At 46.5% G+C, this 134,770-nt stretch overlaps 3 protein-coding genes and 2 pseudogenes across 10 annotated transcripts; 4 read left to right on the forward strand and 1 right to left on the reverse strand.

Annotated features, from left to right (window-relative positions):
* Positions 1–7,071: 7,071 nt before the first annotated feature.
* Positions 7,072–9,858, forward strand: LOC136398199 (sialic acid-binding Ig-like lectin 14; annotated as a pseudogene).
* Positions 9,859–14,670: 4,812 nt separating this feature from the next.
* Positions 14,671–99,977, forward strand: LOC136399195 (sialic acid-binding Ig-like lectin 5). 7 transcript variants are annotated; one of them, XM_066374154.1, is made up of 9 exons: positions 14,671–14,716; positions 14,793–15,167; positions 15,386–15,667; positions 15,930–15,977; positions 16,188–16,445; positions 16,530–16,814; positions 17,027–17,141; positions 17,891–17,972; positions 18,521–19,831. In XM_066374154.1, the coding sequence occupies exons 1-9, from the start codon at positions 14,680–14,682 to the stop codon at positions 18,713–18,715; spliced, it is 1,677 nt and encodes a 558-aa protein (XP_066230251.1). In that variant the 5' UTR covers positions 14,671–14,679; the 3' UTR covers positions 18,716–19,831. The 7 variants fall into 7 exon arrangements, with proteins under 7 accessions (XP_066230251.1, XP_066230246.1, XP_066230249.1 ...); XM_066374149.1 differs by lacking the exons at positions 17,891–17,972; positions 18,521–19,831 and adding exons at positions 59,049–59,130; positions 99,441–99,977 and having other exon boundaries at positions 14,673–14,716; XM_066374155.1 differs by lacking the exons at positions 14,671–14,716; positions 14,793–15,167; positions 15,386–15,667; ... (4 more) ...; positions 17,891–17,972; positions 18,521–19,831 and adding exons at positions 52,813–52,920; positions 52,998–53,372; positions 53,590–53,868; ... (4 more) ...; positions 59,049–59,130; positions 59,670–60,398.
* Positions 33,309–35,293, forward strand: LOC136399201 (sialic acid-binding Ig-like lectin 14; annotated as a pseudogene).
* Positions 82,458–86,113, forward strand: LOC136399203 (sialic acid-binding Ig-like lectin 14). 2 transcript variants are annotated; one of them, XM_066374165.1, is made up of 6 exons: positions 82,458–82,915; positions 83,142–83,420; positions 83,656–83,703; positions 83,908–84,165; positions 84,274–84,409; positions 84,537–86,113. In XM_066374165.1, the coding sequence occupies exons 2-6, from the start codon at positions 83,282–83,284 to the stop codon at positions 84,571–84,573; spliced, it is 618 nt and encodes a 205-aa protein (XP_066230262.1). In that variant the 5' UTR covers positions 82,458–82,915; positions 83,142–83,281; the 3' UTR covers positions 84,574–86,113. The 2 variants fall into 2 exon arrangements, with proteins under 2 accessions (XP_066230262.1, XP_066230263.1); XM_066374166.1 differs by lacking the exon at positions 83,656–83,703.
* A 9,977-nt stretch (positions 99,978–109,954) lies between the features above and the next one.
* Positions 109,955–118,260, reverse strand: CTU1 (cytosolic thiouridylase subunit 1). The gene is made up of 3 exons (XM_066374164.1): positions 118,143–118,260; positions 115,668–116,211; positions 109,955–113,365 (listed from the first exon to the last, which is right to left on the reverse strand). Exons 2-3 carry the CDS (start codon positions 116,173–116,175, stop codon positions 112,815–112,817), a joined length of 1,059 nt encoding a protein of 352 aa, XP_066230261.1. The 5' UTR covers positions 116,176–116,211; positions 118,143–118,260; the 3' UTR covers positions 109,955–112,814.
* Between the last annotated feature and the right edge of the window lie 16,510 nt (positions 118,261–134,770).

A 134,770-nucleotide genomic window follows, 5' to 3' on the forward strand; every position in this document is an offset into this window, starting at 1 on the left:
GATTTACAATGATATTGGCCATTTCTGTTTTTCGTTGGGAAGGTCGGTCTCACAACAAGCTAACAAAATCTTTAGAGATGCTTCTCATTACTTTTCTGCGTATTTATTTATAAAACTTTATTTAATTTATTGGGGTGACATTGGTGAATAAGATTATATAGGTTTCAAACATGTTTTTGTTTCTATTTTAATTCATGTCTTTTGTGAAATATCCCAGGCTCTTGACTTTAAATACTATCTGGATGTTGACCCTACCAATTCGTCTGTCAAGCAAGAATGTTTTCCTGAACTCATATATCGACACCCTCTGCTAGTTCTCCACTGCGGTGTCTACTATGCATCTGAGCCCAACATGTACTAACTGAATTCACAGTTCTCTTCATTACAAAATCTCTTAAAATATTTCCCTCTCCAGCTTCATGTCCAAAACGTTAGCATTGTTCTTGGCCTTGCTCTCTCAATGTGCCTCTGATCTTTGATAATACAACCAGCCCATCTGACTCTCACCAGCTCCACTGGGCCCACCCAGACCCCCGCACCCTCATGCACATCCGGGGCACGCAACAGCCTCCCACCAGGAGTGGGTGTTGGGGCTCAGCACAGCCAGCAGAGAGATCAGGAGAAAACAGATCAGATCCTGTTCCTTCTCTGCTTGAGCCCTGAACTGCCGTCTCACCTGTGATAATGTGATTTATAATAAAATATGTATGTTTGGTTTTTGCCCATTTCTGGCACAGAGCTCCTGGGGCCTCGGGACTTTGGAAAACACCTAAGAATGGGTGCTGGTTGCCATGGGAACCTACCATGTGAATAGGGAATTGGAATTTTCAGATCCCTCACCCTGGCTGAAAGTTGAATCAATCACCATGGCCCAGAATTGAATCCAACATGTCTATGTAATAAAGCCTCCATAAAACCCAAAAGCATGGGGTTCAGAGAGCTTCTGGGTTGGTGAACACGTGGAGATGCAGGAGGACGTGGAAGCGCCACCCCTCCCCCACACCTTGTCCTGTGCATCTCGTCCATCTGTCTGTTGGTTTGTATTCTTTAATATCTGCTTATAATAAACCAGTGATCCAGCAAGTAAATGTGTTTCCTGAGTTCTGTGAGTCATTCTAGGAAATTAATTGAACCCAAGGAGGTGTCATGGGAACCTCTGATCTATATAGCTGGTGGTCAGAAGCACATTGGACAACCAGAACTTACGACTGGCATCTGATCTGAAGTGTGTGGGGGGCAGTCCTGTGGGTCTGAGCTCAGGTCCTGTGGGATCTGAGGCTTTCCCCAGGGAGAGAGTGTCCGAGTTGAGTTCACTGCTTGGTGATGTGGAAACAAGAACACACATGAGAACTGCTGCTGGAATCATAACAACTCATTCACGGTGATGGCTACTTCTAGATGTCAGCTTGACGGACTGGACCACGGGTGCACAGACACTTAGTCAAACATTATTCTGGGAGTTTCTGTTAGGGTATTTTAGGATGAGATTAAAATTATTTATTAATTTTTATTGAATTTTTTTGGGGTGACACCGGTTAAAATAATTATATGGTTTTAGGTACCCAGTTGTACAATATATCCTTATATATCATGTTGTGTTTAACCCCCACCCCCTCAAGTCAAGTCTTCATCCATCACCATTTATCCCACCGATACCCTCACCTCCACCCTACCCCTCCCGGATAATCACACCCTGTTGCGCATCATCTTGAGTTTTTATTTCCTTTTTGCTCTATGCTTCCACCTCCCTCACCAACCCCCCTTACCCCCAACAGTTGTCAGACTGCCTTCTATGTATGGGCGTGTCTCTATTTTGTCTGTTAGTTCATTTTGTTCACTAGATTTCACATATGAGTAAAATCATGTGGTACTTATCTTTTTCTGATTGGCTTATTTTACTTAGCAAAAAGATCTCCAAGTACATCAATGCTGTTGCAAAAGGTAAGGTTTTCTTCTTTTTTTATGACTGCATAATATCTTATTGTGTAAATGAACCACAGTTTTTTTATCCACTCATCTATCGATGGGCACTTGGGCTATATCCAGATCTTTTTTTTTTTTTTTTTGAGTGATAGGAGGGAGATAGACAGACTCCCACATGTGCCCTCACCAAGATCCACCCAGCAACCCCCATCTGGGGCAATGCTCAAGTCAACCGAACTATCCCTCAGCACCCACTGCTTGAACCAATCAAAGCACTGGCTACAAAAGGGGAAGAGAGACAAGGAGGGGGAGAGAGTTGGAGAGAAACAGATGGTCATTTCTCATGTGTGTCCTGACCGGGGATTGAACCTGGGACTTTCGCACACCAGGCTGACACTCTATTCACTGAGTCAACTGGCCTGAGCTGTATTTTCTTTTCTATGCATTTGTAGAAATTCATCCTATATTCGGAGACTGATACTCTGATGCTTGAGTGTATTGTAAAAATCTTCCCTCACTTGATAGCTGATCATTTGGCACTATCTATGCAGAGTCCTTAATTTTAACATAGTCCACATTTCCAATGTTTCTCTTTATAAACAGTGCGTTTATGTCTTGTTCAGGAATCCTTCCCTACCTTAAGTTCATGGCGAGGTCCTGCTATGTTATCACAAACTATAGGTGTTCAATCCACCTGTACTTGATTTGAGCATTGTCGGAATTAGGGGGGCAGTTTCATTCGACTGTCTGTGAACCCCTCGCTGCCCACACATACAATTGAGAAGTTTATCTCCTTGTCACTTCTCTGTGTCACCTCCGCTATCGTGCATGACATTTCCTGTGGTTTAGGTCCATGGTATTTCTAGGTGCCCTACTCTGTTCCTGTGGTCTCGTGGTCTAACCCTGTGTGAGTCTTGCATTCTGTAATGTTTTACTATGTCTAGACATCTTACAGAGCCTGTCCTCGTATACTGTTCTTCTTCACGATTGCCTTGGCTGTGTTTGGAAATATTTACTTCAATATATTTTCACAATAGCAGCACCAAATTTTCCTAAAATCAACTGGGAGATTGGGTGACGTATTGCTTTAATTCAGAAGATTAATTTGGGTGGAAGAGACTTTTACACAATAGCACTTTCATATCCATGAACATACACATTTTTTCTGTTTATTTAAATCTTTAATGCCCTTCCAGACAGATTTTCTTTCATTTAGAAAGCACATATTAAATTTTGTCATGTACATCTGTATTTTTTATTTAAGAAATTTTTTCCCATTGATTAGAGAGAGAGACAGGAAGGGAGAGAAAGAGAGAGACCATTTGTTGTGCTACTTAGTTGTTCCATTTAGATGTGCACTCACTGGTTGCTTCTCATTTGCATCCTGATGGGGGGTTGTACCTGCAACCTCAGAGCAGCTTGGTGGACGGGACAGTGCCCTACCTACTGACCCATCCAGTGAGAGCTGTCCTGGACATCTCTAAAGAGATCTAATCCAGGTATATTATAATTATTGAGGCTACTGCCAATGGCATCCTCTGTTTTGTTTATTACCATGATATAACAATGCGTTTGATGTTTGTAATTTGATTTTATCTCTAGCAAGCTTGCTGCCTCTCTTAATAAGCTCCTAAATGTATCTATATATACTAGTACTTGTGGATTTTTTCTATAATGCAGTCCTTTATGAAGAAAAAGAGCTTTGTTTTCTTTTCAATTTTCATAGCGTTTACCTATTGCTATTGCTTTTCTAGACTAAGACCCAACGTTATTGTATTAGGTATGATGTTTACTGAAGACTCCCCCTACCTCATTAAAGAAATTCTTCTGTATTTCTAGTTGGCAGAGAGGTTTATCTTGAAGGCATTGGAAATCACCCTAAATGGTCATTGTTTTATCTTTTGAAATTTATTCAGTCAAGGGCCAATCAGAACACAGAAGCCCCACTGTATATTTCAGCAGGGGGCATTTAACTTAAGGAGTTTGTTATGCTGATGTTGGAACACAAATGGAGCAAAGAAGGAACTCTCCCTGGAAGTCTGACAGCATGATAAGCTAATCCAAATACCAGCCTGAGTTTTGTTTTGTTTTTTGTTTGTTTGTTTTTCAGTGCATATATGAATTATTGAGATATAATTGTCATATATCTCTATGCTTGTTTCAGGTGTCCAACATAATGTTTCAACATAAGTACATATTGTGAAGAACTCACCAGAATGTCTTCTTAACATTAATCACTATGTACAGTTGAACATGTTTTTGTTGTGATGAGAACTTTTAACAATTTTCTTCTAGCGATATACCCACTTAGAAATTTTCAAATATGCAACACGGTATTATTAAGTATCTCTTTATAGTTAATAGTATTAATACTCATTATTATTAACTACAGTCACCATGCTGTACATTATGCCCGCATGATGTAATTACTTGTAACTGGAGCTTTGTGCATTTGGCCACCCTTGCCCACTTCACCCACCCCTCATCCTCTGCCTCTGGTCACCACCAGTCCCTTCTCTGTATCTGTGAATTGGATTGTTTTTTTAAGTTTCCAAATGTATGTGAGCTCATATGGTATTTGTCTTTGTCAAGTTTACTTCTCTGACCATAATACCTTCATGGTCTATCCAAGTTCTCCTTAATAGTAGTAGTATTATTTTATTCTTTTAATGGCACAATGATATTCCATTGCATACACACAACATTTTTTTTTTTTGAGAATGGCTTTTATTTATTTTTTTTAAGATTTTTTTAAAGATTTTATTTATTCATTATAGAGAGGAGAGAGAGAGAGAGAGAGAGAGAAGGGGGAGGAGCAGGAAGCATCAACTCCCATATGTGCCTTCACCAGACAAGCCCAGGGTTTTGAATCGGCGACCTCAGCATTTCCAGGTCAACGCTTTATCCACTGCGCCACCACAAGTCAGGCCACACAACATTTTTTTCTTCCATTCATTTATCGATGGACATCTAGGTTGCTACAACATCTTGGCTATTGTAAATAATGCTTTTGTGAACACAGGGCGCACTCTTCTCAATTTAATTTTTTCAAGTTAATGTTTTCATTTCTTCCAAATAAGTACCCAGAAGTGGAATTGCTGGATCATATGGAAGCTCTATTTTTTATATAATGTTTTCAACTTTCGTTTATTGATTTCAGTGAGAGAGGACGGGAGAGAGAGACACAGGAACATCTAGCTGTTCCTGGATGTGCTCTGACCCGGCTTTGAAGCAGCAACCTTTGCGCTTTGGGACGATGCTCTAACCAACCGAGCTCTCCAGCTAGAGTTCTCTTTTTAGTTTGTGAGGAACTGTCATACTGACTTACATAGTGGTTGCACCAGTTTTTGTTCCCACCACCAATGCAAGAAGGTTCCCCTCTCTAAAAATTCTTGCCAACACTTATTATTTTTTGTCATCTTTATAACCCTAACTGGAGATGTGCTAGACTCCTCAGTGATATGATTTGTGGAGACACGACCATAGAAATCTGCTTTCTTGAGTCCTTTGCTTGCATAACACGATCTTCTGTGCAGTATGTGAGGAGTCCGGGGTGGGTGGGGACGGAGCTGGGTTCCCATACTCACCTGCTCCCTGTGGCAGGAACAGACCCAGGTTTGTGTGGAGCCTGATATTTATACAAATGTTGAGATCACTGTTTAAAAAATTGTGGCACACATGAATTTTTCTGAAATGAGGAAACACATTGTGTCAAGTCACTAAAGCTAAAATATTGAAACCCAAATATAAGACAATTCAGAGAAAGTACAGACTATGTTATTGGCCGTGTGGCACCCCTGTCTGGCACCTGCACAGCACATGGTCCCACAGTGATGACTGATGTTCTTTCATTGCCTCCTTATAAGAGAATAGTTATATCATATAAGAGAATAATTATGTCCATTAAGAATAAATGTTAATATTATATCAATACATGCCGTCGGTTGTTTTAATAATATATTTATATAATATAAAGAATAGATCAAGAATTTAATATTTCCTTTGGCACAGTTTATTGACATGTTTTTTTCTCTTGCATAGTTTATGAAACTTTCTTTTTTTTAAATTTTATTTAGAAAATTAAATTTAACGGGGTGACATTGATCAATAAGGATACATAGGTTTTAGGTAAACGTTTCTGTAGCATTTGAACAGTTGATTATGTTGTACACCCATCACCCGAAGTCAAATCATGTTCTGTCACCATATATTTGTCCCCCTCTACTCCCCCTCCTACATCTCCCCCACACCCCCTCGCCCGGTAACCTCTTCACCCCAAAACTTTCTTTCAATCCCACAACTTGTTACTGGAGGTCTGAACTGTTTCAAGTCAGTGACAAGTTTGGAGAAGAGCTTATGAAGTTTCTTTCTTTCATAAAAGAGCAGTAGGATTGCAGCTGATTCCCACACATCCCTGGAGCCCTTGCTGGAGCTTTGAAAAGGGACCAAGCATGTGAGGGCCCTGAAGATGAAGTTTCTTGGGCTTTAAGGCAGTAAATGTGCAGCTGTGCTGAGGTCCAGCCTTCGGTGTCCCCGCTGAATAAGGCGTAATCTGTCTTCACACGTCCCATTTCAAGGGGCCCGAGCACAGTCACTGTCCCACAGACCTTCAGACCCTTGACAAGCAACAGCAGTGCACCCACGTCCCCCAAATCCCTCAGAGGAAGTGGCTTTAATGCTCAACATTCCCCCTGGGCTCCACCCTCCACTGGAGAGGGGTCTAAATTCCTTACTCTCTTATAGCTCTTGAGTGGTCTAAATAAAATTCAAAACTATACTTTCCCAGAATATCCAATGGTTTCAGCTGGAGAATGGGTCCCCCCAAGTCACCAGGGTCAGCTCTGACCACAATGGGTGACCACCCTTTCGACTTAAACATCATCTGTAAGGGGACCACTTTCAGATTCACATCTGGACAGGCCTCTCTACCACTGGGGGCCTTGATAGGTCGCCAGCAGGCTGAAGTTCTTCGGGGAGGTGAGACAGATGGTTCCTCAACCTCCCTGCTACCCTGCATAACCTGTAGAGCCCTAGTTCCCCTCCCAGGACTGGCCACAGCTCTGTCACCACACTTCCTGTTAGGGTGTCCTCAGCCTCACCCCACACCTCAGAATTTCCCTCCCACACAGGGACCTGGACCCGCTCTGCCCTGTCAGATGCAGACATGGTGCCTCTGCTGCTGCTGCCCCTGCTGTGGGGGGGTGAGTGGGACCAGGGAGAGGAGGTGGGTGGGTAAGGGAGGAGTAGATGTTGTAGCTGAGCCTCTGTGTCTCCACAGGGTCCCTGCAGGAGCAGCCAGGCTATTGGATCCGAGTGCAGAGATCAGTGAGGGTGCAGGAGGGTCTGTGCGTCCACGTGCCCTGCTCCTTCTCCTACCCTGGGAGTATTTCTCATTCCCAACCTACACTCTATACCTACTGGTATGAGAAAAGGGCCAAGCCAGATACTGATGATCCTGTGGCCACAAACACCCAAATAAACCAGTGAAGAAAGAGTTCCAGAACCGATTCCTCCTTGTGAACCCCGGGACCAACAACTGTTCCCTGAGCATCAGAGACGCCAGGACCAGTGACTCAGGAACCTACTTCTTCCGAGTGGAGACACATGTGAAACATAGTTACCAGAAAAGCACGCTGAGTGTGCAGGTGACAGGTATGGCAGGGCCCAAGAAAAGACCCAGGGATGTGGGACTGTGATCTAGAACAGGAACAGGACACAAGGACACTTCCTGATCCAGGTCTTGGGCTCAGGGTGGGCGGAAAACACAGAGGACCCAGAGCAACTGTGGCCCTGAGGCAGAGGAACCACTCAGGGTCACACTCTCGGTCCTCGAGCCCTGGACCCCAGGCAACTCCCTCTCTCCCCCTCAGCCCTGACAGAGAAACCCGACATTCATATTCCGGAGCCTCTGGAGGCCGGCCGCCCCACACAGCTGACCTGCAGCCTGCCGGGGGCCTGCGAAGGGGGAAGCCCTCTCACCTTCTCCTGGGTGGGGGATGCTCTTGACTCACTGAACACTCAGACCCTCCACTCCTCAGTGCTCACCTTCACCCCGAGGCCCCAGGACCACGGCACCAAAGTCATTTGTCTGGTGGTGTCAGTGGTAGAAACTTTGGTGACTACATGGAGAACCATCCAGCTCAATGTGTCTTGTGAGTGTTGAGAGGATGGTGGGTGGTGCCGGGGTAGTGGGACTGGTGTGTGTGTCTCTGTGTGTGTGTGTGTGTCTCTGTGTGTGTGTGTGTGTGTGTGTGTGTAGAGGAGGCTGAGCTAACCTGAGAACTCTTGTGTATGGATATAAGCATGGGGGGGGGGATGGGCCCGCAGTACCGAAATCCCACCTTCCCTGTTCCCACCGCCCTCCTTGGGTTCAGGGTGACTTCCATCCGCTCCTCCCCTCTGAAGCGGGGCCATGTCTTTCTGTCCCAGATGCCCCCCGGAAACTCGCCATAGGCATCTCCTTCAGAAATGTCACAGGTAGGAATAACCTTACCCCATCTGGAGTGACCATTCCCCTGGGTACCATGCAGCAGAGGACATTCAGAGTTTGAATGTGATCTGATGTGGGAAGGGCAAGGATGAAAATCATCAGCCTCCCTCCCTTACCTCTGTGGCTGGGAGCCTATAGCCCCTTTCCATACACACCCCATCTCCCCTCTTGAACTTCTCTCCCCAAAGCCCTGAAGATTCGGCAAAACACCTCCTCTCTGACAATTCTGGAGGGCGAGGCCCTGTGGCTGCTGTGTGAAGCCAACAGCAACCCCCCTGCAGAGCTGAGCTGGTTCCGGAGGTCCCCAGCACTGAACACCACCCCCACGCCCATCTCCAGCACTGCCACCCTGGAGCTGCCTCGTGTGGGCCTCCTCTGGGGACTGTGGAGGAAGGGGGCTCTCCTGCGGGGCTCGGCACCTGCTGGGCTCCCAGACTCTCTCTCTCTCAGCCTTTCCGTGGTCCCTGAGTGTGTGACCTCTGAAGTTAAATTTCCTGGGTCTTAGGGAGATTAGATTAGAGGCACTGCTGACCCTGCTCCTCCCTCCCCACAGACCTCCCGCAGCTGCTGGGCCCCTCCTGCTCCTGGGAGGACCAGGGTCTGCACTGCAGCTGCTCCTTCAGAGCCCAGCCGGCCCCTCCCTGCGCGGGCAGCTGGTGGCAGGGCTGCTGGAGGGGAATCACAGCAATGCCTCCTGCAGGGTCACCTCCCGCTCAGCGGGGCCCTGGACCAACAGCTCCCTGAGCCTCAGCCAGGAGCTCAGAGCTGGCTTCAGACTCAGCTGCGAGGACAGCAATGTCCACGGGGTCCAGAGCGCCGCTGTCCTGCTGCTGCCAGGTCAAGGGGTCTAATGGGAGACAGACTTAGAGAGAAAGGAGTGGGTCACAGAGAAGATGGAGCTGGGGGAGGGGCCGGGCCTGGATGGGGTGATTGCTAGGACAGGGCCTTCCATCTCCTGCAGCAACAGAACCTACAGCCAGTTCTGCAAGGAGGTGGGGAGACAAGAGACTGAGTCCTATAGTGGGTGGTCTCATGCTGAGCTGGCCCCTGGAGAGAAAGGCCCTGGGCCCCTCCCAGCCCTCAGCACTGGGGTCTTGGAGCTGCCCCACCGGGGGTTGCAGATGAAGAGGAGTTCACATTTCACACTCAGCACCTGCTGGGCTCCCAGCATGTTTCCTTCAACCTCTCTGTGCAGAGTGATTTGCAGGATGGGTGCTGGGGGCAGGCTGCCTGGTCAGGTGTTGGGGCTGTGGGTGGGACTGAGACCTGGGGACACAATGGTCACCCCTCTCTGCTCCTCCTCAGGAAGCCCCCCTCCCTGCAGCTATGCAATTGAGGAGCAGCAGGGCTCCTGGCCCCTGGTCCTCACCCTGATCGGAGGGGCCCTTATGGGGGCTGGCTTTCTCCTCACCTATGGGCTCACCTGGCTCTACTACTCCAGCTGAGCAGGTCTGCCCCTCTCTACAGGGAAGTTCAGTGATTGGCCCTTAGTTCCAGGTGGAGCTGGGCTGCCCAGCCCTGCTTGGAAATAGAGCTAAATTGGAGAAGTCACTGAACTTAGACCCCCGTTGTCTCTGCAGGTGTTGAGGCCCCCATACAACCAGGCCAATATCCTGACTGATCGGTCCTTCTTTTAAAATGGGGAGAAGGTGCAGACAGAGTTTAGAGGGACAGTCGTGGGACATCAATGTCACCTTCTCCCTAGAAACCCCTGACTCACCTGTCTCAATTGTACCCCTGGCATTTTAAGTTGTGGAAGAGACAGAGTGATGACAAAGAGAGTAATTGAAAGATGACATTTCTTACTTTTATTTTCTGAGAGTGAGGAGGGAGAAAGCCTGTAGGAATGACTGGGTCAGCTAGTTAAATTATAATTCCCCTACTGGCTTCCTGGAACAACTTGCAGCACAAAGCAAGAAAAACAGGATTGGTAAATAGTTAAGACAAATGGTCCTAAACTCCCCTCCTCCCTCCTCCCTCCTGAGAAATGAGGGTTACTTATGCTACAGACAAAGGAATCATGCACCCTGTGCCTGAACACTGAAAGGGTACAGAAGATGTAAGAAATCTGACCTTGGGAAGCTTGTGTGTTGAAGCCTATTAGGTCACGTTGTTCTGCCGCTGAATAAATCCCCTTTCCTTCAGTAAGCTGTCTAGTGTCTTTTGTCCTCCGGGCGTCACATCCTGCATTCCTGCAACAGGAACCACACCAGACAAGGGCCTTGGGGAAGCACCAGGTTTCTCGGGAAGCAGATGCAGGTGTGGGGAGCCCAGCCACAGCCTTTATTGGGGTTTTTATAGGAAAGACGAGAGAAGGCAGTGTGAGCATTCAGGATCAGCTGGGATGAATAAATCTGGGGCTGGGGCCTGTGGGGAGGTCTCTGTATGTCTGGTCCCAGGTCCTGGGAGATTTAGGGCAGGCGGGGTGGCTGGGGCTCAGGGTGGGTTGGTTTGCCTCTGAAAGGCTGTTCCTGGCAGAGGTCTTGGCTGTCTCTGGGAACTGGGTGCCCCTGGGTGGAGCTGTCTCTCCTTGGCCTGAAAGCTGATTAAGGTCTGAAAGCCTCAATAGACACAACAGAAAACAAGTAAACCCACCCACTGACGGCCCCTTGTTTCTGCCTGTGCCTCTCCCACTGGGCTTGTCACCTCTCTGAGCTGGTCCTGCCCACCCACCCTCTGACCCTCCCTCTCTATTCCCAGGCTCAGGATGAAACTTTACCTGCAATTTATCCTCCCATTGCCCAGAAGTTACCTGGCTGACACCTGAGTTTCTGGTCCCTCAAACTGCCCTGTCAGTGCAGACATCCACGTAGCAGTGTCAGGTGCTCAGGTCTTCTGTTCCGGTTCAAAGATGTGTACGTTGTGATGAGTACTATAAAACATCCCAACATGTAATTATTATTAAGTAATACTAAATAAAAATTCATTTTACATTTTAGTATCTAGTGCAGTTTCTTGAGCCAATTTATAGAATTCTGAGACTGACTGTGTTTAAGCCAATGGCTATGGGCCAAACCTGTACTGAATGTGCGCAGTGAGTTCATGCCTCTCCTCTAGAGGGCAGCACTGACTCTAGACCCAAAATGTAAAAACAGAATCCAAGTAAAGTTTAGCTCCTGAAGGACCAACTCCCTTGCTCCCTGAGGACTCACATCTCTCAGAGGTCAGAGTAGGGACCCAGGTGGTGTTTGTTTCTCACAGGAAAGGAAAGGGTCTCCTGTGAGATGCATCCAGGAACATAAAATGCTGACGACACCATGTTCAGCAGAGGGCAGACTTCACCGTGGTTTGCATCCAGGATATGAATGAGTCAGACCTCTGCTGAGTAGTTGAACTAAAGAAATAGCCTTCGGAATAGTCACAGGGATGTAAAGTGCAGCACAGGGAACAGAGACAATACTACTGTAATAACCGTGCATGGTGTCTGGTGGGCACTGGAAATGTAAGGGGCTCACTTTGTAAAGTATGTGACTATCTAACCACCATGCTGTATGCCTGACACTGATATAAAGTCATACTGAGTGTGAAGAGGAATTGCAAAATAAAATTTAAATTAGAAAAATGGCAACATTCAGACTGTTTGATTGCTGCTTGGTGCTTCACTGCATTACTCTGTTCTGGAACCCCCAATCAGGTCCCACAGGGACAGGGCAGGTGGGGCAGAGGAGTGGAGTAAGCCTGCGATGAAGAGAATGATGGGGGTGTTGTAGGAAGAAACAGTGCCAGGATTACACATCCAAATTTTACATGGGTGATTGTTATGAATTTCACCATGAAAAATAGATTTTTATTTGAATATTTGGAAAATCACACACACACACACACACACACACACACACACACACACACACACACACACACACCCTCTCTGAGATGAATTCTCTGGCCCTTCTTGAGTGTGAAAATGGCAGCGTCTTCCCCCAGCTCAGTAGTGTGGGTGCATGAGAACGGGCCCTGTGCTCTGAGGGGGTCAGCCTGGCCTCTCCTCTGCCCCTGAGACCCATCTTCCAGGTACAGGTTGTCGGGATCTCCTTCCCCGCCCTCTGGTTGTACCTGTGGCTTGTGGTGGCAACTTCCTCTCCTCTGTCCACCCCAGCTGTTGCTCACTGCTGACAGAAGGACGGAGTATAGGCTCAGGGGGGTGGGGCTGTCTTGGGGCCACATCTGCCACCTCCAGCTTGGGAGATGCCTGCAGTGTTGGGTTGTCTGAAGGCCCCTGAGGACAAGGACAGAGAACTGGCTAGGGTTGACTCAATCACCAATATTCAGTGATGTAATTAATCATAACTAGGCAAAGCAGCCTCCATAAAACCCAAGAGGACCAGGGTCTGAGAGCTTCCGGGTTGGGGAACACAGGTAGGTGCTGGGAGAGAGGTGACCTCAGAGAGGCCGTGGAAGCCCCAGCCCCTTACTCCACACCTGCCCTCTCACCTCTTCCATCTGGCTGTCCCTGAGCCACATTCCTTTATAATAGACCAGTGATGTAGGAAGTGACCTGTTCTCTGAGTTCTGTGACTTCTTTGGCAAATTAATAAATCCACAGGCAAGGAGGTCTTAGGAACTTCTGATTATAGCTGGCTGGTCAGAAACATGGGTGGCTGCCTGAATTTGTGACGACATCTGATGTTATTTGGGGTCAGGTTAGGAACTGAACTCTAAACCTGTGGAATCTGATGCTGTGTCCATGAAGGTTGTGTTAGAATTCAGTTGAACTGCTTGTTTTTGTTGGAGAAACTCACTACCCTCTCTGCCAATGGAGTTGGTCTCAGAATACAAAATAGTTTATATTCATTTTCTTATAGTGAGTCTTCAAAGTGGGTGTTTTATATCCTTATAAACCATCACCCAGCCCCTCACAACCCAAATCTTTACAGCCACCCTTTTTATTTTTTATTTTATTTTTATATAGGGACACAGATAGAATCAGAGAGAGGGATAGATAGAGACAGACAGACAGGAACGGAGAGAGATGAGAAGCATCAATCATCAGTTTTTCATTTTGACACCTTAGTTGTTCATTGATTGCTTTCTCATATGTGCCTTGACCGTGGGCCTTCAGGAGACCAAGTAACCCCTTGCTCGAGCCAGTGATCTTGGGTCCAAGCTGGTGAGCTTTTGCTCAAACCAGATGAGCCCGCACTCAAGCTGGCGACCTCGAGGCTCGGACCTGGGTCATTTGCATCCCAATCCAATGCTCTATCCACTTCACCACCACCTGGTCAGGCACAGCCACCCTTTTAAAAGTCACCTGCCCTCCTGGTTGGTTGGCTCAGTAGTAGAGCATCAGCCCGGTGTGTGGAAGTCCCAGGTTCGATTCCCAGCCAGGGTACACAGGAAGGACACCCATCTGCTTCTCCACCCCTCCCCCTCTCCTTCCTCTCTGTCTCTCTCTTCCCCTCCCATTGCCAAGGCTCCACTGGAGCAAAGTTGGCCTGGGCGCTGAGGATGGCTCCATGGCCTCCCCCTCAGGCACTGGAATGTCTCTGGTTGCAATAAGCATTTCCCCCTGGTGGGCATGCCTAGTGGATCCCTGTCGGGCACATGCAGTTATCTGTCTTTCTGCCTCCCTGTTTCTCGCTTCAGAAAAATACAAAATATAAAAATTAAAATTAAAATAAAATAAAATAAAATAAAATAAAAGTCGCCTGCCCTGGGTGGTGATGGCTCCCAAGTGGGACTGTGCTGCTCCCAGACAGAAGTGTGGGGGTGGAGTTGCTGGGTGTGGGGTAGCCGTCCTCACTTTAGTGGACGAGGCCAGTTTTCTCTGAAACACTGGTACCATTTTACATTCCAGAACCACTGCCCAGACTCTCCTAACACTGCGTGTTTTCAGACACTTTCATGTTTGTCCACTTGGAGCCACTGTAGTAGTATCTTATTGTGGTTTTAAAGAGGACGTTCCTGGTGAGTCAATTTTTTTGTATTTGTTTTTCTATAGGTCTGTAGAAATTCTATATTCTGGAGACTGATACTGTGATGCTTGGATAAGCTGTAAAGTTATTTTCTCATTTGATGGCTGTGGACTCAGCAGTTCCTGTGAGGTCTCTGTTATCTGCCTGAATGGTCAGGGGGCAGGGAGGAGAGCCAGGATGATTCCTCAGCCCCACCCACACCCCCAACCTGTGGAGCTCAAGTTCCCCTTCCAGGCCTGGCCACAGCTCTCTTGCCAATGACTTCCTGTCGGAGTGAATGGTCCCACCCCACAGCTAGGCAGTTCCTTCCCTGACACAGGGACTTTGACCAGCTCTGTCCTGTCAGATGCAGACATGGTGCCCCTGCTGCTGCTGCCGCTGCTGTGGGGGGGTGAGTGCCCTGAGGAAGGCAGGCTGGGCAAGTGGGGGTGGGGCAGAGCTGCAGCTGAGACCTTGTGTCCCCCCAGGGTCCCTGCAGGGACAGCAAGACTATTGGATCCGAGTGCAGGAATCAGTGACGGTGCAAAAGGGTCTGTGCGTCCATGTGCCCTGCTCCTTCTCCTACGAAGAGAGTTCGACTCCTTCCCAAAGTATACTTACCTACTGGTATGAGAAAGGGGCCAACCCAAAAACTGCTTCTCCTGTGGCCACTAACGACCCAAATAAACCAGCGAAGAAAGAGTTCCAGAACCGATTCCTCCTCGCGGACCCCGGGACCAACAACTGTTCCCTGAGCATCAGAGACGCCAGGACCAGTGACTCAGGAACCTACTTCTTCCGAGTAGAGAGAGGAACTGTGAAATATAGTTACCAGAAAAGCATGCTGAGTGTGCAGGTGACAGGTATGGCAGGGCCCAGGAAAAGACCCAGGGGTGTGGGACTGTGTTCCAGAACAGGGACAGGACACCAGGACACTTCCTGATCCAGGTCTTGGGCTCAGGGTGGGCGGAAAACACAGAGGACCCAGAGCAGCTGTGGCCCTGAGGCAGAGGAACCACTCAGGGTGACACTCTCGGTCCCCAAGCCCTGGACCCCAGGCAACTCCCTCTCTCCTCCTCAGCCCTGACAGAGACGCCTGACATTCACATTCTGGAGCCTCTGGAGGCCGGCCGCCCCACACAGCTGACCTGCAGTCTGCCAGGGGCCTGCGAAGGGGGAAGCCCTCTCACCCTCTCCTGGGTGGGGGATGCTCTTGACTCACTGAACACTCAGACCCTCCACTCCTCAGTGCTCACCTTCACCCCAAGGCCCCAGGACCATGGTTCCAAAGTCACTTGTCTGGTGGTAGCAGTGGTAGAAACTTTGGTGACCACGCGGAAAACCGTCCAGCTCAATGTGTCTTGTGAGTGTTGAGGGGATGATGGGTGGTCCCGCGGTATTGGGACTGGTGTGCGTGTGTGTGTGTGTGTGTGTGTGTGTGTGTGTGTTTGTGTGTAGGATGCTGAGCTAACCTGAGAACTCTTGTGTATGGATATAAGCATGGGGGGGGGGATGGGCCCGCAGGACCGAAATCCCAACTTCCCTGTTCCCACCGCCCTCCTTGGGTTCAGGGTGACTTCCATCCGCTCCTCCTCTCTGAAGCGGGCCATGTCTTTCTGTCCCAGATGCCCCCCGGAACCTCACCATAGACATCTCCTTCAGAAATGTCACAGGTAGGAATAACCTTACCCTATCTGGAGCGAACATTCCCCTGGGTACCATGCAGCAGAGGGCATTCAGAGTTTGCATGGGATCAGATGTGGGAAGGGCAAGGATGAAAATCATCAGCCTCCCTCCCTCACCTCTGAGGCTGGGAGCCTATAGCCCCTTTCCGCACACACCCCTCTCCACCTCTCCCTCTCTCTCTTCATTTCTCTCCAAAGTCCTGAAGATTCTGCAAAACACCTCCTCTCTGCCCATCTTGGAAGGGGAGGCTGTTCGGCTGCTCTGTGAGGCTGACAGCAACCCTCCTGCAGAGCTGAACTGGTTCCGGGGGTCCCCAGCTCTGAACGCCACCCCCATCTCCAGCACCGCGACCCTGGAGCTGCCCCACGTGGGGACTGCGGAAGAAGGGGAGTTCTCCTGCCTGGCTCGGCACCCGCTGGGCTCCCAGACTCTCTCTCTCAGCCTCTCTGTGGTCTGTGAGTGTGGGGAAGTCTAAGGGGAGGTCACTTGAGGCCTGAAAGGCCAAAGGCACTGCTGACCCTGCTCCTCCCTCCCCACAGTCTCCCCGCAGCTCCTGGGCCCCTCCTGCTCCTGGGAGGACCAGGGTCTGCACTGCAGCTGCTTCTCCCGAGCCCAGCCTGCCCCCTCCCTGCGCTGGCGGCTGGGGTTGGGGCTGCTGGAGGGGAATCACAGCAATGCCTCCTACATGGTCACCTCCTGGTCAGATGGGCCCTGGGCCAACAGCTCCCTGAGCCTCAGCCGGGAGCTCAGCGCTGGCCTCAGACTCAGCTGCGAGGCCAGCAATGTCCACGGGGCCCAGAGCGCCACTGTCCTGCTGCTGCCAGGTCAGTGGTCTAATGGGGGACAGGCTTAGAGAGAAAAGAGTGGGTCACAGAGAAGATGGACTGGGGGCGGGGCTGGGCCTGGACAGGGGTGATTGTTAGGACAGGGCCCTCCATCTCCTGCAGGAACAGAACCTAAAACTGCTTGTGCAAAGGGGTGGGGAGACAGGAGACTGAGTTTTGTGTTGGGTGGTCTCATGCCCTCTCCTCTGCAGGGAAGTCGGTGTACCTGGCCGGAGTGGTTCCAGCAGGAGTGGTTCCTGCGGCTCTTGGAGGTGCTGGTGTCATGGCCCTGCTGTCCCTGTGCTTGTGTCTCCTCTTCCTTTACATGTAAGTCTGTGTCCCAGGGAACAGGGAGCTGTGTTTTAGGAAATATGGAGAAAAGTCACTGAATCCCAGAAAGGCATATCTGAGTACATCCACAGGGGAAAATAGTATGATTGAAATGAAATAACCATGTACTTAGAGTGTCCAATTCAATGTGCTTTAGCTCAGTCACAGAGTTGTGCACCTGTCACCACAATCAATCTGATAATATTTTTATTAATGCAAAAGAAAAAAGCCCACATGTTTTGTCACCCAGCTTTCATCCTCCACCCAAGCCCCCATCACCACTGATCCACATCCTTTCTCTAGGCCAGTCCGTTCTGCCCAGTTCATGTGAATGGACTCATACAGTACATGGTCCTTTGTGACCAACTTTTTTCACAGAGCACGGTATTGTGAAGGATCCTGTGTCAGTTCTTTATTCCTTTTCATTTCCAAATAATATATTATGGTATGGACAGGGACATTTATTTAACTATTCTTTCTTTGATGGAAATTTGAATTGTTTATATTTTTTGGTATAACAAATAACACTCTTCTGCAAGCTTCTATGTGTAAGGTGGCCCTTTAGCAATGAAAATTCAGTCTTGGCCAGGCACCGGGTTACCCAGGGGGACAGAATACTGACTTGCATGTCCGGAGGGTCTCCGAGTCTGGTCCCAGGGTCTGGGTGCCTCAGTCATCCTGTCAGGGAGTGGGGGCCCCTGCCCACCTGTGCCTGAGCCACTCTGGCTGCTGACTTCTTCCCTTAGAGTGAGAGCCCGCAGGAAGCCAGCGGCCGGGAGACCCCAGATCAGGGATGGTGAGGACCCTGTCGAGGGCACAGCCAACTGGGTGAGTGGTGGGGTGTCTTCTCATGCAGTGTGGGGGTGGGCATGTCCGTTCAATGAGTCCAGACTGAGCTCCTCAGCAACTCCCCAAACTCACCCCTCTGTGGTCAGCCGGACAGACAGCTGGGAGCTGACTTCTCCTCCATCTCCTGGAGCCATGGTCAGCCTCCTGCCCACCCTGCTGACCACTGAGCCCACCTCCCTCTGCTGAGTACAGGCTGCCAGAACCATCTCCCCAAAACTGTTACATTGTCCCCCATTCTGGGCATATTGCTTCACCTCTCCTCCCCCCAGTTTTTTTTCTGTAAGTGGAGATAAGTATTATAGCATTCATACTGGGTTGTTGTGGGGATAAATGTGATTAGCAAGCACTCAATATGGTCTAATAAATTGCACTAGTACAAAATTTTCAATGAATGAGTGAATAGTTAAGTTCATGAAAACTGTGTGTGGAAAAAGAGGATGAATGAAAAAGTGTCCCATCAACTCAAATTTCCCTCAGGACCATATTGGCCTTATTTTTCTCTGACTCCTTCTCTCGCCTTCACTCAGGGTTCCAAGGAAAATCCTAGACCAGAGAAGCCCCCAGACCAAGTGTCACCCACTGGGGACGCCCCTCCATCAGAGGAGCAGCAGGAGCTACACTACGCAAGCCTCAGCTTTCACGGGCTGAAGCCACGGAAGCCTGAGGACCAGGAGGCCAAAAGTACACATGTGTATGCAGAGATCAAGAAGACAAGCAAGTGAGGACTCACTCAGAGCTCAGTCCTGGCCGCAGGCATCACAGCCTCTCAGGGGAAGAAGTCCAGAGTAACTGATGCAGCAGGAGGAGACCTTGTGACAATATCAACATTAACTCCTGTGTGAGCGTCCCCAGGCAGGGCAGAGAAGACAGGTGATGGGATGACAGGGGCTTGGGCTCACATACAGGCTTCAGTGCTCCCTAAGGCATTGTCATCAAACGATTCACTTCACTTCTCTGCCCCCCAGTTTCCCATTCTGTACAGCAGAGATCTTGCGTGCTACTCAACTATTTTCAGAAGGGAAAGATGAATGGTTTTCAACATTTGCCCTAGTTATAATTCCTAAAAGTTCTTTCTGGAAAACATGTTTTGACAAATTGTTCTAGATGATATTAAGCTGTGCACAAAATTACTGTAGATACTACTTCTGTATCCTGTATACAAAACATTTAGATATGAAGAAACAATCAGGTGTGTTTTTATTTGATTTGTAAGGAATTTATCTGTATTTCTACTTGGTTGCTCTGATATAGCTGGGTCTTACACATTGTTGAAACATAGTGACTATGGGCCCTGGCTGTTTGGCTCAGTGGTAGAACATCAGTCCGGCATGTGCAAGTCCCGGGGTCGATTCCCAGCCAGGGTACACAAGAGAAGTGACCATCTGCTTCTCCACCTCTCCCTCTTCTCTCTCTTTGTCCTCCCACAGCCATGGTTTATTCAAGCTAATTGGCCCCGGGTGCTGAGGATGGCACCATGGCCTCACCTCAGGTGCTTAAATAGCTGGTTGCTGGGCAACAGAGCAGTGGCCCCAGATGGGCAGAGCATCATCTCATTGAGGGCTTGTTGGGTGGTTCTCGTCAGGGCGCATGCAGGAGTCTGTAGTTCTGCCTCTCTGCTTCTCACATAATAAAAAACAAAAACATAGTGAGTATTGTTTATGAAGTATATTCCAAATGGAAAATCAGTAGTTGTCATTCATAATGGGACAGGACTGGCCAAGGCAATGACCGAATTAAAAATTAAAAGCTTATTGTGATTTGTTCACACTCTTTAGTTGTATATTCAAAACTAACTACAGCTCAGTATCAGGTAAAAGAATTAGTGGCCATAAGCAGAAAGATGGTAAGCCACACTTTCAATATTCTTCTTCGGCCAACATCAAACTTGTGACATTACAAGAGATTTTGGAACTGTATTCATGCAAGGTATTCAAACAAAATGACAAAGAAGCATTTCCATATTCAAAGCACTACTTGAACAACAATAATAAGAAAAAAGGGATTTTACAGTGTACTCTGCAGATGACAATACTAACATACCAGGAATTACTGACAACTGGGAATTGCTTGCAGAGACAGTGTATCTGATGAACCAATGTGCTGTCAGAGAGGAGGTATATTGTACATGATAGATGCTATAACAATGTTGCTATCACTCTGCTCCCTCTACGTGCTGGAACTGGTGTGTAGCTCTTGACAGGTGAGGAAGAGATGGGAATCCAGACGTCATGTTTGTAGTGTAGGCAGCCTCCCAGGATGGCTCCCAAGGACCTCCACTTCCTGATATTCATGCCTTTGTATCATCCAGCTCCCCTTAAATGTGTGCTGGACCTAGCCAGAAACAGAGGTCCTGATTCCAAAGTGTTGTGAGGAACAGAATGTTGGACAAACCAATGAATAAGTTCAGATGTAGGTCATCTTCCAGTTGGGCTTTCAGATGAGGCTGCAGCACTTACCCCAACACTTTGATCACAGCCTGGTGAGATGCTGTGAGCAAGACCACAATGAACCCTGCTCAAATTCCTGACCCTCAGGCACTGGGAGATGACAACAGTGTGGTGTTTAAAGTTGCTTAGTTTGGGGGATAATTTGTCATGTAGCATTAGATAGCTAACATGATATCAGTCTTTTGAAAGTCAATGGTCTTTTTCCAATGTCATAATTCTCATTTAAGATTCAAGGACAGATTCTTCCTGGGTGATTACAGAGAACACCAAGTACATGCAAAAATCTGAGAAAAATAAGAGAGAGAGGGTACTTTCTTGTTTTTATATATTTATTTATTTTTACTATTTTTTCCATTGATTTGAGGGAAAGAGAGAGAGAGAGAGAGAGAGAGAGAGAGAGAGAAGTAAACTCATAGCTCCACTAAGTTGTTCCATTTAGTTGTGCACTCATTGATTGCTTCTTGTTTGTTCCCCCACTGCGGATGGCACCCACGACCTCTGCTCTGGGACCACGCTTATCTACTGAGCCACCCAACCAGGGAAGGACTTTCTCATTTTTGACAACAACAAGTTAAGTTAGTAAGATCTATTCTTCTTCTGGAAACAATTGAAATTGCTAGATAAAATACTAAAAAACTGTCTGCACAAAATCATGAAACACATGACAAACTAGTGAGAAGTTTCCCCGCTGATGTTTGCTGATGTTTGGACTCAGAGAAGTAAGCAGAACACACCAAGCTGGTTTTGTACGAGTATTTTCTTATTCTGGTGACTGAGATGAGCTGCAGTTTTCAAAGTCTCCTGGAATGAGGGGAACAGAAATAAAAGTGGTGCCAAACTGGAGCCCTGGCAAATGGCAGAGCACCCTCCTGGAGGAGGGTGCTTCAGTGGCAGATGATCTCAGCTGGAAGGTCTGAGACCCACAGAGCAAGGGGATGGTACACGCACAGGTGTGTCAGCAGGATCTCAGTAGGAGACTGAGGGCACCATCAGGAGACTGATTACATGTGACTAATGGAGGGAGGAGTTACAGAGGGTCAGGACTAAGAGGTCCAGTAAGAGACGGTGAGGAATCCAAGGACAAGCAATAATGAGAAGCCATTACCACCCCCAGACCTGATGGGGCAAGGGGAGGGGAGGGACCTGAACCTGTGAGAGCTGCAGCCTTGGAGAACGGTGCCTGGGTCAGGGTTGTCTAGGGAAACAACACCAATAGGCTATAGATACAGAGACAGAGAATTGAGTCACACAATTGAGGCTGAGAAATTCTCACAATAGGTTCTGTGAAGACAGATGTTAAGAATATTTGCAAAAATGTAAAAACACTGCTACTCTTTTTTATTGACTTTTTTGTTTTCAAAAATATAGGAATTTTTTGTTACATATATTATTTGTTAACAATTTTTAAATGTTTTAAATGAAGTAATGCATACATATTTGATATTTTCTCAGAATTAATTTCTAATAAGGCAAATATTGATAGAAATAACCTGCATAAGCAAAAGATTTTTGAGGTGCACAATACTGTTCTTTTTAAAAATGATGTAAAGCTGTTCTGAGATAAAAAAAATTTGAGAACTACCCCCCTTAGAGATCCTTGTGCACACTTACACCAGATACATGGGCAAGAAGGTTCACAGCAGCATTGCTTGTCATGGTCACAATCTGGAAGCGATCTACATGCCCACTTGGGGTCAGATGGATAAATAAAGGTGGTACATCCACATAATGGAATACTTTGCAGTAATGAAAAGAAACTATCGCTACATGACGACATGGACACTCTCCCAACCACAATGTTGGAGAAAATAAGAAGACACAAGAAATGCATGTACTTTTGTTACATATATAAAAATACTTACTCTTCATAATAGTTCAAAGAAAAACTACATAAAAGATAGCACTAAAAAGAAGAGTGAGGGCAAGATTCTAAAAGTGTTTGATGTTGCTCACTTACTTCTGGGGGATGCAGGAGTTACTGTTGGGGAAACCAGTGGGGGAGGTTCTGAAATATATGGTATAAATTTCCTTTCTTGGACCTATATGGCAAAAAGCGTATTTACTTTACATTTACAATGTATGTATGAATGCATTTGTTTTATGAATCTTTCTCTATGTGTGTTATACTTCACAACAACTATAACTGGGGGCAACAATGTTACATCTACTGGGGATCTTTTGAGGAAGCTGTAAAGACTCAGTTTGTGGTGCAGCTTTCATGACATCACATCATCACTTTGGACTGAATCTTCCTGAAGAGGAAGTAATCCTTTCCCTTTGTCAGTTTCCATTGTTGAGGAAGGAAAGCTTAATAACTTGGTGGGAATATCACTATCATTAGGATCTTTTACTGGCCAAGTGAGCATCTATTTAGTATCAGGAAAACAAATAACAGCGAAAATTGCAGAGAAATTATTGTTCCCACACTCTAATGTTAGAATATCAAAATGAGACTACTATACAGTTTTAACTCTTCGTGTCAAATTAATTTTAATATTTTGAAAAGTTGTAAAAAGAGGACTCAGAGTTCTCAGATACAGTTCTCCCAAATTCCCCTCACGTTAACACCTTATATTACCCTTATATTACCGGCACCAAGAATACACAGTGGGGAAAGGACAGTCCTTACAGCAAGTGGTTCTGGAAAAACTGGATATTCACATATAAAGAATGAAGCTGGAACTTTTCCTTACACCACACACACAAATCAACTCAGAATAGAGTAAGGACTTAAACATAAGACCTGATAAAGTCCTAGAAAAACACACAAGGAAAGAGCTTCATGATAATTGGTTTGGCAGTGATTTCATGGATATGACACTGAAAGCCCAGGCCAAAAAACCCAACCAAACAAAGAAACAAATTAACAGAAACAAAAAACAAGTGGGACAACATCAAACTAAAAAGCATCTGCACAGCAAAGGAAATCATCAACAGAATAAAAGGGAAACCTACAAAATGGAAAAAAATATTTGCAAAACATAACTCTGATAAGGAGTTGAGTAAGAGGAAAGGAATAAAGAAGGACAAATATACAGTGACAGAAAATGATTTGACTTTGGGTGATGGGCATAGAACATAATCAACAGTTCAAATGCTATAGAGATATTTACCTGAAAGCTAGGTACTCTTAATGATCAGTGTCACCCTGTTAAATTAAATATTCTAAATAAAATTTAAAAAATAATCTCCCAAATATATAAGGAACACCTACAATTTGAGAGTAAGAAAATCTAATAATCCAATTTAAAAATGGAGGACTTGAATAGATCTTTCTCCAAAGAACACATACAAATGGCTCTTAAAATGAAATATTTTTATATATGGAACAAAACTTTATGAATTCTTTTGTGTCTTTGTACTTTCTCCAACACTGCATTTGGGAGAGTTAGCTATGTTGTCGTGTAGCTTATATGAAAGAATGCTCAACATCAGTAATCATCAAGGAAATGCAAATCAAAACCACAATGAGATATCACCTCACATATGTCTGGATGGCTATTATTAAAAAAACACACATAGAAAAGACGACAAGTGCTGATAAGGATGCAGGGAAATTAGAACCTAGTACACTGTTGGTGGGAATGCAAATAGGTGCAGTAGCTGTGGAAACAGTATGGAGGTTGCTCAAAAAATTAAAACTGTGACCCAGCAATCCCATTTCTGGATATTTATCCAAAAGAATTAAAATCAGAATCTCGAGAAAATATGAGTGCTCCCATTAACAACAGCCAGATTGTGGAGATCATCTACCTTCACAGGTGAGTGGATAAATAAAATTTGGCATGCACCTACAATGGCATATTATTCAGATTTAAAAAAAACAAAGATATTCTGCAGTGTGCCATAACAGGATGAAACTTGATCATGGTAATTGATGTAAGTCAGCCAGAGAAAGACAAACACCAAATGATTCCACTTATGTGAGGTTTCTAAAATAGTCAAATTCACAGCATCAAAGAGTGGAAGGGTAGTTCCCTGGGGCTGGAGGGAGGGGCATGGGGGGTTGCTAATAAACTGACCCAAAGCTTAGGTAAGCAAGTTGAACAAGTTCTGGAGATCCGCTACACAACCCTGTCCTTGTAGTCTATCTACAACAGTGTCTCGTACACTACAAAATTGGTGAAGGAGTTCGATCTCATGTTGTGTTATCACAATAAATTAAAAAATGTAAAAACTCAGGCAATTAACATTGGTGCAATACTAGTAACATTTCTGTATTGGAGAGATGCGAAGCATCAATTCATAGATGCTTCCTTTAGTTGTCTATCGATTGCTTGCTCATATGTGCCTTGACTGGGGGCTTCAGCTGAACCAGTCACCCCTTGCTCAAGCTGGTGACCCCACACTCAAGCTAGCAAGCCCACCCTCTAGCCAGCGACATCAAGGTTTCTAACTGAGGCCCTCAGCATCTCAGGCCAATGCTCTATCCACTGCACCATCACTAGTCAGGCCATTTTTAAGTAATAAAATTACTGAAAACTTTTTTTATATAGTTAATAGTGGGGGATTCTTTATTTTTATAAATTCTGCTCAGGTCATTAACCAATTTTTCTATTGGGTTGTCTAATTATTTTCTAATCAAATTTCTAGATACTTTGCAATCTTCAGTGAGGATTGTTGACAAAATATTTGTGTATTAATTCATTTAAAATAAAAAGTTATTGATTTAGTGAACTAAACATGCATTTTCAAAACCAAAAATCAATGTGTAAAAAGTGACATTGTTCTACATTATTTTGCAAGTTTTTTAAAACACCTGCTTAATGGAAGAAACCTAAATTCTCATACCAGCTTCTTCAGTTAACTTAGTGTGATATTTTTTTAAAGTGTGACTTGTACTGAGTGGTGTTAGTATGCCAAAGCCATTACCCCACTGATGCGTGTAGAGGCCCTGAATGGGAACATGGAACAGGGACAGGGTTCAGTGCCCTGCGACAAAGGGCACGGTGGCTTTACTGACAAAAGTACTGAACACAGAACTATGCTGAATGCAGTGCAATAGGGATAGAATTAGCAATTCTGACTAACCAGTAGGTGGGGACATTTGAGCTATACCCTTGCCCTTTAATCTGCTTTAAAGAAGTTCTCCTTCCTGACTTCCTCATTCTTGTTCTTGCTTCTATTTTGTGTGTATCAATAATTACCCATAAGGACTGGGGGTTGGGGCCATCTCATGAAACCCGTGCAAGGATGGTGAGGCAATCTTCTCTAGGTCCCTCATAAGCATTGTCTCTGTGACGGATGGACATTCATTTTGTTTTCAGTTTCATGGGTTTTGTTATGTGCTGCAATAAATGGTTGTGTACATTTATCTTTTCAGACTGATGCTCTGTTTTGTTTTTTAAATTGATTATTTTTTAGAGGGATGGGGGGGGAGGAGAGAGGAGAAAGCATTCATTTGTTGTTCCACTTACTTGTGCATCCATTGGTTGGTTCTTGTATGTGCCGTGATGGGGATCTGAACCTGCAACCTTGGTGTATTGGGATAATGCTCTAACCAATTGAGAACCCAGCCACGGCTTGATGCTTTGGCTTTAATGAGATATTGTTCCCAGGAGTGAGATTGTTGAGACTAGCGAGTGTGTAGGTGTGAAGCTCACGAATGGTGCCAGATTGCCCCCTGCCCAATCGGGACCTTTTCTGTCACATCTGTAAAGCCAGTAGCCACAGCCTCCATAATAGTCACCTGGCCCATGCAGGTTCGTATTTGATTCAGACAGATGGTGTTGGGCAGATAAAATATATTATGCTCACTTTGTTAAAGATGGTGCTGCCCATGTGGAAGCCCATCGCCCAGGTGATATTAATTTCCCTTCTTGCTTGGGATGGGTGTGATTATATTAATGTGTGTTGGGGGCAGGCTGTGGGCAGGCAAGATTCTTGTAGCCTGGGGCTTGGTTTTAGGACTAAGCCTTTCCCACCTTTTTTTTTTTTTCCGGTCTCCCAGGTCTGGCAGTCTTTTTAATTAATTTTAATGGGGTGACATTGATAAATCAGGGTACATATGTTCAGTGAAAACATCTCTAGGTTATTTTGACATTTGATTATGCTGCATTTCCATCACCCAAAGTCCAATTGTCTTCCGTCACCTTCTAACTGGTTTTCTTTGTGCCCCTCCCCTCCCCCAACCCCCTTCCTCTCCTCCCCCCTGTAACCCCCACACTCTTGTCTGTGTCTCTGAGTCTCATTTTTATGTCCTACCTATGAATGGAATCATAGAGTTCTTAGTTTTTTCTGATTTACTTATTTCGCTCAGTATAAAGTTATCAAGGTCCATCCATGTTGTTGTAAATGATCTGATGTCATCATTTCTTATGGCTGAGTAGTATTCCATAGTATATATGTACCAAAGCTTTTTAATCCACTTGCCAACTGATGGACACTTGGGCTGTTTCCAGATCTTCGCTATTGTGAACAATGCTGCCATAAACATGGGGGTGCATTTTTTCTTTTCAAACAGTGCTATGGTATTCTTGGGGTATATTCCTAACAGTGGTGTAGCTGGGTCAAAAGGCAGTTCGATTTTTAATTTCTTGAGGAATCTCCATACTGTTTTCCACAATGGCTGCACCAGTCTGCATTCCCACCAGCAGTGCAGGAGGGTGCCCTTTTCTCCACATCCTTGCCAGCACTTATTCTGTGTTGTTTTGTTGATGAGCGCCATTCTGACTGGTGTGAGATGATATCTCATTGTGGTTTTAATTTGCATTTTTCTAATGATTAGTGATATTGAGCATTTTTTCCTATGCCTATTGGCCATCTGTATGTCCTCTTTGGAGAAGGGTCTATTCATTTCTTTTGCCCATTTTTTGACTGGATTGTTTGTCTTCCTGGTATTGAGTTTTACAAGTTCTTTATAAATTTTGGTAATTAACCCCTTATCAGACGTATTGTCAAATATATTCTCCCATTGTGTAGTTTGTCTTTTTATTCTGTTCTTATTGTCTTTAGCTGTGCAGAAGCTTTTTAGTTTGATATAGTCCCATTTGTTTATCCTGTCTTTTATTTCACTTGCCCGTGGAGATATGTCGACAAATATATCGCTGTAAACTCTCTGACATCTCTGACTGTCCAAATCCAATGCGAACCTGCATGGGCCAGAAGGCTGCTGTGATAGTGGCTCTGGCCCTGGCTTCTGGCTTTATAGTCGGTAAAGAAACAATGGAGCCAAAAACTGATGGGCCATCATCTTTAATCCTAGCTTGCACCTGGCGGGCAAGTAAAAACACACACTGGGCTCCAAAACCCACTCACATTTAGTGCTCATAAAGCTACTGACTCATCTGAGTTTCCTAGAATCAAAGGTTTCTAGCTCACCAGACTTATTCACCTCTGTTCCCCATCTCCTTCCTTCTCTCTGCACAAACTGGCTTCTCACTCAACACTCCGCCATCTTGGCTGCTTCTCCTGGCCTCCTCCACATGGCCTTTTTCTGCTCTCCTCTCTGTACTCTCCTCTAATACTAATAATCTCAGGAGCTGAGAGAGCAAGCTCCCATTCTGCCCCATTTTATAGTGTAGAAATCAAAACCTTTTAATCCAATATACAAAATAGGGAAATCTTTAATACAAAGTCACTTATTTGAGTCATGATGGGACTGTATCACCCCACATCAAAAAGAGTGGGAAAGGCTTAATCCCAAAACCAAGCCCCAGGCTACAAGGATCCTGCCTGCCCACAGCCCACCCCCAACACACATTAATATCACCTGGGTGACAGGCCTCTACGTGGGCAGCGCCATCTTTAACAAAGTGAGCATAATATATTTTATCTGCCCAACAAACCTACACTATAAACCAAGTGCTCGCTCTCTTGGTTCCTGCTATCACCATTGCAGGGGCCTCCCTGATCCCTTGCCATTCATGGGAAAAGCAGGTCTTCTCTTGTGGCTTGCCTGTCTTGGTGAGACATCAATAAACAGAATGGCCCACCATCCTCCAACTCCGCCATTTCTTTACCATCTGCCCAAATCCAATGAGAACCTGCATGTGAATGGCCACGATGGCGGCTCCTGGCCTTACAGATGGTAATGAAACAATGGAGCCAAGAACTGGTGGGCCGTTATATTTAATCCTAGCTTGCACCCAGCCGGCAAGAAATACACACAGTGGGAAAACACTTCCCTTTCCATTCAGGGCTCCCAAAGCCACTGACTTATCTGAGTTTCCTAGAATCAAAGGTTTCTACTTCACCAGCCTTATTCATCTCTCTTCCCCATCTCCTTCTCTCTGCACAAACTGGCTTCTCCTTCAGCACTCCGCCATTTTGGCTGCTTCTCCTCTCCTCCATGTGGCTTTTTTCTGCTTTCCCCCAGAATGGGCTCCTCTGCCCCATTATATAGTGTAGAAATGAAAACCTTTAATCCAATATACAACCAAGGAAGTCTCTGATACAAAGTCACTTAGGGTGGGAAAGGCTTAGTCTTAAAACTAAACCTTAGGCTATAATGACCCTGCCTGCTTACAGCTTGTCCCCCACACCCAATGTAAACTATAAGCGAGCAAACATATGTATCATATTTACAAACTTATTTGACCAACAACATCCATGCCAGCTAAGGGTGTCCAGATTCCTTATAGCGTTGCCACTTTCCCGGTCAAGGTAGCACTGAAATAGGAAAAGTGTGGTGTGACTTGACACCTTAATGAGTTATTGTATTGCCTCTAATAGTTTTTCCAGTAAATTGTGGATTTTCCAGGTATACAATAATACTAATTAAAAATAAAAAGGTATGTCCTTTCCCAGTACTTGTACTTGATTCCCTTTTTAATTGCTTATGGCTAACAGTCTCAGAGCACTGTGCACTAAGCAGCTGATCTGTATTTCTCAGTTTGGGAATTCCAACACCGTGGGGGGTCCCACTTCTCATCCCTAAGGAAGCTAGATACCGTATGTCTTCATGTATAAGATGCACCTTTCCCAAAAAATTTGGGATTCTAAAAGCTGGGTGTGTCTTATATATTGGTTGTAAATTTTTTTACTTGCATTTCCCGCTTTTTCATGCAGAAGAGGAGTTATATGAATTTTATGATGAATAAAACTTGAATTCAATAACTTTATGTAATACCTTTTTTTTTTTTTTTTTCAAATTCCGGGCCCCAAAATTAAGGTGTGTCTTATACATGGGCACATACAGTACTGGCTTTCCCTGAAACCTAGTAGCTGGTGTGTCCTGTCTGAGGAAACTGTCACTGGGACTTTACTAGGATGTAGAGAAGGGTCCAGTGCTCCTAATGCCTCTCCATCCCCAGCCCCCCGGACACTGCCGTCCAGCTTCTCTGTCTGTGATGGTGAACAACTCTGTTTTGCTCCCTTGTTTTCTTCCTGCTCCTTTTCCTTGAATCTTTCTTCATCTTTTCTGATACGTACCCTCCTTCATAGCTGATCCGGTCATTTCCTCCAGGAGTCATTGATGACCCCATTCCTCATAGCTGGACCCCATTCACCCACGACCCAGTTCAATCTGTCTCCACTCCTCTGGGGCATGTTCATCCCATCCTACGAGTCCACCCGCGATCCCGTCTGTCTCCTCACCAGTCCTGACTCCTCTGCGACTTTATCTGCACATGTAGCCCCCTCTTGCTGGTGCCTCTCAACTGCCCCACGACCACACTTAACCCAGCTGTGGTCCATGGCATTTTATAATATCTTATTTTTGTTTACTACTGTGATATAGAAAGGCATTTTACTGCTTCTCATTTGCGTCCTGACAGAGGATTGTACTTGCAACCCCAGAGCAACTTGGCAGCCAGGAAGCACCCTACCTACTGAAAATCCATGAGGGCTGCATGGACACCTGTAAGGAGAGATATTCCAGGGTTATCATACTTTTTGAGGCTATCATCAATGGCATCTTTGATAACATCCTATGTTTTGTTTATTATACACTTTTGATTTTGTGATTTGGTTTTGTCTCTAGCAATCTTCCTAACTCTCTTATTAAAATCCCTAAAATGTATCTGTGTATACTTGTGAATTTTTCTCTATGTGCCATCATTTATGAAGAAAGACAGCTTTGATTTCTTTTCAATTTCCATTGCTTTTACCTACTGTTATTGCCTCTCTAGACTAGGACCTGTATGAGGTACTGTGTTTGCTGAAGACGCCCTCTGTCTTGTTAGAGAAATTCTCCTTTATTCATAACTGGCTGTGAGTTTTGTCATGAAGGCTTTGGAAATCACCTAATGCTCATTGTTTTACCTCTTGACATTTAATCAATCAATCAAAGGCCAATCAGGAACACAGAAGCCCCAGAGTGTATTTCCACAGCAAGAATTTAACATAACGAACTTGTTCTGCTGATGTTGGAACAGATATGAAGCAGAAAGGAAACTGCCTGGAAGCTTAGACCACTCTGACCTAATCCAAGTCCACAGCCTGTTTTTGTGTGTATAATTGATATGTAATTGACATTTAACATGATGCTAGTTTCAAGCGTCCAACTTAGTGATTCCATATATGTAAATATTGTGAAGTGCTCATCACAATGTCTTGTTAACATCCATCTCCACATAGAATTACGCACTTATTTTCTTGAGATGAGGTCTTTTAACAATATACACTCTAGCATTGATCAAATATATAACACAGTATTATTAATTATATTATTATACTTAGTAATATTAATATCCACTATCATTAACTGTTGTCACCGTGTTGTGCATGACATCCACATGATTTAATTATCTGTTTTATTTTTACTACTTTGGAACTAGAAGTTTGTACCTTGAAGCAGCCTCATCCATTCTGCCCATCCCCCACCCACCGCCCCTGGCAAAAACCAATCTGTTCTTTCTACTGTGAGCTTGATTTTTTTTTTTATGTGTCCATATATAAGTGAGGTCACTCTGTATTTGTCTTTCCCTGTCTGATTTATTTCACATAACACGATGCCCTTATGGTCCGTCCATGTTGCCCCAAATAGCAGCATTGTCTTTTTAACAGCAGAATCGTATCCATTGTAGAGATACCAGATTTTCTTCATCTGTTCATTATCAATGGACACTTAGGTGGCTGCATATCTTGGCGATTATAAATAATGCTGCAATGAACATGAGGTTCATATACTTTTTCAAGTTAGTGTTTTCCTTTCCTTTAAATAAATCCCCAGGAGTGGAATTGCTGAATCAGATGGTAGCTTTAGGTTTTTTTATTAAAATTGATTGATTAATTTTTTTCAGAAAATTAAATTTAACAAGGTAATGTTGATCAATAAGAGTATATAGCTTCAGGTAAATGTCTCTATAGCTCTAGTTTTAATTTTTGAGGAACTGCCCTACTGATTTACATAGTCGTTGCCCTAATTTGCATTCCTCGCAACAGTGCAAGATACTTCCCCTTTCTTAACATTCTGGCCAGCACTTACTATTTCTTGTCTTTTTATTTTTTATTTTTTTATAATCCTGTCCTGAGATCTGCCCGACAGCCCAGTGATGTGCACTGTGGGGCACAGCCATGGACATCCTGCTGTCTTTAGTCCTAGGCTGCACAAAACAGTCTTGCTTACAATACAGGAGGAGTCCGGGGGTGGGGGTAGAGCTGGGTACCTGCTCCCCATGTCAGGGGCAGACCAGGTTTTCAGGAGCCTGATGTTTACACAAAGGTTGAGATCACTGTTTAAAAAATATATATAATATTTCTGATATGAGAAAACACATCACATCAAGTCATAAAAGCTAAAATGCTGAAAACCAAACTACAAGGCAATTCAGAAAAATTACCAACTCTCTTTGTTAACAGTATAGCACACCTTTCTGGCCCAACTGCGTAACACATGAGGCAAGATCTCTACTATGCCTTCAGTTTCGAAGGAGCTTGTGTGCGCCTTCACTGTCCGACAGACCAACAGACCCTAGAAGACCAACCCTGGTGTATCCCCTGTCCGCACACACTCCTCAGAGCAACGGACCCTGATGTTCCACATTGCCCCTGGGTTCCACCCTTCCCAGATGTGGGGTCTACATTTCTTTCTCTCCTGCCAGCACTTGAGTGATTTTTTTTTTTTTTTTATAGAATTTCTTTTTAATTTTATTTATTCATTTTTTTAGAGAAGAGAGAGAGAAAGACAGAGAGGGAGAGAGAGAGAGAGAGAGAAGGTGGGGAGGAGCTGGAAGCATCAACTCCCATATGTGCCTTGACCAGGCAAGCCCAGGGTTTCGAACCGGCAACCTCAGCATTTCCAGGTCGATGCTTTATCCACTGTGCCACCACAGGTCAGGCAAATTTTATTTATTTTATTTTATTTATTCATTTTTAGAGAGGAGAGAGAGAGGGAGAGAAAGAGACAGAGAGGGAGACAGAAGAGAGACAGAGAGAGAGAAGGGGGAGGAGCTGGAAGCATCAACTCCCATTTGTGCCTTGACCAGGCAAGCCCAGGGTTTCGAACCGGCGACCTCAGCATTTCCAGGTCGACACTTTCTCCACTGCGCCACCACAGGTCAGGCCTTGAGTGATTTAAAGAAAATGTACAATTACTCTTCTAGAACGTGCAGTGATTTCAGCTAGAGGGAGGTCCCTGTGAGTCACCAGGACCAGCTCTAACTACCATGGACCCCTGGGTGACCTCCTTCTCAACTTAAAAATCATCTGTTAGGTGATTACTTTCAGATTCACATCTGGACAAGAATCCCAAACTCTGAGATCCTTGCTGTATCTACCTGCAGAGTTGGGTGTCCGGAAGTTAGACAGGATGATTTCTCAGTCCTCAATGAGCCCCCACAGCCTGTGGACCACAACTTCCCCTTCTGGGTCTGGTCACAGCTCTCTCAGAGGCTTCCTGTCAGGGTGTCCTCAGCCCCACCCCACAGTTGGGCAGTATTCTCCCAGACACAGAGACTGGACCTGCTCTGTCCTGTCAGATGCAGACATGGCGCCCCTGCTGCTGCTGCCCCTGCTGTGGGGGGGGGGGGGGGTGAGTGGGCCCAGGGAGGGGGGACAGCTAGGATGGGGAGGGGCTGGGGCTGTAGCTGAGTCTCTGTGTCCCCCCAGGGTCCCTGCAGCAGCACCAAGGCTATGAGCTCCGAGTGCAATAATCGGTGAGGGTGCAGGAGGGTCTGTGCGTCCACGTGCCCTGCTCTTTCTCCTACCCCTGGAGTCCGTGGTTATCTTACAGCACACTCTACACTCACTGGTACCATCGTGTGGACAGCGAGTACTATCTTGTGGCCAGAAACAACGCAGATGAGCCAGTGAAGACAGACAGCAGGAGCTGATTCCTCCTCTCAGACTCCAGGAACAACGACTGTTCCCTGAGCGTCAGAGACGCCAGGACCAGTGACTCAGGAATCTACCAGTTCCGAGTAGAGAGAGGAAATGATGTGAAATATACTTACAATAAAAAGACGCTGAATTTGAAGGTGACAGGTACGAGAGGGGCCCAAGTCGGACCTAGGTAAGTGGGACGCTATCTTATGACAGGAACAGGACACTGTGACAACCCTTGTCCTGGCCTTGTGCCCAGGGTGGTCGGAAGAGACACATGATCTGGGGTGAGCTTGAGACTTGAGGCAGGACACTCTCAGGGTCACACTCTGGGTCTCCCCCGACGCAAAGCCCAGGTCCTTGCCTTTCTGTTCCTCAGCTTTGACGGAAAAACCCATCATCCATATTCCGGAGCCTCTGGAGGCCGGCCGCCCCACACAGCTGACCTGCAGCCTGCCAAGGGCCTGCGAAGGGGGAAGCCCTCTCACCTTCTCCTGGGTGGGGGCCGCTGTTGACTCGCTGAACCCTCAGACCCTCCACTCCTCGGTGCTCACCTTCACCCCAAAGGCCCAGGACCATGGCACCAGCCTCACCTGTCAGGTGACACGTCAGGGGTCTTCAGTCACTACAGAGAGAACCATCTGGCTCAATGTCTCCTGTGAGTGTTGGAGGGATGGTTTGGTTCCAGTGGGAAGTAGGACCGGGGTGAATGCATGTGCATGAGTGTAGGTAGAAGAGGAAGAGAGGGAGGCTGAGCTTGAAACACTCATGCATGGATGGATCTGAGTGCAGGTGGGGGCTGGGCCAGAGGACAGAAACCTCATCTTTCTGGTACCCAGTGCCCTCCTTGGGTTCAGGGTGACTTCCACACTCCCCTCCCCTCTGAAGCGGGGCCATGTCTTTCTGTCCCAGATGCCCCCCGGAACCTCACCATAGGCATCTCCTTCAGAAATATCCCAGGTAGGAAGGAACTTTGCCTCTTTGTAGCTGGGATCTGCCCTGTAGGTTGGTGTGGAGCAGAGGGGGAAACTGAATCTGAATTGGAATTGATTAAAAAGAACAAGGATGAAAATCATCACCTCCCCGCACGTCTTGTGAGTGGGTGCTTCCACCTGTGTTCCATCTCTCTTCTTCTCCCCCCCCCCCACCCGTCTTCTTCTCTCTCCAAAGCCGTCAGGATTCTGCAAAACACCTCCTACCTGCCCATCCTGGAGGGTGAGGCTGTGCAGCTGCTCTGTGAGGCTGACAGCAACCCCCCTACAGAGCTGAGCTGGTTCCAGGGGTCCCCAGCCCTGAATGCCACCCCCGTCTCCAGCACTGCAACCCTGGAGCTGCTCCGCGTGGGGACTGCGGAAGAAGGGGAGTTCTTCTGCCGGGCTCGGCACCTGCTGGGCTCCCGGCATGTTTCTGTCAGCCTCTCTGTGCAGAGTGAGTTTCTGAACTAGTGTTGGAGCTGTGGGTGGGACTGAGACCTGGGGACACAACATCACCCCCCTCTGCTCTTCCCCAGGAAACCCCCCTCCCCACAGCTGTGTGACTGAGGAGCAGCAGGGCTCCTGGCCCCTGGTCCTCACCCTGATCAGAGGGGCCCTCATGGGGGCTGGCTTCCTCTTCACCTATAGCCTCACCTGGCTCTACTACTCCAGGTGAGCAGGTCTGTCTGTCTGTCTTTCTCTACAGGGAAGATAAATGATTGACCTGAGTTCCAGATGCAGCTGGGCTGTTCAGCCCTGCCTCAAGCAAGAGCTTGATTGACCTAGTCTCTGAGCTAAGACCCTGTTGTCTCTGCAAGTGTGGAGGTCCTGAGACAACTAGGCCAATATCTTGACTGATTTGCCCTTCTTTTTAATGGAACAAGGTGGGGATACAGAGTCCAGAGGGACAGTCATGGGACATCAATGTCATCATCTCCCTGGAAGCTCTTGTCTCAGTTGTCTCAAATGTACCTCTTGGATTTTAATTGGTGCAAGTGACTGAGTGATGACAAGGAGAGGTGATATAATTGAAAAGGATGGTATTGCATTCATTTCCTGAGAGGAGGCTCCACTTCACCAGGCAGGGCCCCCCGGATAGAAGACGCAGGTGTGGGGAGCCCAGCCTGAGCCTTTACTGGGGTTTCCATGGGAAAGACAATGGAAAGCAGAATGAACATTTAGGGTCAGCTGGGATGAATAAATCTGGGGTTCGGGCCTGTGGGGAGGTCTCTGTGTGTCTGGTCCCAGGTCCTGGGAGATTTAGGGCAGGCGGGGAAGCTGGGGACCATGGGCTCAGGGTGGATTGGTTTGTGTCTGAAAGGCTGTTCCTGGCAGAGGTCTTGGCTGTCTCTGAGAACCAGATTGCCCCGGGTGGAGCTGCATCTCCTTGGCCTCAAAGCTGATTAAGATGTGAAAGCTTCATGAGACACAGACAACAGAAAACAAGTAATATCCACCCACTGATTGCCCCTCGTTTCTGCCTGTGCCTCTCCCATTGGACTTGTCTTCTCTCTCTATGCTGGTCCTGCTTACCCACATCCCCCTGCTCCTCCCTGTTCATCTCCAGGCCCAGAAAAGGACTAAACCTGGGACTTGATCCTCCCATCACCCAGAAATTACCTGGTCGACACCTGAGTTTCTGGTCTCCCAAACTTCCCTGTCAGTGTAGACATCTACACAGTACAGATATGAGCATGGTTCTTTTTATCCATTCAATGGTGCCTACCTTATGATGATTACCACATAACAGGCCAATATTTAATTGTAAACAAGCTTTTTTTTTTTTTTTTTTTTTTTTAAGTATGTGAGGGCCCAGCTATGAGTTAGAGCCCGGAGCATCTGCGCAGTAGTTATGCCAAAGGACAGAACCTGAAAGTGGGAGCGCATGCGCTGTTGCTCCCACAGTTATATAACCTGCTGCCTTAGCTATAGTTTACTTCAGCAGAAGGGGAGTCTCGCATGCGTGAGTTCCACGGCACTGTATAAAACTGGCCTTGGGAAATAAAATACATAGCCTCTTCTGTAACTTTTATCTCTCCTGTCCTTGACTCCTTGTGGATTCTTTTCCCCTGGTGCCACCTCACCCCCCAAGGGACCCCTTGACCCAGACAAGTGGCGCAGGCAGCAAGGTGTTCAAAATGAAGTGACTGGTGCCGGGGAACTTCCCGCCCCCATGGAGACACAGGCCCAGGGGGAGCGGGTGGAATTTTGGCCCCCAAGGTCGTTATGGTATCCAGTAGCAGCATACCTGGCAAACGGGGCATTGCCAGAGGACTGGGGCACAGTCCAGCCCCGGTCGGAGGGGGTCCGCAGAACTTTAGAGCAATTGGACCCAAATGCCCCCGCAGCCCACAGAGAAGGGGCGGGTCAGGTAGCTTGGCTACAGCGCAGGGAGGAGGGCTTAGAGCACCGCCCATGCAACGTCAATCTACACCGCCAAGGTCAGTCCTCCTCATAGGAGCAGGCAAGAATCTGCAGCTGTGAGACGGGAAGGGAAGAGGCACACCGCCCCGAGGCACAAGACTGAAGGTGGGCCCCTGAAAATAAACTAGTGCCAGCTGTGGCATGACTTACAAGCGGTGAGCCAGCTCTAGCTCATTATCTGCCTGACTGTGGGGGCAGGAGCCGAGGAGCCCAGGGCAGGAGGCCTCATGCTGAACTAACCATTTACTGGTCCCCTCACAGTGTCCAGCATGTCCTAGTCTTAGTGGACACAGGACCAGCCTCGACCTTGATTTCTGGCAACCCAGACCTGTTCCAGGGACCCTTGGAGACCATAGAAGACTATAGGGGGCGCCAGATACAGATTCCTAAGACCAGCGTGACTATAGGGATTGGCAGACTGCCTCCTAGGGCATGTGAGGTTTATATATCCCCTATTGAAAAATATATCGTGGGGGCAGATGTGCTCGCGGGACTGGCTGTTAGCACCACCCAGGGAGAATTCTGGCTGTGGGTACAAGTGATGAGGACGCTGGTGAGAGGGCATCCTCACCACACTCCCCTGCTTCTCTCCCACGTGACCCAAGCTGTGTCAGTGAGGCAGTATCGACTGTCACGAGGGGCATGAGGAAATTGGCCGGGCTATTTTAAAGCCAGAGGAATCTGGGATCATACGGCCGCCACACAACCTATACAATTCCTCTGTGTGGCCTGTCTGGGAGTCTGACTGTTCCTGGCATATGACGGTGGAGTACTGAGAGCTGAACAAGGTCACCTGACCTTTGCATGGTACTGTCCCGGACATTACTGAGCTGATGGATTGGCTGTCAGTGGAACTGGGCCGTCATCCACGATGTGGCTGACTTGGCTGATGCTTTCTTTTCTATTGACACGGATGCTGCTAGTCAAGAGCAGTTTGCCCGCACGTGGGAAGGCTGGTAATGAACATTTCAAGTATCGCCACAGGGATATTTGCATCGCCCTACTCTGTGTCATGGCCTGGTGGCCCAAGATTTGGCCACATGGAACCACCCTGAGACGGTGTGACTGTTCCATTATATTGATGACATGATGCTAACCTCTAATTCTCTTGCAGATCTCGATATGGCAGCTCAAGGTCTTTGAGAGGCCCTGACGGGCTAGGTGTAGGCTGTCAACAAGGACAAGGTCCAGGGACCTGGTTACTCTGTCAAGTTCTTAGGAGTTGTTTAGTTGGGTAAGATAAAGATTATGCCTGAGGCAGTGATTGACAAAATTGAAACATGCCCCCGACCAGAGACTATGAAAGAGTTGCAGACCTGTGTAGGTCTGTGAGGGTTCTGGTGAACCTTCATACACCACTTGGCCTTGTTAGCCAAACCATTGTATCAGTTGACCCAGAAGGGTGAGTGCTGGGACTGGATCCCCGAGGCAGAACATGCCTTCAGTGCTGTAAGGTTGGTGGATAATGGGGATGGTCACATGGGGAACCCAGACCCGCGAACTTTGGCTAGGACCGCCTACAACCAAGCGCACCAAAAGAAGCTTCGCAGGCACCCTTTGGAAAAAAGCGACCGTCTGCCAACCAGTGAGATTTCACCACGTCATATTAGCTCGACTTCCCTAGAGGGACCCCTTTAAATATCTCCCATGCGGTTTAATCCTTGCAACTTCCCTGGCCTCCATCTTTCCTCGGGGCCAGAAAACCTTGCCGGGAGGGATGCGCGCTCTGTACTCAATAAAGCCTTTTACTATTCTACACTTCGTGGCTCCAGCCCCTTTCTTCTCAGCGGGAAAAATACCTTACATTTTGGTGCTGAAAACCCGAGAAGAGTTGAAGTCCGCAAAGATCGCTCCTCTCCCCATCCCCTCTGAGAAAGAATCAGGATCTCTGACCTTCCACCCACTTTGGTGCACGGTGCGGTAAGTCCCCTGCCTCTGGCCACCCTTGAGTTCTTTCCTCCAAGACTCCCTGTCCGAAACTGTAGCTACATCAGGGAAGTCTTTTCCGTTCCAAGTGAGTGTGTGCTTGTGGAGACGTCCCAAGCATATCCACTTTACCTTTTCTTTCCATGGCCAAACCTTGAGTTTTAGGATGCTAATACTTAAACCTGACCACTCTGAGGACTGAGGGCTGCTGTGGGGGCACAGGAATTTTTCTCCCTAAAGAAGAAGAAACTGTTCTTCTTCTCTGCTGTGGCCAGGCCACAGAACCCACTGAATTAGCCTCCTGAAGGGACTTTCGGTTTTAACACCCTCACCAATTTAACTATCATCAAAAAAGCTGGGAACTGATTGGAGATCTCTTACATACATGGCTTCTAATTATTCATGCACCCGTCCTGAATCTCTGTGCCACCTGTCCCACCGCACAGGCCTTTTTCTGGCCAGAGAAACCTCACCTAAAACCTCTACTCCTGATCTTTCCTTCTCTGCGGACTCCCAACTGTCTCTCTCTCCTGTCTGACCCCCGGGGGCACCTCTCTCTCAGGACTTTTCTCTGGTCCTTCTGCGGACCTCTTTTGTGTTCAGGTCTCTTCCCTCTGAGAGCCCCCTCCCCTCCCTTTGCAAAAACCTGTTTCTTATTCACCACTACCATCTCTCTTTCTCCTCCCCTGCTGGCCAGGGGCCCTTCCCTTCTTCACTGTGTTCTTAAACCCCTCCTCCATCAGGCCATTCTCAGCCTGGCATTGGCTCTTACACTGGTTTTCAGGACGTCCAACTCCAATTTTCTTGCAGGAAGTTCTGGCCCTGTCCTGCCTTTGGCTCCAGCATTTCCTGCAGGATCTGGGTGCCGGGCTCTGAATGAGCCCTCCTCCTCTTATTCTCAACCCCAAAACCCCTATCTGGAACATGTGAACATGGCATTTAAAGTTTTTAATGGTCCCAATTAGTAGAAACAGGCCAAGGCTGTTTGCCAGGCCTGCATGCAGCAGAATGTAACGCTCTAAACCCCGGCTCTTGTGGCAACCCTGAGGACAGTAGAACAACAGAGGCAAGACACAGGAAGTGCCCGACCCAAATCCAAGCCACAAAGAGAAACCCCACCAGCAGCTTGCTTTAAGTGTGGCAAGCAGGACCATTGGTCCTGGCAGGGCCCCTGCCGGCAGCTGCCCACTGAGCCCTGCCCTGACTGCAAGCAGCCCAGTCACTGGCAGAGCAATTGCCCCTTTGGGCAACAGGCTTTTCCTCAGTGCCTCTACGTGGAGGACAAGCCGCCTGAATGGGAGGCCAATCCAGCCAGGTGAGTGCATCGCTCAAACTCCTAGGACACGGCCTAGACTCAGAGAACCCAGGGTATGCTACAACAAGTGGGTAAGTCCATCTCATTTCTTGTGGACACGGGGGCTACCTTCTCTGTTTTGCCATCACATTCTGGACCTCTATTTCCCTCACAGGTTTCGGTTATGGGAATGGATGGGACCTCTTCCTTTCCCCTTGTATGCCACTCCTGACATGCAGTTTTGCCTCAAGCTTGCCTCCTTACAGGACCACTGGTAGTCGGAACCACTGGACTCCATCCATCTCCAGCTCACCAAAAGGCTGGATCTTACAAATCCCCCTATTACCCTATTACTCCTTTTTTTTTTTTAAATCCTTACAGGACCACATCTGCAAAGTTTCTCAACTCACAGCCACACAGATGTTCCTCCTGACACCCCTCAAAGCCACCACCTTCCGATCTCCCCCTCCCCACGATGCCCCTAATCAGCAGGAAGTAGCCAGATGAATAAACGGTGCCCCTTTTCTATTTAACACAAAAGGTCAGAATGTAAGGTCAGTGGATAATGGGGAATGGTCACGTGAGGAACTCAGACCCTCGAACTTTGGCTAGGACCGCCTACAACCAAGCACACCAAAAGAAGCTTCGCAGAAACCCTTTGGAAAAAAGCGACCGTCTGCCAGTCAGTGAGATTTCACCACGTCATATTAGCTCGACTTCCCTAGAGGGACCCCTTTAAATATCTCCCACGCAGTTTAATCTTTGTGACTTCCTTGGCCTCCATCTTTCCTCGGGGCCAGTGAACCTTGCTGGGCGGGATGCGCGCTCTGTACTCAATAAAGCCTTTTACTATTCCACACTTTGTGGCTCCAGCCTCTTTCTTCCTTCTCGGCGGGGAAAATACCTTACAAATGCCACCAAATGGGCAGTGGCACAAACCCAGACATTACGGGTAGTAGCCCTGCCTTGCCACTCCTGCTGATGGTCCAGGCTGAGGAGACAGGGTTTGGCTGGGGTCTTTGGCAAAAGCAGGGTAATTGGAAGATACCCATTGGCTTTTGGTCCCAGGTGTGGAAAGGAGCCCCTGTCTGGTATTCCCTTATTGAGAAGCAGTTGGCAGTGACGTACCCCGCCTTGCTGGTCTATGAGAGTATCAGAGGGCCACAGCCAGTCCCAGTACAGACCATATATCCGGTTGAAGGCTGGCTCCATTCTTGGGTTACACGTCCTTGAAGTGAGGTAGTGCAGACTCCCATCTTGACCAAGTGGGGTACGTATCTTAAATGACAGGTCCAGTTGTCATCTAACCCCCTGACGCAGGAGCTGCACTCCTTGTTGGAACAGATACAGTTTGTAACAGAAAATGGGGGATAGAACCGGCCCTAGGTGAAGTGCAGGAGAGTCTGTACCAAGAGGAGAAGCCACCCCCACCCTCCTATGGAAACGTGATACATGGATAGCTCCTAAAGAGGGAAGCTGCCAACATGGACAGCTGTTGCCTTGCTGCCTTTTGGTTTGAGACAGGCTCAGGACAATCCACTCAATGGGCCGAGCTATGAGCAGTACGGCTGGTCCTGATGGGAGACACTGGACACCTGCACAGCTGCAGAGACAGCTGGGCTGGGTACCGTGGCCTCATGCTCTAGTTGCCCTGTTAAGCTACCCAGAATTATAAGACCTGTAGAAGCGTGGCTTATAGGAAGGATCCACGATTTACCACTTTCTGGGCATAGAACCTTGTAGAACTGGTAATAATACTGCAGATGCCTTGGCACGGATTCGAGCGACCATGCAAACCCCAGAGCCAGCTGCAATCGCGGCGTGGTGCACAAGAAGCTAGGGCACGTGGGGGCTCGCACAATGGGCCTTGTTGCGCAGTGCTGGGGACTAGCCATGTCCCAGGCAGAGGCCGTGAGGCAATGCCTGTGGTGTGCACAGCAATACCCATGGAGGAGGCGCTGGGCTGCCCCTCCCAGGACAGACACCCAGGGGGGAGGAGCCACTGCAGTCATGGCAAGTGGATTCCATAGGCCCTCTGCCAGTAGACCGGGGAGTCCGGCATGTCTTCCCAGCAGTAGATACTGCCACTGGCTTGGGACATGCCCACCCTGTAGCCAGGGCTGATCAGGAGCACACCACGCAGGCTATAGAGGGCCTTTCAGTGGCCTGCAGCTGCCCACTAGCAGTTACCAGAGACCGAGGATCCCCTTTTCTGGGGCAAGCCACCCAGAGGAGGGCTAAGGACAATGACAGGCACTGGCAGTTGCATGTGCCATACCACGCCCAAGCTGCCGGCATGATGGAGCACTTCAACGGGCTGCTGAAGGAGAAGCTGAAAGCACTGGTGCCCACAGGAAAGCGGTGGAAGTGGCAGCTCCTCATTGAGGGGCGGCTGCTGAATGAGCAGCCTTGCTGAACAGGAAAGAGCCCTCTGGATTGAGTGCTGGAATGGGCGACGTGTCACCTTAAGGTGACCCCTTCTGGATCCACAAACTTGCATATATGGGTACAGGACGAAGCCTAATGCTACTGGTTCCGTCCACGGTGGTCCCGGGACGGGAGGAGAAATGGAACTGGCCATGGAAACTAGAGGCAGAGGGTTCTCCGTGGGTAGTGTTACCGGAACCTGGGGGAGCAGGTCTAGGGAAGGGCTTGACCCTCACACCCTGGCTCACCAAGTGGCCAGTGGAGGTGTGAGAGACTTTGCCTTACAGCTCCCTCCTCCCTTCTGAGAGGCGTGGTTGCCCTAAGACTGCGGCCTGTGCCCTTGCACACAGTGGCTCTTGGTGAGGGCTCCCTCCCCCGTCTGCAGGTGTACAAGTCTGGTATCACTGACCAGAGGTCCTTCAAAACCTGTCACCATGCTCCCACAGGACGAGAGGGTGGCTTGCATTCTTCCTGAGGGACAGGACTTGCCTATGATAGTTTCACTTTCTGCTCTGTTGTATTGTCCACGTTGACTGCCACCAACAGTCTCATGTTGTGGGCCCACACTTCTGCGTGGGTGCATCAGGGACCCCATTGTTAGATTTGCACCAGGCTTCCTGCAGAGATGGTGGGAGGGCTTCCTTGGCATATTGTGCCTGCCTCCCTTCAGAACTGGACTGAGTTGCACGTCTAGAACACCCACCACAAGAGTCTGGAGTGGAACGCATGTCGTCAGACCATTGAAGCACTTTTCTGAAACTCTCGCCACAGTGAACCGCCCTTGCTGGGAAAAGCTGTGTGTAACGGTTGGGGGTGGGTGGCAGGCATTCACGTGGAGCTCTTGCAGGTGGCCCCTTCTGTAGAGAGCAGCGCAACGACAAGGTGCCCGACCGCACTGTGGGCTGACTGCCCACTGACTTGTGTGTCAACCTGACCATGTCTCCCACCATGAATCACTGGCGGGATCAGAGAAAACTTGTAAGTATGAAGCTTATAGATTTTCTGCCAGGAGAGGGGTTGTGGGTCTGTGGCAGGTACGGCTGGCCCTACCAGCCGGCTCGCTGGACTGGATGCTGTACTTGGGGTTGCACATTTATCTATGGCAAGGTGGTGCAGACATAGCACAGAAGCCTCAGAATTGGACCCCGTGTATCGCTGCTGGCATAGGGAGAAGAGGGCTGCCTGGTGGCTTTACCCTCTGGCTCTCTTTGTACCAAAGGGTGGCACTACTAATATAGAATTGCAGATTGAAGCGTTGGCCCAACACATAGCCCAAGCCTTGAATGTCACTCACCACTCCCTGAGTCTCCTCCTTGATGAAGGTCTTCTTACAGAACCACATGGCCTTAGATTTCCTTACTGCAGTGCAGGGCGGCACGTGTGCCCTTGTGTGTGTGAACTGCTGCGTGTATATCCCTGATAATCAGCAGCAGATCCGAGAGGCTTTACAGGACACGGATGCTGCAGTGTCAGCCATCCGGGCCCTGTCAGAGGACCCTCTCTCTCCCTCTGGTGGCAGAGCCTATAAACGACCTAGAGATGGGCCTTGCTTATTGTAGCAAGCATAGCAGGGGGACTAGTGGTAGCCTGTTGTTTCCTCTACTGCCCCGAGGGAGAAGGCCAGGGGCCCCAAACTCTAAGGGGGTAGAGCCTGAGGGCCCAGCTATGAGCTAGAGCCTGGAGCACCTGCGCAGTAGCTGTGCCAAAGGACATGACCTGAAAGTGGCAGCGCATGTGCTGTTGCTCCCACAGTTATATAACCTGCTGCCTTAGCTATAGTTTACCTCAGCGGAAGGGTGTCATGCATGCGTGAATTCCACGGCACTGTATAAAACTGGCCTTGGGAAATAAAGCACGTAGCTGCTTCTGTAACTTTCCCTCCTTTCATGTCGACTCCTCGCACATTCTTTTCCCTCGCCACCGCCTCATCTCCCAAGGAACCCCTTGACCCTGACAGAGTAATATGGCAAAAAAATGATTTTACTATTTAATGTCTGTATTAAGTTTCTTGAGCAAAATTATGAAATTCTGAGCTGACTATGGTTAAGTGAATGGTTCTGGGCCAAACCTGTAGTGAATGTGAGCAGTAAGTTCATTTCTCTCCTCTAGCAAGAAAGGATAAAAACAGAAATCATGTCAAATTTAGCCCCTGAAGAACCACTCAGTTCTCCCCTGCTCCCTGAGGATGAGAATCTCTCAGCTGTCAGAGTAAGAACTCCAGGAGGTACAAGTTTCCTGTGAAGAGAAAGTCTCCTGGCCTGAATAGGCGCTGGTACAGTGGCTAGAGTGTCAGACTGGAACGTGGAGGACTCAGGACCAAAACCCCAAGGTTGCCGGCTTGAGCAGGGGCTCATCCGGCTTAAGCATGGGCTCACCAGCTTGAGTGGGGGGTTGCTGTCTTGAGCGTGGGATCATTGATGTGACCCCATGGTCACTAGCTTGAACCCAAAGTTTGCTGGCTTGAAGCTCAAGGTTGCTGGGTTGAGCAAAGGGTCACTCGCTGTGCTGTAGCCCCCCCCCCCACTCCGGTCAAGGCACATATGAGAAAGCAATCAGTGAACAACTAAGGTGCTGCAGGAAAAAATTGATGCTTCTCATCTTTCTCACTTCCTGTCTGTCTGTCCCTATCTGTTCCTCTCTCTGACTCTCTCTCTGTGTCTGTCAAAAAAAACAAGAGAGAGTGTTTCCTGTGAGATGTATCCCATAACATAAAATGCTGAGGGCACCCTGTCCTGCTGAGGGTGGTCTTGGCTGTGGTTTCCATCCAGGATTTGAATGAGCCAGACCCTTGCTGAGAAGTTCAATGAAAGAATACCCTTTTGGAATAGTCACAGAGATATAAAGTGCAGCATAGAGAATATAGACAATATGGTAATAAGTAGGTATGATACTTGTTGGGTACTAGAAGTTTCAAGGGGTTCACTTGGTAAAATATGTGATTGTATAACAACCTTGCTGTATACCTAAAACTAATACAAAGTCATATGGAATGTGAACAGAAATTGCAAAATAAAATTTAAATTGGAAAAAGGGCATCCTTCAGCCTGTAGGATTGCTGCTTGGTGCCTCAGTGCATTACTCTGTTCAGGAACCCCCAGTCAGGTTCCCACAGGGACAGGGCAGGTGGGGCAGAGGAGTGGAGTAGGCCTGTGCTATGGGAATGATGGGGGGGGGGGGGTAGGGATAAACAGCGCCAAGGTTTACACATCCAAAATTAGGATGAGTAATTTTATGTCATGAATTTCACCATGAAAAATAAATTTCATTAGTATATTTGGAAAAATACATACATAAACACACACACACACACACACACACCCTCTCTGAGACGAATTCTGTGGCCCTTCTTGAGTGTGAAAATGGCAGCGTCTTCCCCCAGCTCAGTAGTGTGGGTGCATGAGGACGGGCCCTGTGCTCTGAGGGGGTCAGCCTGGCCTCTCCTCTGCCCCTGAGCCCCGTCTTCCTGGTACAGGTTGTGGGGAATCTCCTTCCCCGCCCTCTGTCTGTACCTGTGGCTTGTGGTGGCAACTTCCTCTCCTCTGTCCACCCCAGCTGTTGCTCACTGCTGACAGACAGGACGGAGTATGGGCTCAGGGGGGTGGGGCTGTCTTGGGGTCACATCTGCCACCTCCAGCTTGGGAGATGCCTGCAGTGCTGGGCGGTGTGATGTCCAGAAGAGATCAGGATAAGAAAGGGGTTGGGGTTGAATTAATCACTAATGTTGAGTGATTCAATTCATCATGACATTGTAATAAAGCCTCCATAAAAGCCAAAAGGATGAGGTTTGGAGAATTTCTGGGTTGGGGAACACAGGTAGGTGCTGGGAGAGAGGTGACCTCAGAGAGGCCATGGAAGCCCCAGCCCCTTACTCCACACCTGCCCTCTCACCTCTTCCATCTGGCTGTCCCTGAGCCACATTCTTTATAATAGACCAGTGATGTAGGAAGTGACCTGTTCTCTGAGTTCTGTGAGCCGCTCTGGGAAATGAACACATCCAAAGGGGAGGAGGTCTTGGGAACCTCTGAGTTATAGGCGGCTGGTCAGAGCGCAGGGGACACCTGGACTTGAGACGGACATCTGACATGGGGTTGGTGGGGGGCCGGTTAAGAACTGCACCCTAACCTGTGGACTATGATGAGCTTCCCAGGTAGGTCATGTCAGAATTGCATTGAATTGCTTATTTGAGATATGGAAAAATTTCGCCACCTTCACCCCCAATATAATTGGTCTCAGAATACAAAATAATTTACATTCATTTTCTTGTAGTAAGTCTTCAAATCAGGTGTTTTACTGTTATAACCCATCATCCAGCCCCTCACAGCCCACATCCTTACAGCCAGCCTTCAGTGACTGTCTTCCCCCCCGGGGGGGGGGATGGCTCCTACATGGGACAGGACCGCTCTAGGACGGAAGTGTGGGGGTGGAGTTGCTGGGAGTGGGGTAGCCATCCTCACTTTAGTGGACGAGGCCAGTTTTCTCTGAAGCACTGGTACCAGTTTGCATGTCAACAACCACTGCTCACACTCTCCTAACACTGCGTTTTCTCAGACACGTTCATGTTTGTCCACTTGGAGCCAATGTAATAGGACGTTTCTGTGGTTTTAACGGTCATCTTCCCGGTTGCTAATGATGTGGAGCCACTTTTCACGTGTTTACCGGCTGGTTGTTGCTATTTTAATGAGACTCCTGCTCAAGTGAGACCATATATCTTTATTTCTTTTTTGTATATATTTTTGGAAATTCTTTCTGTATTCCGGAGACTGATAAACTCACGCTTGCGTGTGGTGTAAAGTTCTTCTCTCACTTGACGGTTGATAACTGAGTACTACCTGTGGTGTCTTTTATGAAAAGTCCTAGACTTTAATATAATCCAAATTTTCAGTGTTTCTCTTTATACGTATTGCCATTTATGCCTTGTTGGAATCTTTCCCTACCTTAAGTTCATGGAGAGGTCCCGCGGTATTATCTTCTAAGAACTCTGTGGTCTTCTCTCACAAATGGTAGATCTTCAACCCACCTGCACTTGATTTTAGTGCCTCATAGGAGCTGGGGGTGCAGTCTCATTTGACTGCATGTGGACCCCTAGCTGCCCACACATATTGTTGAGAAGTTTTATCTTTGTGTCATTTCTTTGCATCACCTCCTCTATCATGCATGATGTTTCCTGTGGTTTAGGTCCACGGTATTTCTAGGTGTCATATTCTGTTCCAGTGGTCTAGTGGTCTAACCCTGTGTCAACACAACACTATCTTGTATTCTATAACCTTTTTTTTTTTTTTTTTTTTTTTTTTTTTCATTTTTCTGAAGCTGGAAACAGGGAGAGACAGTCAGACAGACTCCCGCATGCGCCCGACCGGGATCCACCCGGCACGCCCACCATGGGGCGACGCTCTGCCCACCAGGGGGCGATGCTCTGCCCATCCTGGGCGTCGCCATGTTGTGACCAGAGCCACTCTAGCGCCTGGGGCAGAGGCCATAGAGCCATCCCCAGCGCCCGGGCCATCTTTGCTCCAATGGAGCCTTGGCTGCAGGAGGGGAAGAGAGAGACAGAGAGGAAAGCGCGGCGGAGGGTTGGAGAAGCAAATGGACGCTTCTCCTGTGTGCCCTGGCCGGGAATCGAACCCGGGTCCTCCGCACGCTAGGCCAACGCTCTACCGCTGAGCCAACCGGCCAGGGCCCTCTATAACCTTTTAATATGTCTTGACATCTTACAGAGCCAGTCCTCATACACTGATCTTCTTCATGGTTGCCTTGACTCTGTTTGGAAATATTTACCTTAATATAAACTTATCCATTGAAGGTACCAACTTTAACAAAAATCCGCTTAGAGATTAGGTGACATAGTGCTTTAGATTTGCAGGATAATTTGGGTGGAATAGACTTTTACAAAATATTTTTTTCATATTTATGAGTATGCATAGATGTCTATTTATTTATATCTTTAATGTTATTCCAAACAGATTTATAATTTCCTCCATTGAGGAAGTGCATATTATATCTGTTGTGTGTATCTCTGAATAGATATATTTTAGCTGTTGAGGAAGTGGAATACTCATTCACTGCTGGTGGGAATGCAAATTAGTACAACCATTAAGGAAGAAATTATGATGGTTCCTCAAAAAATTAAGACTGGCACTATCATATAACCCAGCAATCCCTCTACTGGGTATCTACTTCAAAACTCGAAAACATTGGTACCTAAAGACACATGAAATTCCATGTTCACAGCATTATTCACAGAGGCCAAGACATGGAAACAACCAAAATGTCCATTGATAGAGGGCTAGATAAAAAAGATGTGGTACATATTTACAATGGAATACTACTCAGCCATAAGAAATGATGACATAGCAGACAGCCAACTAAATGGGAGATGATATTTTCAAACAACAGCACAGATAAGGGCCTAATATCCAAAATATACAAAGAACTCATAAAACTCAACAACAAATAAGCAAACAATCCAATAAAAAAATGGGAAGAGGACATGAACAGACACTTCTCCCAGGAAGAAATACAAATGGCCAACAGATATATGAAAAGATGTTCATCTTCATTAGCTATTAGAGAAATGTAAATCAAAACTACAATGAGATACCACCTCACACCTGTTAGATTAGCTATTATCAACAAGACAGGTAATAGCAAGTGTTGGAGAGGCTGTGGAGAAAAGGGAACCCTCATTCACTGTTGGTGGGAATGTAAAGTAGTACAACCATTATGGAGGAAAGTATGGTGGTTCCTCAAAAAAACTGAAAATAGAACTACCTTATGACCCAGCAATCCCTCTACTGGGAATATACCCCCATAACTCAAACACACTGGTACGTAAAGACACATGCAGCCCCATGTTCATTGCAGCATTGTTCACAGTGGCCAAGACATGGAAACAACCAAAAAGCCCTTCAATAGATGACTGGATAAAGAAGAAGTGGTACATATATACTATGGAATACTACTCAGCCATAAGAAATGATGACATCGGATCATTTACAACAACATGGATGGACCTTGATAACATTAAATTGAGTGAAATAAGTAAATAAAGAAAAACAAAGAACTAAATGATTCCATACATAGGTGGGACATAAAAATGAGCCTCAGGGACATGGACAAGAGTGTGGTGGTTACCGGGGCTGGGGGGGGGGAAGAAAGGAGATGGGGGGAGAAGAGGGGCACAAAGAAAACCAGATAGAAGGTGACAGAAGACTATATGACTTTGGGTGATGGGTATGCAACATAATCAAATATCAAAATAACCTGGAAATGTTTTCTCTGAACATATGTACTCTGATTGATTAATGTCACCCCATTAAAATTAATTAAAAAAAAGAAATGATGACATAGTGATATTTATGACAACATGGATGGACCTTGAGAACATTAAATTGAGTGAAATAAGTAAATCAGAGAAAGCTAAGAACTTTGTGATTTCACACATAGGTGGGATATTAAACTGAGACTCAGAGAAAAAAGTGAAGTGGTTATCAAGGGGGAGTGGATGTGGAGACATGGGGGGTGGGGAGAAGGGTGTAAAGAGGGACAAATATAAGGTGACAGAAAATAATTTGACTTCAGGTGATGGGTATACAACATAATCAATTGTTCAAATGCTATAGAAATGTTTACCTGAAACCTATGTACTCTTATGGATCAATGTCACCCTGTTAAATTTAATTTTCTACATAAAATCTAAAAACAGATATATTCTAGCTATACCATTATTTTTTATGTTATTGTCAATGGCATTTTTATAACATCTTATTCTTGTTTATTACTGTCATGTAGGGATGCATTTAATATTTGGGATTTAATTTTATGTCTAACATCCTTGCTAACTCTCTTATTAAGTCCCAAATGTATCTGTATATACTTGTGGGATATTTTTCTTTATGCAGTTATTTAAGAAGAAAGAGATCTTTGTTTTCTTTTCAATTTTTATAGCTTTTACTCAATTTTATTGCCTTCCTAGACTAGGACCTAATGCCACTGCATTAGGTATGATGTTTGCTGAAGACACATTCTATCTTTTTAGAGAATTCTCCTGTATTCCTAGTTGGGTGTGAGTTTCATCATGAAGGCATTTGAAATCACCCAGTGCTCACTGTTTTATTTTTTGAAATGTAATCAGTCAAGGGCCAATCTGAACACAGAAGCCCAGCCGTGTATTTTGGCAGCGAGGATTTAATGTAGGAAACTTGCTATGCTGATGTTGGAACAGAAATGGATCAGAGAGAGAACTCTGCCTGGAGCTTCGATCACTCTGGTCTAATCCAAGTCCCCAGCCTGAGTTTTTGTGTATATGTGTATTATTGACATGTACTTGACATTTAACATTATGCTAGTTTCAAGTGCCCAGTTTAATCATTTCGTATATGTATATATTTTGAAGTGCTCATCACAATATGTCTTGATAACATCCATCTCCACATAGAGTTACACACTTATTTTGAGATGATGTCTTTTAACAACATACACTCTAACAATGATCAAATATACAACACAGTATTACTAATTATATTATTCTACTTAATAATATTACTATACACTATTATTAACTGTTGTTACCATGCTGTGCATGACATCCACATGATTTAATTATTTTATTTTATTTTTACTGCTTTGGAACTGGCAGTTTGTACTTTGGACCAGCCTCATGCATTCTGCCCATCCCCCACCCACTGCCTCTGGCAACAATCTGTTCTCTCTCCTACGAATTTGATTTTTTTTTTACGTGTCCACATATAAGTGAGGTCACACTGTATTTGTCTTCCCCTGTCTGATTTATTTCACATAACACGATGCCCTTATGGTCCGTCCATGTTGCCCCAAATAGCAGTATTGTCTTTCTAACGGCAGAATCGTATTTCATTGTAGAGATACCAGATTTTCTTCATCCGTTCATTTATTGATAGACACTTAGGCAGCTGCACATCTTGGCAATTGTAAATAACACTGCATTAAACATGGGGTTCATATATCTTTTCAGGTTAGTGTTGTCATTTCCTTTAAGTAAATCCCCAGGATTGGAATCCTGGACCATAAGGCACCTCTAGTTTTACTTTTTGAGAAACTGCCCTACTGATTTACATAGTGGTGCCCCAGCTTACATTCCTTGCAACAGTGCAAGACACTTCCTTTTTCTTAACATTCTGGCCAGCACTTACTATTTCTTGTCTTTTTTTTTTTTTTTTATAATCCTGTCCTGAGATCTGCCCGACAGCCCAGTGATGTGCACTGGGGGCACAGCAATGGACATCCTGCTGTCTTTAGTCCTTGGCTGCACAAAACAGTCTTGCTTACAATACAGGAGGAGTCCGGGGAGCGGGGTAGAGCTGGGTACCTGCTCCTCATGTCAGGGGCAGACCAGGTTTTCAGGAGCCTGATGTTTACACAAAGGTTGAGATCACTGTTTCATATTTTTTCTGAAATGAAGAAACGTATCATATCAAGTCATAAAGGCTACAATGCTGAAAACCAAACTACAAGGCAATTCAGAAAAATTACCAACTCTCTTTGTTAACAGTATAGCACACCTTTCTGGCCCAACTGCGTAACACCTGAGGCGAGATCTCTACTATACCTTCAGTTTCGAAGGAGCTTGTGTGCGCCTTCACTGTCCGACAGACCAACAGACCCTAGAAGACCAACCCTGGTGTATCCCCTGTCCGCACACACTCCTCAGAGCAACGGACCCTGATGTTCCACATTGCCCCTGGGTTCCACCCTTCCCAGATGTTGGGTCTACATTTCTTTCTCTCCTGCCAGCACTTGAGTGGTTTAAAGAAAATGTTCAATTACTCTTTTCTGGAACATGCAGTGATTTCAGCAAGACAAAGGTCCCTGTGAGTCACCAGGACCATATCTAACTGCCATGGACCCCTGGGTGACCTTCCTCTCTACATAACAATCATCTGTAAGTTGATCATTCTCAGATTCACATCTGGACAAGAATCTCCGCCTCTGGGGATCTCGGTATATCCACTGCAGAGTGAGGTGTAGGGAGACTAGACTATATATGCTTTCTCAGTCCTCAATGAACCACCACAGCCTGTGGGCCGCAACTTCCCCTTCTGGGTCTGGTCACAGCTCTCTCAGAGGCTTCCTGTCGGGGTGTCCTCAGCCCCACCTCACAGTTGGACAATATTCTCTCAGACACAGAGACTGGACCCGCTCTGTCCTGTCAGATGCAGACATGGTGCCCCTGCTGCTGCTGCCCCTGCTGTGGGGGGGTGAGTGGGCCCAGGGAGGGGGGACAGCTAGGATGGGGAGGGGCTGGGGCTGTAGCTCAGTCTCTGTGTCCCCCCAGGGTCCCTGCAGCAGCAGCCAGGCTATGAGCTCCGAGTGCAACGATCTGTGATGGTGCAGGAGGGTCTGTGCGTCCACGTGCCCTGCTCTTTCTCCTACCCATGGAGTCCGTGGTTATCCTACAGCACACTCTACACCTACTGGTACCATCGTGTGGACAGCGAGTACCATCTTGTGGTCAGAAACAACGCAGATGAGCCAGTGAAGACAGACAGCAGGAGCCGATTCCTCCTCGCGGACCCCAGGAACAACGACTGTTCCCTGAGCATCAGAGACGCCAGGACCAGTGACTCAGGAACCTACCAGTTCCGAGTAGAGAGAGGAAATGATGTGAAATATACTTACAATAAAAAGATGCTGAATTTGCAGGTGACAGGTACGAGAGGGGCCCAAGTCGGACCTAGGTAAGTGGGACGCTATCTTACGACAGGAACAGGACCCTGTGACAACCCTTGTCCTGGCCTTGTGCCCAGGGTGGTCGGAAGAGACACATGATCTGGGGTGAGCTTGAGACTTGAGGCACGACACTCTCAGGGTCACACTCTGGGTCTCCCCCGACGCAAAGCCCAGGTCCTTGCCTTTCTGTTCCTCAGCTTTGATGGAAAAACCCATCATCCATATTCCGGAGCCTCTGGAGGCCGGCCGCCCCACACAGCTGACCTGCAGCCTTCCAGGGGCCTGCGAAGGGGGAAGCCCTCTCACCTTCTCCTGGGTGGGAGCCGCTGTTGACTCGCTGAACCCTCAGACCCTCCACTCCTCGGTGCTCACCTTCACCCCAAAGGCTCAGGACCATGGCACCAGCCTCACCTGTCAGGTGACACGTCAGGGGTCTTCAGTCACTACAGAGAGAACCATCTGGCTCAATGTCTCCTGTGAGTGTTGGAGGGATGATTTGGTCCCAGTGAAAAGTAGACCGGGGTGCATGCATGTGAGTGCCTGTGTGTGTGTGTGTGTGTGTGTGTGTGTGTGTGTGTGTGTGTGCATGCACACATGTGTGTGTCTGTAGGTAGAAGAGGAAGAGAGGGAGGCTGAGCTTGAAACACTGGTGCATGGATCTGAGTGCAGGTGGGGGTTGGGCCAGAGGACAGCAACCCCATCTTTCTGGTACCCACTGCCCTCCTTGGGTTCAGGGTGACTTCCACACACCCCACCCCTCTGAAGCGGGACCATGTCTTTCTGTCCCAGATGCCCCCCGGAACCTCACCATAGGCGTCTCCTTCAGAAATGTCACAGGTAGGAAAGAACTTTGCCTCTTTGTGGCTGGGAATTGCCCTGTGGTTGGTGTGGAGCAGAGGGGGAAACTGGTTCTGAATGGGATTAGATTGAAAAGGATCAGCCCTGGCCAGTTTGTTCAGTGGATAAAGCATTGGCCTGGCATGTTGACATCCCGGGTTAAATTCTCAGTCGGGGCACACAGGAGAAGTGACTATCTGCTTCTCTCCTCTTACCTCTCCCCCTTCTCTTCCTCTTCTCCTGGCGCAGCCAATGGCTCGATTGGTTCGAATGCCAACATCAGCCCTATCTTGGGGTAGCAGGGTAGACCCTGGTCCGGGCACATGAGGGAGTCAGTCTCACTATCTCCCTTTTTCTCACTTGAAAGGAAGGAAGAAAGGAAGGAAAGAAGGAAGGAAGGAAGGAAGAAAGGAAGGAAAGAAGGAAGGAAGGAAGGAAGGAAGGAAGGAAGGAAGGAAGGAAGGAAGGAAGGAAGGAAGGAAGGAAGGAAGGGAGGGAGGGAGGGAGGGAGGGAGGGAGGGAGGGAGGGAGGGAGGGAGGAAGGAAGGAAGGAAAGAAGGAAGGGGAGAGAGAAAAAGAAAGAAGAAAGAAAGAGAGAGAAAGAGAGAGAGAGAGAGAGAGAAATAAAAGAGCAATGGTGAAAACAGCCACCTCCTTCCTCACATCTTTAGGGTGGATATCTGAACCTGTGTTCCACACCTGTCCATGCCTTTCTCTCTTTTTCTGCACTTCTCTCCCCAAAGCCCTCAAGATTCTGCAGAACACCTCCTCCCTGCCCATCCTGGAGGGCGAGGCTGTGCGGCTGCTCTGTGAGGCTGACAGCAACCCCCCTGCAGAGCTGAGCTGGTTCCGGGGGTCCCCAGCCCTGAATGCCACCCCCATCTCCAGCAGCGCGACCCTGGATCTGCTCCGCGTGGGGACTGCGGAAGAAGGGGAGTTCTTCTGCCGGGCTCGGCACCTGCTGGGCTCCCAGACTCTCTCTCTCAACCTCTCCGTGCTCTGTGAGTGTGGGGACACCTGGGGGCAGGTCACCTGGGTCCTGGGAGGGTAGAGGCACCGCTGACCCTGCTCCTTCTTCCCCACAGATCCCCCGCAGCTGCTGGGCCCCTCCTGCTCCTGGGAGGACCCGGGTCTGCACTGCAGCTGCTCCTCCCGAGCCCAGCCGGCCCCCTCCCTGCGCTGGCGGCTGGGGGCGGGGCTGCTGGAGGGGAACCACAGCAATGCCTCCTGCACGGTCACCTCCCGCTCAGCGGGGCCCTGGGCCAACAGCTCCCTGAGCCTCAGCCAGGAGCTCAGCGCCGGCCTCAGACTCAGCTGTGAGGCCAGCAATGTCTATGGCACCCAGAGCGTCACTGTCCTGTTACTGCAAGGTCAGGGGGTCTAATGGGGAAGAGGCTTAGAGAGAAAGGAGTGGGTCACAGAGAAGTTGGAGCTGGGGGAGGGGCAAGTCCTGGACGGGGTGATTGCTAGGACAGGGCCCTCCATCTCCTGCAGAACAGAACGTACTGCCGGTTCTGCAAGGAGGTGGGGAGACAAGAGACAGAGTCATGTGGTGGGTGGGTTCACCTCTCCCCACTTTTCTGCAGGGAAATCCATGTATCTGGTAGGAGTGGTTCCTGCGGCTTTTGGAGGTGCTGGTGTCATGGCCCTGCTGTCCCTGTGTTTGTGTCTCCTCTTCTTTTACATGTAAGCCTGGGTCACAGGGATACAGGGAGCTGTATTATAGGGAGTATGGAGAGACATCATTGAATCCCACAAAAACAGAGCTGAATACATCTATAGGGAACATTTTTGGGTAGTGGGACGGTGGTTACAGCTTTACTGAGATAAAATTCCCATACACTTAAAGTGTACAATTCAATGGCTTTAAATTTATTCATAGAGTTGGTGACTCAGAGATGTTGATGCACTTATCACCACAATCAATTTTAAAATTTTGCATTTGCTAGAAATGAAAAAAAAAGAAAGAAAAGAAAAGAAAACAACCCTACATGCATTACACTAGGGAACAAAATTTTTGTTGCATCCACAAAAACACTTGTTCTCACCTAATTCTAGTGTGCTGATCTCAAATCTGACATTAGTTTTTCTCTGTAAGCTACAGTATTTTTGTAATTCAAGATTTTAGGTTTTCATCTTATTGTAAAATTTTCAACATTTAGTTTAACATAATGAAGTAGAATGTCTTCTTGGGCATCATCTTTGTAAAAATATAATAAGTTATATAATGCAGTAAATATACTGATATAGTAAAAGATATGATTGCATCAGAATTTGTCTATAATTTTGAAATAGAACATTTAAAACACTTATTTTAATCATAAAATCTGCACAAAACTTATTTAAATTCTATTCAGGCAAAAATTTGCATTTGTAGCTCTTGCGTTTGTGTACTTGTTGAGGACAATCTCGTTTGATGCTCCAGCATTAGTCTGCCATCACTAACAGCTCCAAGATTTTCAGGAAACTTATCAAGGTGACTATTCAGGAAGTGAATCTTAACACTCATGTTACATCCAATGTCGCAGAAAGCCAACAGCATGCTTTGAACCAGAAGTTCATAGTTTTCTGCTTTTTTGTTGCCAAGGAAGTTCTTTGTAACTGCAACAAAAGACTGCCATGCTGCTTTCTCCTCCTTATTCATCTTCCTGGCAAATTCTTCATCACGTATGAGGGTTCGAATTTGAGGTTCATTGAATACACCTGCTTTTATCTTCTCGAAAGATAAGGCAGGAAAAGCAGAAATAATATGTTGAAAGTATTCACCTTTTCTATTCAAAACCTGAACAAACTGCTTTATTAAGCCAAGTTTGATGTGAAGTGGGGGAAAAATGATCCTGTCTCGATTAACTACAGGTTGATTCACAATATTTTGCATCCCTACTTCCAGAGTTTCACGTTTCGGCCACTCCTTCTGTGTCCAGTGTTTCTCCCGAGCTTGGCTGTCCCATAAACACAGAAAGTAAGGATACTTCGTGAAACCTCTCTGTTGTCCTAGCAGGAAATTTACCATTTTAAGATCCACACAAATGATCTAGTTATACTCCTCATACTTCAGAAAGTCGAGGACAATTTTTATGTCATTATAATCTTCTCACAATGAGTTGAATAACCAATTGGAACCGCTGCATAAACATTACCATTGTGTAGGAGAACACATTTCAGACTCCATTTAGAGGTGTCAAGAAATAGCCACCATTCTGTTGGACTGTAAGTGGTAACACCTAGCTGGCTGAGAATACTACTGATATCATGACAGTAAACAAAGTGTTTGTCTTCGGAAAAAAAGTCCACAAAAATTTGTTCAGGCTTCCTGAAATGGGATACTTTAGCTGACCGGTGAAATACATTCTTTTCTTGAAGCTTGGAGGCTAACAATTCAGCTGCTTTCTTTGATAGGCCCAAATCTCTTACTAAGTCATTCAATTCAGGTTGGCTAAACTGCTGAGGGGTTAATAACTGCTTGGCATCAGAAGAAGACCCTTCAGATTCTACAATCATTTCCTCATACATCTTATCAAAATACACTTGATCACCATGTTCACTTTCTTCGTCCTTAGAAGAAATAAAACCATTGAAAACTGGAACCAGAAGTATCTCAGAGTGTGGAATAGGTCGTATTGCTGAAGAAATATTAGGATATGCGATCATATGCCATTTTTTCCTTGCCAATGCCCTTTGTATGGATTAGACAGAAATAACAGTCACTGCTGTGGTCCTTAGGTTCACGCCAAACTATGGAAATACCAAAAGGCATTCCTTTGTGTTTTCCTTTTGTCCAGTCACGAAGCATTTCCTCACAATTATGACACACAATATGAAGAGCCCAATTCTTGTCTTGATCACCAAGGAGAACTTGAAAATAGGCAATATATGCATGTGTCACAAATGATGAAATATTGCACCTTTGATGTTGAAGTGTGTAACAGCCACATAGTTAAAAAAAAGGTGTCAGGACTATTCTTACATTTACACCTACTCGAAGAAGCCATGATTCAATCTTAAAACAAAATAAGAGGGTGTTTTTATCAGATAATAATTTTTTACATTTAAAAACAACAATTATGTAAAAGTGATGTTTGTAAAACATTAATTGCCTTGTGATTATGTTCAATCCAAGAGTCGTTGTCCTTTAACTCCAATTTAAAAACCAATGCATGCCATTAACTGTAACAAAAAGAAATTAAAATTGCATAAAAACTAGAGCATGCACTGAAAAACAGATTTCAGATTTGGAATCAGTGATGCAGAAATATATAGAAAAAGTTCTAAAACTTCATGCAACAGAAAATGAAAAAAAAATTGTTCCCCAGTGTTATTGTCACCCTGCCTCCGACCATCCCCAAACCACTGACCTATTATTTCCTGTCTCAGGACCTGCCCATTCTGCCCAGTTCATGTGAATGGACTCATACAGTACATGGTCCTTTGTGACTGACTTTTTTCACAGAGCATGGTATTGTCAAGGGTCCTGTGTCAGTACTTTATTCCTTTTTATTTATAAATAATATTCTATGGTATGGATGGGGCACATTTTATTTGTCTGTTCACTCATTGATGAGCATTTGGAGTGTTTATACTTTTTAGTATAACAAATAACACTCTTCTGCAAGCTTCTATGTGTAAGGTGGCCCTTTAGTGATGAAAATTCAGTCTTGACCAGGCACCAGGTCACCCAGGGGGACAGAATACTCACTTGCATGTCAGGAGGGTCTCCGAGTCTGGTCCCAGGTCTGGGTGCCTCAGTCATCCTGTCAGGGAGTGGGGGCCGCTGCCCACCTGTGCCTGAGCCACTCTGGCTGCTGACTTCTTCCCTTAGAGTGAGAGCCCGCAGGAAGCCAGCGGCCGGGAGACCCCAGGTCAGGGATGGTGAGGACCCTGTCGTGGGCACAGCCACCTGGGTGAGTGGTGGGGGTGTCTTCTCATGCAGTGTGGGGGGCGGGGCATGTCCGCTTAATGAGTCCAGACTGAGCTCCTCAGCATCTCCCCAAACCCGCCCCTCTGTGGTCAGCCAGACAGACAGCTGGGAGCTGACTTCCTCTCCATCTCCTGGAGCCATGGTAAGCTTTCTGCCCACCCTGCTGACCACTGAGCCCACCTCCCTCTGCTGAGTACAGGCTGCCAGAACCATCTCCCCAAAACTGTTACATTGTCCCCGTTCTGGACTTGTTTCTTCACCTCTCCTCACCTCAGTTTTCTTTTCTGTAAGTGGAGATAACTATTATATCATTCATACTGGGTTTTTGTGGGGATAAATGTGATTATTAAGCACTTGATACAGTATAACAGTTGCAGTATTACTATGACCGAATAATTGAGTTAATAAGAAATGTGTGTGGAATAAGGGGATGAATGAAAACCAGCCCAACTTCCCCTCGGGAACAAGTCTTCCTTATTCTTCTCTGACTCCCTTCCCTTCCCTTTCCTTCCCTTCACTCAGGGTTCTAAGCAAAAGCTGGGGGCAGACCAAGCATCACCCTCTGGGGCTGCCCCTCCATCAGGGCAACAGCAGGAGCTACACTACGCGAACCTCAACTTTAATGAGATGAGGCCGCGGGAGCCTCAGGACCAGGAGGCCACCAGCTCCCCTGTGTACTCAGAGATCAAGAAGACAAGCAAGTGAGGACTCGCTTAGAGCTCGGTCCTGGCCACAGGCATCACGGCCTCTCGGGGGAAGAAGTTAGGAGTAACTGATGCAGCAGGAGGAGACCTTGTGACAATATCAACATTAACTCCTGTGTGAGCGTCCCCAGGCAGGGCACAGAAGACAGGTGACTGGAAGACAGGGGCATTGGCTAAAATGCAGGCTTCAGTGCTTCCTAAGGCATTGTCATCAAATGATTCACTTCACTTCTCTGTCCCCCAGTTTCCCATTCTGTACACCAGAGATCTTGCGTGCTACTCAACTATTTTCAGAAGGGGAAGATGAATGATTTTCAACATTTGCTCTAGTTATTATTCCTAAAAGTTCTTTCTAGAAAGCATGTCTTAAAAAATTGTTCTAGATGATATTAAGCTGTGCATAGAATTATTGTATATGCTACTTCTGTTCTTATATACAAAACAGTTGGATATGAAGGAACAATCAGGTGTCTTTTTATCTGATTGGTCAGGAATTTATCTGTATTTTTACTTGCTTGCTCAAACATGGCTGGGTCTTACACATCGTTAACAACATAGTGACTACAACTTATGAAGCATATGTAGAATGGAGAATCAGTAGCTGTCATTCATAATGGGACAGAAATGGCCAGGATTGTGCCTGTATTAAAAATTACAGGCATATTGTGATTTATTCACACTTTTCAGTTGGATGTCCAAAAATAATTAGATCTCAGTATCAGGGAAAAGCCATAAGCAGAAAGATGGTGTGCTACACTTGATCATTCTTCTTCAGCCAACATCAAACCTGTGACATTACAAGAGATTTTGGAACTGTATTCATAGGTATTTAAACAAAATGGCAGGGAAGCATTTCCAAATTTAAAGCACTACTTGGAGAACAACAACAACAAGAAAAAAGGGATTTTACAGTGTCCTCTGCGGATGACAATACTAGTCAAACCAATCTCTTGGGGGGTTGTCAGAGAGGAGGTATATTGTGCATGATAGATGCTATAACAATGTTGCTATCACTCTGCTCCTGCTACATGCTGGAACTGGTGTGTAGCTCTTGACAGGTGAGGTAGAGATGGGAATCCAGACATCATGTTTGTAGTGTAGGCAGCCTCCCAGGATGGCTGCCAAGGTCCTTCACTTCCTGATATTCATGCCTTTGTATCATCCAACTCCCCTTAAATGTGTGCTGGACCCTGTGACTGCCTTATCATCAATGGCACATGGCAAAAGCGGTGAGATGCCATGTCATGTCCAAGATTAACTACATAGAACCTAGAATCTGTCTTGCCAGCAAACTGTGTTGTCTTCTTGGTTTTCATTATTTAGTGAAGTAAGTGGCCATGTTGTGAGCTGTCATTTAAGACAGTCCCATGTGGCAAGAAACTCAGGGCATCGTCAGCTCAACAGTAGCCAGAAATGGAAGCCCTCATGAGAAATTGAATGTTGGACAAACCATGAATGAGCTCAGATGTAGGTCATCCCCTATTTGGGCTTTCAGATGAGGCTGCAGCCCTTGCCCCAACACCTTGATCACAGCCTGGTGGGAAGTTGTGAGAGAGACCACGATGAGCCCTGCTCGAATTCCTAACCCACAGACACTATGAGATGATGCCAGTCTGGTGTTTCAAGCTGTTTAGTTTGGGGGATAATTTGCTATGTAACAATAGATAATTAATATGATATGGCATCTTGAACGTCAGTGGTCTTGGCCTCTGGCTGGTTGGCTCAGTGGTAGAGCATGGGCCTGGCATGTGGATGTCCCTGATTAGATTCCCGGCCAGGGCACACAGGAGAAGCATTCATCTGCTTCTCCCCCCCTCCCCCCCCTCTTTCCCTCTTGGAGCCATGGCTCAATTGAATCAAGTTGGCCCTGTGTGTTGAGGATGGCTCATGGCCTCTGCCTCAGGTGCTAAAAAAAGCTTTGTTGCTGAGCAATGGAGCAAACCTCAGATGGGCAGAGCATTGCCCCTTAGTGGGTTTACAGGGTGGATCCCGGCCAGGGTGCATGCAGGAGTCTACCTCTCTGCCTTCCCTCCTCTCACTGAATAAAAAAAAAGTCAGTAGCCTTGTTCCATTGTTATACTGTAGTTCTCATTTGAAATTTAAGAACAGATTCTTCCTGAGTGATTATGTAGAACACCAAGTACATGCAAAAATCTGAGAAAAACAAATAAGAGAGAGTACTTTCTTATTTTTCCTTTTATTTATTTATTTTACAATTTTTTTCATTGATTTGAAAGAGAGAAGGGGGAAATGAGAGCAAAACATCAACTCGCTGTTCCACTTACTTGTTCTATTGAGTTGTTCACTCATTGATTGCTTCTTTGCCCCCTGGCGGGGACATGAACTCACAACTTGTGCTCCGGGGCTACACTTTATCCATTGAGCCACCCAGCCAGGGAAGGACTTTATCATTTTTAATTTCTTTTTTAGGTGAAAGGAGGGGAAATAATGAGGCAGACTCCAGCAGGCGCCCCTACAGGGATCCACCCAGCAACCCCATCTGGGGCCGATGGTCAGTCAAATACCAAGCTAATTTTAATGCCTGAGGTTTGATATGCTTTGACCATTTGAGCTATTCTTAGCACCCGGGGCCATGTTTGAGCCAATCAAACCACTGGCTGTGGGAGTGGAAAGGGGACAGGGGGAGGAAGAAGAAGATGGTCACTTTTCCTGTGTGCTCAGACTGAGAATCAAACCAGAATGTCCATACACCCGGCCAATGCTCTATTTATTGAGCTACCTGCCAGGGCCAGGACTTTCTCATTTTTAATAATGGTAGGTTAAGTTAGTTAGATCTACCCTTCTTCTGAAATCAATTGAAAGTGCTGGATAAAATATAAAAATCTGTCTGTACAAAATCATGAAACACATGACAAGCTAGTGCGGAATGTCCTCGCTGACATTTGCTGATGTTTACAACTCAGAGGAATAAGCAGAGACCTTCAAGCTGCTTTTGAACAATGATCATTTGCTTATTCTGGTTACTGAGATGAGCTGCAGTTTTCAATAGGCTCCTGGAATGAGGGAGTGGAAATAAAAGCCATGCCAAACTGGAGCCCTGGAAAATGGCAGAGCAAACTTAGACCCTCCCCAGAGGAGGGCGCTTCAGTGGCAGAAGGCAGATGATCTCAGCTGGAAGGTCTGAGACCCACAGAGCAAGGGGATGGTACATGCACAGGTGTGTCAGCAGGATCTCAGTAGGAGACTGAGGGCACCATCAGGAGACTGATTACATGTGACTAATGAAGGGATGAGTTACAGAGATGCATGACTAAGAGGTCCAGTAAGAGATGGTGAAGGATCCAAGGACAAGGAAGAGTGAGAAGCCATTACCACCCCCAGACCTGATGGGGCAAGGGTCGGGATGGGGCCTGAGTCCAGTGAGAGCTGTACCTTGGAGGACGGTGCCTGGGTCAGGGTTGTCTAGAAAAACAACATCAATAGGCTATGGATCAGGGGTCAGGAACCTATGGCTCACAAGCCAGATGTGGCTCTTTTGATGGCTGTATCTGGCTCACAGACAAATCTTTAATAAAAAAATAATAACATTAAAAATATAAAACAGTCTCATGTATTACAATCCATTCATTTCCTACCACTCATGTTCATGGTTGCGGGTGCCTGAAGCCAATCACAGCTGTCCTCCAAGACAACACCAAATTTTTATTGGATAATGCGTAATGTACACAGGTCGTTGTGAGGTCAGGAAGTAAACTTCCCTCCTTTTAATCAAGTAGTCAGCTAGCTAATTGCAGAAACTCTTTTGATGAAGAAGATGGCTAAAAGAAAAAAAGATGAGGAGTATAGTACTTTTCAGCAGGAATGGACAGAGAAATTCACCTTTGTGGAGAGAACAGGTTCTGCAGTGTGTCTAATATGCAATGATAAAATTGCATCGATGACAAGGTCAAATATAAAGTGGCACTTCGACACACGCCATACTACATTTGCATCGAAATATCCAGCGGGGGACAACAGGAAGAAAGCATGTCAAGAGCTACTGGGCAGAGTGCAAACTAGTCAGCAGCAACTCCATGTTTGGACCCAACAAGGTGACTGGAATTTGGCTAGCTTTGCTGGTGCTTTAGCAATTGTGAGAAACGGAAAGCCATTCACAGATGGGGAGTATGACAAAACATTAATGCTTGATGTCGCCAATGAACTTTTTGACAACTTTTTGGATAAAGACAAGATAATCAAACAAATAAAAGACATGCCTCTGTCGGCAGGAACTGTTCACGATCGTACCATCATGATGGCAAATCAAATTGAGGCAACACAAGAGAAGGACATAAATGCAGCACCATTCTTTTCTCTTGCTTTGGATGAGTCAACAGACGTAAGCCATTTATTCCAGTTCAGCATGATTGCAAGGTATGCTGTCGGTGACACATTATGTGAGGAAAGTCTTGCTGTTTTGCCTATGAAAGAGACAACAAGAGGGGAGGATTTATTCAAGTCCTTCACTGAGTTCACTAAAGAAAAATTCTACTGATGGATAAACTTATTTTGGTGTGTACTGATGGTGCTCCGTGCATGGTGGGGATAAACAGAGGATTTGTAGCGCGTCTTTGTGAACATGAAAAGAGACTCATCCTAAGTTTTCACTGCATCCTACATCAGGAGGCGCTTTGTGCTCAGATGTGAGGTGAGCAGCTTGGTGAGGTGATGTTGCTGGTCATTCGGGTGGTCAACTTTATTGTTGCCTGAGCTTTAAATGATCACCAATTTAAAACACTGCTGGATGAAGTTGGGAATAATTATCCTGGTCTGCTTCTGCACAGCAATGTGCATTGGTTGTCAAGAGGGAAGGTGCTCAGCTGTTTTGCAGCTTGCCTGAGCAAAATTCGGACTTTTCTTAAAATGAAAAACGTTGAGCATCCTGAGTTAGCTAACACTGAGTGGCTCCTGAAGTTCTACTATGTCGTGGACATGACTGAACATCTGAACCAGCTCAATGTGAAAATGCAAGGCATTGGAAATACAGTCTTATCCCTTCAACAAGCAGTGTTTGCATTTGAAAACAAGCTGGAACTCTTCATCACCGACATTGAAACAGGTCGTTTACTACACTTTGAAAAACTGGGAGAGTTTAAAGACGCATGCACAGCAAGTGACCCTGCTCAACATCTTGATCTCCAGCAGCTAGCGGGCTTCACATCTAATCTCCTGCAGTCATTCAAAGAGCACTTTGGGGAATTTCGTGAGCGCACTCATCTTTTTAAGTTCATCACCCATCCACACCATTGTGCAGTGGACAGCGCCGACTTGAGTTACATCCCTGGTGTCTCTGTAAGAGATTTTGAGCTACAGGCTGCTGACCTGAAGGCCTCAGACATGTGGGTGAATAAGTTCAAGTCATTGAATGAAGATTTGGAAAAACTTGCATGACAGCAAGCAGAATTGGCGAGCAAACACAAGTGGGGAGAAATGAAAAAACTTCAACCCACAGACCAGCTGATTGTCAAAACATGAAATGCACTTCCCGTCACATACCACACACTGCAGCATGTGAGTATTGCTGTACTGACAATGTTTGGCTCTACGTATGCATGTGAGCAGTCTTTCTCACATCTAAAGAATGTTAAGACCAACCTACAATCATGTTTAATGGATGGAAGTCTCAACACCTGCATCAACCTCACCACATATCAACCAGACTACAAAGCCATCAGCAAAACCATGCAGCACCAGAAGTCGCATTAATGGTAAGAAGTACTTTATTCATCTTTGGTTAGCAACAGCATAACAACGTTATTAAAAAGAATCAGGCCTTGGCCGGTTGGCTCAGTGGTAGAGCGTCGGCCTGGCATGCAGGAGTCCCGGGTTCAATTCCCAGCCAGGGCACACAGGAGAAGCGCCCATCTGCTTCTCCACCCCTCCCCCTCTCCTTCTCTCTGTCTCTCTCTTCCCCTCCCGCAGCCGAGGCTCCATTGAAGCAAAGTTGGCCTGGGCGCTGAGGATGGCTCCATGGCCTCTGCCTCAGGCGCTAGAATGGCTCTGGTCACAACAGAACGACGCCCCAGATGGGCAGAGCATCGCCCCCTGGTGGGCATTCCAGGTGGATCCCGGTCGGGCGCATGTGGGAGTCTGTCTGAGTGCCTCCCGTTTCCAACTTCAGAAAAATACAAAAAAAAAAAAAAAGAAGGAATTCAGAGACTTATTGTACTTTTAAAGTACTGGTCTTACATAAAATGCACACATTTACTTGTATTTAGTGTTAAACATATTGTATGGCTGTCATGGAATTACATTTTAAAATATGTGGCATTCATGGCTCTCTCATCCAAAGAGGTTCCCGACCCCTGGCGTAGAGTGTGCTGGAAGGAAACCATGGACTCCACGGCTAGGAGAAGGAGCAGGGCATGTAGACGCACAGACCCTCCTGCACACTCACTGATTCCTGCACTTGGAGCTCATAGCCTTGCTGATGCTTTAGGGGCCCTGGGGGACACAAGTTCTCAGCTGCAGCTCTGCCCCTCTCTCATCAGTCCATCCCCCACACTACGGCCCACTCACCCCCACCACTCACCCCCCCACACACACAGCAGGGCAGCAGCAGCAGCAGGGGCACCATGGCTGCATCTGACAGGGCAGAGCAGTTCCAGGTCCCTGTGTTGGGAAAGGAAATGCCCAGCTGTGGGGAGGGACCAAGGACTCCCCAACAGGAAGTGGTGTGCAAGAGAGCTGTGGCCAGGCCTGGAAGGGGAACTCGGGCTCTGCGGGCCATGGAGGTGCGACTGAGAAATACTGTGTCCTCCTTTCCAACATATTTGCCTGTGGGGACTTTGACCTACTGAACTGGTGACCAGCTTGTGTAAGATCCTAAGTTCCCATCATTACAGCCCATCTGACATCATGTCTGCACCACCTAGTCAGCTCCCTGAGGTCAGAGACTCTGCACCTTCGGGAGACCAAAGACCAAATCTGTTATCCCAGAGCAGTACGAGAAGTTTCCAGGCTGAGGGTGTAGGTGGCAGAGGTGTCCTCTGTCTGCAGAGAAGGTACATTCACAGGGTCAAAGAAAAAAAATGAGCTGGATATGACTTGTGTTTCCACCCAGTGACCATGGGGCCTTCTGCCTGCTTAGAGCTGGGTCTCTATTCACATCACTGTCCTCATCCCAGGTGATCTCAGACTCTGCCCAGCATTGACGGCCAGAGCAGGCCAAGAGCCAGGCGTTTGGAGTGTGTGCCAGACACCTCCTTGCCACCTCACTGACCACCTGTTCTCCTTTGCTAAATATACTTAGCCTCCCTGTGCCTCAGTTTGCTCATCTATAAAACAGGGACTTGACTACAAAAGCTGCATGAGGATTAGAGGAATTCACATGTGTCATAACCACCGGGGACCATGCCTGGTGCTGACTATTCGCTCGTTCATCTAATATTTTGAGGACACTAGCAGGGTGCCCGGCCCTGCTCCAGGGGATAAAGGTACAGCAAATACCCTGTTTCCCCCCCCCAAATAAGAAATGCCCCCAAATAAGACCTAGTGCAATTTTTCTCAAGCTTAGAAATATAAGGCCTCCCCTGAAAATAAGACCTAGTGCGTCTTTAGGAGCAAAAATTAATGTAAGACACTGTCTTATTTTCGGGGAAACAGGGTAGATTGTTGTACATGGAAATAGAGTCACAAGAAATTCTTGATGGAATTCAGAGTTTGGCTGGTTATGCTGATGTTTGTGATGACATGACTACAGTATATTAATAAATGTTGTTTTTTGTTCAATAATAAATGTGAATTCTTGTTCATGGAAAAATAAGACATCCCCTGAAAATAAGACCTAGCACGTCTTTAGGAGCAAAAATTAATATAAGACACTGTCTTATTTTGGGGGTAAACACGGTAGTAAGCTCTTAAAATAGAAGAGGTGAGTATAAAATTCACCTTTTAATGGGACACACACTTCATAGAAAGATGAAAAAGCGTAGTCTCTTAGAGAATAAAGCATTTTAAGCAAAAAAATAACTGAAAAGCAGAAGAAAAATTGTTGAGGACTGCTGGAATTTTTTTAAGGTTCATTTTATTTTAATGTTTTACTCAGAGATGAAATTTAATGGGGTTTCATTGATCAACAAGAATACGTAGGTTTCAGGTAAACATTTCTATAGCATTTGAACTGTTGATTGTATTGTGTGCCCATCACCCAAAGTCAAATCATTTTCCATCACCGTATATTTGTCCCTCTTTACTCCCCTTCCCCTCCCTCTTCCCCCTAGTAACCACTTCACTTTTATTTATGTACATGAGTCTCAGTTTTATATCGCACCTATGTGTGAAATCATGTAGTTCTTAGCTTTCACTGATTTATTTATTTCACTCAGTATAATGTTCTCAAGGTCCACCCATGTTGCCCTACATGGCAATATGTCGTCATTTCTTATGACTGAGTAATATTGCTCTGTATATATATTCCACATCTTTTTTATCCAATACTCTATCGAGGGACACTTTGATTGTTTTCATGTCTTGGCCACCGTGAACAATGCTGCAATGAACATAGGGGTGCATGGGTCTTTACGTACCAATCTTTTCAAGTTTTTTTTACGTAGAACCCAGTAGAGGAATTACTGGATCATATGATAGCTCTATTCTTAATTTTTTGAGGAACCACCATACTTTCTTCCATAATAGTTGTACCAGTTTACATTCCCACTGCAGTGAATGAGGATTCATTTTTCTCCAGTCTCTCCAACACTTGTTATTATCTGTCTTGTTGATAATAGTCAATCTAACAGTTGTGGGGTGGTATTTCATTGTGGCTTTGATTTGCATTTCTTGACTAGCTAGTGAAGATGAGCATCTTTTCATATATCTGTTGGCCATTTGTATGTCTTCTTTTTTTTGTATGTCTTTTTTTTTTTTTTTTTTTTCTGAAGCTGGAAACGGGGAGGCAGTCAGACAGACTCCCGCATGCACCCAGCGGGGATCCACCCGGCACGCCCACCAGGGGGCAATGTTCTGCCCATCCGGGGTGTCGCTCTGTCGTGACCAGAGCCACTCTAGCGCCTGGGGCAGAGGCCAAGGAGCCATCCCCAGCACCTGGGCAATCTTTTTGCTCCAATGGAGCCTCGGCTGCGGGAGGGGAAGAGAGAGACAGAGAGGAAGGGGGGGTGGAGAAGCAGATGAGCGCTTCTCCTGTGTGCTCTGGCCGGGAATCGAACCCGGGACTCCTGAATGCCAGGCCGATGCTCTACCACTGAGCCAACTGGCCAGGGCCTGTATGTCTTCTTGGGAGAAGTGTCCATTCAGATCGTCTCCTTGTTTTTTGAAAAAGACTTTATTTATTTGATTTTACAAAGGGGGTTAGTACAAGAAGTACTCACTTCATTCTACCTGTTCAGTGGTTGCTTGTCATATGTGCTTTCACTGGGGGAAAGCTCGGGGTTTCAAACCAGTGACCTAAGTATTCCAGGTTGGCATTCTATCCACTGTGCCAACACAGGCCAGGCTTCACATTTTTTAATTGGATTATTTGCTTGTTTGTTGCTGAGCTTTGTGAGTTCTTGATATATTTTGGATATTAACTTCTTATCAGAACTGTTGTTTGCAAATATCATCTCCCATTTAGCTGGCTGCCTATTTGTTTTGCGGTCAGTGTCTTTAGCTGTGCAGGGGAGAAGTCTAGGGTATCTATCACGCCACTATTACTCTTTTCTCCAAGAATTTTTAAAAATCCCTCTGGAGTAGGCCTTGTAGACATTTGAATAAAGACATGAAGAAAGTGAGAGAGTGAGTCATGAGGGAATCCTGGTAAAAGTACATGCCATAGTCCCAAGGTGGAAATGAGTGTGACATGTTTGGGAGGTAGTTGACAGCACAACAGAGTGACAAATGGGGGACATGGATGCAGAGGTCTGGAAGGGTCCTGGGGCAGACTATGGAGAGATTTGGAAGCCACCATGAGAACTTGACATCCACTCAGGGTGTATTATTCAGTGTTCTCCAGAGAGACAGAACCAACAGGATGGATGTGCATACATAAAGAGATTTCTTTTCAGGAATCAATTCATGTGATATGGATTTGGACAAATCCCAAGATCTGCAATCGGCAAGCTGGTGACCAGGAGAGCCAATGGTGTCATTCTGGTGTGAAGACCACCAGGCTAGGGACCAAGGAAGAACCGATGTTTCTGCTCAGGTCTGAAAATGGGAAAAGCTGGCATCCCAGTCAGAAGGCAGTCAGGCAGGAGGTGGTCCCCTTACTCATGGGAAGGTCAGTCTTTTCTTCTGCTCAGGTCTTCCACTGATTGGGTGAGGCCCACCCACATTAAGGAGGACAGTCTGCTTTATTCACTCTTTTGATGTAAATATTAATCTCATCCAAAAACATACTTACAGGAATACCCAAAATAATGCTTGATCAATTGTCTGTGCACTCCATAGCCCGGCCAAGCTGACACATAAAATGAACCATCACAGTGTGTGAGTTGTTATGATTCCAACAGCAATTCTGATGTGTGTTCTTGTTTTCACATCACCAAGCAATGAACTCAACTTGGACACTCTCTCCCTGGGGAAAGCAGCTTATCCTACAGGACATGAGCTCAGACCCACAAGACTGCCCTCTACACACTTCAGGCACCAGTCGTACGTCTTAACTGTCAAATTGCTTCTGATCACCAGCTGTAGATCAGAGGTTGCCATGATCCCCCCCCCCCCCCCCCGGATTCAATGAATTTGCTGGAGCAGCTCACAGACCTCAGAAAACTCATTTTCTCACTAGATCAAAGAATGTTAAAGAAACAAATAAATAGCCAGATGGAATAGATGTGGAGGGTGAGGTATGGGGTAGGGGCCTGGGGTTTCCATGACCTCTTCTTCCATCTCCACATGTTTACCAACCCAGAAGCTCTCCAAACCTCACCTTTTTATGTTTTATGGAGGCTTTATTACATAGGAATAATTTAAAAATTTTTGGCCATTGGTCATTGATTCAACATTTGGCCAAGGGTATGGAAATGAAAATTTTCAGTCCTCCAATCACATGGTTTCTTCCCCTGGCAACTAGCTCCCATTTTTAGATACTTTCCAAAAATCATCCCATTCACCTAAGAAGACACTTTTATCGCTCTCATCACTTGAAAATTGCAAGGTTTTGGCCTTGGCCAGTTGGTTGGCTCAGTGGTAGAGGGTTGGCTTGGCATGTGGAAGTTCTGGGTTCGATTCCTAGTCAGAGCACACAGGAGAAGTGACCATCTGCTTTTCCACCCTTTCCCCTTCTTCTCTCTCTCTCTCTCTCTCTCTCTTTCTCTTCTCCTCCCACAGCCATGGCTTGATTGGTTCAAGTGAGTTGACCTTAAGTGCTGAGGATGGCTCTGTAGCCTCTGCCTCAGATGCTAAAAAAAAAAAAAATAAATAAAAAAAAATAAAAAAAATAAAAAAATAAAAAAATTAAAAATGGCTGGTTGCTGAGCAACAGATCAATGGAGAAACAGCCCCAGAGAGGCAAAGCACTGCCCCCTAGTGGGCTTGTAGGATGGATTATGGGCAGAGGCATATGTGGGAATCTGCCTCTCTGCCTCCCCTTCTCTCACTTAAAAAAAAAAAAAAAAACCAAGGTTTTGAGGAGTTCTGTGCCAGAAATCAGACAAAGTCCAAACATATATTTTTAATTACAAATCACATGATCACATGTGGGATGGCAGTTCAGGACTCAAGCAGAGAAGGGAGAGGATCTGGTCTGTTTCCTCTTGATTACTCTGCTGGCTGGGCTGAGCCCAGACCCCTGCGGGGCTGTTTCAATACCCTGATGTGAGATGAGCGCGCTGGGGTCTGAGTGGACCCAATAGAACTTGACAAAATCAGATAAGCTAGCTGTATTTGTTGACATATGAGATGCACATTGAGAGAGAAAAAGAAAGTTCAGGAACAACACCAATATTTTTAGTGTAAAGCTACCATTGTTGGAGACGGAAAAGACTTTAAGAGATTATTTATTTATTTATTTATTTATTTTAAGTGAGAGAAGGGGAGGTAGACAGACTGACTTCCGCCTGTGCCCTGACCGGGATCCACCTGACAACCCCCATCTGGGGTCAATGCGTGAATCAACCAAGCTATCCTCAGCCCCTGGGCTGATGCTTAAACCGACCAAGCCATTGGCTGCAAGAAGGGAAGAGACAGAGAAGGGGGAGAGAGAGGGGAAGAGAAACAAATAGTTGCTTCTTACTGTTGGAATTCATGGGAGTGCGAAAAGACCAGAGTAACAGGCTTTATTGAAAGGAAGAAAGGAACCCTGCAGGCACCTCTCCTGAGGAGAAGATCACCAGTTACAGATTAGGGGTGAATCTTACAGGGCAAGGAAGAATTTCAAGCATGTGGGTGTTGAATTAAAAGTTCTGGTATGTCCAGAATGCTTCTCCTTGGGATGGCTTGCCAGCTTCTTAGAATTTCTCTGTCTCAGGGGCGATAGTCCAGTAAGGGTGAAGTCTGACAGATAAGCAGAACATCAAGAGAGCAGTTTGGAATTCACGTATCTATCATTTCTCAATTCTGTGGTTACATATAAAAGAAAGGCAGTTATTAATTTTATAATGTATGGTGAGGGGTGATGAGGAGAAAGAGGAGAAAAAATTGGAAAATTAGTGCTTCCTCCAGAGAGAACTCAAGAAAAGAACCTTGCCAAGCCAAGTCCCTCATCCAGTTAAGGAGGTCATCAATTTCCATGCTGTGAGGTCTGAACCAGGCGATGTCTTCGAAAACCTGAGTGAGGAAGTAAAAAAATCTTGTGAGGTAATAATTGTTAGTTGCTTGCTGTGAGTGCTGAGTGGACAGAGTGACATGCTGATACATGGTCTCCTGGATGAGCCTCATCAGACGTGCTGGTCTGGTTCCTCTCGAATGGGAGGACATGTGGAGATTTTTAGAGACAGGGAACTTGTTGGTGTAAGTTTTTAGAAGGACTGAGTATGTGTGGTTTAAAAGGAAGGGGGTTTGGAGAACATTCAGGAGGGAATTTCTCAGGCTGAGGGGCAGCTTCTTCCTGCTGTCATCCCTATCTATTTGATATTTCCCTTGTGAAGTTCTCCTTGGGGTATTGGGGAATACGAGTATAGGAGCATTTGGTTGTAGGTAATCCTAGAGATTTCTCTCATCTGGGCCTGTGGGAACTTGATAAAGAAGGGGGCAATTATTTGGAGATCAGGAATGCAGAGATAAGGAGGGTTGTATAGCAGGGGTGAAAATTATTCCATGGTAAAGTTAGAGATATTCTTTCCTGGCAGCCCTGAAGAGAGCAGTTAGCCTGAGCTAAAAGAAATGTTTCATGTCAGCTTGTAGGCTCTTCTTCAGCCAAGAAGACCCAGCGATCTTGTCCCCTTACTACGTGAGGGGTAAAAAGACTGAGAAGCATTAAGAAGTGAATGCTATTCATTCTCCTAGTTTTTCAGGGATATGGGAGAGCTTTAGGGTTAGGGGACCTGTAGGAGTTGAAAGATAGAATTTAGGAGGTTTGCTGATATAGGGTTTTAGATTTTTCTATTTTTCGAGGGCAGGTTTCAGAATTGGTGTGTAGCGTTAGGTAGATTTTTTCAATTTTCTGATTGGTGAAGGTCTGCATGCGGTTCTGTAAGAAACTAGTGAACAAACATAAGAGGCAGGGTCCAAAAGTTAGAAAAGTAAATAGCAGAGTGAGTGGACCAATGAAAAACAATAGTCAAGACACCCAGTTTGTGAGAAACCACTGATTCCATGTTAACAAATTTCCTGAGTTTCAGAGAGAGAGAGAGAGAGAGAAAGGGAGAGTAGGAATAAGACAGGGAAGTGGCCAGTTCCCCTGTCCCTAGACCCACTTTTATAGAAATTCTTAAAGCAACAAGAAGAGGAATTACCTGTATAGCTCGTTTGGTCCTTAGATTGACAGGTAGTGTACTAGGAATTAAAAAAGGCTCATGGAGTGGAATTAGGTTGATATTTGGGGTGAGATAGATTAGGGTACAGGTTTCTGTCCAATTAGTAGGGAGTCACATATAGGTGTTGGTCCCACACGAGTAGAAAACCCCTGATTGGGTGAGGCAGGCTGAGAGGTGAATAGAGAGTAGAAGGACAGGGGGTCGGTTTTGTTTCTCTGTTTCTGAGCTCCAGATGGTCAGGGTGGAGGAAAGAGTTGCCATTAGCAGCAGTGGGAGTTGTCAGGATCACGGTGTGTGGACCTGTCCACATGAAAGTAGGTGCTTGGATGATGTACTGCTGGAAGCGACTCTTGGACAGTCTTTGAACAGTTTGCTGAATAACCTGTAAATCCTGCAAGTACTTAGGGAAAGGGTGGTTACATTTATACACTTTTCAGTTATAGTTTAAGTCCTAGTGACCACTGCTTCTACCTGGAATTAGCAGCAGGTCCCAGCCTACAATAGGCATGGGGCATTGAGACAAAAGGAATAAAGGAGTAAATAAAGCAACAAAGTCAGACTGTCAATATCCACAGTAGAGATCTTTGAGGGATAAATAAAATTCAAATATTCACCAAGGCATAGTAGATGGCCCTTGTGTTTACAAGAAATGAGATCAGTTTATCTGCTACTTGGAAGAAATACCTTAGACTTGTGAACGATGTCTTTGGGCCATCAGTGGCAATTCCCAGCATGCTGGGCAAGGTCAGGTCACAGGTAGCTGGAGCAGGGGTAGAAAAGACTGAATCCTCCCTCCATGGAGCAAGGGGGCAGCTTACCTTCTTGTGTCCCTCTTTCCACAGCAGAGACGTGTCAACCAGTGGGGCCGGGAAGCCTGGCAGGCTTCAGTTCAATGACCTTTCTTTCCACTCTGGAGCAGGGCCCCTATGGAATCCTATGAAGCCCTTTAGGGCACTGGAGCCTTTAAGAGCTTATTCCAAAAGCTGGTATTTCCTGACTTCTTTTGGGCCTTATTTGCCTTTTCTGTTACTTCCTTGGCCATTATAGACCTTAAAAGCCATGCTCAGAAGATTTCACTGAGGGGCTTGACTAAGAGACTAAAATTGGGAATCTAGTATCTAAAGAAGCCTATTAGACTGAGGAAAGAAAGGATTTGATTTGCAGTGGTAGGTGGTTGGAGACTGTGGAGGGTCTTAGTTCGATCTAGGGTGAGACCTCAGGTGGTGGGGGCTAAGGTGATGCCCAGATAGACTACAGACTAAGAGTGAAGTTGATCCTTAGCAGAGAAGACACAATATTCCTTCATGGGGAAGAAGTTAAGAAGGGTGGTGGTGTGTCTCCTTGAGGCAGGCAAGGAGGGGCTGTAGAGGAGTAGGTTATTTACATATTGTTGGAGAGTACTAGTTTTGAGATTGTATGCTGCTAAATCTTGAGCTAGTGCCTGCCCAAACAGGTGTGGGCTGTTTTTGATCCCCTGTGGTAATACAGTCCACATAAGTTGCTGGGCTCATAAGTGTCCAGGTCAGTTTAAATAAAGGTAAACAGAAAGAGTCAGGGTGTAGAGGAATGGTAAAGAAGGCATTCTTGAAGTGAGTAGTGTTTGAGGGAATGTGTGACAGTAACCTGTAGAGATTAGGGACTACTGGATGGAGGGGAACTACCACCTCATTGATTAGGTGTAAGTAGTGGACTAGGTGATAAGTCCCTGAAGGTTTTTGAACAGGAAGGATGGGGGTATTGCAGAGGGAGTCCATGAGGATGAGTAAGCCTGGTTTAAGAAGCAGGTAATTATTGGTTTAAGGCCTCAGAAGCAGACACAATTACACATTATGAATTAAGGAATTTAAATGAGCACGCTTTACTGGTTTCAATTTAAATTATATTAGAGTATTTTCTGACAAACAAAGAGAAAAGATGGATTACTTACTTACATAGCTTAATATATAATTCTGCTTTTTTAAGTTTTTTGAGATGGCAGGAAGTGTAAGCATAGAGGGGAGGAAGAGAGAAGGCAGACAGATGGACAGTGTGAATAGCTGGATGGAAAGAAGGAGGGTCGGAATCTGCAGGAGGAGGAGGAGGGCATAGCTGTAGTCAAAGCTGGTAGGAGAGTTCAAAGAAGAGAGACAGGCACAGCAGCTGGAGCCACAGCTTTTATGGAGGGAGGAGAAATTTAAGAACACAGTGGAGAAAGGAGGGGCCCCTGGCCATTAGGGGAGGAGAAAGAGAATGGTATTTGCGGGTGAATGAGAAAGAGGATTCAGTGAAGAGAGGGGAGTTTCTGGAGGGAAATGACTCAAGTGAAAGAGATTTGCAGAGGGACCAGAGAGGGGTCCCAAGAGAGGGGTGCCCTGGGGGTCAGGCAGGAGGGGAAGAGAGTTGGGAGTCTGTGGAGAAGGAAAGATTAGGAGCGGAAGTTTTAGGTGAGGTTTCTTTGGCCAAAAAACGTCCTGCGTGTAGAACAGGTGGTACAGAAATTAAGGGCAGGAGAGAAGGGAGAAGAAAAGCCTGCATGTAAGGAATCTCTGATGTCCTCCCTGTCCAGTGGCAGAAATTGTAAAAATCTCTTAGACAGTAGTCCCCAACCTTTTTTGGGCCACGTACCGGTTTAATGTCAGAAAATATTTTCACGGACCAACTTTTAGGGTGGGACTGATAAATGTATCACATGACCGAGACAAGCATCAAGAGTGAGTCTTAGACGGATATAACAGAGGGAATCTGGTCATTTTTAAAAAATAAAACATCGTTCAGACTTAAATATAAATAAAACGAAAATAATGTAAGTTATTTATTCTTTCTCTGCAGACCGGTACCAAATGGCCCACAGACCAGTACCAGTCTGCAGCCTGGGGGTTGGGGACCACTGTTTTAGGATATTGTAACGTTAGTAGAAAGCACCCTGGCTAGGTGCCTAGACTTTCGAGGAAGTTCGTAGAAGCTAGCCGCTCAGAGTAGAAACCTCCCAAACTGAACCTCAGAGAGTAGAGTGAGTCCCGAAGGAGTAGAGGAGTCCTGAAGGAGTAGAGAAGTAGTCTCTGAGGCCTGAGATTGGGAGGGGCCCATGTTCCGAGGGGAGTCTGGCCGGATGGTTTGGACTGAGAGGAGCCCACAGTGGAGGAGACTGATGAGAGAAGGGGGTGTCCTTGCCTTCAGTCACAGTTCCGAGAGGAGAAAAATCTCCATAGAAAGAGAGTCTCAGACAAGAGGTCGTCACCCCAAGGCTGAGATCCCGGGATGTAGGAGAGGGGCCTGACTAGGCATGCCTAAACTTTTGTAGAAGTCCATAAAGGAGTAGAGGCAGACCACTCGTAGATATGGGGTCCAAAGTCAAAACCGTCTGACCAGGAAGGGGTGTTTTTAGAGAGAAATTTGGAGGCCAATCGAGGAAGGGGAGGGAGAAACTCCTCACCTTCTGGTCTGGCAGGGGTTCGGGACAAGGACAGATCGCTGGCCAATTGACCTACAATTGCTTGTCCAGGCTTTGTTTGGACAGCAAAGAGGGATTGTCCAGGCAACCGGTACCCCATCCCGAGTTTCAGCACCAAATGTTGGAATCTATGGGAGTGTGAAAAGAACAGAGTAACAGGCTTTATTGAAAGGAAGAAAGGAACCCTGCCAGGCACTTCTCTGAGAAGAGCACCAGTTACAGATTAGGGGTGAATATTATAGGGCAAGGAAGAATTTCAAGCATGTGGGTGTTGAATTAAAAGTCCTGGTATGTCTAGAATGCTTCTCCTTGGGGTGGCTTGTCAGCTTCTTGGAATTCCTCTGTCTCAGGGGCATCTGACAGATAAGCAGAACACCAAGAGAGCAGTTTGGAATTCACATATCTATCACTCACGTGTGCTTTGACCGGAGACAGAACCTGGGACTTACACACATCACCTGACTCTCTATCCAGTGAGCCAAGTGGCTAGGGCCAAGAGATTTTTAAAGAAGAGAATTGTGATTCAGTGTGGGACGTGTTGGGTTGAGATGCATATTAGACACACCAGTGGAGAGCTGGCAGAGGGTGTTCGATATAAGAGTTTAGGAAAACGTTTCTAGATTGACAGATGAATTTTGAGGGCCACCTTACAGAGAGTATTTAAAGGGAAGAGCCTGAGAGATATCAAGGGCAAGAAATTAAATAAAGAAGAGATGAGAATCATCTTCAGGGGTTTTGTGAGTTTGGGTATCAGACTCATCTTTCCATTGAAAAGTGCAAGGAGGAAAATCATTGTAAATCTTAAAACCATTGAAAGGCTAATGAGAGAGAAGAGTTTTCAGTCCAAAACCTTGCGGATGGTGGAAATTCAGTAAGGAAAGTTGGAAACCGAAGTCGCACAGACCCTGGGGAAAATTTGAAGGTTGAAAACAAATTCACGGCTTCTCAACCCGAGGACCAGTTGGTTTTCCACCCAGGAGATGAATGAGCCAAACCCTTGTTGATAAGTTGAATTAAAGAGACACCCTTTGATACCTGACCAGGCGGCACAGTGGATGGACTGTCGGACTGGGAGGTGGAGGACACAGGTTTGAAACCCTGAGGTCGCCGGCTTGAGCATGGGCTCATCTGGTTTGAGCAAGGCTCACCAGCTTGAGCTCAAGGTCTCTGGCTTGAGCAAGGGGTCACTCGGTCTGCTGTAGCCCCTCCATCAAGGCACATATGAGAAATCAATCAATGAACAACTAAGGTGCTGCAACAAAGAATTGATGCTTCTCATCTCTCTCCTCTCTGTTCTGTCTGTCCCCACCTGTCTCTCTCTCTCTGTCTCTCTCTGTCTATATCACACACACAAAAATGACACCCTTCAAAATAGTCATAGAAATGTAAAGTGCAGCAGAGAAAATATAGACAATAACACTGTAGTAACTGTGCATGGTGTCAGGTGGGCACTGGAAATATAGGGGATCACTTTGTAAAGTATGTGATTGTTTAACCACTCTGCTGTGTGCCTGAAATGAATATAGATTAATATTGAATGTGAACTTTAATTGAAAAATGAAATTCAAATTTTAAAAAACCCCACCAATTGGCCTGCTTGATTTTGGCTTAGTAAATCAGTGCATTAATCTTCTCAGAAAACCCCAAATCAGATTTTTACAAGGATGAGGTGGTACAGTAAAGCAGAGTAGTGGGCATGTGATAAAGTAGATAATACAGGAAGTGGAGAGATAAATAGCTCTAAAGTTTTGCTAATCTGAAGTTAGCATAGCAACTTTATGTCAAGTAAATTTCACTTCCACAAATAATTTTATTATTAGTTTACTTAACACACACACACACACACACACACACACACACACACACACCCTCTCTGAGATGAATTCTCTGGCCCTTCTTGAGTGTGAAAATGGCAGCGCCTTCCCTAAGTTCATTAGTGTGGGTGCATGAGGACGGGCCCTGTGCACTGAGGGGTTCAGCCTGGCTTCTACTCTGCCCCTGAGCCCCGTCTTCCTGGTACAGGTTGTGGGGAATCTCCTTCCCCGCCCTCTGTCTGTACCTGTGGCTTGTGGTGATAACTTCCTCTCCTCTGTCCACCCCAGCTGTTGCTCACTGCTGACAGACAGGACGGAGTATGGGCTCAGGGGGGTGGGGCTGTCTTGGGGCCACATCTGCCACCTCCAGCTTGGGAGATGCCTCCAGTGTCGAGTGGTCTGAAGGCCCTTGGGGACCAGGATGGGGGAGGAGTGGGGGTTGAACCAACCACCAATGTTCAGTAATTTAATTAATCATGGCTTTGTAATGAAGCTTCCATGAAAACCCAAAAGGACCAGGTTGGGAGAGCTTCCGGGTTGGGGAACACAGGTAGGTGCGGAGAGAGAGGTGACCTCAGAGAGGCCATGGAAGCCCCAGCCCCTTACTCCACACCTGCCCTCTCACCTCTTCCATCTGGCTGTCCCTGAGCCACATTCTTTTATAATAGACCAGTGATGTAGAAAGTGACCTGTTTTCTGACTTCTGTGAGCTGCTCTGGGAAATGAGCAAATCCAAAGGGGAGGAAGTCTTGGGAACCCCTGATTTATAGCCGCTGGTCAGTTACAGAGTTGACGACGTGCATGGGCATCTGCGGTAGCATTGGGAAGCAGATTAAGAACTAAACTGTGGGATCTGATGCTATCTCCAGGTAGGTAGTGTCAGAATTGGGTTGCATTGCTTATGTGTGACTTGGGGAAAATTCTCAACCCTTCCCCCCAGTGGAATTGGTCTCAGAAGAGCAAAATAGTTTGTTCTATTTATTTACATCTTTAATGTCCTTTCCAACAGATTTATAATTTCCTCCATTGACGAAGTGCATATTATATTTTTGTTAGGTACGTCTCTAAATAAATATATTCCAAGGATACACAATTTTGGTGCTATTCTCAATAAATTCTTTGTAATTCTTTATTACGGTGATATAGGAATGCTTCTGATTTTTGTAATTTGATTTTGTTTCTAGCCATATAACTAACTCACTTTTTAAGCCCCCAAATATATCTATATATACTTGTGGATTTTTCTATATATACAACGATGTTGAAGAAAGACACCTATGATTTTTGGTGAATTTCCTGGGGCGACAGTGGTTAATATTATTATATAGCTTCAGGTGTACAATTCTGCGATACATCCCCTGTACACTGTACTGTGTGTTCATCACTGCACGCCAAGTCTCCCTCCATCACCAGTTACCCCCTTTACCCTCTTCAACCTCCCACCCCTTCCCTCTTCTTGTCACCAAACTGTTGTCTGTTCCTGTCAGTTTTTTCTTTGCTTAATCCCTTCACCCTTTTCACCCTGTCCCCCAACTCCCATCCCCTCTGACAGCTGTCTGTCCTCTGTACTTATGAGTCTGTTTCTACTTTGTTCCCTTGGAAAAGAAGGGAAAATAATTAAATATGCTAAAAAAGAAAAAAATACAGGCTGTTTATTATTACCTTTTCTTTTTAGGTGAAAGGAGGGGGGATAGGCTGACTCACGCACGCCCCCCTACAGAGATCCACCCAGCAACCCCATCTGGGAGCTATTCTTAGTGCCAGAGGCTGATGCACTTGGACCAGCTGAGCTATCCTCAGCCATGCTCAAACCAGTTAAGATGCTGGCTGCAGGAGGGGAAGAGGGTGAGACAGAACAGGGGGTCGGGATGTAAAGCAGATGGGTGCTTCTGTGGGCCCGGACCAGGAATCGAACCTGGGACTTCCACATGCCGGGCCGACACTCTATCCACTAAACCACCCGCCAGGGCCCTGGCTGTTTTTATTAGCTGTGTAGCACCTCTGTCTGGCCCACTTACGTATTACATTTTCCCTTCAGTTTTTGACTGATACACTCTGGTTACCTCTTTATAGGATTAAATCTGTCATATAGTAGTAAATGTTACTATTATATTAATAAACATTATTAGTTGTTAAAATCATATTATATTTATATAATATAGAAAATAGAAAGAGAATTTAGTTTTTCTTACAATCTAGTTGATTGACATTTCTTTTTTTCCTGTATATTTTCAGAAATTTTCCTTCAATCACACAACTTGTTACTGGGATATCTGAACTGTTTCAAATCTTTGAGATTTTTTTTTTATGGAAACAGAGAGAGAGAGACAGACAGACAGACAAGAAGGGGGAGAGATGAGAAGCATCAACTTGTAGTTGAGTCATTTTAGTTGTTCATTGATTGCTTCTCTTACATGCCTTAGCCAGGGGACTCCAGCTAAGCCAGTGACCCCTTGATCTTGATCAAGCCAGCAGCCTTGGGCTCAAGCCAGCGACCATGAGATTATGTCCATGATCCTACACTCATGTTGTTGACCGCAAAATCAAGCTGGTGAGTTCATGCTCAAGCCAGATGAGCCAGTACTCAACCCAGCAACCTCAGGATTTCGAACTTGAGACTGCAGTGTCCCAGGTCAATGCTCTATCTACTGCACCACCACTGGTCAGGCTGCGAAAATGTTGGCCAATTACTTTCATTTGGAAAAGAGCAGTAGGATTGCAGGTGATTCCCACACATCACTCGAGCCATTGCTGGAACTTTGCAAAGGGAATGAGCACATGAGAGCCCTGAAGATGGAGATTCTGAGCTTGAAGGTGGCAGATCTGCAGCTGTGCTGAGGTCCAGCCCTTGGGGTCCCCAATGGGTGTGGCAAGATCTCCATTCACACATCCTATTTAGAGGGGACCCACAGACCCTCATTGCTTCCCAATGACCCTCACACACTTGAAGACCAACACTTGTGCATCCCATGTCCGCAAAAGCCCTCAGAGTAAAGAGACTTTAATGCTGAAATTGCCCCTGCGTTCCACCCTCTGCTGGAGCTTAGTCTGAATATTTTTCTCTCTTGACAGCACTTGAGTGGTCAAAGGAAATTTAAAGTTATCCTTTTTTAGATCATGCGGCAGTTTCAGCTGAAGGTTGGGTAACCCCATGTCACCAGAAAAAGTTCAGACCACAATGATGACCTTGGTAACCTCCCTCTTGACTTAAGCTGTAAGGTGAGCACTTTCAGAAACACACCTGAACAAGCCTCTCACCTCTGGGGCCTTGTATATCCATCTGCAGGGTTGAGTGGCAGGGAGATGACACAGGTCAGCCCCTGACCCCACCCCCACGACCAGTGCAACTCAAGTTCCCCTTCCAGGCCAGGCCACAGCTCTCTCACCCGCAGTTTCCTCTTGGGGCACCCTCAGCCCCACCCCACAGCTGGGCTGGCATTTCACTCCCTGACACAGAGACTGGACCCGCTCTGTCCTGTCAGATGCAGACATGGTGCCCCTGCTGCTGCTGCCCCTGCTGTGGGGGGGTGAGTGGGCCCAGGGAGGGGGGATGAGCAGATGGGGACAGGTGGGGGCTGCAACTGAGCCTCTGTGTCCCCTCAGGGTCCCCTACAGCAGCAGTGAGGCTATGAGCTCCGAGTGCAGGAATCGGTGAAGGTGCAGGAGGATCTCTTTGTCCACGTGCCCTGCTCCTTCTCCCACCTGTGGGGTTTGTGGTATTCCTCTGACAAACTCTACACCTACTGGTACCAGCATGGAAGCTATCTGGTGGCCACAAACAACCCACGTGAAACAGTGAAGAGAGAGGCCCAGGGCCGATTCCTCCTCGCGGACCCCAGCAACGGTGACTGTTCGCTGAGCCTCAGGGACGCCAGGACCAGTGACAGAGGAACCTACTCCTTCCGAGTGGAGAGAGGATATAATGAATATGATTACCCAAAGAAGCTGACTCTGCAGGTGACAGGTATGGCAGGGGCCTAGGAGAGGACACAGAGATGGGGGAGGGGCAGCGTCTTAGAACAGGAACAGGACACAGGGACACTCCCTGGCCCAGGCCTCGTAGTAACTAAGGTGGTCAGAATAGACACAGGACCTGAGGCAACTGGGGCCCCGAGGCACTGGTCCCCCTCAGGGTCACAATCTGGGTCCCCACTCCCTGGAGTCCAGGCATCTACCCCTCCCCTCCTCAGACAGGACAGAGAAACCTGACATTCACCTTCCTGAGCCTCTGGAGTCTGGCCGCCCAGCACACCTGGCCTGCAGCCTGCCGGGGTGCTGTGAAAGGGGAGGACCTCTCCTCTTCTCCTGGGTGGGGGCTGCTGTTGACTCCATGACACCCCAAATGCTCCCCTACTCGGTGCTCACCTTCACCCCGAGGCCCAGGGACCATGGCACCAACCTCACCTGTCAGGTGCAACGTGACAAACATTCAGTGGCTATGGAGAGAACCGTCCGGCTCAATGTCCTCTGTGAGTGCTGCAGGGAAGGCTGGGCCCTGCTGGTAGTGGGAGTGGTGTGTGTGTGCGCATGTGCGTGATGATTCTGAACTAACCTGAGAACACTCCTGTGTGGATCTGAGTGCGGGTGGGGGATGGGTCAGAGGACAGCAACCCCACTTTTCCCCTTCCCACCGCCCTCCTTGGGTTCAGGGTGACTTCCATCCACCCCTCCCCTCTGAATCGAGGCCCTGTCTTTCTGTCCCAGATGCTCCCCAGAACCTCACCATAGGCATCTCCTTCAGAAATATCACAGGTAGGTGGAACTTCCCCTCTCTGTAGCTGGGATCTTCCGTTGGGGCCACTGTGGAATAGAAGTGGCTGAGGAATCCAAATTTAAATGGGATCAAAAGACAAGGACAAGAATAACTATCATCACATTTTCTCACTTTTTGAGCGAGGGTGCTTGCACCTGTGTTCTGCATCCCGCCCGCCCCCGCCCTGCACTCTCTCCCCAAAGCCTTCAAGATTCTGCAAACAACCTCCTCCCTGCCCATCCTGGAGGGCGAGGCTGTGCGGCTGCTCTGTGTATCTGACAGCAACCCCCCTGCAGAGATGAGCTGGTTCCAAGGGTCCCCAGCCCTGAACGCCACCCTCATCTCCAGCACCACGACCCTGGAGCTGCCCCGCGTGGGGACTGCGGAAGAAGGGGAGTTCTCCTGCCAGGCTCGGAACCCGCTGGGCTCCCAGCATGTTTCCTTCAGCCTCTCTGTGCAGAGTGAGTTGCAGGACAGGTGCTGGGGGCAGGCTGCCTGATACATGTTTGGGCTGTGGGAGGGCTCTGAGACCCGGGGACACAACATCACCCCCTTCTGCTTTTCCCCAGGAAGCCCCCCTCCCTGCAGCTGTATGACTGAGGAGCAGCAGGGCTCCTGGCCCCTGGTCCTCACCCTGATCAGAGGGGCCCTCATGGGGGCTGGCTTCCTCCTCACCTATGGGCTCACCTGGCTCTACTACTCCAGGTGAGCAGGTCTCCATAGGGAAGTTCAGTGATTGACCCCGAGTTCCAGGTGGGCTGCGCTGTCCTGCCCTGCCTGTGGTTAGAACTAAAGTGGCTGGTCTGTGAGCTGAGATCTGTATTGTCCGCAGGTGTGGAGGCCACCAGAGAAAAAGGACGACATCCTGACTGATTCTCCCTCTTTGCCAAGACTGGACTAAGGTGTGGACATGGCATTTAGAGAGACAGTTGTGGGACTTCAATAACACCTTCTCCCTGGCAACTCTGGAGTCACCTATTTCTATTGTAACCCTGGGATTTTAATTTGTGCTATTAACTGAGTGACAACAAGGAGAGTCAATATCATTGACAGGAAACCTTTATTACTTTCATTTCCTGAGAGGGGGACCCACCGCACCAGGCAGGGCCCCTTGGGAAGCAGATTCAGGTGTGGGGAGCACAGCGAGAGCCTTTATTGGGGTTTCCATGGGAAATACAAGGGAAGGCAGCGTGAGCATTTAGGGTCAGCTGGGATGAATAAATCTGGGGTTCGGGCCTGTAGGGAGGTCTCTGTGTGTCTGGTCCCAGGTCCTGGGAGATTTAGGGCAGGCAGGGTGGCTGGGGACCATGGGCTCAGGGTAGGTTGGTCTGAAAGGCTGTTCCTGGCAGAGGTCTTGGCTGTCTTTGGCAACTGGGTGTCCCTGGGCAGAACTTCTCTCCTTGGCCTCAAAACTGATTATGGTATGAAAGCTTCATGAGATACAGAAAGCAGGAAATAAGTAATAACCACTCACTGACTGCCCTTGTTTCTGCCTGTGCCTCTCCCACTGGACTTGTCCTCTCTCTCTCTCTCTCGGTGCTGGTCCTGCCCACCCCCCACCTGCTCCTTCTCCAGTTCACTCCCTGAAGGGACGGAACTTGGGGCCTTATTCTCCCATTGCCCAGAAGTTACCTGGCTGACACCTGAGTATCTGGTCTCCCAAACTGCCCTGTCAGTGCAGACATCACACAGTAGAGGCAGGAACACAGCTCTTCTGTCCCAGTTCAAAGATGCCTACCTCATAATGATTAATATAAAACATCCCAACATTGAATTATAAATAAAAATTGTATGAAATAATAGAACGGAAAAATTGATTTTACTCTTTAGTGTCTGTGCTCAGTTTGTTGAGCAAAATCATGGGATTCTGAGACTGTCTGTGGTCAAGCTCCTGGCTCTGGGCCAAACCTGTACTGAATGCGAGCAGCAGGTTCATGCTTCTCCTCTAGGGGGCAGCACTGACTCTACATGCAAAACAGAATCCAGGTCTATTGTAGCTCTTGAAGGAAGGAGCAAATCCTCCGGTTTCCTGAGGACTCACCTCTCTCAGAGGTCAGGGTGGGGAACCAGATGGTATTTGTTTTCCTTGGAGAGAGGGTCCCCTTAGAAATGAATCTGAACATAAAATGCTGATGACAGCGTGTCCTTCAGAGGGCGGTCTTGGCCTTGGTTCTTCATCCAGGATTTGAATGAGCCAGACCCTTGCTGAGAGGTTGAGTTAGACAGACACCCTTCAGAATAGTCACAGGGATGGAAAGTGCAGCTCAGGGAATATAGACAATGATACTATAACAATTGTTTGGTGCCAAGTGGGCACAGGAAATGACCAGGTGATCACTTTGTAAGGTATATGACTGTGTAACCTTCATGTTGTACACATGAAACTAATACAACATAGTATTGAATGTGAAGTACAATGAAAAAATAAAATTTAAGTAAAAAAAAAAAAAAAAGACATCCTTCAGGCTGCTATGTTTTTCCTTGGTACATCAGTGCATCAGTCTTTTCAGTAACTCCCAAATGACATTGCTATGAGGGCCCAGCAGCTGAGGTAACAGTGTGCAGTAGGATTGCAATAAAGAGAAGATGGGGGAAGTGTACTGATAAACAACTTCAAAGTTGTGGCCCTTCTCGAGTGTGAAAATGGCAGCGTCTTCCCCCAGCTCATTAGTGTGGGTTCATGAGGACGGGCCCTGTGCTCTGAGGGGGTCAGCCTGGCCTCTCCTCTGCCCCTGAGCCCCGTTTCCCTGGAACAGGTTGTGGGGAATCTCCCTCCCTGCCCTCCGTCTGTACCTGTGGCTTGTGATGGCAACTTCCTCTCCTCTGTGCACCCCAGCTGTTCCTCACTGCTGACTGCGATGTGAATTGTGGGGACACAACCAAGGGAATCTGCTCTCTTTATTTCTTCGCTTGCACAAAACAGTCTTCTTTGCAATATCTGAGGAGTGTGGGGTGGGTGCGGGGTAGAGCTGAGTACATCTTGCTCACCTGCTCCCAGCAGCGTGGACTGACCCGGTTTTGTGAAGCCAGAGTTTTATATAAATGTTGAGATTGCTGCTTCAAAAAAATAAAATATATAGCACATATATATTTTTTTCTGAAATGAAAAGAACACATCACATCATGTCAGAAAAACTAAAATGCTGAAAATCAAAACATAAGAAAATTCAGAAAAAATACAGGCTGTTTTTATTAGCAGTGCGGCACCCCTGTCTGGCATACCTGCCTAACACCTGTTTCTAACAGTTTTTGACTGCTACTCACTGATTGCCTCTTTATAGGATTAAATCTGTCCTATAGGAATCAATGCTAATATTATATTAATAAACATGATTAGTTGTTATATTATAGTTATATTATATAGAGAATAGAAAGAGAAATCAGTATTTCCTCCGGCATGACTATTGACATCTCATTGTCTTCTGTATAGTTTCAGAAACGTTCTTTCAATCTCACGACTTGTTACTGGAATGTCTGCTTGTTTCACGTCTTTGTCATACTTGGAAATTGTTTGGGTTTTTCTTGATAGAATGAGAGAGACAGGAAGAGAGAGAGATGAGAAGCATTAACTTGTAGTTATGTCACTTTGGTTGTTCATTACTTACTTCTCAGACGTGCCTTGATGAGGTGGGGGAGAGGCGCCAGCCGAGCCAGTGGCCTTGAGCTCAGGTCAAGGACCCTGCGCTGCAGCTGTTGTGCCAGCGCTCAAGCCGGCAACCTCCGGATTTTGAACCTGTAACCTCAGCATCCTCGGCCGACGCTCTAGCTCTTGTACCACCACTGGTCACGCTGGGAAAAGGTTGATCACTTATTTTCTTTCGTAAAAGAGCAGTAGGAGTGCACGTTACTTCTACATATCTCTCAAGCCTCTGCTGGGGCTTTGAGATGGGACCGAGCCCTGAAAGAGGAGCTTCCTGAGCTTGAAGGTGGCAGATCTGCCGCTGTGCTGAAGTCCAACCCTTGGGGTCCCCGACGGATGTGACAAGATCTCCATTCACACATCCTATTTAGAGGGGACCCACGGGCCCTCGTTGCTTCCCAATGACCCTCACACACTTGAAGACCAACACTTGTGCATCCCACGTCCTCAAAAGCAATCAGATTAAAGGGACTTTAATGCTGAAATTTCCCCTGCGTTCCACCCTCGGCTGGAGCTGAGTCTGAATATTTTTCTCTCTGACAGCACTTGAGTGGTCACAGGAAATTTAAAGTTATCCTTTTTTAGATCATGCGGTAGTTTCAGCTGAAGGTTGGGTCACCCCATGTCACCAGGACAAGTTCTGACCACAATGACGACCTTGGTAACCTCTTCTTAACTTAAGCTGTAAGGTGAGCACTTTCAGAAACACACCTGAACAAGCCTCTCACCTCTGGGCCTTGTATATCCATCTGCAGGGTTGAGTGGCAGGGAGATGACACAGGTCGGTTTCTCAGCCCCCACCCCACCCCCACGACCAGTGCAACTCAAGTTCCTCTTCCAGGCCAGGCCACAGCTCTCTCACCCACAGTTTCCTCTTGGGGCTCCCTCAGCCTCACCCCACAGCTGGGCTGGCATTTCACTCCCTGACACAGAGACTGGACCCGCTCTGTCCTGTCAGATGCAGACATGGTGCCCCTGCTGCTGCTGCCCCTGCTGTGGGGGGGTGAGTTGGCCCAGGGAGGGGGGATGAGCAGATGGGGACAGGTGGGGGCTGCAACTGAGCCTCTGTGTCCCCCCCAGGGTCCCTACAGCAGCAGCGAGGCTATGAGCTCCGAGTGCAGGAATCAGTGAGCGTACAAGAGGGTCTGTTTGTCCACGTGCCCTGCTCCTTCTACCCACGGGGTTTGTGGTATTCCTCTGACAAACTCTACACCTACTGGTACCAGCACAGAAGCTCTCTGGTGGCCACAAACGACCCACGTAAAACAGTGAAGAGAGAGGCCCAGGGCCGATTCCTCCTCGCGGACCCCAGCAACGGTGACTGTTCCCTGAGCCTCAGGGACGCCAGGATGAGTGACAGAGGAACCTACTCCTTCCGAGTGGAGTTAGGATATAATGTACAACATGATTACCCAAAGAAGCTGACTCTGCAGGTGACAGGTATGGCAGGGGCCTAGGAGAGGACACAGAGATGGGGGAGGGGCAGGGTTTTAGAACAGGAACACTCCCTTAGACACAGGGACACTCCCTGACCCAGGCCTCATAGTACCTAAGGTGGTCAGAACAGACACAGGACCTGAGGTAACTGGGGCCCCGAGGCACTGGTCCCCCTCAGGGTCACAATCTGGGTCCCCACTCCCTGGAGTCCAGGCATCTACCCCTCCCCTCCTCAGACAGGACAGAGAAACCTGACATTCACCTTCCGGAGCCTCTGGAGTCTGGCCGCCCAGCACACCTGGCCTGCAGCCTGCCGGGGTGCTGTGAATGGGGAGGACATCGCCTCTTCTCCTGGGTGGGGGCTGCTGTTGACTCCATGACACCCCAAATGCTCCCCTACTCGGTGCTCACCTTCACCCCGAGGCCCAGGGACCATGGCACCAACCTCACCTGTCAGGTGCAACGTGACAAACATTCAGTGGCTGTGGAGAGAACCGTCCGGCTCAATGTCCTCTGTGAGTGCTGCAGGGAAGGCTGGGCCCTGCTGGTGTGTGTGCGTGTGTGCGTTTGTGCATGCATGTGTGTGTGTGTGTGTGTGTGTGTGTGTGTGTGTGTGTGTGTGTGTGATGCTAAACTAACCTGAGAATTGTCGTGCATGGATCTGAGTGCAGGTGGGGGATGGGCCAGAGGACAGCAACTCCACCATTCCTGTTCCCAACACCCTCCTTGGGTTCAGGGTGACTTCCATCCACTCCCTCCCTCTGAAGCGGGGCCATGTCTTTCTGTCCCAGATGCCCCCCAGAACCTCACCATTGGCATCTCCTTCAGAAATGTCACAGGTAGGAGGGACCTTGCCTTTCTGGGGCTGGGATCTTTTCTTGGGGCTGCTGTGGAATGGGGGTGGCAGAGGAATCCAAGTTTGAATGGGATCTTATGAGAAGGACAAGAATAAATTTCATTATCCTCCCTCACCTCTTGAGGGTGGTCAGCAGCACCTGTGTTCCAGACAGTGGGGGGATTCAAATATCATAATTTAACAACCGGTTCTCTGCCCTAGGGACTGTTTGAAGTAAAAAAAATAAAATGATATTCCTAAAGGTAGTTTGTTTTTTATGCACTTAATACTTAAACAAGAACAACAAAAAAGGCACACAGAACTAGATCATGTTATGAGTTTTAAAATGTTAATGAAAAATATTAAATGATACCTGATAAAAACAATAAACCTGTTATTTAAGACATTTCCATATTGCTTCTTTTTGTAATTTAAAAAAAATTTTAATGAGTATATAGGTTTCAGTTAAACATTGCTACATCATGTGAACTTGTTGATTATGTTGTGTGTCCATCACCCAAAGTCAAATAATTTTCTGTGATCTCTTTACATGTTTCCCCCACCCTCCCCCATGTTCCACACCCCCCTCCCCCTGGCAACTACTTCACTTTTATCTCTGTCCTTGAGTCTCAGTTTAATATCTCACCTATGTGTAAAATCATAAAGTTCTTAGCTTTCTCTGATTTACTTATTTCACTCAATATAATGTTCTCAAGGTCCATTCATGTCTTAAATGTCACTATGTCATAATTTCTTATGGTTGAGTAGTATTCCATTGTATATATGTTACCACATCTTCTTTGCCCAATCTTCTGTTGGGGACACTTTGGTTGTTTTAATGTGTCTTTATGTGCCAGTTTTTCAAGGTTTTGGTGTAGATACCCAGTAGAGGGATTGCTGGGTCATATGATAGTTCTATTCTTAGTTTTTTTGAGGAACCACCATAATTTCTTCCATAATGGCTGTACTAATTTGCATTCCCACCAGCAGTGAATGAGGGTTCCTTTTTCTCCACAGCTCCTTCAACACTTGTTATTATCTGTCTTGTTGATAATAGCCAAACTAACAGGTGTGAGGTGGTATCTCATTGTAGTTTTGATTAGCATTTCTTGAATAGCTAGTGAAGATGTATCTGTATACATCTTCATGTATCTGTATACATTTTCATGTATCTGTTGGCCATTTGTATGTCCTCCCAGGAGAAGTGTCTGTTCAGGTCCTCTCTCTCTTTTTTTTTTCTTCCAGAGACAGAGAGAGAGTCAGAGAGAGGGATAGATAGGGACAGACAGACAGGAATGGAGAGAGATGAGAAGCATCAATCATCAGTTTTTCATTGCAACACCTTAGTTGTTCATTGATTGCTTTCTCATATGTGCCTTGACCAGGGGCCTTCAGCAAACCGAGTAACCCCTGCTTGAGCCAGTGACCTTGGGTCCAAGCTGGTGAGCTTTGCTCAAACCAGATGAGCCCGCACTCAAGCTGGCGACCTCGGGGGCTCGAACCTGGGTCCTCCGCATCCCAGTCCGATGCTCTATCCACTGTGCCACCACCTGGTCAGGCTCCTCTCTCCTTTTTTTAATTGGATTGTTTGCTTGTTTGTTGCTGAGCTTTGTGAGTTCTTTATATATTTTGGATATTAACCCCTTATTGGAACTCTTGTTTGCACTATCATCTTCCATTTAGTTGGCTGCCTATTTGTTGTTGTTTTTTTTGTCAGTTTCTTTTGTTGTGCAAAAGCTTTTTAGTTTGATAAAGTGCCATTCATTTATTTTTTGCCTTTACTTCCTTTGTCTTTGGGGTCAAATTCATAAATTGTTCTTTAAAGTCAAGGTCTATGAGTTTAGCACTTATGTTTTCTTCTATGTAATTTATTGTTTTCGATCTTATGTTTAGGTCTTTGATCCATTTTGAATTAATTTTTGTGCAGTGGGACAAACTGTAGTTAAGTTTCATTGTCTGCATGTGGCTTTCCAATTTTCTCAGCACTATTTACTGAAGAGGATTTCTTTTCTCCATTGTGTGCTTTTTGCTCCGTTGTCGAAAATTATTTGTCCATATATGTGTGGTTTTATATCTGGGCCCTCTATTCTGTGCCATTGGTCTGTATGTCTGTTTTTCTGTCAATATTATGCTCTTTTGATTATTGTGGCTCTTGTAGTATAATTTAAAGTCAAGTAGTGGATACCTTTGGCTTTATTCTTTTCCCTCAAAATTGCTTTGGCTATTTGGATTTTTTTATGTTTCCATACATACCTGGTAAATTTTTGTTCTATTTCTTTAAAAAATGACATTGGTATTTTTATGGTGATTGCATTAAATTTGTATATTGCTCTGGTTAATATGGCCATTTTAACTCTGTTGATTCTTCCATTCCATGAACATGGAATATTTTTCCATTTCATTGTGTCTTTTTCAATTTCTTTTTATAATGTTTTGTAGTTTTCAATATACAAATTTAACTTTGTTTATTCCTAGATATTTTATTTTTGTTGTTGCAATAGTAAAAGAAAAAAATTTTTTTTTTGGTTCGGTTTTCGAAGTTTCATCGTTGGTGTATAGAAAAGCAATAGACTTTTGTATACTGATTTTGTATTCTGTGACTTTACTGTATTGGTTTGTTTCTAATTATTTTTCAGTGAAGTCTTTGGGGTTTTCTATATACAAGATAAAGATAATGTCAGCTGCAAAAAGTGATAACTTTACTTCTTCTTTCCTGATATGAATGTCTCTTACTTCCTTTTCTTGCCTGATTGCTCTGGCTAAAACTTCCAGAACTATGTTGAATAAGAGTGGAGAAAGTGGGTATCCTTGTCTTGTTCCTGATTTGAGAGAAAAAGCCTTCATATTTTCACCATTTAGTATAATATTAGCTGATGGTTTGTCATATACAGCCTTTATTATGTTGAGGGACTTTCCTTCTATTTCAACTTTATTGAGTGTTTTAAAGGGATGTTGTATCTTATCAGATGCCTTTTCTGCATCTATTGATAAAATCATATGGTTTTTGGTTTTGTTTTGTTGATGTGGTGTATTAACTTGATCAATTTTGTATGTTGAACCTTTCTTGTGCTCCTGGAATGACTCCCACTTGATCGTAATGCGTTATTTTTTTAAAATGTGTTGTTGTATTCAATTTGCTAGTATTTTCTTGAGGATTTTTGCATAAGTATTTATTAGAGATATTGGTCTATGGTTTTCTTTTTCTGTGTTGTCCCTGCCAGGTTTTGGTATCAAGGTTATGTCGGCCTCATAAAATGTGTTAGGGAGTATTGCTTCTTCTTCTATTTTTTAGAAGACAATGAGGAGGATAGGTATCAAATCTTTGAATGTTTGGTAGAATTCACTAGAGTAACCGCCTGGTCCTGGACTTCTATTTTGGGGGAGGTTTTTAATTATTAGTTTTATTTCTTCCCTGCTTATATGTCTATTTAGGTTTTCCACTTCTTGATTTAGACTAGGAAGATTGTATAGTTGTAGGAATTTATCCATTTCCTCTAGGTTGTTGAATCTGCTGACATATAATCTTTCACAGTATTCTACTATGATCCTTTGTATATTCATGATATCTGTGGTAATTTATCCTCTTTAGTTGGATTTTGTTTATATGAATCCTTTCTCTATTTTCCTTAGTGGGTCTAGCCAGTAGTTTTTCAATTTTATTTATCTTTGCAAAGAACCAGCTCTTTGTTGCATTAATTTTTTTCTATACTTTTTCTGTTCTCTATTTTACTTAGTTCTGCTCTCATTTTTACTATTTCCTTTCTTCTGCTGACTTTGGGTTGCCTTTGTTTTTTATTTTCTACTTCTTTAAGATTTGATGTTAGGTTCTTTACTAGAGATCTCTCTTGTTTCTTGATATAAGCCTATAATGATATAAACTTCCTTCTTATTCCTGCTTTTGCTACATCCTAGAAATTTTGATAAATTGTATAGTCATCTTCATTTGTCTGTATATGTCTTTTGATCTCTGCTTTTATTTCTTCTTTGACCCAGCCATTTTTTAGAAGTAGGTTAATTCCCACTTTTCTGTGGGTTTCTTTACTTTCTTTTCTGCAGTTGAATTCTAATTTCAAAGCCTTATGGTCAGAAAATATAGTTGGTATAATTTCAATCTTCCTGAATTTGTTGATGTTAATGTTGTGGCCCAGCATATGGTCTGTCCTTGAGAATGTTCCATGCACACTGGAGAATAATGTATAATATGATATTTTGAGATGAAATGACCTGTAACTATTATGTCCATTTGGTCCAGTGTGTTGTATAAGGCTGATATTTCTTCATTGCTTTTCTGTTTCGATGATCTATCTAAAGGTGCAAATGGTGTGTTGAAATCTGCAAGTATGAATGTGTTTTTGTCTGCTTTTATTTTTAGATCAATTAATAGATGTTTTATATATTTTGGTGCTCCCTGGTTCAGTGCATATATATTAAGAAGTGTTATGTCTTCTTGATGCAGTGAACCCTTTATCATTATAAAATGTCCACCGTTGTCTCTAGATACTTTTGTTGTCTTGAAGTCAGCATTGTCAGATATGAGAATGGCTACTCCTGCTTTTCTTTAGATATTATTTGCTTGGAGAATCATTTTCCAACCTTTCACCTTGAGTCTACTTTTGTCATTGCAGCTTTGATGTGTCTCTTGAAGGCAGGATATGATTGGGTTTTGCTTTTTGATTTAAGCTGCTACTCTGTGCCTCTTTATTGGTGAGTTCAGTCCATTTACACTTAGGGTAATTATTGACACTTGAGAATTTCCTATAACCATTTTATGTTTTGTTTTCTAGTAGCTCTGTGTCTTGTTTGGTTCTTCTCTTTTGTGTTTCTGTCAGTTGTTTTTGTTTTGTGGTATTTCATACTTCTTTCCCGTTTTTTTTATTTTATTTTTTTAAGCTATGTGTTTCAGTAGTGCTTTTTTTGTGGATGATTACTATTAGGTTATTAAGAGAAAAAGTGTCATATGTATAAGAGTCCTTTGTCTTATGAGTGCTCCTGCACTCTCCCACTTGCTACTTCAGATTTTAATCCTTTTATTTTTTATGTTATTGCTGTCACAGATTATCCTTGTTTTTATTGTGAGCTTGTTGGAGCTTCTGCATATAGTTTTGATTTGTTTTGTTCTTTGTGTCTGGTTGAATAACCACTTTGAGTATTTCCTGCAGTGGGGATTTTCTGGTGATAAATTACCTCAGCTTCTGTATGTCTGCAAAAGTTTTTATTTCTCCTTCATATTTGAAGGGTAACTTTGATGGATATAGTATTCTTGGCTGGTAATTCCTCTTTTTATACTATGAATGTTTGAGTCCACTCTCTTCTGGCTTGTAGAATTCTTGCTGAGAAGGCTGATGATAACCTATTAGGCTTTCCTTTATATGTTATGTTCTTCTTTTCCTAGCTGCCTTAAGGATTCTTTCTTTGTAATTGTTTTTGACAATTTTATTACAGTGTGCCTTGGAATAGGTATGTTTGGGTTGAGGTAACTTGGCATTCTGTTTGCTCCTTGGTTTGAAGCTCTAACTCCACAGGCTCGGGAAATTCTCATCAATTATTTGTTTAAATAGGCTCTCCAGTCCCTTCTACCTCTCTTGTTTTTCTGATATACCCATTTTTTTTATATTGCTCTTTCTGATGGAGTCAGACCATTCTTGAAGAGCTATCTCATTTATTAAATTTGTGAGTCTCTCCTCTTCTCTCTGTAGCATCTCTAGTTACCTGTTTTTTATATCAGATTCTTTCCTCTATCTGGCTTGTCTTATTAGCTAAATTTGATACCTCCATCTTCAATTCATCTATTGAGTTCTTCATCTGTGTTTTTAAAGTTTCAATCTCCTTTCTGAGCTCACTATGTTGCCTATCGGTGTTTTCTCACATCTCATTGAATATTTTCACAAGTTCAATTTTGAATTCTTATCATTTAACTCCGTGGTTTCCATATGATTGAGACTTTTTTTCTGGAAATTTTTCATTTTCTTTCTGAACTAAGTCTCTGTCTTGTGTAACCATGATATTTGATTTCTTCTTCCCTGATGGCATTTGAGAGTGGTATGATTAAGAACCTTAATTAAAAATAACTAAAAAATGAAAAATTAAATAAAAAATACAGTAAAAATATAAAAATATTATGACAAGTAAAAAGAAAAACCACAGAAAACAAGAACTGAAAACAAAGAAACAAAAAACAAACAAAACACAAAAAAATAAGAATAGGAAATATAAAAATTAAAGAAAATGCAATTGCAAAGAAAAAGAGAATAAGAAGAAATAAAAGGAAAAAACAGAAAATGGAGAAAAATAAAGGAAAAATAAATTTTTATTTTGAAAGGTTTCTTCCTGTAGGTGTTGCTTTATTACAAATTTTAGCTCTGTGAAGATCCTGGGTTGTCCTCTGCTGAGATGTTGCTGTCGCAATGCTGATGCATTGGTGGGCGAAGTGTGTTGTGAGGGTTTTATGGCTTTGGCTTTATGACTTTATGGCTCTAACAGTGGCATCTCAGACCTCGGGGTGCTCCTCCCAAAGTCTCAACAGACCCAGGGACCAAACATAGAGCACCTCTGTTCTTCAGGGGAGAGAGTGGCTCTAGAGAACTAGCTGTGGGGTTTGTCTCTGCCAAGTATAAGGAGAGATCAGGAGTATCTCTCATGCCGCTAGTACTCTAACATCCAAATTGAAATGGATCCCACATTGCTTCTTGAGCTGGGAACACCGGTGTACTCTTATTATCTCAGGAGAATTTTGGGTGTAACAGAAAGCTGAAACAAATGATAGCTTGTCACCGTCTGTTTGTTGGGAACTTTTTCTCTTTACATTATATGTTTGTTTACTACAGTAACAAGTGAGAGGGAATCAAAATGTACTATTTCATCAAAGGTATAATGAGTTTTATGAAATAAATAAATTATACAAGCATAGTTCTGACAATTTTTTTCACCTATGGATGGAATAAATATTACTACTACAGCTTAGAATATGTTGTTGCACAGATAATCATTAAAAAAAGTAAGGAATGTAAATTTGTGATTTCCACATTGGGCAGCTGCCCAGGCACCCACCTTAGAGAGAACCTTGATTGCAAGTGCCATTTTAACAACCGGCTTGCCAAACTCAACAAAAAGTTAGGTATCAGTTCTGCCAAACTGGTGCAAGCTGGTGGAATCCCATCACTGATTTCACCTCTCTCTCTCTCTCTCTCTCTGCATTTCTATCCCCAAAGCCTTCAGGATTCTGCAAACAACCTCCTCCCTGCCCATCCTGGAGGGTGAGGCTGTGCAGCTGCTCTGTGTGGCTGACAGCAACCCCCCTGCAGAGCTGAGCTGGTTCCGGGGGTCCCCAGCCCAGACCACCACCCCCATCTCCAGCACCGCGACCCTGGAGCTGCCCCGTGTGGGGACTGCGGAAGAAGGGGAGTTCTCCTGCCTGGCTCGGCACCCGCTGGGCTCCCAGACTCTCTCTCTCAACCTCTCTCTAGTCTGTGAGTGTGTGACCCCTGGGGTTAGATCACCTGGGTCCTTCGGAGGTTAGAGGCACAGCTGACCCTGCTCCTCCCTCCCCACAGACCCCCCGCAGCTGCTGGGCCCCTCCTGCTTCTGGGAGGACGAGGGTCTGCACTGCAGCTGCTCCTCTCGAGCCCAGCCGGCCCCCTCCCTGCACTGGCGGCTGGGGGCGGAGCTGCTGGAGGGGAACCACAGCAATGCCTCCTGCAGGGTCACCTCCCACTCAGCGGGGCCTTGGATCAACAGCTCCCTGAGCCTCAGCCAGGACCTCAGCGCCGGCCTCAGACTCAGCTGCGAGGCCAGCAATGTCCACGGGGCCCAGAGCGCCACTGTCCTGCTGCTGTCAGGTCAGGGTGTCTAATGGGGGACAGGCTTAGGGAGAGAGGAGTGGGTCACAGAGAAGATGGAGCCGGGTGAGGGGCTGGGCCTGGACGGGGTGATTGCTAGGACAGGGCCCTCCATCTCCTGCAGGAACAGAACCTACACTGGGTTCTGCAAGGAGGTACGGAGACAGGAGACTGAATCATGTGGTGGGTGGTCTCACCCTCGACCTTCTTCTCTGCAGGGAAGTCCGTGTCCCAGGCGGGAGTGGTTCCTGCGGCTCTTGGAGGTGCTGGTGTCATGGCCCTGTTGTCCCTGTGTTTGTGTCTCCTCTTCTTTTGCATGTAAGCCTGTGTCCGGGGGATACAGGGAGCTGTGTTGTAGAGCGTATGAAAGAAGTCACTGATTGCTACAAAAATGAAGTTCAGTGCATGCAGAAGGGGCTGCTTTGGGAGGTGAATGAAGTAACAGCTTTATTTAGAGAAAATCTCCATATATTTTAAGTGTAATATGCAATAGCTTTTAGTTCAGTCACATAGTTGTGCATCCATCACCACAATTTAAAATTTTTACGTTAGCCCTCAATGAAAAAATAAAGGAAGGGAGGGAGGGAGGGAGGGAGGAAGGAAGGGAGGGAGGGAGGGAGGGAGGAAGGGAGGGAGGGAGGGAGGGAGGAAGGAAGGGAGGGAGGGAGGGAGGGAGGGAGGGAGGGAGGGAGGGAGGAAGGAAGGAAGGCCACATCCCCTAACTGTCATCCCACCTCCATCCCCGGAGGGAGGGAGGGAGGGAGGGAGAGAGGGAGGGAGGGAGGGAGGAAGGAAGGAAGGAAGGAAGGAAGGAAGGAAGGAAGGAAGGAAGGAAGGAAGGAAGGAAGGCCACATCCCTTAACTGTCATCCCACCTCCATCCCTGCCCCAGCCCCAGTCACCACTGACCGATGTCCTGTCTCAGGACCTGCCCATTCTGCACAGTTCATGTGAATGGACTCATATAATACATGGTCCTTTGTGACTGACTTCTTTCACAGAGCATGGTATTGTCAAGGCTCATGTGCCAATACTTTATTTATTTTTATTTCCAAATAATATTCCATGGTATGGACAGGGGACATTTTATTTGTCTATTCATTCACTGATGAAATTTGGTTTGCTTCTATTTTTTGGTTATCACAAATTTCACTGTTGTGATCACTCACGTAAAAGTTTCTGTGTGTAAGTGTCTTTTAATGATAAAAATTCAGGCTTTGCCAAATGACTGATCATCCAGGGGGACTGAATACTCACTTGCATGTCAGGGGGTCTCCGAATCTGGTCTCAATGTCTAGATGTCTCACTCATCTTGTCAGGGAGAGGGGGCCCCTGCCCACCTGTGCCTGAGCCACTCTGGCTGCTGACTTCTTCCCTTAGAGTGAGAGCCCGCAGGAAGCAGGCGGCCGGGAGACCCAAGGTCAGAGATGGTGAGGACCCTGTCATGGGCACAGTCACCTGGGTGAGTGGTGGGGGTGTCTTCTCATGCAATGTGGGGGGCCGGGCATGTTTGTTCAATGAGTCCAGACTGAGCTCCTCAGCATCTCCCCAAACCTGCCCCTCTGTGGTCAGCTGGACAGACAGCTGGGAGCTGACTTCCCCTTCATTTCCCAGAGTCCATGGTCAGCCTCCTGCCCACCCTGCTGACCACTGAGACAACCTCACCTCTTTGCTGGGTACAGGCTGCCAGAACTATCACCCCAAAACTGTTACATCATCCCCATTCTGGGCATGTTACTTCACCTCTCCTCACCTCAGTTTTCTGATCTGTAAATGGGGATGAGTATATCATACTGGGTTTTTGTGAATATGAATGTGATTAGTAAGCCCCTGATGTGGTCTAATCAAGTGTAATATTACAAATTTAAATGAGTTCATAAGAAATGTGTGTGGACTATGAGGTTAAATGAAAGACTTTCATCAGTCCAACTTCCCCATGGGACCATGTCTGCCTTATTCTTCTCTGACACCTTCTCTTCTCTACACTCAGAGTTCCAAGCAAAAGCCTGGCCCAGGCAGGCCCCCAGACCAAGTGTCACTTGCTGGGGATTTTTCTCCATCAGAGAAGCAGCAAGAACTCCACTACGCTAACCTTAGCTTTCACGGGATGAAGCCACGTGATATTCAGGACCAGGAGGCCACCAGCTCCGCTGAGTACTCAGAGATCAAGCAGACAAGCAAGTGAAGACCCATTCAGAGCTCAGTCCTGGCCACAGGCATCACGGCCTCTTTGGAGGAAGAAGTCAGGAGTAGTTACTTGTGATATACTGTGATGCAGCAGGAGGAGACCTTGTGACAATATCAACATTAACTCCTGTGTGAGCGTCCCCAGGCAGGGCAGAGAAGACAGGTGACGGGATGACAGGGACTTGGGCTCACATGCAGGCTTCAGTGCTTCCTAAGGCATTGTCATCCAGCAATTGACTTCATTTCTCTGTTTCTCAGTTTCCCATTCTGTACAGCAGAGATCATACATCCATCTCAAAGGTGTTTGTGAGCATTAAATAAATTAACACACAGAAATCAATCAACAGGGATCCTGTCACATGGCATGTCCTCAGGGCTTGATGGTCTCTCTTTTTTTGAACAGAAAGTTTGTGCTGGCAGGTTCTCCTGAAGCCAACTGTGACCAGGCACAGAGAACAGGGTAGTCAGCATAGTGTCATTTTTCATCCTAGAACTGCTAAATCCTCCCCAGGAAACCGCAAGCCCCTTGGCCTGGTGTTAAGTTCATGACATGGTATCTTATCATCTTTCTGGGGTCATCTCACCCCACTTCCCCTGTCCATTGTTTTAGCACCTCCTGACTTCCAGCCCCTTCCCTGTCCCATTATGGGCCCCACAGAGATCTTTCCAACAGCCCGTTTACTGTACGCAAATATTGAATAGGTATTTCATCTTCAAAAAGAATTTATTCAGGAGAAAAGAAAGGGTTGAGATGCAGTCCGTTTAGCTATGGCCAGAAACATGCACAGATGGGGCTAGGAAGAAGCAGGAAGGAAGCCCTTTCTACAGAGGGGAAGAGGAAGTTCAGGGAAAGGGGCCATTGAGACCACAGAGCTTCGCTATAACCATAGAGTTTTCCTGTAGGGTTCTCAGCACTACATATGGTGTGAGAGCTCCCCATATAGGCCTTCCTGATTCTTGTGTTGGTTAAAGTCTACATGTTAAATTTAAACAAGCCAGAGAACAAGCATATATCTACTACTCACCCGCCCTCTCTTCCTGGCCTTTGTTTCTTAAAATTTCCATTCTGGCTCCTAAAATGTCTTTGTAACTTGAGAGTCCTCTCCTGGAGGCCATGCCACAGTGCTTTTGTCCTGCATGCACCATCCTGTCCTTCTCACCTGAGTTCATGGACAGACGGGTTGAGAGAGTGGACTGAAAAAAGAGCTCATAATCTTAGGCTCAGTAAGAAATTAGCAATAGTAATAAAATGGAAGAATTATAATGATACACTGTGATGAAGGTATGTGAATGTGGTTCCTCCCTCTCTCAGACTAGCTTCTTGGCCTGTGCTCACCCTTCTTCCTGTGCTGATGTGAGATGACACAATGCCTATGTGATGAGGTAATGATGTAAGCATTGTCACCTACGTTAGGCTACTGTGAGGGTGACTTGAACACAGGCACCCGGATCCTGCAGCAGTTGATCAGATAACCTAGACAACTACTCAGTGACAAACAAGTGCGTAGTAACAAGTATGTAGCATGGAGATGCTGGACAAATGGATAGTCCAGGCAGGACAGACCAGGACAGCAGGAGATTCATTATATTATTCAGAACATTGTAAAATTTGAAACATAAATTGTCTCTAGATTTTTCCATTTAGTATATTTTGTACCATGGTTGACCACCAATAACTGAAACCCTGCAAAGCACAACTTGTGGGTAAGGGGGGACGACTGTAATAAACTGTTTTGGGGGGTATTTTTTTGAAGTAAGAAGTGGGGAGGGGATGGTGGAGAGACAGACTCCCGCATGCGCCCAACCGTGATCCACCCGGCATGCCCACCAGGGGGTGATGCTTGACCCATCTGGGGCTTTGCTCCATTGCAACTGGAGCCATTCTAACATCTGAGGCAGAGGCCATGGAGCCATCCTCAGCACCCGGGCCAACTTTGCTCCAATGGAGCCTTGGCTGCAGGAGGGGAAGAGGGAGATAGAGAGGAAGGAGAGGGGAAAGGGTGGAGAAGCAAATGGGCGCCTCTCCTGTGTGCCCTGACCGAGAATCAAACCTAGGACATCCACACACCAGGCTGAGGCTCTACCGCTGAGCCAACTGTCTAGGGCTTAAATTTTTTTTCTTTTCAAAGTTCTTTGATGGTTGTTGCTGAAGCGTGTGATATAATCCCAGTAAGAACCACAGGGCTGGTCCAGCCACATTGGCTTTGCTTGGGGACATGTCTGTGGAGGAGGCCACAAGTAGTATGGGCCCAGGTGAGTGCCCCAGTGACACAACAGCACCCAAACTCAGATAATTTCTTTCCTAGACTTTAGAAAGTGTTCCCGAGGGACGAAGTGGACATTCCCGGTGTGAGCCTGGAGCACATGGGTTCCCCTCATCCAGTACACAGAGCCCGTTTTCAGTGCAGTAAGAAGTTGAATAGTGACTCTTGTTTTTGTAATAACAGGTTAAATCATTCTTCTCAAAACTTTTGCTAAAAATAACAAAATCCTTTGAAAAAAAGTAAATAGAAAAAATAAAATCCTCATTTTAAAAGGAGAGAATAACTGAAAAGAAACAGAAACCTATTTGGCTAAATTTTAGGAGAAAGCTTAAATCCAGAAAATTAGGCAGAATATCTAAGCCAAACATAGCAAATTTTCCAATGGCATTTGCCCATCATATGAGCTTTGGTTGTGGCCTTTAGGCCTGGAAATGAAAGTTAGGACTGGCCCCGTCCAAGGTGGGGAGTTTCATAGGAGACCATTTCCACTTTGAGTTTAAATGAGGGTGAGGCTGAGTCAAACAAAATGAGAGACAGGGAGAAAATTTAAGCAGCAAATAAAGAAAAAAAAAAGATTGCTTTAAAAACAGGAACAATGTTGTTAATTTATCAGTAGCAGCGATGGAAAGCAGAAGAAAGAAAATAGTATTTTTGAATATCACTTTATAATTTATACTCAGTAGTGATCATTAAAAATGAAGAAGTGCCCTGGCTGAATGGCTTGGTTGGTTGGTTGGAGTGCCATCCTGAAGCACAGAGGTTGCTGGTTCAATCCCCGGTCAGGGCACATACAGGAGCAGCTCAATGTTCCTGTCTCTCTCTCTCTCTCTTAAGTCAATAAAATAAATACTTTTTTAAAATGAGGAAGCAATAGAGATCTTTTAAAACAAATAAATGGGGTTGTCTGTAGAAGAAAAATGTGGTTTTTAAATTTCTGACAAAATAACAGCTAAGCACAAAGTGGTTGTGGTAGGATAAGTGGGTATGTATTTCCTAATACTTACACATCATCTAGGAGGAGAGACAGGTTTTCATTTACTAAAACTTGAAGAAGCTAATTCTGCATGCAGTAATTTTGGTGCTAGTGACTCTACGAATAGAATCAGAATGTGTAACTTATGAACTAGAAGTATGTGAAACTGTACTGTGAAAAACTTAGTAAATTAAAAGAAGACAACAATAAAGAGATAAAGTCTTGCGGAATTGTTGGCACATGTATGGCATAAATATAACATGTATACTTATGTTAAATGCAATTGAATAAACACACTTCAGTTAAGTAACGAAGGTTGGCTTGGATTAGCATTCCAGTCTATGCTCTTTATAATATAAGTGTCTAAAGTATAAGGATAGCAAATGTCAACAGTCAAAGGAGACAAAATTATACACAAGGCCAACAGTAATAAAAAGAAAGCTGGAGTAGTCCTATTAGGGTCATATAATATACACATTTATACATTATTCCATTTATATGAAGTTCTAAAACAACTCTCTCATTTAAAAATAGATATGCAGGTGGTATGCTTATAAGGCAAAGGCAGGAAAATAAATGACCCCAAATGTTAATATGGTGCTAACCCACAAGAGGCTTCGATAGATGGGAAACAAAGAAATTCTGAGGTTCCTGGGAAGACTTCATGTTTCTTGACTTGAGAAATGATCACCTAATGTCAACTATAAATATATACTTATATAATATAAACTCTATTTATAAGATATTATACTAAATATTAATAATATTTATATATAATATATTATTGTTGTATATAAATTACTATATAATAAATTACAATATATTATTATGTATAAATATATACTAATAATATTTATAATACATATTTATATAACATAAGCCATAAGAAATAATACATAAGGTTTATACAATATGAACTATAAATATATGTGAAAATATTTTAAGCTAGGAAATATCTCATGTTGCAATGGTCATATCTTGCTGAAAAAATTTGAAGGAAGAATAACATTATTAAAAGGAATAGTTACAGAAAGTTAATAGGAAACACCCTTCTTGCCAAAAATCTTGATGGATGTGACAACACTAAAATTGACAACATGTGGCGAAGGAAAATTCAAATGCCACTAATAGATGACTGGAAGGCCATATCAGCAACGTGTAACAGCAAGGAAAGGTCATTGGATTATGGGTAAACAGAAGAGAATACCAGTTGGAAGGACCTCTCTGAGTAAAGGCCAGGAAATCTGGCATAGCCTGTCTAGTCCTGAAATTGTGAGGGGAGGTGTGGCTAGCACTGGGTAAATGCTGGAGACCCGTTCATCCTGGTAGAAATGGAACAGTCCAGATTCCCAAAGGGCCTTCCCATCCTCACAAAAGCCCCAAGGTCCCCTTGGCAATGGTGTCCTGTTGCGTTATACAGATAAGGAGAGTGAGGCTCCACAGAATGTCCTCTCATATTTGCTTTGTTCACTTCTGCATGTCTAGCACCTTGCACAGTGCATAGCCAAGGCGAATGCTCAGATTTATTTATAGTGTTCCCAGTGGCCTAGCCTCCCCACAAATTCAGAATATTTTGTAAGGTGAACTCCTATACAGCCAGTACCAGGGAGAAAGCACACAGACAGCTAGCATAGTGTCCAGCCTGTGGGCAGTAAACACATTTGATCGGTATTTCTTCTTGTCATTATCAGCATCTGCAGATTGTTCTTCCTCATGTCCGGCTACCGGCCCAGCCCCCTGCTTCCGGCCCAGCTCCCTGCTTCTGCTTAGCTAGATTAACCATCCCCCCAAACTGCCCTCTCTGTAGTCACATGGAGATCTTAATTTTTAATGGTTACCTGACTAGCTTGGTGGATCCCCTAAGATATGTAGCAATTCATTGGGGAAAATTCCTCTTTCAGGGACAGTTCAGTGGCAAATACTTAGTGGAATACACCCCTTCCACCCCAAACGTGTGGAGTGAGCACGTTGCTCGCACCACAAGTTTGAAAGAATAAGGCCACCAGAGGGGTGAGAGGAAAAGCGTGGAGATGAGCCCAGCCCACTCCCACGCCTTCTTCTGACTCTTCCCAAGAGGGAACCAGCCTTCCCGAAGACCCTCCGACTTAGGTGCCCTGCTGGCCCAAGGCTCAGGTCCTTCTGCCTATAAATTGGGGTCTTGGGCCGAGTTGAATCCAGGTGTGCACCAGAACCATGGACAGCGCCGACTCTTTGAGGAGGAGCTCCCAGGTCTGGCAGGGTGGATGGTGCGCCCCCTGGAGGCAAAGCCTTGACCTGTCTCATGAGGATGTAAGGCTCGGATTCAGGCTGGTGACATTCTGTCCCACAGAACATAGATGCAGCCAAACTGCTCCTCAGCCTCCGCCTGAACAAACGCTCATTCTAAGGAAGAGGAGACTTAGCTTCAGAAACACATGCATTTCTCAGAGGCCATTGGGTTCCTTATGCCTCAGGGCTGACTCTACCCTCACCCCCTCCAAAACTCTTCTATGTCACACTGCTGCCCTTCCTCCTCTTACAGCAGTAGGTTGATCTTTTGGTCTTGCTTTTAATCCCTTCCTTGTACTGTCATGGAGCTCTGGATAATAGAAGGCATGATCTGTCATTCTTTTCTGTGCCTGACAGTATGCCAAAGTCCGATTCAGCTCAAATGAAGAAATGAAGTATTGGAAGTCTGGTTGAGATGCTGTATTTGTAACTGATAGATCACACAAATTTATTTTAACTTTTCATGCATTCCATCTGAAGGGAAAATATTAAAATTGAGGAAAGGATCCTATGGCCTCAGTCGACCACAGCATAGAGTTGTCATGAAAGAGCAAGCCAGGCCAGGTCAAGGAGACATGGGGTTGAGGGGAGGAGAGGGAGATTCAGTAGATACGACAAAGAGGATAGCACCCATGGGGCTGGAAGAACTGGTCAGAAGTTAGCAGTCATGTTAAATGTGTGAGTTCAGGGCTCATCGGTACCCTGAGAATGGGTTGGGAGCCACCCACAAGTCCAGTGGCTTTCTAAACTCAAACTGAAACCAGAAACCCACAAAGAGCACCCTCCCATCTGGGCTGGAGTCAGGGCCACTGCTCTCCATTCTGGCCTCTGACTTGACCATAAGGGGCCCCTTGTGATGAGTATGAGTTCAGCCATGCCTTGTTGAGACTTCCTGTGTGACCAGGCCTGGGCTGTGGGCCAGAACAGAGACAGGGTTCAGTATCAGTTAGGTTTTGGCCCCTGACCCTGCTGCTCCCAGAGGGGATGTTCCGAGTATTCTGTGAGAACAGAGAGAGACCAGGCTCCCTGTGTTCTTTGAGGGAGGTGGGGATGAACACCTGAGATAGGTGACATGAGTGGGGAATGGCATGGAAAGGGGTCACCCTGACAGGTTATCACCAGCCTGGGGACAGAAGAGCTCAGCCGTCACTTCCCTGTTTGCCACTGGGGAGAAGGGGGCTCCTGAGAGAGGGAAGATTTTTTTGGGGGGGAGCCCAATCCAGAAAGAGCCCTAGGTGTTGACCCTGCTCCCCTGAGAGAAGGGACAGATCCAGTGATGTCAGGTGTCCAGGACTTGCTCCCTCCAAGCCCAAGCTGTTGCCGCCACCCCTGCTGTGATGGTGTAGGGGTAAGAGGGACACAAAACACAGTCCTTGGTCTCCACTGGGTTACAACCTAGAGAAGCACACAGGAAGAAGCTGCAGGTGAGGACTGGGGACACGGTGTAGAACTGTGTTCTCATGCTCCGTCCTCCTCTCATCCTGAAATTAGTGGGTTTAGTGTAGAATGGTCTATATTTTCTGATTTAAGGAAGAGGCCAACATAGCCTATGAAGCTCCTGTGCCCACACAGACCAGGTCAGAGCTGTGGGAGATGGCCAGTCACCCTGGGAAACTGCACCGCTGACTGTCCCCTGAGAAACAGAGGTGCCTGGATGGGGAGAGCAGGATGTTGTTACTTCAGGAGGAGCAGACTGTTCAGGAGATACCCTCTCACATAGAAACATGATCTCTGAATGGGACATGTAGGGTAAAAGACTTAGCCAGAGGGTTGAATTAGCATAAAGGACCCTCGTGGTGTCATATTTTCCTGAGCTCTGCTCTCTCCCTCTTTGTGGGAGACGGGCTGTGGGCTGGTGGGGTCGTTGTAGCCTAATGCTTGGTTTGGGACTGAGCCTTTCCCACTTTCTTAATACTAAAATCTTTTCAACACTAAGCTTTTCTTCACATCCTTGACTATTGCATGATGTAGGGTGGTGCACTCTTATGAGGAATCCAATTTATGCCTCAAATGAGTGGCTTTCTATCAAAAACTTCCCTATTTGTATATTGGATTAAAGACTTTAATTGTCTATGCTAGTGGTTAGCAAACTCATTAGTCAACAGAGCCAAATATCAACAGTACAACAATTGAAATTTCTTTTGAGAGCCAAATTTTTTAAACTTAAACTATATAGGTACATACATTCCTTATCAAGGTAGCACCCACACGTGGTATTTTGTGGAAGAGCCATGGTCAAGGAGCCAAAGAGCTGCATGTGGCTTGTAAGCCACAGCTTGCCAACCAGGGGTCTATGGTATATAACAAAGCAAAGACCAGAAGCTCTCTCTCTCTGATATTGCCATCAGCATTGAAGAGGCCTCCCGATCCCATCCTCTTTTCTCGGTGAGTCTATTTTCTTCATTCCACACTGTTCTCCCTCAGGACCCAGAATTACTAGCTGCACTGGTTTGTGACAAGTGGCGCCCAACGTGGGGCCTGGGTACGAGAAAATAAGCTAAAGGCAGGTGACAGAACTCCCCAAGTGTACACAGTGAGTTTGGGAGAGTATAGTTGGGAGTAATAAATTACGGGACAGTTAGAATAAAGAATAAGGGAACTTTTTGTAGAAATGTTTCCATATGAGGATGAATCGTTGTCTGAAAAGTATCAGGGTGAGCCAGAAATGGAGGAATGCGAATATGAGAACAACTTGAAGTCTGAGAATGACTCAGGATAAAAATTTTGCAGCTATGGCTGCCTTAACCGCATGGCCTCCACTGCCCTCGGCTCCTTCCTATGTTCAACCCTCTGCTCCTCTTGTACCCTTATCAGGCTGATTCCAGAGTCTATAGCTCAAAATCTGGGAAATCCCTGCTCCAACAATCTATAGACCAAACTCAAAATATAGGGGAAACAATAAATGGCCTTACCGTGTTTTCCTTTTATAAAAAAACAAAACAATAAAGAAAAACTAATGCAAAAACATAATAAACCTATATCTTTAAAACTCTGAAAAAACATAAACTTACTTATACTCAATATGGGCCTACTGCCCCTTTCACACTTGGTTTATTAAATACTATTAATACAAAGACTCTTCCCCAAAATGACTAAAAGGCAATTACCACGCTGGTTTGCGATACCTCTTCTTCCTAGTACTGACTCAGGTACCTGATATACACATCCTGGGGACCCTGGGGTGGGCTCTGGAATAGGACATGGGGGTGGGGGGGCCTAGGACAGGGAACCACAGGAACTGCACCCAGAGCTGGTGCCATCATAGAGCACACCATCCTGTGCTGTGTCTCATGAGCTGGGGACAGGCTAGCTGGTCCGGGGAGAAACAAGACCTCTGGGGAAGCCCCTCAGTGGGTGGCCTCCTAGGGCTTTAGGGAAGGCGTCCCCAAACTACGACCCACGGGCCCACATGTGGCCCCCTGAGGTCATTTATCCAGCCCCCCGCCGCACTCCCGGAAGGGGCACCTCTTTCATTGGTGGTCAGTGAGAGGAGCACTGTATGTGGCGGCCCTCCAACGGTCTGAGAGACAGTGAACTGGCCCCCTGTGTAAAAAGTTAGGGGACCTCTGCTAGGGGAAAGTCACTCAGAGCATGGAGGGACGTTCAGCAAATTCTCTAGTTCAGGTGACTTGATTCTGGCAGTGGCTTGCCATGTTCTTTCAAACCTTCCTCATGGGGAAGAAGACAATTAGAAAAACTGGATAAGATTTTTTAAATGTTTTGAGGCAACAAAGAGAATTTTCACAGTGAAGCTGGAAGAAGCAGGAAGTTGAAAGCGATGAGACAAGTATTTGGAGTCACTTTTTTCTCAAATGGACCACTGATTCTGAGCAGTCACTGTGAAGCTAAGTACATTCACCAGTCTCATGGGGCCAAAAGAGAGGTCTGGTCAAGGAGGAGGGGCCCTGGTAAGCATTGTAGTCTTGGGGTTGGGACCCTAAAGATGAGGGTAGACTGGAAATAGTCGAGACCCTCATGGGAATTGAAGCCGGCTTTGAATTCTCTCAGTCGCTGGTGGACCGCAGTGACCCACCTGCTATCAGCAACAGGAAGTATCTCTGGGTGAGGAGAACACCACCCAGAGTCTGAAGTGTTTGTATAAGTTGTCCCAGCTGCATCAGACGGTGTGGTCAGGGAACAGCACCGAGAGGACTCTGAGAAGAGGGGATTTATTAGAAAACTCTGACCTTACACGACGTGACAGGAGCCAGGAAGTGATGTCCTGGAGGGGACAGGAAGGGAGAGGGCACATCATGAAGCAGCTCACCTGAAGCACAGGTGTGTGTGAACATGAGAGAGCAGCCACCAGTGTGAAAAGCCAGGATGTCCAGCCACCAACATGGGAGTCTGAAGGGGAAGCTCCCCGAAAGTTCTAGGGGAAGCTGTTGCTCTGTGTGCCCACCCTCTGCGGTGGCTGGTGGGGGCTTGATGTTGGTGTTGTCATCAGGGTTGGCAACTGGGAGGATGAGCTACATTTGGAACAAGGCAAAGCGAACTGTCTCCCATGTTCTGTCTGGTTTGACAGGTGTTCACAGCAGGATGGTAAGTCTGCTACTGGTCACGCCATCCTGCCTGCTTCTTCTTGTGTGCCTCTCGGTTTGACCATGACATTCCCCATTTTAGTGTCTATTCTCTTGAACATGTTGATGCCAAAGTTCCTGACTGAAACCCCTTCACCTGGAACACTTGTGACTAAGTCAATGCATTACTCTTCTTCATGATTACCTTGCTTGGGTTTGGAATAACTCATTTCAATATAAATTTTATAACAGTGCTACCAAGTTAATCAAAAGTCAACTGGCAGATGGGGTCACGTGCTTTAATTCTGCAGAGTAATTTGAGTAGAATAGCTTTTATACAATATTGTTTTCATAGCCATTACAATGCACATTTTTATATTATTTATTTACATATTTAATGACTTTTCATACATATTTTTTATTTCCTCCATTGAGGATGTGTATATTAAATTTTTATGTACATCTCTGAATGTATTCCAGGTATATCATAATTTTTGATGCTGTTGTCAATGGCATCTTTTATAACATGCTATCTTTTATTACTGTGATATAGAAATGCATTTAAATTTGTAATTTGATTTTGTCTCTAAGAACAACTTAGAGACAAAACTAACTTTCTTGTTAAGTCCCCAAATGTATCAGTATATACTTATGGATTTTTCTATATCTGCAATAATTTATGAAGAAAACCAGCTTTGTTTACTTTTTTTAATTTTCATAGTTTTTAATGTATTGTTATGACCTTTCTAGATTAGGACCTGATGCTACTGCATTAGGTATGATGTTTGCTGAAGACTCTGTCTCATTAGGGAATTTCCCCTTTATCTCTAGTTGGCTGCAGGTTTTATATTGAAGGCATTTGAAATCACCCAGTGCCCATTATTTTATCTCTTGAGATTTATTCAGTCAAACAGCCAATCAGAAATACAGAAGCTTTACTATGTATTTCAGCAGTGGGAATTTAATGTAAGGAATTTGTTCTGCTGATGTTGGAACACAAATGGAGCAGACAGGGAACACTGCCTGGACATCTGGGAGCACTCTGATCTAATCCTAGTACCAGGCTGTGTTTACAGATATATGATTGAGAGAGAACTGACATATAACATTATGTTAGCATCAAGTATCCAACATAACGATTCCACATATGTACATATTGTGAAGTGCTCATCACAATGTCTTGTTGACATCCGTCACCACAGAGTTACCAACTTTTTTATTGTGATGAGACCTTTTAACAATTTTCTCTCAGCAATATACACTTAGCTGCTATCAAATATACAATACAGTATTATTAACTATATTATTAAGTTTATTATAAACCAAAATCACCATGCTGTATATTACCGCCTCATTATTTAATTATTTTATAATTGGAAATGTGCACCTTAGGCCACCTGCACCCATTTTGCCCACCCACACCTTCCACCCCTAGAACAGAACCACCAATCTGTTCTACTAGTTCTTTTTAAGTTTCCACATATAAGTGAGATCATATGGTACTTGTCTTTCTCTGTCTGACTCATTCCACTTAGTATAATGCCCTCATGGTCCATTCATGTTGCTGCAAAAGGCAACCTCTCCTTCCCAGTGGTGGGATTCAGCCAGATCACACCGGTTCAGCAGAACCGATACCTAATTTTTTGTTGAGTTCAGTGAACCAGTTGTTAAAATGGCATTTGTAATCAGTGTTGTCTCTAAGGTGGGCACCTGGACAGCTACCCAATATGGAAATCACATATTTACATTCCTTACCCTTTTTTAACGTTCATCTGCACAACAGTGTATTCTAAGCACCCGTAGTAATGTTCATTTCGTCTACAGGCAAAAAACATTGCAAGTAAGGATGCCAATCAAGAAGCAATACAGAAATAACTTAACACTTTTATTGTTTTTTGTCAGGTATTATTTAATATTTTTTATTAATATTTTAAAATTCTTTCTTATAATCTAGTTTTGTGTACTTCTTTTATTGTTCTTATTTAAGTATTAAATGCATGAAATAATAAACTACCTTTTGGTATATCTTTTTTTATATTTACTTAAAACAGTCATTAGGGCGGAGAACTGGTTGTTAAATTATTTGACTCCCACCACTGCTCTTTCCTTTTAGGAAAAAAGAGACCCAAAGGGTGGGGAATGGGCATACATGAGGGTTAGACCCAAGGGAAGGGGTCTGGGCCGGGTGGAAGTATCAGGAAGACTTCCAGGACCTACGAGGATCTGAGCAGGAAGATGGGACAGGGAGGGCATTCCTGACAAGGGATCAGCCCAGCAAAGCTTGGAGGTGGGACTGAAAACACCAAGTCTCCCCAGGGCTCAGGCAGGAAACTCTGCGCCTCACACAGTGTGGACCAGCAGGACAGCAACCCTGAAACCCAGAGCCCCCTGGTGGCCAAACCTGAATGTGAACAACCAAGTCGGCCCGGTTTACAGAGAGCACTGTGTCAAATCATCACCACAGCGCTCTGACGGAGGACTTGGATTCCATTTCCAGAGGAGGAAGCTGAAGACCAGAGAAGTTGAGTCACTGACCCAGGCTCACCCAGCTCTACTCCAGAAGCGGAGGTCTGGGAAGGCCACCCAGCTGCTCCTCAACTATCACAGGGCCACCTGGAGGGATTCAGGTGTGAGGGCAGAGGGGGCAATTTCACTGTCTTGAAGAGCCCCAGGCAGACCCTGGTTCCGCCCAGCCAGGTGATCTCATGAAGTTGTCGGTGCTCAGGCTACAGCCAATGAGGTGAAGCGAATGAACCGAGAGGGGGCAGCACCTGCAGGCTGCGCTGGGCTCAGAGAAGCACCGTGTTTACTGTGAGTGACCGGTGCCCATCAAGTCAGGTGGCTGCGCTGACCCGCTACAAACAGGAATCGTGGGTGCACAGTAGGTGCTAGGAAGGGCTAGGACTGTCTGAGACCCTGGCGGAGTACTAGACAAGCAGCCCCCTAATTTCCCTCGCTTAGAAGTGGGAAGTTGTTAAGCCCCCTCCTGATTTAGACCCAGGAGCCTCGGCCCATCTTCCGGAGGGTCACGGGTAACCGGTTCCGTCCCATCCTGACTTCACTCCGAAGCCCTGCGCAGAGGTTACTGGGGTTTATCCAGTCATCTACAGCCTCCCTGGCTCCCAGGTCGGATCCCAACGGAGAACTGCTCCCTAGAAGGAGGGGACGGCCTGGGGGGCCGGGGTTCGGACCTGCTCCTGCTCCTGCTCCCGAGGCGTCCCCGGTGGCCCCACCTCGTCGCGACCCCGGCGGTCCTTGCCGATGGCCAGGCGGGGCCGGCCGCGGTCCAGGCCGTCCAGGAGGGCGCAGGCCTGGCAGAGCGCGCGGCTGGCCAGCGCCCCGCAGCGCGAACAGGCGCCGGCGGGCGGGGGCCGTGCGGCCGGAGCCAGCGACAGGCGCTCGGCCGAGTGCACGAGGTCCAGCACCGCCGATGGCCGCGCAGCCTCCAGCAGCTTGAGCAGGTCGCGCGCGTGGCCGCGGAAGGCCTCGGGCGCGTACACGCACTCTTCCGAGAAGTAGTCGAGGCGGCGGAAGTGCGCGTACAGCACCACCTCCTTCTGCGAGGCCAGCTGCAGCGGACGGCAGCGCGGCAGGGCGCCCCCCTCTCCCGGGGAGCCCAGGCCCCCGCCCCGGGCCAGCCGGCCTGCGTCGCCCCGCAGGAAGTTCATGAGCACGGTCTCCGCCATGTCGTCGGCGTTGTGGCCTGCAGGAGATGGGGGGCAGGTCAGGAGGGGGGTGAGGGGCGCTGTTGATCAAGGGGACCCAGGGAACAAGGGGGGGCAGTCAGGTGGAAGCAGAGATGGACACAATGAGAAACGGAGGACAGGCTCCCAGGGAGCAACTTGGGGTGTCCCCATTGCCACCCACCTACTGGGCCAGACAGGCCCTGTGTAGGTGCCCTTTCACGGAGGGAGTAAAAGTGCTTCATGCTACAAATACAGTGTACTATTTCAGCCTCAGTGCACTTCCGATTGCACAGGAAAAGTCACATGGTGCCTCTGGGAATGTAGGTCACTGAAAATGTAAGTGACTACTTAACAGTCACCTAAACATTTAAGTTAAATCTTACTCTGCATCTTGTCATCTTATACTTGAATCTATACAGTAAAACTCGGGTCTTCTTGGGGTTTCTCAACTGGCCCCACATCCTCTCCTCAGGGCCTTTGCATAAGCTGTTTCCTTTGTTCAGAACACCTCTCCCAAGCTCTATTCGTCCTTCATTCACCTCGTTACCCACGCAGCTTTCAGGTCTCAGCTCACTCAGGAAATGCCTCGTTAATCCCCATCTTACTCCCTCCACTAGGTCCTCCTGTTACAAATTCGCAAAGTGTAATTTTTTTTGGTGTGTGTGGCAGAGACAGAGAGAGTCAGAGAGAGGGACAGATAGGGACAGACAGACAGACAGGAAGGGAGAGAGATGAGAAACATCAAAACTTCGCTGTAGCTCCTTAGTTGTTCATTGATTGATTTCTCATATGTGCCTTGAGGGGGGGTGGGGGTGCTGCAGCAGACTGAGTGACCCCTTGCCAAGCCAGCGACCTTGGGCTCAAGCTGGTGAGCCTCGCTCAAACCAGATGAGCCCGCGCTCAAGCTGGCGACCTCGGGGGTGTCGAACCCGGGTCCTCCACATCCCAGTCTGATGCTCTATCCATTGCGCCACCGCCTGGTCAGGCACAGTGTAATTGTCCTTATTAGCACTTATAAGGTTACAATTCTATATGTGAGACTCGGGCAGCAGCAGAAGCTGTGCTGTGCATCGTAACAGCAAAGGTTTACATCATATTCACTGCCTTTCAGCCTCTAGTCTAAGTGCTTCACACATCTAACTCTCAACATCTCTAGGACCCAGATATTATTAATATCCCCAACCTACAAAAGAGGAAACAGAAATTAGGTACTTTGTTCTAAGCTACATTGTTGTATCTAGCGCACAGTAAATGGTCAATAATTATTTGTTGAAGTAATGAGTGGGAAAGAATAAGAGTTATGAGAGAGGCAAAGCCAGACAGGCCCTGGCTGGTTTGCTCAGTGGTAGAACATTGGCCAGGTGTGTGGATGTCTGCTGTTTGACTCCCAGTAGTGGCACACAGGAGAAGTGACTATCTGCTTCTCCACCCCTCCTCCCTCCTGATTCTCTCTCTCTCTTCCTCTCCCACAGCCTGCAGCCCTGGCTTGACTGGCTCAAGTGCATTAGCCCTGGGTGCTGAGGTTGGCTCTGTGGAGCCTCCACCTCAGGCACTAAAGACAGCTCTGTTTGCAAGCATGTGCCCCAGATGGGCAGAGCATCTGCCCCAGACGGGGTTGCTGGTTTGGATACTAGTTAGGGTGCATGCGGGAGTCTGTCTCTCTATCATCCCTCCCCTCACTTGGAAAAGAAAAAGGAAAAAAAAAATTTTTTTAAGAGAGAGGGACGCGTAGCCAAGAGACAAAAAGAGTTAAAAGACACAGTTGCGTTTCAGCCTATAGACGGTTTCTAATGGGGGATACCCCTGCATACCCCTCATCTCGGGAAGGGAAACATAAAGAACGTCATTTTTAAAAAACAAAGAACCACGGCCCTAAGAGTACCCCTCCAGCCCTGTATTTGCGCGTGTGCGCGCGTGTGTATGTGTGTGTACAACAAGATGATGGCAGTGACTCAAAACCTTGCTACGTCTTCTATACCGCATTCCAAGGACCCACACATACCATGCCTCTAAACCTTCAGTGCATGCATACTTCTTCTCCTTACTGAAATCCTCCACGTAGAACGCACCAACTCTCAGCCTCCTTTCAGGGCCTGCCCTGGCCTGCGCAGGTGCCCCACAGAGTTCCTCCATGCTGCACATGCGCTCACGGGTCACGACGTCCCCTTCCCCTTACTGAGAACCTCCACTGAGGACATATCCACGGTCTCCTTTTCACTTCTAGGGCGAGAGCCTCAGCCCCCTTTCAGTGCCTGTCTTTGTCCACTCGTGCACCCGATCCTCCCACAAAGTTCCTCCTGTTACCGAGCACATGCTCACCTGTCACGACGTGCGTGGCTCCCACGAGGCGCGCCCCTTCCTCCAGTGCCCGGCGCCGCAGCACCCCGCAGAAGGTACAGCAGGAGCGGCTGCGGCCGGAGCCTGCCGTGCTGCGGGCCACAGCGTCCATCGTCCAGCCCCCGAAGAGATCAGCATAGGCCACGACGGTGAGCGGCAGCTCCCAGCGCGCCGCCTGGCGCCGCACGGCCGCCAGCGCCGCGTCCCGGTAGCCACCAATGCCCTCGTCCACAGCCACCAGTTGCAGCGAGATGCCCAGGCGTGGCGCCAGCTCGCGCAGCACGTGTGCCAGCACTGTGGAGTCCTTGCCGCCCGAGGCGCCCACGGCCACCACAGCGCCGGGTGGCAGCAGGTGGCCTGCGACCACCGTGTGCAGCACCTCGGCCTCGAAGGCAGTGCAGAAGCAGGCACCGCACAGCGCTTGGCCGGAGCGCGGGCGGCGGAGGGCGGCGCGGGCCTTGTGGCAGGAGGCGCACTGCGGGGCGGGCATCGCGGGGTCTGGGCTGGTTGGCAGGGGTCGGCGTCTCTTGGACAGGAAGAAAAAGAAGACAGGTTACATGTGCATTCCAGCTTGCGGGGCTTCCTCCAGGGAGGCTGCCTGTATAGCCCGTGCAAGTGGGGCAGGCTTCTTCTAGAGATGGGGTGGACACACAAATGTTCTGGCTTAAGGAGGCTGCTATGGTATGGACACTATTCTCCATGCAGAGGTGGGATCTGGCCCCGTGTCTTCTCTATGTCCTCTCATGCATCTCACTTCACTTTAGGAAAAACTAATGGCCTACAAAGCCTTATGCGATCTGGCTCCCTTTTCCTGTGACCTCAGCTCCAGGTGTTTGCACTAGCTCTTCCTCCTGCCAAGAGTATTCTTCCCTGACACTGGGTGCAGCAAGCAGCTCTCAGGACCCATCCACCGTGACAATCTGTCACAGCTGAGCAACACCTCCTTTGAAATCTATTCTTTTATTTCTTGACTTGATCCTCCTTTACTCTCCTGGTTTTTGCCTGAGTCTTTTTTGGAGACTCATGGTCCTCGGGTCTTGTCCAGTTCATTCCCCTTTTAAGTGACCCTGAATGGCAAGTGTCTACCAGGCTGGTCTTCCAAGATCCCCCCGCCACCACCACCACCACAGAGGATCTGTGCTGGGCTTCTCTCAGATCCAAATTGCCCAAGCTGACCAGTTCCTCTGATCCCCAGGCAACAACCTATTCTTGCCCAGCCATATCCCATCTCCTAAGAGCGCCACCACCTTCCACACAGCTCCTAGGCAGCAAAGGACATAAGTCACTCTAGACACGTCTCTCCTCTCCCCCTACATCTATAATCACTGGAGGGCTACCTCCTGGAGAAGGAAGACCATCAGATGATGAATCTGTGCATGTTTGTCAGAGACTCGTAGAACACAATATAGTGTTTTCACTTTATTCAGAGGGAGATGGGAGACATGGAAGAGTTTTGAGCAGAGAAGGGATATAATCTGACTTAGGTATCAAAAGAATTCCTTTGGCTGCTGTGAGAACAGACTATACCCTATAAGGGCTGAAGCAGGGAGGTGATCAGGGAGAGAATGAGGCAATCAACAGTCAGTAAGATGACGGTGGCCTGGACGGGGATGGTGGCAGTAGAGGTGGGAAGAAATGGAGTTTTGTATCTAGTTTGAAGGTAGAGACTATAGGACTTGTGCAAGATATGTACTGGGGTGGAGGAGAGGGTGATAAGGATACAGAAATGATGAATGACTTGAAGGTTTTGGCCAAAGCACCTTGGGAGGATGTTGGGACACTAAGTCAGGGGGACGACCAGGTATTACATTGGGACATGTCAAGTTTGAAATTCCTGTTAAATGTATGCCCCTCGAAGACTTTATGGACGCCAGGCTGGGTCAGGCGCCTCCTCTGGGCTCGCAGAGCCGCTTGTATGCCTCCATCCCAGCCTAACCACGGCTCTACCTGTCACGGAGACAGGCCTGACCCCTCCACTGTACTGTTAGCTCACTAAAGGCAGAATCCGGCTCTGCCTCTTCACCACTGTCTTCCTCCACTTCGCACAGGGTTTGGCACGCAGAGTCGGCGATCGGTAGGATGAGGGGATAATAAATGCACCCAGAAGACGGCATGCGGACCGTGGGATGCCCCGGGATTGCCGCCTTGTCACTGGGTGGATGGTGCGCGACCTATATCGTGACAGAGCTTCTAGGGCAGAGTAGGGGACCTCCCGCACTTTCCCGACTAGAGGCGGGTCAGGGAGATGGTCGAACCCGACCTGGGGGTGGGGGTGGATGGACAAGGGACAGGCGAGCCGTAGTGTCCAAAGTGAGGATCCTGGTCAGAGGTCTCGGAGAGACAAGCCCTGGGAAATCACAAAGGCGAGCCACCGTCCCCAGAGACCTTTAACTCTTACACAGCCTCGCAACAAAGATGGGCGCCCACGAGCCCACCCGCCACACGATGAAGACTCACCAGTGCAGAACGGAGTGCTGGGACACCTGAAATGCCAGACACGCGGAAGGCGGCCACGGAAGTGGCTCCTGGACTACGACTCCCACAAGGCCGTGGGGCTTTCTCGTCTACGGCTCCCAAAACCCCTCGCAACAGCTCTGCTTGAAGCAACTGTGGCGACGAAGAGAGCTTGGCCTACGACTCCCAGCAACCCTTGCGACTCCTTGAGCTCTGCCTACAGTTCCCCAAAAGCATTGCGCCGTTTTCTTTCTGCGCCTGCGCACAGGCGGGGAAGTGGCGGAGCTGTATTTCGTCTGAAATGGTTGCTCGCTGTCACGGTGCAGAATTCTTGAAAAGCTGGGTGGCTGCATTCGGATATCTGTATTTGTGGGATTATTATAGACGTTATAAGGGATGAGAGGACCTTTAGATCTGATTACAGGTGGAAATTGCAGTTGGAGTGCGGGGGTTGGGTCGCGAGGATATGAGCTGGAGGCGGTGCAGACACAGGGCAGAGATTCCAAGGGTGGGGGCTCGGAGTGGAATTCTGCGAGCCTGCAGGGGCAGTAATGGTGCGCTTGAGCGTGTCGAATGGGAAGAAGGAGAAGAGTGTGAGCCGAGGTCTTTGCGTGTGCGTCAGCTGTTAGTGATTTTTGGAGGAGGGTTAGTGGTGTCTCTGCGGGGGCGCCCGGCTGGCTCTTGGTAGTGGGTGAGATTGCGACTCACTGTGCAGGCCCCAGCCCGGGAACCGGATACACACTTCCTATCACATGGAGATGGGGCTTGATGGTGGACAGCAAAAGGGGGAGGTCCTAACAGGACTAAGAAACCCTATAGACCCCGACTCCGAGACTGAGGGGTTCAAAGGTGCAAACCCCTGAAGACCAGAGTCATTGAGACTCAGCGTTCCAGTAGCCCAAGGGTCTGTAGACTTAGATGAGCCCCAAGGCCTGGAGACCCAGATCCTAGAGATCCAAGCAGCCAAGAAAATCAGGAACAAGAAACAACTTCCCCTACCCAAACTCAGGAACCTAGAGATTCCATCTCTCCTCCAGTGACCAAGGGCCTTGGAGACCTCTGAAACTGAAATCTGGAGGCTAAAGAAATCCAAGGACTCAGATTTCTGAGATCAGGAGACCAAAGATCCTGGGTATATGAAACTGACCCTTCAGGTCCCCAAACCCATATACCCAGAGCCAGAGCTCAAAGGTTTTCATGATGAAGGGATCATAGCCTCAGGGGGTGTGGATCCGAGGTGAGTGATGTCCTGAGGCACGTGACAGGCACTGTGTCACCCGTTTTTTTTTCTCATGTAGGCAACCACAGTGCTCCAGTTTCAGGGAAGATGACTACCATGAAGTAACTGTTAGGGATCACTATGGCCGATTCTGGATCACTGGTTCTTTAGTTCGTTTGTCTAATGGTCATTTCTTGAGATCTCCTTGTGTCAGCCTGACCCTGGGCCAGGTTCTGGTGGTGAAAATAAAGTCACTGTCATCTGTGGCCCCGACTTTGTGAAGTGATGGAGACACAGTCAATATGAGGTGACAAAGTTTGACACCACAGCAACTCAGTCAATGCCAGGCATGATGTCAATTTTCTCATCTGTAAAACAGGAATGGTAATATAGCAATACCACCCTCATAGTGTTTATGTGAGTCAAATTGAACTAACAATACCCATCATGAGTTTAAGACAGTTCCTAGCAGATAAACATGCTGAAAAGATGGTTGTAGGTCTCATCTCACAACATTACTGTTCTATGTTACATATGAGGTGCTGCCACTATCACTTCACTTAACAGCTGAGGAAAGGACATTCAGAGATAAGTCCTTCCTCGAACTGCCTGAATATAAAACAAGAATCTGAAAAGTAGAATACATTTTAGGCTTTGTGAGCCACGGGATCTCTGTCATAACTCTTCTATTGCAGAGTGAACATAGCTGCATTCGAGCAAAACTTGTTGGACACATAAATTTGGGTTTCATACAATTTGATCTTTCATTTTCCTCCCAATTATTTTAAAGTGCAAAACCAGTTTTGGTAAGGTAGCTCAGTTGGTTAAAGCATCGTCCCAGTACTCTGAGGTTGTGGGTTCTATCCTCAGAGGACATACAAGAATCAACCCATGAATTGTGGATGAGGGGAAAAACAAGTCGGTGTTTCTATCTAAATATCAATTAATAACTTAAAAAGTGCACAACTATTCTCAGCATGTGCGCCACATAAAAACAAACAGCAAGTCAAATTGGGCTACAGTGTCCTGATCGCTGTTTTCCTTCTCCATGCTGTGCTTCCACCTGGATGAGGGGGCAGTGGCTAAGCCTTCAAGCATGTGGAGAATTTGAGGCCTAATCAAGGAAGAACCAGAGCCAAATAAAGATCTAATGGCAGTTAAATGCAGGATGTATTTTGTGTATTTTGTTTTAATATGTTCCCTACTTAGGTTAAGCACATAGATGCTATAAAGTGAAAAAGGTACAACAAAATCATCAGTGAAGTCTCCTGCCCGCTGGCCACGTAGAGGTAGCCTCCCTCTGGGGACAGTCTAGGAGCATATTCTGAATCAGGGTGCACAGAGCATCCCTATTCTCTCTGAGGCCAGGGTGGGAGTGGAGTACCAGGTTCCCAGACACAGCATTAAACACCCCCTCATGCCTCAGCCCACTGCTGCCTGGATTTTGCTCTCTTTCTCTAAGACAATTTACCCATGGACACCAGCGTCCTTCCCATCCACAAGAAAAGGCTACTTTGGGCTCACTCTAAATTTTTTTTTTTGGGGGGGGGTTGTCATGTCTAGAATTACCTACCCTCTCTGGTCCTCCTGCATCTCTGTCCAAACTCTATTAGTCCGCCCAGTAGCCTTTTCTGCAAGCTGTCTTTTCTCCACAAACTTCTTAAATGAGCCAGTGCACAACAACACTGCAACCTCCATCTCCACCCTGACAGCTCCCCCACCAGGACAGCCAAACACGCCAGAAACCCTGTGGATGAACCAAGAAGCAGAGAGAAGCATACTAGAACACCAGCCTGTAGATAAGCAGTCTACTTCTCCCTGATTTTTTCCTCTTAGGCACGCAACACCTGTTCACCACTCCCAAGTTCCAGATTCTATGCTGGAAAGGTCAGACCCCTCTCAGAGGTGGGTGATCTCTGACTATAGTACTTGGCCTGATTTCAACACCACGACCAGCACTGTCATGTACCTGGAGTCTCCTGGGTCTGTAATCTGTACTGGAGAGACAGGCCTATCTCCTTGTTCCTTAGCCACCTAAAGTGCCGCAAGGAAGAATGGATGCTTATCTTTCTCCATTTCTGTCGGTTTGTCCCTAATGTCCCTCTCTCTGTCTCTCTCTGCATCTCTGTCACAAATAAAGGCTCAACTACAAGAGGAGCACATGCATAGCCCATAAGGGGGGTGTCCACTATGTGACGGGAGATTGTCACATTGGACCCTAGGGAATACCTACTACATGAGGCCACTCTGTCAAGCCTGGAACATGTAGCAGCTCTACCTAATACATAGAAAGACACACAGGGACGCTTCCACAAGAGGACAAAGAAATGTGTGCCAATGAAAGAGGGGAACAGATCCCAGAAAGAGAACTAAACAACATGGAGGAAACCCATCTACTAATGCAGAGTTCAAAACACAGGTTATAAGGATGCTCGATGAAATTAGTGAAACCTCAACAGCATAGAAAAAGACCAGTGAGAAATGAAGGCTACATGAACTGCAATGAAGAATAATTTACAGTGAATCTACAGTAGAGTAGATAAATCCATAAATAAAATCAACAATTTGGAATATAAGGCAGCAAAATACACCTGTTCAGAACAATGAAAAGAAACAGAAATTCCCCCAAATGAGGATAGTGTGAGGAGCTTCTGGAACAACCTCAAGCATACCAACATTAGCATCATGAGGGGACCAGAGAAGAAAAAGAGATAAAAAAAATTGAAAAACTATTTGAAGGAATAATGACAAAACATTCTCTGATTTGGTGGAGAATATAGACATACATGTCCAGGAAGCACAAAAAGTCCCAAACAAGTTGAACCCAAAGAGGCCCACACCAAGACATCATAATGACAATTCAAAAAATAAAAGACAGAGAACAAATCCTAAAAGAAGCAAGAGAAAAGCAGTTAGCTACCTACATGGGAGCTCTTATATGACTTTTAGATGATTTCTCAACAAAAACTTTGCAGACCGGATGAGACTGGAAGAAATATTTAAAGTGATGAAAAGCAAGGACCAAGATTCCTCATTTAGAATAATCATTTAGAATGACTTAAAATAAAAGGACAGAAAAAGAGCTTCCCAGACAAGAAAAAACTAAAGGAGTCCATCACCACCAAACAAGTATGATATCAAATGTTAAAGAGTTTTCTTGAAGAAGGAGGAGGAGGAGGAAATATATAAACAATAAAATGGCAATAATGCAAATCGATCAACAACTGAATCTAAAAAAACATAATAAACAAACAAGCAGAGCAGAAACAGACTGAGATATAGAGGACATTTTGATGGTTTTCAGATGATAGAGGGCTTTGAGAATGGGTGAAAAAGGGGAAGGGACTCAGAAGTACAAATTGGAGCCCTGGCCAGCTGGCCCAGTGGTAGAGTGCCGGCCCAGAGTGTGGAAGTCCCAGGTTCAGTTCCCAGTCAGAGCACACAGAGAAGTGAACATTTGCTTCTCCAACCCTCTCCTCTCTCTCTCTCTCTCTCTCTCTCTCTCTCTTTTCTTCCCACAGCCTTGACTTGGTTGAAGCAAATTGGCTCCAGACACTGAGAAAGGTTTTATTGCTTCATCTCAGGCAATAAAATAGCATGGTTGCCAAGCAATGGAGTAATAGCCCCAGATGGGCGGGGCATCACCCCATAGAGGGCTTGCCTGGTGGATCCAGGTCGGTGAGCATGCAAGAGTCTGTCTCTCTGCCTCCCCACTTCTCACTTAAAAAAAAAAAAAGGACCTAATTACCCTGAAGCTAGAACAACACTGTTTCTGAAAATAAGTACTACATATATTTCTGAGATTTTTGGCAGCTAATACAACCAACAAAATGTGATATTTTTTGTCAGAAAGAAGGAAGTACACAATTCATTTGAACGGTAATGTCATCTTATTTCTAAATACTGAGAGAAAGGTACACTATGTAGAAAGGACAGCGGATAGCATAAGTAGAAATACCTCAACTCGTTGTTTATTCATCACTTTGTCCGTGACTACTTGGAGAACTTGAAGTAGAATTTTTACTTGACAGAAAATACAACCTCTGAGATAGGGAGCTAGAACAATCTCTCCCATTCACACAGCACTGTGTGATGGGAATCATAAAAACGAGTTCCCGCAGCACGGGCTCAGAGAACGTTTCTTCTCCCTTTGTGTTGCATGAAGATGCTACATGGTTTTCATTATGGAGCTAGTAGAAACCTCACAAATCAGTATACTAGATCTAAAAAATGTACCCACACTTGTATTTATAGCAAATAAACAGGACGCTGGCAGAACACAGGGTAAACTCACCAGTGACAGCAGCCCTAAAGCCCAACAGTGTTGTGTTTGGGAGGAAGTAATTGTAGTGTGGTGAGCAATGGGGGAAGGTCACGTTGGGAACTCAGGCCCGAGAACTTTGGCTAAGACCACCCACACTCAGGCACGCCAAAAGAAACTTCCCAGGAACCCTTTGGAAAAAAGTGACTGTCCATCAACCAGTGAGATTTCACTACGCCATATTAGCTCGACCATCCTAGGGACCCTTTAAATATCTCTCACGCGGGTCACCCCTTGTGACTTCTCTGACTCCTTCCCCCCTGAGACCAGAGAACATCGTCCGGGCAGTGCGGTACTCAATAAAACCTTTACTATTCCACACTTTGTGGCTATGGCTCCTTCCTTCCTTCATGGTGAGGGAAAAATACCTTACATTTTGGTGCCGACAACCAGGGAAGAGTTAGAAGCTTGCAAGGACTGCTCCTCTTCCCTTCCCCTCTGAGAAAGAACCAGGACCTCCAACTTTCCACCCACTTTTGGCACAATGCAGTAAGTCCACTGCCTCCAGCTTTCCCCTCAGTTCATTCCACCTAGACTCCCTGTCTGAAACTGTAGCTACATCAGGGAGCTCTTTCCGTCCGAGTGCGTGTGTGCCCATGGAGACGTCCGGAGCACATCCTCTTTCCCTATCTGCCCATGGCCAGAGCTTGAGTTTTGGGATGCCAGTTCTCAACTCTGACCACTCCAAGGGCTGAGGACGGCCGTGGGGGCACAGGAATCTAAATTAAACCAGAAACACTCTGGGAGTGGCCTTATTCGAAATCTCTCCCTCCCTATAAAAAGAAACTATTCTTCTTCTCCACTGTGGCCAGGCCACAGAAACCACTGAATAATCGGACCAGGTAGCCTCCTGAAGGGACTTTCGATTTTAACACCCTAACCAATTTAACTATCACCAAAAAAGCTGGGAACTGATTGGAGATTCCTTACATACAGGGCTTCTAGTTATTTGCGCGCCTGTCCTTAATTTCTGTGCTGCCTGTACTACATGCAGGCCTTTTTTTTTTTTTTTTTGCCAGAGAAACCTCACCTAAGACCTCTGCTCCTAATCTTTCCTTCTCTGCAAACTCCCACTCTCCACTTCCTGCCTGACCCCCGGGGGCACCCCTCTCTCAGGACTTCTCTCTGGTCCCTCTGTGTAACTTTTACACTCGAGTCTCTTCCCTCTGAGAGCTCCCTCCCCTCCCTTCACAAAATCCTTTTTCTTATTCACCTGCAAATACCATTCTCTCTTTCTCCTCTCCTGCTGGCCAGGGGCCCCTCCCTTCTTCACTGTGTTCTTAAGCCCCTCCTCCATCAGGCCATTCTCAGCCTGGCATTGGCCCTTACACCGGTTTGCAGGGCACCCAACCCCAATCTGCTTGCAGGAAGTTCTGGCCCTGTCTGGCCTCTGGTTCTAGCATTTCCAGCTAGATCTGGGTGCTGGGCTCCCCACGAGCCCCCCTTCTATATTCTCAACCCCCAAACCCTTATCCAGGACCTGTGAACATGGCATTTAAAGTTTTTAATGATCCAATTAGTAGAAATAGGCCAAGGCTGTTCACCAGGCCCACATGCAGTAGAAGGTAACACTTCAAACCCAGGCTCTTGTGGAAACCCTGAGGCCGGCAGAGCAACAGAGGCAAGGCACAGGAAGTGCCCACCCAAGTCCAAGATGCAAAGAAAAATCCCCACCAGGAGCTTGCTTTAAGTGTGGCAAGCAGGACCACTGGTCCCAGCAGGGACCCTGCCCACGGCTGCCACTGATCCCTGCCCTGACTACAAACAGCCCAGTCACTGGTGGAGCGATTGCCCCTTTGGGCAACAGGCTTTTCCTCAGCGTCTCTACATGAGGGACAAGCTGCTTGAATGAGAAGGCCAAGCCAGCCAAGTGGGTGCATCACTCAAACTCTTAAGACATAGCCTGGACTCAGAGAACCCAGGGTGTGCTTCAGCAAGTGGGTGAGTCCATCTCATTTCTTGTGGACACAGGGGCTACCTTCTCTGTTTTGCCATCACACTCTGGACCTTTAGTTCCCTTACAGGTCTCGGTTATTCCTCTTTGCACACTACTCCTGGCATACAGTTTTTCCCCCTTCGTACACCACTCCTGGCATACAGTTTTGCCTCAAGCTTGCCTCCATGCAGGACCACTGGTAGTCAGAACCACTGGACTCAACCCATCTCCAGCTTACCGAAAAGCTGGACCCTGCAAATCCCATATTACTCCTCCTTTTTTTTTAAATCCTACAGGATTGCATCTGTGAAGTTTCTCCAGTCACAGCCAAACAGATGTTTTTCCTGACACTCCTCAAAACCACCACCTTCCGATCTTCCTCCTCACAATACCCCTAATCAGCAGGAAGTAGCCAGACGAATAAGCAGCGCCCCTAATAAACACAAAAGACGAGGATGTAGGGTGGTGGGTAATGGGGGAAGGTCACGTTGGGAACTCAGGCCCGAGAACTTTGGCTACGACCATCCACACTCAGGCACAGCAAAAGAAACTTCACAGGAACCCTTTGGAAAAAAGTGACTGTCCATCAGCCAGTGAGATTTCACCACGTCATATTAGCTCAACCACCCTAGGGACCCTTTAAATATCTCTCATGTGGATCACCCCTTGTGACTTCTCTGATCCCTGACCACAGGGACCAGAGAACATCGTCCAGGCAACATGGTACACAATAAAGTCTTTACTATTCCACACTTTGTGGCTATGGCCCCTTCCTTTCTTCTCGGTGGGAAAAATACCTTACAGTATTTTCATATGTGTCACTGAGTCAGGAGCCTCTCTGTCATAGACTATGGCGCTGTAGCCCTTCTTGTCTTGTCTTCAACCAAACATCACATCGATGCTCACTAAGCGTTTTGTCATTGACTTAATAAATGAGTGGATGCTGCCTTCACTTTACCTGAGACCTCCCTCTTTTCTTCTGCCCCAGACTCCCCCATGGACATTAGATGCCTACATTCTGTAGGATTGACCACAGCTTGTACATGAGCCTGTGACCTCCAGGTCAATACTTCAGTGGACCAGCTCCCTGTTATAGACAATGGAGCTCAGAATAACCCCTCTTATGGAAGGACCTTAGGAGACTCACGCGTCCCATCCTCAGATATCCTCAGAGGTCCAGGTCCTGCTCCAGTGATGGAAGACAACCCCCCATGAACAGACAGGACTTGGGGTCAGCTCCCTGTCTGTTCTCTGGCCAAGTGTCCTGGGTCTCTAAGTTGTGTGCTGATTATCTGTTCTATGCTGAGATGGGGCAAACTATGAGTTTGAGGTTCCTCTTTTAGGAAGGGCCAAGATCTCATACTCCTTCCCAGCTTGCATAGTTTTGATATGACTATTTTGATTTTTTCTTCTGCTTTTACTAATTCCACCTTTTAACTTCTGTAACCTGCTTCAGCATTCTGCATACCATATGACCTCACCCAACTGTGCAGTCATAAAACCCCACAGACCTGCCAGTCGGCTCACACTTCAGAGTGCTAGCTCCTCTGGGCCCGCTGGCATAGTAAATTGGTTCTCCAGCTCTCTGAGTGTCACGTGGCCTCAATGGCAGTCTGTTCTGTTGTAACAATCTCACCACAATTCTCCTCCCACGGCATCATTCTTTCTTATCCACAGGCACCCAGAAACCCTCTGAGTCAGAAATGTTGCTGCTGCTACCCTTGCTCTGGGCAGTTGAATGGCCAAGAGGAATGGGTGTAGCTAGTGCAATGGTTGTGGCCAAACCACCTTCTCTGTGACCCTAAATAACCTCAGTTATAAAATGCAGGAGGAGACCCAGGGTGCATTCCACCTTCTTTGGGATTCCTGGACCTACACTTGCACCCTGGACATCAGAGATGCCAGGAGGACAGATGACATAATTTCCAGGTAAAGAAAGTCCTTTGGAACACTCGAACACACTAAACATACTCTGAGCAGGGACAGTGAAGTAATGGGCTCCTAGAGAGGCCATGCAAGAAGTGTTTGGTGTTCCCCAGTCAGGGCTAGGATGGGAGGACATGGAGCAAAGCCCGAGGCTTCTTCTCTCAGGACTGTAACTGGGACACTCCCCCCTGACCTCCTGTCTCCCCTTCGCCTCCACAGCCCTCAGCCACACCCGTGACCCTGCATTCGGCCCTCCCGGGAACTTGTCCTGCTCTCTGTCATGGGCCTATGAGCAGGACACATGCTGCACCTTCTCCTGGACATCAGCTACTCACATTCTCTGGGCCCCAGGACTCGTCACCTGTAATTCACGCCCCCGGGACCACAGCAGTAACATCACCTATCAGGTGAAGTTCCCTGCACCTGGTGTAACTGCGGAGAGAACCAAACACCTCAGTGTCACCTGTGAGTGCTGGGGCAGAAACCAGAGTCCCTGAAGGTGCACAGAACAGGGGACCAGGCTGGTGTGCTTGGTGTTTTCATCTTAGAAGACTGGCTGTGTAGGGGACATAGAGGTAACAACCTGGTCCCTCTTGCATCTGTGGCTCTGGGCGGGGGGATGCCTAGCTGTCCTCTCTCCATCCCAAACCACTGAAGAGGGGACTCCTCTCTTCACCACTGTCACAAATATAGTGCTTGATAAATATCTGTGGAATGAGGCCCTGGCCAGGTAGTTCAGCTGGTGAGAGCATCATCCCAATATGCCAAGTTCGCAGTTTTCATCCCCAGTCAAGACACACACAAGAATCAACCAATGAGTGCATACATAAGTAGAACAACAAATTGATGTTTCTCTCTTTCCTTATCTCTCTCTCTTTTCCCCTCTGTCTAATATCAATCAATAAATAAAGCATTTGTAGAATGAATGAACAGACTGCTTTTGACGTCAAGGAAGGTTTTCAGTGTTCAGGTGAGGGCCTTAATATTTCTTCCAGACTAGTCTCTTGAACTTGGAAGCGGGTTCAGGCCACAGGGAGAAATCAGAGCTCCCCAAAGAGTGGGAAGAAAGTTTGCTTTGCCAGAAATAGCCACCCCATGCACAGGCATGGGCACAGTGTCCCCTTGTGGCCAGAGCTGTGAATGCCATAATCTCCGAGTAGAGGGAGGGGAAAGGGTGGAGAGTTGGTCGCGAAGGTATGAGCTGGAGGCAGTGCAGGAACAGGGCAGAGATTCCAAGGATGTGGGCTCTGAGTGGAATCTGCATACCTGCAGGGACAGTAATGGTGAGCTTCAGCGTGTAGAATGGGAAGAAGGAGCAGGGTGTGAGCTGAGGTCTCTGCGTGTGCATCAGCTGTTAGTGATTTTTGGTGTGTGTGTCGGGTGTGTCTCTGCAGGGCGCCAGGCTGGCTCTAGGTAGTGGGTGAGATGGGACCCATCATGCAGGCCCCAGCCTGTGAACCGGATACACACTTCCTATCACATGGAGATGGAGCTCAATGGTGGACGGCAAAAGGGGGAGGTCCTAACAGGACTAAGAGACCCTACAGACCCCGACTCTGAGACTGAGGGGTCGAGAGGTATAAAGAAGCTCAGAGTCATTGAGACTCAGTGTTCCAGTAACCCAAGGGCCTTAAAACTTAGACACACTAATCGTACAGTTCCAAAGGCTTAGACCTTCTACCCCAACACCGAGCGCCAAGGTCCGGAGACTCAGACCCAGAGATTCAAGCAGCTGAGAAAACCTGGGCTCCAGAAACAACTTTCTCCTACCCAAACTCCTGGAACTAGAGACTCCTTCTCAACTCCACTGACCAAGGGCTTAGGAGACCTGTGAAATGGAAAGTTAGGGGAGTCCAAAGATTCAGATCTCTGAGATCAGAAGACCAGAGATCCTGGGTCTATGAAACTGACCCTTCAGGTTCTCAAACCTGTATCCCCAAAGCCAGGGCTCAAAGGTCTTCATGATGAAGAGATCAGAGCTTCACAGGGTGTGGATTCGAGGTGTGTGGTGTCCTGAGGCATGTGACAGGCACTGTGTCACCTGTATTTTTCTCATGTTGGGAACCACAGTGCCACAGTTTAGGATAGATGACAACCGTGAAGTCACTGTTAGAGATCACCATGGGCCGATTCTGGATCACTGGTTTTTTATTCCATTTGTCTAATGGTCATTTCTTGAGGTTTCCTTGTGTCAGCCTGGCCCTGGGCCAGGTTGTAGTGATGAAAATTAATCCCTGTCATCTGTGGCCCCTGCCTCATGAAGTGATGGAGACACAGTCAATATGAGGTGACAAAGTTTGACACCACAGCAACTCAATCACTGCCAGCCAAGGCATCAGTTTTCTCATCTGTAAAATGGGAATATTAGCAATACCAGCCTCATACAGTTTATTTGAGTCAAATTGAACTAACAATACCCATCATGATTTTAAGACAGTTTCTGGCAGATAATTATGCTGAAAAGATGGCTGTAGGTCTCATCTCACATTACTATTCTATGTTACATATGAGGTGCTGCCACTATCACTTCACTTAGCAGCTGAGGAAAGGACATTCAGAGATAAGTCCTTCCACAAACTGCCTGAATATATTCAATAAAACAAGAATCTGAAAAGTAGCATACATTTTAGGCTTTGTGAGTCATGGGGTCTCTGTCATAACTCTTCTATTGCAGAGTGAGTATAGCTGCATTCAAGTAAAACTGCTGGACACTTAAATTTGGGTTTCATATAATTTGATCTTTCATTTTCCTCCCATTTATTTAAAAGTGCAAAACCAGTTCTGGCAGGTAAGCTCAGTTGGTTAAAGCATCGTCCCAGTACTCTGAGGTTGTGGGTTCTATCCTCAGAGGACATACAAGAATCAACCTATGAATTGTGGATGAGTGGAAAAACAAGTCGGTGTTTCTATCTGAATATCAATTAATAACTTAAAAAGTTAACAACTGTTCTCAGCATGTGCGCTACATAAAAACAAACAGCAAGTCAAATTGGGCTACAGTTTCCTGATCACTGTTTTCCTTCTCCATGTTGTGCTTCCACCTGGAGGAGGTGGGCAGTGTCTAAACCTTCAAGCATGTGGAGAATTTGAGGCCTAATCAAGGAAGAACCAGAGCCAAGTGAAGGTCTAATGGCAGTTAAATGCAGGATGTACTTTGTTTTAATATGTTCCCTACTCAGGTTAGGCACTTAGATGCTATAAAGTGAAAAAGGTACAACAAAATCATCAGTGAAGTCTCCTGTCCCTTGGCCACATAGAGGTAGCCCCCATCCGGGGACAGTCTAGGAGCATATTCTGAATCAGGGTGCACAGAGCATCCCTATTCTCTCTGAGGCCAGGGTGGGAGTGGAGTGTCAGGTCCCCAGACACAGCATTAAACACCCCCTCACGCCTCAGCCCACTGCTGCCTGGGTTTTGCTCCTTTTTTGTAAGAAAACTTACCCATGGACACCAGTATCCTTCCCATTCACAAAAAAAGGCTACTTTGGGCTCACTCTAAATTTTGGGGGGTTTTTTGTCATGTCTAGAATGACCTACCCTCTCTGGTCCTCCTACATCTTTGTCCAAACTCTCATAGTCCAACCAGTAGCCTTTTCTGCAAGCTCTCTTTTCTCTGCAAACTGCTTAAATGAGCCAGTGCACAACAACACAGAAACATCCATCTCAGCCCTGACAGCTCCTCCACCAGGACAGCCAAACACACTGAATACCTTGTTGATGAACTAGGAAGCAGAGAGAAGCATATGAGAAAACCAGCCTATAGATAAGCAAGTCTTCTTCTCCCTGATTTTTTCCTCTTAGGCAGGCCACACCTGTTCACCACATCAAGTTTCGGATTCTATGCTTGAAAGGTCAGACCCCTCTCAGAGGTGGGTGACCTCTGATCTTAGTACTCGGCCCGATTTCAGCACCACGACCAGCACCGTCATGTACCTGGAGTCTCCTGGGTCTGTAATCTGCACTGGAGATACAGGCCTATCTCCTTGTTCCTTAGCCACCTTATCACTTCACAAGTAAATTAGTTGAAGATAAGGTTCAAGGGAGGAGAAGTTTTCTACAGCATACAAAATGAAGGACCTGGACAGACAGCTCATGTTTAGATCATCAGCGCATTTGGCATCAACTAATTGATGTATGATGATTTCTGAAGCTTGCATGACCACAGAAAACTGTCCCACTCAGCCTCTCCTATGGGTGTTGGGTCAAGACTCCCAGCGTCCTGAGAAAAATACTGAGTCCAAGGAGAGTTAATGGCTTTAGATATTCAAGGCCCAGTTCCTGGGGATCAGACTGAGGAGGGACAAGGGTAATTCTAAGACCTACCATTGCAATTTTTGTTAGGACAGCCAATACCTAATATACCTTTAACCAACACAAAGGGAACATTTACATTTGTTTAAATATCTCATCCCCTTGGACGTCATACTTTTCAAGATCACAGTAAAAGGAAAAAAGCAATCTTTCTTTCCTCTGTGGGACTAGTTTGTCATGGGGTCTCTGCCACCTCATAGCAGTGTTGGATTTCTATGTTAACACAATGGGAAGAATGAAGTCATAAATGGGAAGCCATCATTCCCACGCAGCCAGATTTCTGCCCACTAATCTTCCTGCTCAAACAGTAATGAATTCAAGATCTCCAGTGAAATTTCCTCAGCTATCACAAGCTGAAACCTTGGCGGCCAATGGATGGGAGCCTCAGCTCCAAGTATTCAGAGGACAGATATCAACCAGCACCATTGCTTCTGATCTTGTCCAGGAACCCAGAACTTCTCTGAGAAAGGGAAACTTCAAATATTGATTCTTATATCTCTGGTTAGAGGATTATAAATGATTTCAAGAAAATTGATTGCTGTGGAAGAAAATAGAGTTTTAGTATTTAAAAAATGACTTGAATTGAAAAGAGATTGATCACCACTTAGGGGGTGACAACTGGAAACTTAGTCACATCACCTCTCTCTACCTCAGTTTCCTGCTCTGTGAAGTGGGGGAATAATAAACCCCATCTCACTAGGATATTGTGATACAGACAAAGCACCATACACAGGTCCTGGTACAAGCTGCATGTTCATTGTGTGCAGTTCTTATCCCTTGGAAATGCAAGTATGTGCCATTAACTTGTCCTGATGGTAGACATGCTAAGACACATCATGCAGCATGGTACTGAGAGCTCTGTGGTCATGAGAGTTACCTTTTTTACAGAGGTAGAGAACAAGAAAATGTTGGGTTGAGAAAACTCTGATAATTTTTACTGGTAGTCACCAATACACATAGTACCACTCATATGAGTGGACAAAGCTAGATAAAATTAATGAAAGGTCTTCTACAGAAGGAGCTTTGCATACCACTGATTCTGTATTTGAGAATCACCCAATCTTGTCATTTTTCATCACATTGTTCTGAGTTGCATTTTAAGGACAAAACCCATGTAAGACACATCTCTGGGTTTGGTAGGGCCTTAGCACCTACTGTAATTTAAAAAAAATAAAGTCCTGGGTCCCCGTAAGTGTGTTCTGAATCCCACTTGAGATCTACCCTCTTTCTGTCTCCTTGCCTCTCTCAACCCCAGACACCTAGGTTTCAGAGAACTTGATTGACAGCAACACCCGCTCCCCAAACACTGGCTCGAAATGGAGGGGAAGGTAAAGTGTCCGGACAGACTGTCTGTTTGAGCACAAAACTTTGAAAAGTCATCGCACGAATGCTGTGCACTAATACTATTCTACTTTGGTTTATTCAGGCCTCAGTGTATTGAAGGAGCATACCCACACCAGGGAAAAACAATCCTCTTTACCACATCCACAGATTTAAATAATAATTTAGTATGGAAATACCTCGGACAGAGCACAACACACACACACACTCTTTGGCTAAACCTCTCTCATCTTTGAATCAGCACCACGGACAGCACCACCGCTACTTTCTAGGAATTCCCAGGAGCCATACTATGTCATGGGCAGAGGGACTGCCCTCTGAGAGTGGTAGACTGACCCCAGCTGATGCGGAGAAAAGTCTGGTTACAAACAGCCCATAACTTGGTAGCTGGCAGAAGATCTCTAACACAGTGGGAGAGTGAGTGGCGTTGAGAATACCATACCTGAGGACAGTAATTCCCGGGATCACCTGCAAGATTTACATTCCCTGGGACTTCCTAAGAGTCCCTATTGTGTTCATTTGTCCTGTTTCTCCCTGAGAATGCAGCTGCCAGTTCATAACCAGCAGGAGCACCACTCGACCCCAGCCTGTGCCTCCCCTATCAAAGCCGCCTATGCTATGCTGCAGAAATTGTCAGATAAACTGCCAGTCTTCCAACCAGATGTTGTTCCCCTAAAGCAAGAACTACATCTATCATATTTCACTCATTTTTCAGAAACCTGAGGGCACAGTGTGCATGGTATTTGAGTGAATGAATGAAGGAATGAAAAAATTTCCGTCTCATGTCATGGAAAGAGTTGACAAGTGTTCCCTCCCTGATTAACTTAAGCTTCCATTTCAAAAAACCCTGGGCGCACAAACATTGGTGAAATGGCTCCCTGTGAGCACAGTGGTGCGTAAGACAGGAAACTCTTGTGACTGAGGCAATTTCTTGCCCTCTGAACCTCGGTGTCTTGTTCTGCAAAATAAAGAAGTCAGGCTAGAATGTTCCCAGATCTGTTGGCCTGTGGGTTACAAGTTCCTCTTCTGCAAACGGTTAGATCATTCATGGTTTGCCTGTGGCTCTCTTCTCCATTCTATTGCAAATTGGGAACAATTAGAAACAGACTGGAATATCCCAGCCAGTCTGACACAGAGATGCTGCAAACTCAGTCCCTTAGGGAAGGAATGAGCTGGCCGGGACAGGGGGTGCAAGTGTGGGTAGGTTGCAACTGGGATCCTTAACTGAAAATCTAGGGTTCAGTGATGGTGTGGGAGTTTCTGTGCATGCCAAAACCTCTAGCACCCCTCCTAATGACCACAGCTCTGTCTCCACTCCAGGCTGTGGGCTATGCTTCTAGGATGGCCAGATTTCTGAATTTGAATGACAGAAAATGGGCTGTATGCTTTTTTATATAAAAATCTTAAGAAAAACATGTACATATTATAGTGCTAAAGGCAGCATGCTAGGATGATAAACTACAAAGACAAAGTAAGAACAAAATTAGCTTTAAAGTGAGGCTATGGGCTTCTTTGGGGGAACTGGCTGTGGAGATAAAGATTGGGGACTAGGGGGAAGTCCTGGGAAGCCCACAACA

This window comes from Saccopteryx leptura, chromosome 3, assembly GCF_036850995.1.
Source record: "Saccopteryx leptura isolate mSacLep1 chromosome 3, mSacLep1_pri_phased_curated, whole genome shotgun sequence".
Classification (NCBI taxonomy): domain Eukaryota; kingdom Metazoa; phylum Chordata; class Mammalia; order Chiroptera; family Emballonuridae; genus Saccopteryx; species Saccopteryx leptura.

Bases quoted from the DNA above. Each gene is read 5' to 3' on its own strand.
- LOC136399195 (XM_066374154.1), top strand. From the start codon at position 14,680: ATGGTGCCCCTGCTGCTGCTGCCGCTGCTGTGGGGGG. The intron at 15,168-15,385 runs GTATGGCAGGGC...TCTCCTCCTCAG, and splicing joins GCTGAGTGTGCAGGTGACAG to CCCTGACAGAGACGCCTGAC. The intron at 15,668-15,929 runs GTGAGTGTTGAG...TTTCTGTCCCAG, and splicing joins CGTCCAGCTCAATGTGTCTT to ATGCCCCCCGGAACCTCACC.
- LOC136399203 (XM_066374165.1), top strand. From the start codon at position 83,282: ATGACACCCCAAATGCTCCCCTACTCGGTGCTCACCTTCACCCCGAGG. The intron at 83,421-83,655 runs GTGAGTGCTGCA...TTTCTGTCCCAG, and splicing joins CGTCCGGCTCAATGTCCTCT to ATGCTCCCCAGAACCTCACC. The intron at 84,410-84,536 runs GTGAGCAGGTCT...TATTGTCCGCAG, and splicing joins ACCTGGCTCTACTACTCCAG to GTGTGGAGGCCACCAGAGAA.
- CTU1 (XM_066374164.1), bottom strand. From the start codon at position 116,175: ATGCCCGCCCCGCAGTGCGCCTCCTGCCACAAGGCCCGCGCCGCCCTC. The intron at 113,366-115,667 runs GTGAGCATGTGC...CATCTCCTGCAG, and splicing joins AGCCACGCACGTCGTGACAG to GCCACAACGCCGACGACATG.